This window comes from Anabrus simplex, chromosome 12, assembly GCF_040414725.1.
Source record: "Anabrus simplex isolate iqAnaSimp1 chromosome 12, ASM4041472v1, whole genome shotgun sequence".
Taxonomy (NCBI): Eukaryota; Metazoa; Arthropoda; class Insecta; order Orthoptera; family Tettigoniidae; genus Anabrus; species Anabrus simplex.
The window spans coordinates 42547927-42686480 of NC_090276.1; the positions used below are offsets into that span (position 1 = coordinate 42547927).

The following is a 138554-nucleotide window of genomic DNA, read 5'->3' on the forward strand; positions in this document are numbered from 1 at the left end:
AATTTAAATATCTTGGAGAAGTAATAACACACAACCTAAATGAAAAAAATCTCAATCCAAACAAGAACAAGTAGATTAACTAAAGCACAAAAATTAACATTGGTTATCTATGAAAAGAAATGTCTATCAATAAATGAAAAAATAAAACACTACAACACAGTTATAAAACCGGAAGCTACATATGCAGCAGAAACACTTTTTCCACCTGAATAAACAATCAAAGACTGACAGACTTCAGAAAATTGAAAGGAGGATTCGAAGAACCTGCATCAACAAAAAATACCAGAAAGATGAACAGTGGTGGATAATACCTAACAAAGTCGTGTACAAAGAGCTAGAACCCATTACAGATACTACGCATAAGAGGAGATTGGGATTCTTTGGACATATCACGAGGATGCAGGATCCGAGGCTTCTGAAACAGCTAGTACAACACAATCTCGCCTCAAAAAATACTACAACAGGATGTAAATGGATCAGAGAAGTATGAGAGGATCTGAAGGAAATAGGCCTTACAACAGAAGATACCACAAGATAAAATTTAATATAAAACTGAAGAATACAAACCTCCGCTTTACCCTTACGCAAAACAAACCAATAACACGCATATTTTAAACCGAGGAAAGGGCACAACGACCAGAGCGTCTGAAGAAGCACTGGGAGGACCGCAAAGCCCAAACAATCCCTTCAAAGAGACCTGAACGATGGACTGACTAAAGTGATCCTATGCGCTCATAAAAGAAGAAGAGACTGAGCTCGATAGCTGCAGTCACTTAAGTGCAGCCAGTATCCAGTATTCAGGAGACAGTGGGTTCGAACCCCACTGTCAGCAGCCCTGAAGATGGTTTTCCGTGGTTTCCCATTTTCAGACCAGGCAAATGCTGGTGCTGTACCTTAATTAAGGCCATGGATGCTTCCTTCCCACTCCTAGTCCTTTCCTATCCTATCGTCACCATAAGACCTACTTGTGTCGATGCGACGTAAAGCAGTTTGCAATAGAAAAAAAGAAAAAGGAGATAATATAGTACAATAAAAACCGGGTTATCCGAAATGGCCTCAAAATCATAAATCTGATAAACACACACTGTACTGCATGGGAATAATAGCAAGGTCAAGAGCGTGCTGGACTATGGTTAGTGCAGGGGTGAATACCCGACCTACTACAATATTTAATTCCCTGCTTTTTAAATTTTTAAAATTAAATGTTTCCATTTCAACAGCTGTAACCTACTCTCTATACTGTACATTAATAGTTTTCCTTTCAAAGCAACACAGAAACTATTGTACGTACATGTGTTGTTGTTATTTTAGGTTCCTTATTGTCGCGGCCACCAAATAAGGCGGGTCAGATGCCAAGGTTATGTAGCAGATGGCAAAGAAATGTCTAACTGAACACATCATTTCGGAGTGCAAAGCAAGTTTCTGACGTTATCTCCTACAATGTAACAAAACAAATTATACTACAAGCTTCAGGAAAGACTGCTGATTTCAGTGGGATAACTAATTTCCATACAAACTATTTCCGATAATTATTAAGAATAAAAACCTGAACAATTACATTTAAATTCGCAAATATCATGTATTGACATTTTGAATAAGCGGCCACGTTTTTGTTTCTTCAGCCAATAAAATGTTGTCTGTGGGGGAAAATGTAGAAAATCGTCTAACTTAAATTTTTTATCCGAGACATGTTTCCGTGGTTCTTAGTTTTCCTGGAAAATGGCCCGAAAAGTGGCCATATAAATGTCGCTAGCTAGGTTGTTAAGTTTGTGCATGCCAGCACCGGACACGGTAAGCACTTTCGGATTACGTATTAATTTATACCAGTTTTATTAACATATTTTTATTTGTTTACTAGCTGATATACCCGTGCTTCGCTACGGGATTCTCAGAAAGACTGATTTTGTGGTTTTTCTAACTGAAATCAACATAGGTCATTACAAAAACGTAAGTATGAATGTAGCGATTAAAAGCAATGCTATCATGTAAAATACTCGATCAAATGGAAAGCCGCACGTTTTATCACTTTTAACGAACAGTGCTGCGGTTAGATTGCGGTCCAAAGTTCCAGAGCTGAGATGACCAGGCCGCAGATTGCCATGAACACTCATCTGACATTATTCCGTTAAATATGCACACTGTTCATTCCAATCAGTGCCTCAGGGTAGGGATTGAATAGCCCGAATGCTATGATGATCCAGTGTGTTACGTACCAGTAGTATCAGAAAATTTATAAATCAGGGGAATGGCATGCTAAAGAAGAAGGTTATCTAACTCCCCAACTACTTCCCATCAATATTCAGGCAGGCTGTTACACTCTGTACGACTGGGCGAGTTGACCGTGTGGTTAGCGGTGCGCAGCTGTGAGCTTGCATTCGAACCCCATTGTCGGCAGTGCTGAAGATGGTATTCTGTGGTTTCCCACTTTCACACCAGTCAAATGCTGGGCCTGTACCTTAATTAAGGCCTAAGGCACTCCTAGCCCTTTCCTATCCCATCGTCGCCATAAAACCTATCTATGTCGGTGTGACGTAAATCAAATAAAACATACTCTGTACATAGCAGTAATCCTATCTACCGGAGATGAGGGGAAACAGAAGACACAAAGCACGTCACGACAAACAATGGTCAATGTAATGGTATTGTTGATCAATGTTATGAGCTTTCTATATTGTAGGCCTTCACATTTAGTTTTCTTTCGACTCTGCGATTTGTAAAATATTTTATACCGTAAACTGTAGTTTCTTATTCTCCGACTTAACATACCGATTTTCATTAAATACTGTTTACCTATTTTCTCGTTACTCGGCGCTGATATGGACTTAGTTACAAAAATCCAAATCACGAATATCTTTGTGATCTTAGCCAGTACGGTAACAATGTATAAGACATGAATGATAGGAAATTTTATACTATATAACCTTAGTTATGTAGCATTCATCGATTACACCTCTAATAAGAAATATTTGAGAATTACATTTTAGGCCTTCCCCTAAACTACCATTTCACTCAGCGTGAATAAAATAATTTACAGCCTAGACTATAGCGACTTATTTCCTGACATTGCATACCGATTTTCATTAAGATAGGACTACTAATAACAACAATATTTGAGAATTAAATTTTAGGCGTTCCCCTAAACTACTATTTTTCTCAGCGTGAATACAATTATTGACAGCCTAGATTATAGCAACTTGTTCTTCAACTCTGCATACCCATTTTCTTTAAAATAGGACCACTAATAACATAAATAGTTGAGAATTTAATTTTAGACCTTCCCCTAAACTACCATTTCACTCAGCGTGAGTAAAATGATTTATAGCCTAGATTGTAGAGGCTCATCCCCCGACTTCACATACCGATTTTCATTAGACCACTATTAATATAAATAGTTGAGAATTCAATTTTAGGCCTTCCCCTAAACTATCATTTCACTCAGAGTGAGTAAAATGATTTATAGCCTAGATTGTAGAGGCTCATCCCCCGACTTCACATACCGATTTTCATTAGACCACTATTAACATAAATTGTTGAGAATTCAATTTTAGGCCTTCCCCTAAACTACCATTTCACTCAGAGTGAGTAAAATGATTTATAGCCTAGATTGTAGAGGCTCATCCCCCGACTTCACATACCGATTTTCATTAAATTCTCTTCAACCATTTTCTCGTGATGCGTGTACATACATACAGACAGACAGACAGACAGACAGACAGACAGACAGACAGACAGACAGACAGACAGACAGACAGAGAGACAGACAGAAATTACGGAAAAGCAAAAAGTACATTTTCTTGTTACTATGGACATGACCGATACAGAAATACCATTATTTTCAAATTCTGAGCAATGTACAGACAAAACTCTTATTTTATATATATAGATGGTTTACAACATAACTTTAAATATTTGAATACTATGTATTGGACTGTGTAATATAGAAAATATAGTGATGACATTTAATGGCATTGAGAAACCTAATGACAATGTGCCTAGACAGTTGGTATGGGACACATTAAGGAATAAACAAGTTAACTGAGTGGAAGTGCAAATGATACAAGCTATGTACAAAAATTGTGTTAGTAGTGTGAAGACTAGTAGAGAAAAAACCAAAGGGTTTAAATTTGAAACTGGTATCTGACAGGGAAGTGTACTATCCCCCATACTATTCATCATAGTCATGGATGAAATTCATAAGAACATTAAACAGAGTTTGGAAGACAGGCAACAAAAGCCATGTTGTTTGCAGATGATATAGTGATATGGGGTGAGGATGAAACGGAAGTGCAAAAACAAGTAGATGTATGAAATCAAGAGAGAGAAAAATTTAGGATGAAAGTAAGCACAGAGAAAAGTAAAACAATAGTGATGACAAGGGGAAGGAAGGAAGAGGAAAGATAAAACTGAATGGTAAAATTCTGGAAGTGGTTAAAAGTTTCAAGTACTTGGGAAGTGTGATCACAGAAGTTGGAAAGATAACTAAGGAAATTGGGAAAAGAATACAACAAGCAAACAGCTTCTACCAGAGTGTAAGGGGTATTTTGTGGAACCAAGATGTCCCGAAGAAATTTAAGGAAGTATTATATTCAACCTATTATGAACCCATACTAACCTATGCAGTTGGATCGTGGACTACAACAAAACGAGAGGAGAGTAGAATACAGGTAGCAGGGAGGAAATTCCTAAGCGGTATCGAGGGCAAGACCAGAAAGGATAGAATTCGAAATGAAGAGATAAGGAAAAGGACAGGAATCTTGAAACTTCAAGACAGGACAGAAACAACAAAGCTAAAGTGGTATGGACATATGATGAGAATGGGAGAAGAGAGTGTGTCAAAAAAAAAAAAAAAAAAAAAAAAAAAAAAAAAAAAAAAAAAAAAAAAACACGAGGAAGACCCTGAAAGAGGTGGACAGATTCAGTGTGGGAGTGCATAGAGAAGACGGGATGAAAACCAGAAGATGCACTTAAACATGGAGAAGAGTGGTGGAAAGACATACAGCGATGGAGGACCTTGATTCACAACCCGATCCGGAAAGCTGGAAAACGGGAAATGAAAATGATGATGATAATATAGAAAAGAGAAATTTAAAGGTTATTTGGATTTGGAGCGGACCGGCTTCGACTAGGCAGCAATGTATGGTCAGCATTGCCAGTCCGTGCTCACAGGTAAACGACTGTCAACCATCTGTCGCTTCGCCATTCCCATATCTGACAACAGTACAGTTTTCCTCACCCGTCTAATTCAGCGGGGCCGCAGGTTTAGGATTTGTTGAACGATGTAGTGAGTCAATACCGGCTGACATCCTTCAAATGAAGAAATGGCAGGACATTGTTGCTCGAAAATGTTGGGAGGGACGCAAGAAAATAAACAAAAATTACCAAGTGTTTTGAATGAGTATTTCATACTAAATATGTATTGCTATACTGATGAGCTTTAGTTTGAACTTCAATGAAAAACATTACTGAAACCTACAAAGAGAATTTTGAATTTGTTTGGCCATCAAAACATTTCAGAATTATTCCAAAAATGGCTTTCACAGCCATGGAGTCTTGGAGGAGCGTGCCAATCTAAGTGATGAGCCCAAATGCCATATCTGGGTGAAACTCTGCAAATGCATACGGCCTAACCATCCAAAAGCTGGTTCTACTCCCGTGATTTCAGAATTACATACTGTAATTAGGTTTTACAAAATATAGTAATAGATCTTCATGACTTAACCAAAAACAATTGTTATAAAGAATGGCTTCCTCCCATTTACTTTGATAAACAGGGGTTGTACTGTATCTGTTATCCAGTGCATAATTAATTATTTTAGTGATATTGGTCTCTTCTTGCAGACATTAGCACCCTGATTACTGCACAGTTCACACACACACAATCTTCACTTGGACAGTGAAATCCTTTGGTGGCACACAACTCATGATGGAAACTGTGTAATGCAAAACTTGTAATCACATGTCGCAGTTGACAGCTGGCTTCTCTCCGTTCATCTGTCATCCCAGCAAAATGGATGGAATTGATGAAGACGAGTAGAAGAAGAAGGAACCTGAAATAGAACAGAATTACAGAAGAAGAATGGTGGAAGGAGAGAGGAAGGCAGAGAAGTACCATAAATACCCCAACTCGGCTGAATAAGCCGAATAAAGAGAAATGGTGGTGGTGATGCTGATTATTGAACTGGTACATTATTCATCAAACTCAATATGTTCCCTGCTGTTCCCTTAGATCCTTGCATCACCAAGGAGCCGAAATTATAATGATGTAAAATTGTGAAGTTGGGGTTCTGTAATTATTAAATATGAAAAGCAAACGCTGTTGTGAGGTAGACGAGACAAGAGAATGGAAAAAAAGGAGCATGCAGCTAGCAGGGCAATGTTTTCATGTGACGTGTAGTTTGCTTCCTCTGGCTTGCTAGTCAGTCACGCCGAGCCTCTGCCTTTCTCTTAAGACTCTTTCTTGGGTAAGTTTGTTTCACACCTTCGTAGAACCTACTATTTCTTAACATGCACAGAATGGGAAATTTGGGCACCGACGAAGCCAGCCCCTACTAACGGAAATACACGACTACTTATCGCACTGAGTCCAATATATGTTTCAAATGCAAGTTGCAAATCTGTCGTCTGAGAAGCATGTTATGTGTTTAGTGTGATGTAGTCAAAATTAAATCTGTCATATACAGTGTGGGTATAGCAGTTCATCTAAAATGAGAACAAGAGAGGCAATATAAAGGGTGCGAATACCAGCATAAATCCCAGCAAGGGGGTGTATAGAGAATATGAATGCTTGTGTGACTGGGAGTTAAATAATGATCTTTTGTTGTTTTCCATGCATGTTATTCAAACTTGACTTGGACGAAAGCTGGAGTAACAGATCTTAAACACTTGAAAGAAAACATTCAGAACACGAAAGTTCTTTCCAACATGCATGGAATATAGGAGTACGGTAGCTCAACTGGATTCGGCAATGTAAAAGGAAATCTTCCTGGTGGTGTCATGAACAACCAAGTTCATGGGGAGGAGGAAAAGTTATGTTGGTGCGTAACGATTCCAATCCTAGAAGTAATGTGACAAGTATGATAGAGAAACTTCGGTGGGGGATGCTGGGGGTTTGAAGGAAACGAACACTGTTATATGCCATGTTCCCATGTATAATGCCTACACAATGTTATTTTCACCAATTAAAAATATACTTGCACAGTTGAAGAAACATTCGTCAGTACTCTATTTACGTACATAATATACAAGCAGAACACGAAAATAAAAAAGTAACCTATACAAGCAAAACACGAAGATAAAAATTGAACACTATATACAAGCGGAACAGGATATTAAAAATAAAACAAGGCCTATACAAGCAGAACACGAAAATAAAAATTAACTCATACAAGTAAAAACACGAAGATAAAAATTAAATATTATACACAAGCGGAACAGGAGATTAAAAATAAAACTATACAAGCATAACACAAAAATAATAATTGTGGGACGTTTAAGTTGGAAATGTCTCGTCATTGTGAAGGTTGAAGATCCCTTTGCAGACAAAATAGAAGAACATAAATTGCATTTTAATTGTCCGGTTTTATTCTAGTAAAAAAAGTCCTAAACAGGACTCCGGTGCGACATTATGCAAAGTTCACCGTCTTTCATACGGAATATATTACTAGGCTTCAACGCTCTTACAAAACAGAAGGTATTAAGTTATCCGCATGGACCGAAGGCCAGCTGCCGGTGCAAAGGAACCCGCAGAACAAAGAGGATACGACGGAACACGGAACACTCTAGTTTTCTTTCATTATAAGGTGTATTGACAAGGCGGATTCAAGTAAAACTATTTTAAATAGGTCTGTAATAGAGTGAGCTAGTAGGCGAAGGGCAGTGCATAGTGGCGCTTCTGATGGGGTAGCGAGTCACTGTCTCGGTCTCGCTTGACAATGTTTCGGAACAACTGACGCTCCGTGTTCCGGCACAGCGGAACATAACTGTGCACCGGCACAGTGTGCCGAAACAGGGACATAGTGCCCAACCCTATTACCTACCTACTAAAAGGTTGGCGCCCTCACTCAGGCTGAAAGGTAGATCGCAGAAAATTTGTAAATGAGAGAATTGATGACTGGAACTGCAGCTGTTTTAGAGCTTTTTCCCAAAAATGTATGATGCTTCAAGAATAGACTCCAGCACTCTGGAAATTGTATGTAATTTTCTATGTAATGGTGTCATATTTTGATGTAACACTCAATCCACTGTGAATTGTAGTATTAAGGCATCAGAATTATTTAAGGTATGTGTGAATTTGTATATGAACGTATTGTAACTGGACTGCTCAATCTATTGTAAGTAATAGGTAAAATTTTGAAATGCTTAAGGTTTGTGTGAATTTGTATATGACAGTTTTGTAATGTTAAGCTAGTAGTAAGCTCAACTTATTGTACTGTAAGCCGTGGTGTTAAGCACTGGATATACTTATATTGTATGTAATTATGCTGGATTTAGAATGTTAAACTAGTAGCATTTCTTAAAATATTTTCTTTCCATAGAATTGTGTGTTCCAAAGTATGTATGGGAGTTGGAGGAAAAGGAATTGAATACATTCGATTTGCAGATTACATGGCGGTTCTAGCAGAAACTGAGAAAATGATGAATGCTATGTTGGAAAAACTGAACAGATCCTGTAAGAAGTTAGGCAAGAAAATTAATAGGAAAATGACCAAGGCAATGATCATGGGGTCAAAGAAGATGTCAAGAGCTAAAATAATACTTTCAGGAGAGGAGATCAAACAAGTGTTTAAATTCAAATATTTGGGAAGCATAATAAGAAGTGACCTTTATGGCTTGGCCGAAGTGAAGACTAGAATTGCAATGGCCAAGGAAGCATTTATGAAACAAAAGATACTGTTGAGTGGGCCTCGAAATAGGGACCTTAAGAAGAGATTAGTGAAGTGCTTTGTGTGGAGTGTTGCGCTTTATAGGGCCGAGACTTGGACGTTGAGAAAAGAGGAAGAAAGAAGACTAGAAGAATTTGAAATGTGGATCTGGTGGAAGATGGAGAAAATCAGCTGGCAGGAAAGAGTAAGGAGTGAGGAGGTATTAAAAAGAGTGGGTGAAGGAAGGAGAATGATATTGGAATGCATTCAAAGAAGGAAGAAAAATTGGTTAGGCCACTGCTTGCAACAAAATTGTTAAATAACTGAAGCATTGGAAGGGAAGATACAAGGGAAACTGAAGAGAGGAAGGAAGAGGTATCAGTTAGTGGACAGTGTAAAGGTGAATAGAAGCTATTTGAAGACCAAAAAAAATGGCTGAAGACAGAACAGCATGGAGAATTCATGCGAAGACCTGCTGATAGGCAGACCACCAGTGATGATGATGATGATGATGACGATAAAAGTGTGTATCATGCTTAGTCTCATCTAGTGGTGATAGCCTCTATGCTAAAAATGCCCCTCACAAAATGAAGTAATAAATTCCTTTTCCTTGCAAGCCTTTTTATTATTCCTGCCCCAAGCGGAAAAAAAAAAAGCGCAGTGATTTCTTTAAGACTCACGTTTTGTAATGTAATTGTAATTTTACTAATTACTTGTTGAAAAAGTAATTTGTAATCATAATTGAGCACTCAAGTAACTGTAACCAAGCCAATTGACTTTTTTCTTGTACTTTTCCCACATCACTGCATACATATACAGTTGAAAAATGTTCATATGCACTTACCACAGAAGAAGCCATCACACTTTATCCTTCTCGCAACAAACTATCCACATCTAAGTTAAAAAGCTCTTCAAATGCTACCTGAAAACATAAAAGGGAAAAGTAACTGCTAAATATTTGAGAATATCATCCACACCTCTTTGCTATAAGATTTATATTAATTACTGCAAATGAACTGCTCTAGTCCAAAAATGGTGTCAAATGTTCCTTTGGGAAAATCACTGATCATAAATGTGTCTTTCAATAAATGAAACATGACATTGTGGTTCTGTCAGAGTCAATAGAGGAGGCACAGAACCAAATTGATCAACTCCATGAAGAAGCAAGTAAGGCAGGCCTACGGATCTCCTTTGAGAAGACACAATACATGATCAGCATCAAAACAGCATCCAGATGGATGACCGCTGAGAGAGAAAGGATTCAGAAATTGCAGAAATTCAAATATCTGGGGGAGTGGATAGACAATAACCTGTCAGAAAGAGAGACACTCTTATCAATATGAACTTGGCATATAACTACAAACACTTACAAAAAGAAGAATATCTTGATCAATGCAAAACTCAGACACTACCAGATAGTGATCCGCCTAGAGGCTTTATATGCAGCTGAAAGTTTGAACCTGGTAAAAACAGGATTGGTCAAGAAGTTGGAACTAGTGGAGAGAAAGATTCTGAGCAAGATACTGGGACCCCACAGAACAGAGGATGGCTCATACAGAAAGAAAGAAAACCAAGAATGATACCTCAAGATGGAAAAGATCTCAGATACCATCCGGAAGAGGAGAGTCATGTTCTTCGGACATATCTATAGAATGAACCTGGGAAGACTGACCAATCAGATAATAACATTTTTTGAGATCAGGAAAACTGCAGTGTGCTAGTACAAGGAGGTGATGAAGGACCTGCAGGAAATGATAATACAAGGAACGGAAATCAGCAACAGGGATGCTTACAATTATAAGCTATAAATTTCATTTTTGTTTTGTATTGAAGTGAAATTATAAGAAATAAATTGACACCTTTTCAATACAATATATCAAATAAAATAATATTACATCAGTCTTGGGACTAGTTTCAGCCATTTAGTGGCCATCTTCAGCCAAATAAAAATAAAACAGATTATGTGATAACTAAAACATGTGTATACCAGACAAAGACTATGTTGCAGGAATAATTCAACTGAATAATGCCTATTTACATTGCCTGCTTCCTACAACAAGTCAGTGCTTGTTCCCTATCCACTCCTGTGTTTACATGTTTGTCAACTAACATCTCTTATTGGCATTCTCCTGCAAAATAGAAGATTCCAAGTCTCTCTCCATGGTAAGAAGAGCAGATGGCACATACAAAAGAACGGTTTACCTCAAGGCAGTGTGCTAGCCCCTGTACTCTTTAATATTTACACTAATGATCAGCCCATAACAGAACATACCAGGCTTTTCATCTATGCCAACGATACTGCAGTGGCTGCCCAAGGAAAGACATTTGAATAGGTGGAGGGAAAGATGGCTTCTGCACTAGATACTCTTGGCTCTTACTATGAAGGCAATCATCTAAAGCCAAATACCAACAAGACTCAGGTGTGCGGATTTCGGCAGGAACTGGATATTACATGGCAAGGCAAACGACTTGAACATTGCCCAACACCTGTGTATCTAGGTGTTACTCTTGACTGTCCTTCAAGAAAAATTGCCACAACACCAGGCTGAAAGTTAGATCACGGAGAAAGCTCACAGCCACCACCTGGGGAGCGAGCCCTTGCGTCCTGAGAACCTCTGCTCTTGCTTTGTGTGCGTCCCATGCAGAGTACACTTCACCTGTGTGGAGTGCATCCACTCACACCAAGCAGGTTGACATTGCAATCAATGAGACCGTACGAATCTTGCCGGGATGTCTGAAGCCAGCTCCAGTTGACAAACTCTACCCGATTGTTGGAATAGCTCCCCCCACTACCAGAAGGGCTGTTGCTGCTGATACAGAGAGGAGGAAGCTGACTAATGATTCTTGCCATCTACTGCATGATCAGCAGGCTGTAGTCTGTCGACTGAAGTCGAGAAAGAGCTTCATCACCAGGACTCAACCACTAGTAGGAACATCAGAGTCTAACCGCATCACCAGGTGGAAGAGCATGCTGTCGTCTGCTACCCTTGCAAAGGAAGAGCTAGCTCCAGGAAATGACCTGCCCTACCCTACTTGGAGATCACTTAATTGTCTTAAGGTGGGCATCCCTCTTTGCAAGACCAACGTGCAAAAATGGGGCATACTTCCAGCTGATGGAAACACATCCTGTGAGTGTGATGTAACACAAGATCCGAACGATCTGCTCATCTGTCCTCTACTAGAACAACCCTGCGCTATACAGGACCTGATCGAGGCGAACAACAAGGCCACCAGTGTTGCTACATTTAGGAAATACTGACCGGACATGGAATAATGATGATGGCCTACCTGCTTTCTACAGCAAGTCAGTGCTTGTTCTACATCAGACATTAGAGATTTACTTCTTTGCCTGAGGTCCTAAGTCAACTTAAAGACATCATATTATGACATATTTTTTGTTATTATATATATTTTAATATATCAAGTAAATAATATTACATCAGTCTTGGGACTAGTCTCAGCCACTTATTGGCCAACTTCAGCCAAATAAAAATTAAACAGATTATGTGATAACTAAAACATATGTATACTAGACAAAGACAATGGACCTTACAACAGAAGACACCACAAATAAGATAAAATTGAATACAAAACTGAAGAATACAAACCTCCACTTTACCCTTACAGGAAACAAACCAACAACACGCATATTTTCAACCCAGGAAAGGGCACAAAGATCGGAGTGCCTGAAGAAGTACTGGGAGAACCACAAAGCCCAAACAATCCCTTCAAAGAGACCTGAACAACGACTGACTAAAGTGATCCTATGCGGTCATAAAAGAAGAAGAAGGCAAATATATTTGAATGTTATAATTATTTCTGCAACATTGTCTTTGTCTGGTATACATATGTTTTAGTTATCACATAATTTGTTTAATTTTTATTTGGCTGAAGATGGCCAATAAGTGGCTGAAATTTATTTCTTATAATAGGAATACTTACAAGTAGAGAATCAAGGCCAGGAAGAGGTTTCAAGAAAAAGTTAGATCTTGTACCCAAGTGCCCTGGACAGAAGAAAGGAGGAGATTGCAGAGTGAAAGATTGAAGGAGAACTGGATGAGGATTAAAGCCCAGAAACAGACGAAGCTGAATCGGTCCATAGTCGGCCAAAACAAAAGAAGAAGAAGAAGAAACACAAATTTATTTGCATATAATGAATCATTTTCAAGAGATATCTGTATGGAATTTGGAGTTGACAAGTATAAGATTCAGTGTATTGCAGTGGCAGTTCGTGACATTTTACTCTGGCAGGGCTGTGCCGCCATCTCTTTCCCCTCCCCAATTGGTCCAGTTTTCACTGACCAGCACCACGATACTTTAATAATAATAATAATAATAATAATAATAATAATAATAATAATAATAATAATAATAATAATAATAATAATAATAATAATAATAATAATGATGATGATGATGATGATGACGATGATGATGATGATGATGAAAACCTACAACCTGTTTTCCAGTCATTTGACCGGGTCAGGGATGGAATGAAGCAGATATAGGCTATTAGTACGATGGGGTCGCCACTCCCAAAGTGATTTATTAATGACTGATAGATGCTATGAGATGAGAATGGAGAGTGTTGCTGGAATGAAAGATGACAGGGAAAACCGGAGTACCCGGAGAAAAACCTGTCCCGCCTCCGCTTTGTCCAGCACAAATCCCACATGGAGTGACCGGGATTTGAACCACAGTATCCAGCGGTGAGAGACCGACGCGCTGCTGTCTGAGCCATGGAGACTCAATAATAATAATAATAATAATAATAATAATAATAATAATAATAATAATAATAATAATAATAATAATAATAATAATAATAATAATAATAATAATAATCTGATGACACTGGCTAAATAGAAATGTGCTTGCACTGCATTAATTAATGAATTAGCTACACTACAAAGGCATTTATGCACACACATTTAACAGGCTAACAGCTAATGCAATCCTGACTACTATGGCACTGCACTGTTTCACTGATCACAATCGCAAGTGATAATAACAACATTCATGAAAACAAATAAACAGTGCACTTCCGAATTTCTATCTCCTTACTCAAATTTCAAAGCATGACAGCATATTTAACTATTTGACCACCCTACAAATAGTGCCATCACATTATGGTTATGTTTTGAATATTTTAGCTTCTTTATAGAACTGAATTGATTAAATAGTCGGCATAATGGAATTTATTGTTTTGTAAAATGCTTTGGAATTAATCTCTAACAACAATTAATATAAGACATAGGGGAAAAGGGCTAGGTACATTTTAAAGTGGTTGGCAATGTTGCTGAGGGCTCCACCGTTCAGCTCTTACACCCGCCTGCACTCTTCCTTCCCCTGACAAGCCCATATTGTGCTGCCAGGCTCCTCCCGCACCCTGCACACTAGCAGTGTGTTGGGACCTACTCAGGGCTCTGCTGCCACAGTCCAAGCACCTCACGACTAAAGAGAAAAAATCATGCTTGCTGGATGGCAGGCACGGTCTGAAAGCCTTTGCCATTTTCTTGAAAATGGAAAAGTAAAATGTTTACAGCCGAAATAATAAAGATAACATTGTATTTGTATGCTAAGTTTGTCTTCGCTACATTTTTATTTAAAGTTAAAAACTTCATAATTAGTCCATATTGAACTGAGAATCACAATGTTAAAAAGAGAGGTCCCACTTATTCAATACAATGCTAAACAGTTGCACAAAATTTGGTTTTGGGACCAGTTTTGACACATATTTATGTCATCATCAGCCAATAGAAACATGGCAAGAAGTAAACAATTATCAACACAAAAAAAAAAAAACACATTAAAGGATAACTGTAACACATATAACACTTTCATGAAGAATTAAACATTTGTCCATCTCTTTATGTAATCATTTACAGAATGAAATAACGTTACATGTTTTTCAAAAGGCGGCGGGGCGGTGCCCAAAAGCCCTTCATACACGAATCGCCACTGGTGTATTATAGGGGGACCTGGCTCGGGGCCTACGAACTACAATGAATGAAATAATTTCTTTGTAGAGTATGATGAGAGGAGGCCTCTTTGATAAAAGAGCCTTCTTATATGTCTCTCAATCGTGGCCATCCATCAATAACACTGATTTACAAAGAGTAGATATCTGACATGATGTTTACTGTTTCTAGTGCAATTTTTCATGCTGATTTCAAATCTGAAATCAGTTTTGCTCTATCACATCAGATTTTGAAGATGGTGACAAAGTTTCATTTTTCATGCAACAGCATTGATTGAGAATTGATTTTCATTATTTTTCATTACTTTCATGCAAAGCCAAACATTTTCATTTGCTTCTTCTTCTTTTTTTGTTTTTACTGTCAGTGACAGTGGACATTATCGGGTCCAGAAGTTGCATAAATTCACCAGATCTGTTTTGGTATGTGTGCGGCTGTGTAACAAACAAATCCAACACATGCCAAGTGTTGCATTTGCACGAATCTTAGCTAAAGCCATGTTCATTAGTACTCCATGTAGTAATCAGTACTCTAGAGAAACTTCTGCCCGAATTGTTTTCCTCGATACAATGTTAGGCTCTTAAGTGGCACGCCCGAGAAATTCTCGGGTGGCGCGTGCTTACCCATAACATCACTGCCCGAGAAATTCTCGTTTAGCTGCAATGTTCATTTCACAATCGCCCAATACCTTCTCGGGTACTGTAATCTGATTTTCAGCATTCTCAACACATGGCGGGAGAGTTTCTAGCTGTATTCATGAAGTCTCTGGCCTAATATATGCCTTATCTTCTCTACTTGACATATACAATCTCTGATCAGCTGACGAGGTAAACAGAAATGGCTGCACAAAACGGAAGAGTTGTTTGTCTGAAGACAAACTATGGAAATACATCGAAGATGAATCTCTCTAAGTGACATTAGTATTTCTGATAATAGTGATAATGATTCTTTGATTCGTTGGATGATGACCTTCTTAGTATTTCTAGTGAAAGTGAAGAAGATATTACGCCAGAAGCTGAGGTGATGGTAGGAGATGTTGAACATACATTCGTGTGGAAAAAGTGTAAACCTGGGGATAGTGTGTGACCTAATACAATTCCGTTTAGGGGAAACCCTAGTGTTAGGGTTGGATTATTACTAGAGGTGAGTGCGATTGACTGTTTTGAACTGTTTCTAACGGATAAAGTTGTAAATTTGATAGTGACCGAAACAAATTTGTATGCTAAAAGTGCACTGAAAAACTTGTAAATAAATCTCCACATACAAGGGCACAGTTTTGGAAAGAAACAAACTCTTATGAAATTCGGCACTTTATTGCATTGAGCGTTGTTGGTGGGAATAACACAAAATCCTGAAGTAAAAATGTATTGGTCACAGGACAGTATTTTCAAAACACCATTATTTTATGAAACCATGTCACAGGCCTACTGTACAAAAAATTGTAAATAGAGTGTAAAGTAAGTTTTTTTAACCTTGAATAATATATGAATGTGTCCCCTTAATAATTAGTACTCATTCCTTGCTTCCTAAAAATAAATAACTTCCTCCAAAAAACCTCACCATTCTGGCACAGGAGATCTGCCAGAACCCGCCACTGAAGGAGTTAAACATATGTAAATGCTTGATGTCGTAAATCTCAAGAATGGTGAGTGACAGAGACAAATGGTTTGCACATTTTAAGTCAACACGTTTCAGTTCCTTTCTTGATTCAAAATATGCAAACCATATGGACATAGTAAGAAATGAGAACATTCGGGAAATGGTAAATGAGGTACACTGCAGGAAAAGATAGAAAAATCAAGGCTGTAGTGGTATGGACATATTATTAAGAGAATGGGAGAGACCGGGCGAGTTGACCGTGCGGTCAGGAGCACACGGCAGTGAGCTTGCATCCGGGAGAATGAGAGAAGTGAGGATACCAAAAAAGATGTTAGAAAGGGAAGGAGACCTAGAGGAAGACCGAGGGACAGATGGCGGAAGGCTGAAAGGTGTAAAGAAGAGCATCGAGGCGAGAGGAGGGAACTGGACGACAGTGAGAGAAGAAAGTGGTGGATGGACAGAAAACGACGGAGAGGCTTATGTTCCAAGCAGACCCAGCCTGTGGTTGGAAACTGCTCCAGATGATGATGATGATGATGTTTCAGTTGTCTTAGATCATGTGTTGGTTATCCAGATATCCACTGAAAGTCATTTTTTGTTGATCAGTGTAATTCACATCACAGCCTGCACGGTTGCTAGGTAACATCATGCCACACATTACCACGGAAAATCATCCTCAGAGTTGCCGAAAGTGGTGTTTGAACCCACTATCTCCCGAATGCAAGGTCACAGCTGCGCGACCATAACCACATGGCCGACTCGCTCAGGGCTTCACAAATTGGATGTCCCATGTAGTCTTTCACAATTTCTCCTCACTTTATCATACAGACTCTTCACCTACACAGCACTTACAATTATCTATTCTATGACACCATGAAATTGGCTCTTTCAGGTTGTACTTTCAAATTTAAAAAAAGTCAACTATTGAGAACAGTCCATTAATATTTTAACTCTGTTTGAAGTAGAATATAAAAACAAAATATTGCAGAAAATGTCACCACTTTGGGGATTTATGTAGACAAGACATAAGAGTTACAGGAGCATCATTACCATTGTTAGTAAATCCTTTTCTTCAAGCTGAATGTTTTGAAATGATGGAGACATCCAAATATCATCCAAGTCCAATAAAGGTAATTTATCTGATGACGGTGGGCCCTCTGTAACAATATAGAAAAATATCAGCACTTGAGAAGAAGAAAACCTGAGCAATGGGACTGTAAAAAGTGTTTGCCAAATACTCATAATATACTGTATTATAGTACTACTATTATACACATAAAATGTAGTAGCAATTTACAATCTAATCAAACGATACCATGCTGAAATAAAAGACATTTTTATTAGCTTTTTTTTTCTAGTTGCTTTACGTCGCACTGACACAGATAGGTCTTATGGCGACGATGGGACAGGAAAGGCCTAGGAATGGGAAGGAAGCGGCCGTGGCCTTAATTAAGGTACAGCCCCAGCATTTGCCTGTTGTCAAAATGGGAAACCACGGAAAACCATCTTCAAGGCTGCCGACAGTGGGGTTCAAGCTCACAACCGCACGGCAAACTCACCCAGTTTTTTTATTAGCTGTCTTGATTAAAAATGATTAAGCATACCCGAAACACTGGAACTCCAAAGATCTACTTATAAAAACAATCATATATTGTACTGTTACAGGGTCATACAACTGTCAGCCCTGTTGTACCCCACCCCCCGCTTTTGGTATTTCCTGGAAGGGATGAGTGAGCCAGGGCAGAGAGCTGCCGGCTGGCCTGAGGGAGCTTTTTGTCTGGTGTTTCTGTGGATTTTCTATAAGAAAAACACAAGAATGCTCCTATTCCACACCTCAAAGATACTAGAAATTTATGCCGGGTATATAAAAGCAGGCTCGCCACAAATAGGTGGTCGTAATCGCTGTGTTATTGTGGCAAGTGTTGAGTAGTCAGTTACAAGTCGTGAGCTGAGAGTACAGTGTGTGGACCAGTCACGTGAGTTGATTGTGCGGGTTATCTGACTTGTCTGGAGTCGAGCCAAGTGTACAGTCATCGCTAGGGCCCAGGTTTTTATGCAATGTCAAAGTGCAAAATACAAGGTTAATCCTAAAAATAAGGTCTCCTACTTTTTTTTTTTTATAAATACAGAACTCTGGCTGTTGGTCACAATATTGTGAAGAGTGTTTCCCGCGCTCACATATAAACATGCACACGCCGCACTGAGGCACTCACTCTTGGCTTGGCAGTTGTTGAGAATGGAGCTCCAGTTGGATGTTACCGCTAAGTGCGAAGTGCGCGCAGTTATTCGGTTTCTGAATGCAAAAGGTACTGAACCGACCGAAATCTATCGCCAATTGACCGAAGTGTATGCTGAGTCGTGCATGAATGTCAAAAATGTTTGTAAGCGGTGTAGAGTTTGCAGCCGGTCAGACTGAAATTCACGATGAAAAAAGGAACGGGAGACCATCAATTTCTGTCAAGACAGTCGTGAAGGTTGAGCAAATCATGCGTGAAGATAGGTGGATTACCCTGGATGATCTCTGCACTTTGGTTCCTGAGGTTTCCCGAAGCACCGCTCACAGAATTTTAATGGAAAAGTTGAAATACCGGAAGGTGTGCGCAAGATGGGTGCCATGCATGCTGACTGAAGACCACATGCGGCAACGAGTTGATTCTTCCCACGCATTTCTTCAACGCTTTGCAGCTGAACAGGACAACTTTTTGGACTCAATTATCATGGGTGACGAAACCTGGGCATTCCACTTTACACCCGAGACTAAGCAACAATCAGGCTAGTGGCGACATCCCTCTTCGCCAAAGCCGCGGAAAATCAAGCAAACACAGTCTGCTGGTAAAGTCATGACAACTGTGTTTTGGGAATGAAAAGGGGTATTGTTGGTCGACCTTATGCCCGCTGGGACCACAATTAATGCTGACAGGTACTGTGAGGCCCTGAAAAAACTCAGGCGGGCAATTCAGAACCGGAGAAGAGGAATGCTGAGCAAGGGCGTAAACATTCTCCATGACAACGCTCGCCAGCACGTCACCCGGTAAACTATTGCTCTCTTGCAACAGTTTCAGTGGAACATCATCACCCACCCACCCTACAGTCCCGACCTGGCGCCCAGTGACTATCACTTGTTCCCTAAGTTGAAAGAACAGTTGACTGGAAAGCGATTCAGCACCACCGACAAGGTGAACGATGAGGTTCACAACTTCCTGAGCAGCATGGCGGTGAGCTGGTATGACATGGGCATACACAAACTGTTACAGCATCTACAAAAATTTATCAATCAAAATGGTGATTTTGTAGAAAAATAGCTAAATGTTCAAGCTTTAAAATGATGTAAACCATTATAGAAATAAACAGGTCTATGTATTTATTTTTTAAAAAATAGGAGACCTTATTTTTGGGATCACCTTCGTATTTAGAAAAAATGTTTGTATATTCCTTTCATTATGACTTGTGGTTATGAAAATCCTACAACCTGTTTTCCAATCAGTGACCGGGTCAGGGATGGAATGAAAGAAGCCCCATCTTGTGGCAAGGATAGGAATTGTACTGGCTGCCGAAGCCTGTCGCACTCCTCTGGGGCAATGATTAATGACTGAAAGATGAAATGAAACGATAGTGGAGAGTGTTGCTGGAATGAAAGATAACAGGGAAAACTGGAGTACCCGGAGAAAAATCTGTCCCGCCTCTGCTTTGTCCAGCACAAATCACACATGAAGTGACCGGGATTTGAACCACAGAACCCAGCGGTGAGAGGCTGACATGCTGCCGCCTGAACCACGGAGGTACCTTTGTGGTTATGATAAGAGACAATAATGTTTTATTAAATAACTCCGTATAGTCATACTTGCTCTAGATAATTTATACAGTCTACTGTTTTCGAATGTTGACAGTATTAAATAATCAAATCAAAATTCTTCAAATATTTAAAAATAATGTTATGCACTGTAAATCACAGAGTATATTACAATGTGTATTGTTGCAGCTAATTTCCTGTTGCTCTCATGCCCTGAAAATGAAACAAATGTTACTAAATAAAATTAACATTGAATCTGTCTTTAAACCTCTATTAAGTAACACAAATAATACAGAAACATTTTTATTGTGATGCTCAGTGTGTCAACCAAGAATTTCTCCACCTTTTCCATTGTGATGTTTTGGCACTGATCCGAGAAAATTCTCTTGTAGGCTAAGGACCATTCAACATCGCAGGTGCATATTTTAAAAGATGAAATTATCTGGATGAAAGATCTTCTGTGGCCTCTTCTTGTTCACCACTAAGACTGCTCGTCCACTGGAAGCGACTACGCGCGATTACGAGATCAACATATGAATAGTAACACAGTAAAGGTTTCCACCTATTCAATACTAATATGTATTTACAATATTATAAATTACATGGAACTAGTTTCGACCCACCTAGGGGTCATCATCAACCATATTAAAGCATACATAAGTTTTATCGAATCCTAAAACATGTTAACTGTAACATTAACTGTAATAATTTATAAAGTGAAGCGTGGTAATGGGATGAGAAATGTTAGTATGGTACAGGTGAGTAGTAATTAATAATAATACGAGGAATATATATACAAAGAAGTTGGGAACAAAGTACAAGTGGGGTGCTTAGTGTTGTAAAAATATAAACTCATGGATATCAGTAGTCATCGTACTAAAGAATACAATGTAAAATAACACATATAAACATATATACAAGTATGTACAAAGTCTGGAGAGTAAAAAGTGATACTCTTTTAATGCCAAGTCGGCTTGACACTGATCAGCTTAAGCAGAGAAATTAGGCATTTGGTGTATTAAAGCTGTGTTGACCGGCTGCGTTGTTGATGTTGGACGTGAAGTTATTTTTGAATTTCTGGTTAAGAAGAAGGTGGATACTGCGCGTGGATGTATTAATTCTCAGTTCTTAGCGGAAATCAAATTGGACCTGTTAAAATGGAGAAAGCCGGTAAAAACAAAAAAACAGAGATAGGAAAAGGTTAACATAAAGTGAAAGGACGCTTACCTCGCGCTGCGGTGTGTGTAGTATAGCTGATGGTGTGCGACTGGTGGCGGGAAGTGAAATCTGGGCAGAGAGGAGGGCAGGCGCGTGCGGGTTAGGAGGGGGTTAGGAAGAGTGGGGGTGGCTTGGGGCGGAGTGGGGGAGCCTTAAGGCGGGGCTGAAGGGTGCGGGAGAAAGGGTAATTGTCTCGGAAAAGTACCTTTGATTAGACTTAGGATTGAGTTTTGGTTGGCTGCATTATTGTTTCTGAGGAAAGTGATGAATAGATCGAAGAGTATGTTGGGTTTCTCTGAGATTTCATTGAGATTGTGACTGGCGTTGAAGTACTGGTCTAGGTGTATGTAGTAATTTTCCATTATGTTGAGTAAAGGGCCCTTGTTTGCTAATTCGAGGATGTCCATGTCCTGTTCGATATTGGTGAAATTATGGTTATAATCATGGATGTGTTGGCCGATGGCTGAAAACCTGTTGTATTTTATTGCGTTAGTGTGTTCGTGGTATCTGGTATTGAAGTTTCTTCCGGTTTGTCCGATGTAGGATTTTTCACAGGTGTTGCATTTGATCCTATAAACTCCTGATTTTAAAAAACTGCTGGTCTTGTTGATGTGTGAAGTATTGTGTAAAACGTTTGTGTTCTTATTGTTGGTTTTGAAGGCTATTTTAACGCCTTGTTTCTTGATGATTACGAGATCAGGCGACTACGTGCGTACTAGCGCGGCTGATCCCAAAGAGAAGATTGTAACGGAACCGTGTCCACTGCAAGCGATCTCGAGCGGCCGACTCACACGATTATAGGCGATAACAGGCGACAAGCAATGGATCCCACTCGAATGGGATTTGCCGCGTATACTGGCCGCACTTAAGCGACTGCAGCTATCGAGCTCGGTGTGGACAAAACTTGAATTAATGAACATGGAATGACAGTTTCTATTTCCATGGCGAGAAAGAGGTGCTGGTGGGGGGGGGGGGGCATAGTAAGCCCACCAGTTAGCTGTTGCAAAACAATTTAAAGGCCTCTAAAATATTCCTTGGGAGCATGAGAGAGAGAGAGAGAGAGAGAGAGAGAGTTATTATTGTGCTGGCAATGACATCAGTTTGGGCAAGTATCAAGTATCAGTACCGAATTATGGGAGTGATGCATAGTGGATTATTCTTCAGCCAATAGCAAAGTTCCTTCAACCATCTATTTTCCAAAATGTTGGTAGTTGATATTTTATTATAAAAGTAAAATTATTTCTTAGGGCAGGGTGACGAGTCCTCATCAGCTGCAGTGAATGCTTCTATCTCTCCTAAAGTTATAAGAGGTATGTATTATAAGATTCTGCATGTTAAATTATATATCATGACCTGAGGGACAATAATGAACTTCTACCCATTTCTGATATTTCACAGTGTAAATATATACCACTTACCTTTGGTAGGAACAGCATATGGCTTTAATCGATTACTGCTAGGACTCATGTAGTCTGTCCTATCGAAGTGTCTTGAACATATCCATCTCCTCTTCAAGGTGTCAACAGGTAGAGATTTGAGGGCATCGTTTTTACAGAACTCCAACCACTTTTTACAAACAGATGCATCTGTTGGAAATCTATGGTACGTGACTTTTTTTTCCTTGGATGAATAATTGTAAGAACTTAGGTGACAGGCTTGACAAGTTGTCATTCTGGAACGAGAATAAGTAATATGTCATTATTAATATTTTGTTGAACAGATTGGGTGAAAAGAAAGTTGTACATGAAAACTGTATTGGGAATACTTGAATTCAAGCTATGATTACAGGAAACATCTAGTGGACTTTGAGCAGGCACTATAATAATGCAAACAGCAAGCCATACTCCATAAAAATTCAGAATGGCAGATACAAGCATCTTTAGAGTTAAGGGTAGGCTTGTTGCAGCAGTATAGCTTCTCGAGTGGCCACACACCAGAAACTGCTCGAGTGACATCAAGGAAAATTTTAGGGTTTGTTTCAGCAAGGCACTACTGGCGAAAGGTAACTTGTTGAAGTGGGGGTGGGGAAGCCTACCGTACAGGAAGTGTTAATGATGTGCAACGAAATGGGAGACTTCAACTCGACATGAAACTTGTGCTGCCATTACTCAGTCCGTGGTTAGATCACTGATGAAATCAATAAGAAAATGTGCTGCCAAGTTGGGAGTTCCATGATCAACCATACACAAAAAAACTTGAAGGTGAAATTGAAACTTACGCAGCCTGCAGCTATGTATGAATTATCAGATAGGAATTTGGACAGGAATCAGACAGCATTTGCCTTGCTGTTACAAACATTTCCAACATCAGCAAGAGAGAAGAATGTCCTTTTTACTGACAAATGTATCATTTACCACTGTTCAAGGAAAGAAAACATCATCTGAGGAGAATTTCTACTTTTATCAAGAAATTGAACATAACCCCCCCCCCCCACACACACATGTGATGATGTGAGTGGGCTTGAATTCAGGTCATCTGTTAGGCCCATATTTCTTTGATAGACCAATAAACATACTGAAAAACTAGTTAGGTCTACAGCTGCGAGTGGCAAGTGTTTGAAATCTGTCTGGCCATAACGCACTTTGAAGTTGGAAAATCAGGCATGAAAGTAGCAAGAATGGTTGAAGTGGGAATAATAGCTTCAGGGTATCTGGAACGAGGGGATAAAGGCTAAGTTAGGAATGGACTGAATGGATGAAGCTGTGTGAGTGAAACTGCATTATGGTGGAAAAGTGTGAATCAAATGAAGGAAGATACATTACTTAAGAGTATAATCAGCCCTGCAGGGAAAGAGGAGCAGACGAAGACATAGATGATGATGGTTAGACTCAGCTTTTAATGATTTAAAGATAAAAGGTACGGAACTAAATGAAGCAATTGAGTTAGTTGTAAATATAGGATTGTGGAGGGCTGTAATTAATTCCTACCATCGCAAATACCTGAAGAGCAGAGCAGGTTTGTGCCAGGAAAAGGCACAAGAAAGCAGATTCTGAATGTTCAACAGATCATGGATAATCATACTGCATCATAATATATTTTTTTCGTTTGTAAAATAATATGACCGGGCGAGTCGGCTGTGCGCGTAGAGGCGCGCGGCTGTGAGCTTGCATCCGGGAGATAGTAGGTTCGAATCCTACTATCGGCAGCCCTGAAGATGGTTTTCCGTGGTTTCCCATTTTCACACCAGGCAAATGCTGGGGCTGTACCTTAATTAAGGCCACGGCCGATTCCTTCCAACTCCTAGGCCTTTCCTATCCCATCATCGCCATAAGACCTATCTGTGTCGGTGCGACGTAAAGCCCCTAGCAAAAAAATAATAATAATAATACGAAATATCTCAACGTATATCAGAGAACATTTTCAATGTGTTATTTTTAAACTCCTCCATTTAAACTGTGCAGTGTTCACATTATATGTACTTTTTTTACATCAGGACCGCATTTTTCTTACAAGGACAAGTGACCCCAATAAATTTTAGACGCATGTGCAAGGAACATCAATTTCAATAGCTCATATGTAACCACAAACACATTATGTAAGTCAAGACATCCCAATTTTACTATATTCCGGGTCCATGGCTAAATGGTTAGCGTGCTAGCCTTTGGCCACAGGGGTCCCGGGTTCGATTCCTGGTAGGGTCGGGAATTTTAACCATCATTGGTTAATTTCGCTGGCACAATGCCTGGATGCTTGTGTCAACATCATCATCATTTCATCTTCATCACGACATGAAGGTCGCCTACGGGAGTCAACTAAAAAGACCTGAACCTGGCGAGCCGAACATGTCCTTGGACACTCCTGGCACTAAAAGCCATATGCCATTTCATTTCATATATTATGTTGTTTGTGATTATTGGTGATTATTTGTATGTAATGTCTTTTCTATTTATGAAATTAAGGCTGAAGATGACCCAATACAATAGGGTTGAAACTAGTCCTGACATGTAATAAAAACAGGGCTCGGAAGTTAAGAAAAAATAATTTTTTCTTAAGTGTCCGAAGACAAGGCCCAACATAATATATGTTCATTCTGGGTCATTATAGACTAGAAAATGGTGGGTTTTATTTGTATTCTTTTTGCCTTTTTTGTGTTTTTTGGCTTACTCGTACTTTTTTAGCCTGTTTTAGTTCTTACTGGCTTTTGTTCACAACTTCACCTTCTTTCGACTACTTTTTTACTGTAATACCAATATAATGGTCCGTTATTGGACATTATAAATTATAAATTTTCCAACTAACTCATTCTTGGTTGCCTGCGTTTCGCCCTCGTGTGCTAAGTTAGGCTCGTCAGTTGGGACTTACCACCCAAGACGCAAGGCTAGTGCATACCGTGGAGGCCACTGCATAGGCTATTTGAAGCCACCAGCAGTGCCAATGCACTATGAGAGCTATGTCTCATTTCCAAAAATAGATGCCTGCCTGGCCATCAAATGAAGTAGATGTTGATTCCCTTAGGGAACCTAAAATATTTGTCCTGAATGAGTAAATTTATAATACCAATACGGTATGCATACAGTAAGCTTTTAAAATCTGGGTCCACTGTTGAATTCTTCAGAGCAACAATTTGGTTCTCAAGGAGGTTGGAGTGAAGGACATGCTCATAAAGAAGATCATTCGAGCCTTCCGTAGATTCTTCAGCCAACGTTCAAGAAGCACGGAAGTCATGGAGGAACTAGTAGTAGAAGGAAAGATGCCAGGAAAAGGACTCCAAGAATAAACACCTACAAGAAGAATTGACCAGATGAGGATGCTTGTTAGGAAATCCATAGAAAGGTATTCACAGCTAGTGCAGGATCAGAGACCATGGCGAGAATTCGTCAATCACTGCTGACATATCACCATACCCTGTTGAGGGTATAAAGGACAGAACAGAGAGAGAGAGAGGGAGATGTTTATTCTTGCAGGATGGTACTATACCCAGTGAAACTGAATCAAGGTACAGCAAAACTAATGCAGTGAACTCGCATTTGCTATCAACTGTACTCTTAAGTCAGATTTTGGACAAGACTACCTTTATACTGATCTGTTTTCAGATCAGCTTTGTTGTAAGAGAGTAAAGGCTGGGTGGACTCAGGAAATTCTATTCTTACGTTAGAAAAACAGGCGTGAAAGCAGCAAGAATATTAGTACAAAGAGGTGGGAACAATAGCTGCAGGGTATCTGGAATGAGGAGATAAAGGTGAAGCTAGGAATGGAGTAAATGGATGAAGTTATACGAATGAAACTGCGTTTGGTAGTGGGGCCACGTGAATCGAATGAAGGAAGATACGTTACTTATGAGTATAATGGACTCAGCTCTGCAGGGTTAGAGATGCAGATGAAGACACAGATGACGATGGTTAGACTCAGCATTTAATGATTTAAAGATAAAAGTTATAGAACTAAATGAAGCGATTGAGCTAGTTATAAAAACAGGATTATGGAGGCATGTAATTAGGATTATGGAGGCATGGAATTAATTTATGATGATGATGTTTGTTGTTTAAAGGGGCTTAACATCTAGGTTATCGGCCCCTAATGGTACAAAATGAGATGAAATGTAATGACAAATTAAAAGTCCAAAATCCTCCACTGACCAGAATTCAAAACGTGAAGACGAAGAATGAATGGATGGATATGAATTTAAAACAATTGGATCCGACCCACAGTGCCTCACATTAACAGAAACTGACGTAAAACAATAGTATTACTGACCAAGGGACTGCTTCTAAAGCACAATACTGAATCAATGATGCTTGCAGTGTAAAGGAGTCCAAAATCCAAGTCATTGGCCCCTCATAATGGTACTGATCGCTAGGAAAGTAGAATCATGGTATTTGTCATGGAGCCATACTAATCAAAAGTAGCGTAGAGTTGCGGTATTCCACACATTATGGTACTACTCACATGTAATACAGACCTATGGTGTTTTGCACATTGTGGCACCATTTACAGGGAACACAAACCTATGGTGTTCATCACATAAGTGTACTAACCACAGGGACTCGTACTATCCCGTGGTGTTCCTCACATAGTGGGTACTAATCATAGGCAAGCCGCCAGAACCATGGTGTTGCTCATATAGTGATACTAATCACAGGTACTGTAAAAGCCGACAGTGCACTCTAAGTGGGGGGCTGACCGCATGGTGCTCCTGCGTGCTACTAATCACAAACCTATTTGGTACCTAACATAGTGGTACTATGCGCAAGTAAAAGCGACCCATGGTGTTCCCTGCTTGGTGGTACTAATTACAAGTAGTTTCATGGTTCTAATAGAATCATCCCTTGGGCGCCCCTTTTTGTCGCCTCTTACGACAGGCAGGGGATACCATGGGTGTATTCTTCGTCTGCGTCTCCCACCCACAGGGGGTTGTGTGTTTGGTCCGCGAGAGGTATTTTATTTCCCTCAAGTCCGCCAGCAAGCCGGTTAGGACCCCCCTATCTGCCACCTGGGATGCGCTACGTGGGAGTATCACCTCTCCCCCGCGTAGTAGGCTTGTGGTGATTAATTTACAGGCGCTTGCAGACTGAACACTGAAAGGCATAAAAGTATGTAATGAAGAAGAGGTATGCAACTACACATATTTGGTCATAGGCCTGCATAAGATGTTGGACTACATATAAAGGTCTCTTCTGTTCTGTTAAGAATCTTCAAGCAGGGCTGAGTGGCTCAGAAGTTGAAACACTGGCCTTCTGACCCCAACTTGGCAGGTTCGATCCCAATCAATCAATCAATCAATCAATCAATCAATCAATCAATCAATCAATCAATCAATCAATACTGATCTGCATGGCTCAGTCCGGTGCTCAAATACACCAGCCTCGCGTCGGTAGATTTACTAGCACATAAAAGAACTCCTGCGGGATAAAATTCCGGCACCTCAGGGTCTCCAAAAACTGTAAAAGTAGTTAGTGGGATGTAAAGCAAAATAACATTATTATTATTATTATCATTACTATTATTACTAAGAATTTTCAAACACATATGCTACTGGTAGTGCAAACAAGGTAAAATTACTAATTACCACAGAATAGGCAAGGTTGACTGCTAAGTTTAAAGAAGGCTTTTAAAAATAAAAGCTGTATGATATGCTGTTTCATTTCCTTACAGATGCAATAGAGCTGAAGCAAGCCTATAAAAATGTAACATATTTTAAGTTTTAATACATTATTTATTATATTATTAGTGTGACTGATGCAGCTGTCAAGACTGAAAATGCATCATTTTGTTTTGTTGTGTGTAATTTATTGCTAGTCAAGTTTCAATTTCCTGCGACTAGGTACTCGTATTTGTAAGCATAATGTGAAATGAGAAGTAAATGAATTATTTAGATATAAACAATTTATATTATAGAAACATTAACAAACTTGAAATTCCAAATGACAGAATGGAACGACCATACGTGGCACGTTGCTGACGATGCATGCAGTAAACTGCCTCTCAGCTGTCAACGAGGATCGAACCTAAGCCTATTCGGAACAATGTCTTCGCATGATATCATTAAATCTTTGTCTGCAGTACACAATGAACTCTACCTGACTAACGTACTAATTAAGCGCTATACGATCATATCATTCACTTGTGTTTCTTGAACCGACGCATTCATTCATTAAAAGTGCACGAGTCTTCACAAATTTCTTCCTGTTATTCGACGGAAGAGAGAAAACACATGCCGGTAATCATAAAACGACTTGATCGAGCATGCAGGAAAATACGTACCTATCTTTATGTCGGTGTCCCTACAAGCCTATAGCCAAGACAATGAGGAAATGATAGCAAAACCTCCGTTCAAAGTCATTTGGTAGGTTACGCAACGACACACGCGTGCAGGGGAGATCCTAAAATAAATACAGTATGTATATCAATGCTAAGCAACAAATGCACGTTGGTAGGTGGCGCTACTTCACTTTTATGGAATGACAGCCGGAACAGCACGTGTGTTTGTTTACCACAATCAATTTTCCCCTTCCCTTCAGGACAAAAGAAAAAAAAAAAAAAAGAGAAGTGAAATTCAATACACCGGTGCAATGTTACAGCGATCGTAACCTCTTTGCTCTGCCAACGAAGGACGACATACTGTTCGATAGTGATCACGATAAGTTTATCTTATAATTGTTTGGGTGGAATGCACAATTAACAATACCAGCTTCGTCACAGGTGAAATTATTAGCTGCTTTGCGCCATGGTTGCTGAAGTTGCACCATGAATGATCAAGGAGTAATGTGGAGCAACTAGGAGCAAATATAAAGCCTTCTGAAACGCACGCCAAATCAGCTGTGATACTCGCGCATCTACTGGTACGTGTTGACAGCAAGTCGTTCGGTTAGGCTGAGCGGTGCAAAAATGTTTGCGAAACCATTTCGGGTGAAGTCAAATTCACAGTTGAAAGGATCAGAAAGGTTTGTAATATTATATTATGGTTTAATTTAAAGAATTATTTATGGAATATATAGTTGTTCGTGGTTTGCCGATATTTATATATGATTTCGGCAGTTTTTGATGCGTAGCAGGTTAGTTATCAGTTTACAATAATGCTCTAATGAGTAGCAGGATAGTAATCGGTTGACTGTAATGCTCTAATCATAAATGTTTGTTGAATCGTTTGTCGGTCTGTTATGATATGATTAATATTTTGTTCGTTAAGGAAAGATGAATCGTTTAGAGAGGTTAGGAAGAACAATAGGCCCTTTTTTAAATAAATTTAAAAAAAGATTTGAGAGGAACCTGTGTGCAAGTGGAATTGCGGAAGTGTGTTGAAACAAGGAACGTTATGGATGACACAAACACCCAGTCCCCAGGCCAGGGATATTAATCAGTTACAATTAAAAACCCCTGTCCCGACCGGGAATCGAACCCGGGGGCGCCGGGTGACAGGCGGACGCGTTGCCCCCTACACTGCGGGACCGGACGCAACAGGCCCTAATTTATATGCATGTTGAGAAGGGCTGTACACCTGGCAGTATGCCAAATCGTTTGCAGAGCTAGTTGGACAACACCTATGTTACGGCTCCTGTAATACTCCAGCAATTGGCCTATTTGTTTAAATTTCTTTTTTTCTTTCTTTTCCATCACTAATCATGCTTCCAAGAATATGTTATATGGCTGTTGTCCTCAATGGAAAGAAAATATAAGCTACTGTGAGCAATAAGGATAGAAGTTTGTCTAAGCTAAAAACCAAAGGATAAAAAATGCAGAATCAACCCATATGTCTTCGATATAACCTTATCTTTTCTCTCCAGCTGTGAGCTCGTGAAGCTAAATGATTCGAGAGCCAAATTATTTAAATCACTTTTACTTAGAATCGATAAGGAGTCTAAATTCTGCGTGTAAGGGAGGAGTGATCATAGATTACATATTTTATTGAGATCTCCATTTGAGATTTCCCTCTTGAGTTCCTGTTGGATGCCAGGATTATGCATGAAGTACAGTTTGTTACTTACCAACATTATAAAAGAAGATGACTGCTTTCATTGTCCATACATTTTTGGTACCTCTTTACGAAACTATAGACCAGGGATGGCAAACCTTTTCTGACTAGCTTGATTACCTTTTACTGGCTACTGTGCCACCAGCTATTTTTCTTTAAAATCATCATGAAATCCCCTCGTATGGCTTCATTTAGGTATTAGATTGCATTACATATAAATCCCTTTGAGTGAATGTTTCATGATTTTATTTTGCAAACATCGCTGAACATTACATTTCGTAAAAGCAGGTAAATTTTAAGAATAAGATTTTTTTTTTTTTTTGCCTTAACCTAATTCAATTTGTAAAAGATATGGCCATAGAATTAATTGTGAACTTTCTTTATTAAAGCGTAATGTGAAAAATATGCTATGTCGGTAGATTTCTGACCTATTTATTACATTTTGAAAACATTAAAATATGTTAGTATATTGTCTGACGCACCACAGAAGTCATGTTCGCGTGTCATAGGTTCGCCATCCCTGTTCAAGGGTATGCATATTTTTCTTGTATATATGATTTTTTAAACTACTCATGAGATAAAATTCACTGGGAAGCACAAATTCTTACTAATAACTCTGTCCTGCCAGTATACACTTTCAATCTCATTGAAATATTGTCTGTAAAACTGTAGCAGAGTTTTGTTGAAAGAAAGTAATATCATATTCCCCGTTGGTGAATTCTCTAAAAGAGGGTTGGAACGATATTATATGTGTATCAGAATCAACTGTATGCTCAAAAAATATTGCTCCTGTGATCTGTTCACAGCTCATGGCAATATCATACTTTAATTTTCTCAGTCAATCAATCACCACTGATCTGCATTTAGGGCATTTGCCCAGGCGGCAGATTCCCTATCTGTTGTTATCCTAGCCTTTTCTTAAATGATTGCAAAGTAATTGGAAATTTATTGCACATCTCCCTTGTTAAGTTAATCCAATCCCTAACCCCCCTTCTTATAAATGAATATTTGCCCCAATTTGTCCTCTTGAATTTCAACTTTATCTTCATATTTTTGTGTTTCGTACTTTTAAAGACACCACTCAAACTCATTCGTCTACTACTGTCATTCCATGCCATCTTTCCACTGACCCCCTGTGAGTGGGGGACGCAGGTGAAGAATACACCCACGGTATCCCCTGCCTGTTGCAAGAGGCGACTACAAGGGGCCCCAGGGGCTCTCAACTTGGGAGCATTGGTTGGTGACCATGGGGCCCTTAGCTGAGTCCTGGCATTGCTTCTACTTACTTGTGCCAGGCTCCTCACTTTCCTCTATCCTGTCCGACCTCCCTTGATCAACACTTCTTCTTTTCCGATCCCGATGGTATTAGAGCGTTCGAGGCCTAGGAAGTCTTTCATTTTCATGCCCTTCGTGGCCCTTACATTACTTCATTTTTCAAAGTGACAGATCCCTTCTTTTTTCTTTTTTTCTCTCTGTATAGCCCCTGTGAGCGCGGAACGCAGACGAAGAATACACCCGTGGTACACCCTGCTTGCCGTAAAAGGGGCGACCAAGGGACGATTGTATTAGAACCATGAAACTACTTGTGATTAGTACCATCACGCGGGAACACCATGGGCTGCCTTTACTTGCGAGTATTACCATTATGTTAGGTACACAATAGGTTTGTGATTAGTAGCAACAGCAAATGGAACCATCTTTGGAAAATTTTGGATGACATGGGTTTGCCACTCCATTTGAGTGATTTCCTCAAGTCCTTGTATAAGGAAAATACAGCCACTGTGAAGATTCAAAACAAACAGTCTCAGCAGTTTCGTACAAGGGCTGGAGTTCGCCAGGGATGTATCCTGTCACCGTTACTTTTCAATATCTATGGTGAATATGCAATGAGAACTGCATTAGATGGCTGGGACAAAGGGTTTTCCATTGGGGGATGCAAGATCAACAACTTGAGATTTGCTGATGAGGAGTTGACAGAGCTGATCAAGAGAGTAGAGGAAGCAAGCCTAGAAATTGGATTATGCCTAAATTGACAGAAAACCAAAGTCATGATTGTTGATCGTAAGAACAACAACAGTCCATATATCAAACAGATTGGAGGGTGTGAAGTTGTACATCAGTATGTATATCTAGCTCCTTACTATCCAATTCTGGTGGTTCCAAAGATGAGATAAAGCGAAGAATTGAAATAGCAAAGGTAGCAATGATCCGTCTGCGGAAGATCTGGAAAGATAACAACATCACCATTAAGACAAAAAAGAAGCTCGTTGAATCTCTAGTCTTCTCAGTCTTCTTGTATGGCGCCAAGACGTGGACCATCCTCAAACGTGATTGTGAACGGATAGAAAGCTTTGAAATGTGGTGCTGGAGGAAAATGTTAAGGATTCCTTGGACAGCTCATCGCATGAACACATCAATCCTGAACCAACTTCAGATAAAAGTTCGTCTATCGTGTAAGGTCTCTCAGCGGATTGAACGCTACTTTGGACATATAATGCGCCGAGATGGTAGTGTTCAAAAGCTGATTGTTGAGGGCAAAGTCCAGGGAACCAGACAACGAGGACGAATACCAACACGATGGATTGACATGGTGAATGGCCCCCTACAGTGTTCTCTCAGAGTAACCACATTGAAAGCTTTAGGTAGGGAAGAATGGCGGAGTATGGTTCATCGGCTAGAGGGCTGAATATTATGATAGTCGCAACGCCTCAGTCATGAGGCAAAACGAAGAATAAGACTATGGGTTTTCCAGTACCCGTGATTAGTTCGATTGTGAGAAACACCACAGGTCTGGGCGTTGCCTATGATTAGTACCACTATATCAGCGACACATTCGGTCTGCGTTGCCTGTGATTAGTACCCACTGTATGAGGAACACCACAGGAATACTGGTGCCTGTGATTATTACACCTAGGTGAGGAACAACATGGGTTTGCATCGCCTATGAGTGGTGCCATTATGTGAGAAACACCATAGGTCTGCATTACATGTGTGTATTACATTACCTGTGAGTAGTACCACAATGTGTGGAACACCGTGAGTCTACGCTTCTTTTGATTAGTACCGCAACATGACGAATACCATGGTTCTACTTTACTAGTGGTAAGTACAATTATGAGGGGCCATTGACCTGATTTTGGACCCCTTTAGACAACAAGCATCCTCGATTCACGATTGTGCTTTAGAAGCAGTCCCTTGGTCAGTAATACTATTGTTTATGATAGTTTTTGGGTCGGATCCACTGATTGTTTTAAATTCATATCCATCCATTCATTCATCATCACACATTTTATTCTGGTCAGTGGATGATTTTGAACTTTTAAATTGTCATTACATTTCGTACAATTAGGGACCGATGCCTAGATGTTAGGCCCCTTTAAACAACAAGCATCATCATCATCATCTTTTCACTGACAGCTTGGAACATCCCGCTTAGAATTGCTTATTTTAACCGTCACCAGAGTTATTTTATATGGTTTTTAAGTTTAACAGTGCATATAGCCATGATAAATTTCTAGATGTTATAAAAGATGCCTTGAGGAATTTTCTTAGAGAATTTTCCAAACAATGGCCAGTGAGAACTGTTGTTAGTAAGGTTTCTTTAGCTGAACACTAACCCACCTGGTGGCCATGATCGTTAAGTCATCATGTCTATATTGTCTGATACAGTTGTCAGTCAGTTCGAGTCCCGTTGGTAGAAAAAAATAATTCACCATCAGAATGTTGGCCAGCAGGATACAAGAGGTGGTGGTATATAAGTTAAAATCATTAGATTGCGTGCCAAAAGTTGGATTCAGTTCTAGACCTCTCCGCAGTGTTCATATGGAGTGGGGGCATATGACACTGTTAATGGTGATTCGTTCGTCAGATGGAGATGTAAAGCTTTGAGCAGACCCCAAGGTGTTACCCAACAGGAGTAGGGTATATGCCAACACGGCTTTCACCCTCGCCCTGCATCATTATCATCCCCAGACGTGCAAGTCGCCCTTGGGAGTCAAATAGAAAGACCTGCACCAGGCGAGCCCTGAATATGTCCTTGGACACTTCCAGCACTAAAGGCCATATGCTAAATAATAAGCTGTACACTTCCTGAAGCCTGAAATTTAAAGAACATGAATGACCTGGAAAGTTTACATCCAGTAATATTTCTTCATATACAGAGCCTCCATGGCTCAGGCGGCAGCACACCAGCCTCTCACCGCTGGGTTCTGTGGTTCAGATCCCAGTCCCTCCATGTGAGATTTGTGCTGGACAAAGCGGAGGCGGGACAGGTTTTTTCCTCCAGTTTTCCCTGCCATATTTCATTCCAGCAACATTGCAATATTTCATTTCATCTGTCATTCATTAATCATTGCCCCAGATGGGTGTGACAGGCTTCGGCAGCCGGCACAATTCCTATCATCACAGCTAGGTGGGGCTTCATTCATTCCATTCCTGACCCGGTCGAATGACTGGAAACAGGCTGTGGATTTTCATATTCAATCTTTCTTCATATCCTGTTTGGATGTGACAGGCTGAATTAACATATATGAATCACAAATAACCACACAATGCAAACTTCAAAACCTGACGATGATGACTCATCCGTTCATTCTAGTCCGACCTTCAGCAGTTCCATGAATGAGAGCTGTCCAAGTTGTTTTGTTCCACACTGCGACCTTTTTCCCAGGATGAGGGTGGTGTCTGCTTTAATGGTGTCTATCTAATATGTCCTCTGTCGACCAGGTCTCCTTATTCCACTAATTATTCCAATCATGATTGCTTTTTTCTCCAAGGAAGCTAGTCACATGGCCAAAGTATGGTAGTCTGAGCTTCATAATCTTACCAACCAGCGACATTTGGCTTGATGCACTCTAAAACTGCCTTATTGGTGACTTTTGTAGTTGATGGTATTCGTAAGAACGTTTGCTACACCAGAGAGTGTTGGTCCTTCTCTTGTGTGTTTGTTTCATTGTCCAGCTCTCACATCCATACATGAATAATAGGAAAATGATCACATGGACTAATCTGTTTTTGGTAGCTAATGTGATATCTCTGCTCTTTCACATTGGGGACATAGTCATCATTGCACATCGAGCAAGCAAAATTAATCTTTTCATTTCAGGACTACAGTCTCCACATTGATGGATTTTGGCTCTTAGAAGAACAAAGTCCTCCACACACAATTTCCTCTTCATTCAGCTTTATACAAGCTGTATGACCTTCACCCATAGTCATAACTTTGACCTTTTTAATATTGGAATACTGGAATACTTCTCAATTGCCTAACTCATGTCTAAGTATCGTGGTCTCATGTTTACATTCCTGCTCAAGAAGTTCACAAACAATCACCACTGTCTTCAGTCTTTGATCTGGTCTATCCATCTCCTGGGGAGCAATTCCAGGCGGCCTTCCAGAGGCCCAATTTTTCACTTTCATCTTTAAGGTGAGAGGTTTTCAGTTTTAGGTTGTCTTCTGTTTCTGCTATCCCCCTGTGGGTGGAGGCGGTAAAATAACACCCACGGTATCCTGTCGTAGGATGCAACTAAAAGGGACCCCTGGGGCACTGAACTTTGGAGCTTGAGTTGGCGACCACAGGATCCTTAGCTGAGTCGTGGCATTGCTTCCACATACTTATGCAAGGCTCCTCACTGTCGTCTATCCTATCCGACCTCCCTTGGTCAATTCGTGTTCTTTTCCGACCCCGATGGTATTAGAGCACCTGAGGCCTACGGAGTCTTTCATTTTCGCGCCCGTCATGGCCCTTATCTGTCTTTGGCCGATACCTTCATTTTTCGAAGTGTCTGATCTCTTCCATTATTTCTCTCTGATTAGCATTATATAGAGGATGGTTGTCCTTCCTTTTAAAACAATAATCACCACCTCCACCACCACTCTGTTTCTGCCAACAGGGTGTTATTGTTAGTATATCTCAAATTATTTATAGTTCTTCCTGCAACCTTCACACTGACGTTGAGTTCCTCTAAATTTAGCTTCTGTATAATTATTTCTGCATACAGGTTGAAATGGAACAGAGAAAGAATGCAGCCTTGACGGACACCCTTTTCAATTTTGAACCGTTCAGTGTTGCTGTATGGTGTACGAACTGCTGCCTCTTGATTTATTTAAAGCGATTATATTTACTGAATCTAATGTGTGGGTACCCCAAATTCCAGCAGGGCTTCCCATAATTTGTTATGCTCAGCACCATCAAAGGCTTTTCTGTAGTCAATAAAGAATATGAAGACTGTTTTCTGGTGTTCATATGATTTCTCCGTGATCCACTGCAGATTAGCAGTAGAATCGTGGGTGCCACAATCTTGATGGAAGCTTGAACATCAGGTATCTGAGCTTCAAGAATGGATGCTAGACATTTCTGTATGATCTTTAGAAGGATTCCTTGCATAGGGAATTAAAGCTATGGCAAATAATTTGTCAGTCACTGATATCTACTTTCTTATCTGAATTAAAGTATTAAATTTCCATCTATTCTGTACAATTTATTAATTGCCATCATCAGCACTGAAAAGACATAAAAATGAGTAACTTATTGAATAAATTATCTTATAACGATATGATTTTTGGTATGCATAAAATATATGTCATTAGGTCTCTTGTGACAATGTAAAACATGTAATGTTGAGAGTGTTCTCTGTACTAGATATGGCAAACTATTACCTGGCCAAAAGGGTGGAAGAGATCAATCTTTATCCCATTGCCTTAGAGAGGAGATTGCAAGAAGTGAAATTCATATTTCAAGTTCACGTTATCTAAATTAAAGTATACAATTTCCACCTATTTACCTTATAATTTTATAGATTATTTAATTAACATCTCACTCTCTTTGCCTTGAACTTCATCTCCATCATCTGTTTTGGTCATTTTTCCTCCATCCTCTTTACCACATGTCCAAACCATCTTAGTTTACTCGTATCGATTTTCTCATTTAGATTTTCTATTCTGACCTCCTTTCTCACATCTTTGTTTCTCAGGCTGTCTTTCGTGTCATAATTCTTAGGTATTTCATTTCCCTGGCTTGAATTCAACTCTCCTCCCTTCATGTCATTGTCCAGGTCTCGGCTGCATAAGTCAATATGGGTGCTTAATACGAAGGTCGATCAAATATAAACAGGATTTTTGTTCCTGAACATCAGTAGTTGGTAGGACTGGCCCCGCGCTTCTGCTATGCTTAGGTGGGACCGTTAGGAGTGGGAAGAGCATGCTGTTAGATATTTCCTGCCGTTTCATCAGTAATGTTCCCGACGTCCAAGCAGTAGGTGCACACTTCCACTGTGCAGTGCATAATAATAAAATTTCTTGCCCATGCAGGAGTTACAGCGGCGGAAATTTGCCAGAGATTAACTGCACAGTTCGGTGATCAAACATTGTCAAGGACGCGTGTGTTTGCTTGGCATAAAAAGTTCAAGGAAGGACAAGAACGTGTGGAAAATCGGCAACACGATCGCCCTCCTCGGACCAGCATTACAGACGAAAACATTTGTGTGGTTAAAGACATTATTGACGACGATCGACGGGCATGAGCGACGCATAATCAGTGCTGCTTACTACTGCAAGCTGTTGAACAAGGCAAAGGTTGCATATTGCCGCAAAAGACAAGACCAACCAATTCGACACGTCATTCTCCTCCACGACAGTGCGCGGCACCATACTGCAGCTCTAACTGTCTCCAAGCTACAAGAAATGCAGTGGACTACACTTGATCATCCTCCTTACAACCCGGACTTATCGCCTTGCGATTTCCATTTGTTCGGACGGCTTGAAGAAGCTGTAGGAGGGCAACGATTTTAAGATGACGAGAGTGTGGAAGACTTCGTGGGCAACTGGCTGGTGACACGACCCTGTTCTTTTTATGATGAGGGCATCAAAAAGCTGTCCATATGCTGGGATAAATGCATTTCCAAAGCAGGAAACTATGTGGAAAAATAAATTGTAATTGCCTTGTGGTTTTCAATAAATTAATTTAAATAAAAAATAAAATCCTGTTTATATTTGATCCCCCCAATACATTTTGTACATTATCTTTTTACACTTCTTGGTACTTCCTTGTTCCAGACAAGGGTTCTTACACTGTGGTAGAATGCTTTGCTCCTTTGCAAGTACTAAAAGGAGTTCAAATATATTTACCTGCATGAAAAGGTTTTCAAGTGCAACCTTTCTTAGAGTCCTCTTTTCACTGTGGGCACTTGACTACAGTCTATTCTCTTATCTTTCATTGCAGCCTGTTGAATATCTGTATTGAACTGTCTAATGCGAGCTCTGTTACCAGCCTCTTTCGCTGATCTCCTGTGATCTGCAATGATGTGCCAATTGTTGTATTCCTCTTGTTTCCTGTATGTTCTTGCACTGTTGCAGTGGTAATGGACTCCAGTTCTTGCCACAGCTCATCAGGTTGTTTTTCTTTCTTCAGTCTTAAGCAATTCATATCTATTCTTTAGCTGAACAGAATATGAAGGCTGGACCTTGTAGACGTCACATTTTTGTGGGGGAGCAAACTTCCTAATCTTGCAGAATTTTACTCTGATTTTGGTTGCAAGGAGTTGATGATATGGGCCAGAGTCTACATCAGGAAAGGTTTTTACAGAATTGACAAAGCTATTCCAATATTGGCTTCATAGATGTAATCTGTCTAGTTATGATACACACCATCAGGGGATGTCTAGGTATACAACTGATGTTTAGGTTGAACAAGGTGTTTATGATTCTAGATGATTTTCCATGCAGAATTGGGACAGTCAGTCAAAACCACCAGTGATGTTGAGGTTTCACTGAGCCCCTATTTTTTACATTGACGCCATACGTGATATAAATTCTATGTTTATTTGTTTTTCTTCAAATATAGCCTTAAAAAATTCAATATCATCCTCTGATGTCACTGAAGTTGGAACATAACTTGCAAAATACAAAATGGTTTTCCACGTAAATGAATGGCTAAAATGTGGTCACTGATTGTTGTATAACTTTTCACTGTTGCTTGCAGCGAATGCTGCACCATTCCACTCAATGTTGTCATTTCCAGAATAAAAAACTATAAAGTCACCTGACTTGAAGTAGCCATTTCCTGTCAAGTGCGTCTCCAAGCAGATCAAGTTTTAATCTGAGCATTACATTCTCATACCTGCCAACCCTTCCGATTTACCCAGAAACTTTCCGTTTTTTAACTCGTCTTCTGATTTTCCGATTTATTTTTAATTCTTCCTATTTTTGACCAATGTAACCTCCTGTACAGTCAATACTCTTCCCCAAGGATGAACGATAAATTTTTATGTGCTTGTGCAATTTACCCAACCTCATTTTCACGCATTTTTATTTGATGCTTTATTTCGCGAGTGTATTGTCCATCGCCTTCATGTATTGTGTTTCCTGCTCACTAGAGCAGCATGTGTGCTTTACAGCTGGGGATTCGAATAAATTCCCGCCCACGACGTGGAAAGGGCATCTTTCAAAGCTGACCAATGAAAACGATCGTTCGTCCATTTCTAGCACCGTAGTATATAAGTTTGAATGGTTTCTAGAGGACCCGCTGCAACTGTTGTTGATGATTAAGATGCCAGATACCATACCACCTGGACTACATTTATGAAATAAGAAACATACGCCTCAATCCAGGATCGACCCCTCGACCTCCTGCATGCTAACCCAAAACTTTATCCACTGCACAAACTGTACAGCATGACTAATATGTGCTGACAGAGGTAGTTACCCTACATGTGGTTACAGTGTTATCTGATTGCCACTGTTCAACGTCCTTTTCCTGCCGGATATACTCGCAGGACGAACTTTTGTGAAAGACATTTTTTTATTGCTGGCATGTGACGAGTCGCGCTGCGATGCCCGAGTGCGCAAATTTCGGTTCACCCTGTATAATTTGTTCATATGGGTGTAGAGGGAAAGGCTGCCAAGGCGGCTGTCACACTGCTCCCGTTGCCTTACAAGGTTCCAGCCAGTGATATTTGTTCTCAGCTGAGACATTTGGTTATGTTCCATTGGGAGATGGAGTGGCAGGCCTCTCCTCTCCGCAATAAGCTGAGACCAATAAAAGGAAGGCATGGAAGACTTCCTTTTGTGCTTCTCGGAGGGAAGCAGTGTTATTATGTCGTCTTCGGTTCAGCCGCGGCATAGCAACGAGCTCCTACTTACTGAAGGGTGAAAGCGCTCCTGGTGTGTACTTGCAGCGGTCATCTTATTGTGGTACACATCCTTACGGAGTGCGTGATGGATCGGGCTCATCCGCGCTGTAGTCTAAAACTTCCAAGTACCATCTCCCTCATCCTACAAGATAATGAAAAGTCAACAGACCCCGTCATCCATTTTATAAGGGATAGTGGCCTGTTTTATCAGTATAAAAGTATATTTTCTGTTAGTTTTTATTTTATTGTTAACTATGCTTTTATTCCATTGACTCTGTTTTATTTTGTATGCGTATATTTTAATGCGTTATTTTCTTCTGACTTGAATGATATATCATCGCTGCCGGGACAAAATCTCCTATGTGAAATATTTTAGCTTAGAACTTTGGCTGGTAAGGTTCTGTCATGTAAGGTGCAACATTGTGTGAATATTGTCCAGGCATTCTCACTCTTCATAATGTATGTGCTGCGGGTCAGTATACAGTATCTCCCAAAATATTATCACATAGGATGTTTTGTCCCGGCAACGACGATATATTACTGTATTTCAAGGCAATGTCTTATTCCATTGTAATCTATATTTTCTATAATTTTATCAGAAAAATAAAGTACTGCAAATTAGATCCACTGATTATTTCAATTTCATAATCATTTTTCATTATCAGTCAGTGGATACATTTTAAAATTTTAAGTATCATTACATTCGTTCCATCTTGTACCATTAGGGGCTAATGACCTAGATGTCAGGCCCCTTTAAACAAGAAGCATCATCATCATCTTCTCCTTCTTCAACATGCTCGTATATGTGTTCTTACATCCCACAGTAAAATGGAAATTTGTCTGTCTACTACATGGGAACTTTAAAAAGAAATTGTAAATATTAAAGGCAGTAAATAGAGCTGTATTATTATTATTATTATTATTATTATTATTATTATTATTATTATTATTATTATTATTACTACTACTACTACGCATTAATATTATGTAAATTTTTTTCAGGAAGAAGTTACGAGCCGAACTTCTTCAACAGTTTCCTCTGACAGAAGAAAATCTTCAGGAATTGATGCCAAATAAAGAAGTAATATCTTGCGCCAAACTACACACCCATGCTGGAGATGCTGTGCTTGTGTATTCCGTCCAGAAACTACCCATAGTGTTCCAAATAGAATCTGTGATGTTTCCAACTGTGTATATGTTGTGGAAGATTCCAGATCTTGTGTATTACTTCACAACATGGCCCCCAGTTCTGTCCAAAATCACTGGCGGTGCTGATCTTATGTTACCAGGCGTTGTCCTAAAAGATGGTTTCCATATAAAAGCATTTGGAAAACTAGAAAAAGGAGATAGGGTAGCTGTTAATTTATCTTGTAACAAGGCAGCAATTGCCGTGGGGAAAGCGGCATTATCTAGCATCGATATGTACATGTCTGGTAAACGAGGAAAGGCTGTCAATGTTCTGCATTTTGTGGGTGATGAACTGTGGTCGTATGGAACGAAACTTGCATTACCTGAATTAGGACCTCCAGAATGGTTCAAAGAAAATGAAACTGAAAATGATAGTGTAGATATTTCCTCACCAGAATCACCATCAGTGGAACAGCAGCAGGAGCAGAAGGAAAATGAAAAGAATAGCTGTGACGTGATTAGCAGTTCTGAAGACAGTGTAGCAAATTTACCGGAAGATGTAGGAAATTTAAATATTAATGAAAATGTGGATATTCCCGTGATTGAAAATTCACCTACACACATAGAAAGCATTGCAAATAGTGACTTTGGTGACCTTTCGTCTTTTACCGAACCACAACCCGAAGTCGTTGAGGACAGCAAAGAAGCTATGGATGAGCTCGTAGAATATTGTTTTCTGAAAGCTTTAAATACCAGTGCAAAGAAAGCAGAGTACCCCATGTTAGCCAGTAAATTTTACAAAGTTCACATGCTAGCAGTGTGCCCAGTAGGAAAATCAATAGACCTTAAGAAATCAAGTCATAAAAAGTTATCAGTGTTCCTAAATAAAATGAGTAGTCTTGAAGTAATAAAAGTGAAAGAATTAACAAAAGGGGTGGAAAGTATTATGTCTGTCAATCCAGCTCATCCTTTGATAAAGAACTTTGAAACTAGGGAAGATGACGTTAGTGCAGAGAACCCTGAACAGTTAACAGAGGTGAAAGGTACTGGGAGTCCAGCAATAACCGAGATGTACATCGTTACTGCAGCTGTTCTACCTCTGCTAAGCAAGTTTGACCTAAAGTAAGTATTAGCATGCTATGTTGAATATCTGGAACACTTAAGCCTACACTTAGTTTGTGTAAAATCCTACTGTCGGCATCGCTGAAGATGGCTTTCCGTGATTCCCCATTATACACCAAGCTGTACCTTAACTAAGGCCACAGCCGCTTCCTTCCCAACCCTCTCCCACCCTTGCGTCGCCGAAGACCTTCCGTGTGTTTGAGCAACGTTAAGCCACTAGCAAAAAAAAAAAACACCAGTAGTTTCTGAAAACTATTAACTCCTTAGGCTAGGCACCTACATGCAATTTTCAGTTGTGAAACGTATTGTGTTTTTTTTTCTTACTTCAGATAATTTTTCATCACTAACGAAATGTTCAAATATTGTCAATGGTTCGGGATTATCTTCAAAGTTAGCACGAATCCCACTATTGCTGGTAAAATCGAATCTGTTGCGCGGCCCTTCAACCGTAACCCAGTCAGTCTGAACCTCTTCAATTTCTTCACGTTCATGTTTGTCATCGTGGAATTCATCACTCGATTCAGAAGAATAATTGTCACCATTGTCTTCAGTTTCATCAAAAAGCAAGAGCATTTGATCAATATCGCTGCTAAGTTACTTTGTTTGTTTTCACTTAGAGATTATAGCACGGAAACCACATTGCTTCGATTGTTGACCACACGGCTACATGAATTCTGCATGGAATAGGATATTCCATGGAAATAAAATGTAGTACTTTGTTGCAAAATAAGGCCATTAGATGTCAGAAATATCTATAAATTTCTGACACTTATAAGTGTTTGACGCAATCTGTAATAAACAGACGAACTTGGATGACGCTTATAAGTGGTTCATGTAACTTGCAAATAATTACCTTGACGTTTATAAGCGGTTGAGGCTGGGAAGTGGTTAATTAATGTCACGAGTGACTGCCACAGGATTATACTGGGTGAGCTGATCATGAGGTCTTCTGTGGGGGCTTCATAGGCAGCGCAGCTTCTACTTGTGGCCAGAGGAGAACTCAACTCAAGTAATCCTGGTGAGGGTCCCATAAACTTGAACCATACTCTAGTTGGTGTCTTATCAGAGACTTATATGCTCTCTCCTTCACATCCTTCCTACATCCCTTAAATACCCTCATAACCATGTGCAGAGATCTGTACCCTGTATTTACAGTCTCGTTTTTGTGATTACCCCAATGAAGATCTTTACTTTTGCTAACACCTAGGTAGTTGCAATGATTCCCATTAGGAACTTTCACCCCCATGGGTGTTATTACTCCTTTACTTCAGTAATACAGTACATCATTTGAGACCGTTTTAAAAATAACTGTGTATTTTATGGACCTTTTGTAATGGAAGTTCCCATAGCTCATTGCTGTGAGTAGCCTATTTTAAAATCAGATTCCACACTCAAAAGGAGGGCTTCTTAATTATGACTAAAAATGGGTTAAACCTCTTAAACAACAGTTTTTTATAATTAAACATAAAAAATTAAAATACTTACATAACTGAGGAATGTGTGAGACAGAGCCTTCAGTAATGTTATATAATACGGGTCACAGTCGTAGAGCACATCTGGAGGCGTGGAATGCTGTTGTAAAGGAAAGTAGGAAGGGAGAGGTTATCTGCCATTCTGTCAGGGCTGAGGTCGTAATGTGCATGCAAACTGATAGCATGCCTAGTCAGATAAGGAGAGAGTGCTTGCTATTTCTAAGAAGGAAGCCATTAATATTTTTATCATTATGGGTGAAGGTCTTCATGGTGTATTTACTTGAAATAGTACCAAACAGGGATGGAAAGAGATTTAGAATTCAAACACTGCCACCATGACATTGCTTGCAATTTTGCTTCATCCTCTGTGAATTGTTGACTTGGGTTCATGTTCTCAACATATTATAAAATGAAGTCCCCTGTAGGTATCTGTGTGTGTTTGTTAAGGCTACTCTTCAGAAACAATGAATGTATTCACAGTTGTGTAGTGCATTTATCAGGTGAAGGTTTAGTCTGTGGCCATTTTAGAGAAGCAATTCAAAGAGAAAAGGCCATCTGACAGCATTTTTTTACTTACTCTGTCTAAACTGCAAACAGTACACCACCCAGGTATATGTGCAAAAATGTTTGAGCACAAAGGGCTCTATAAAAAGTCTGGGATAGTGTTTATATATAGAAGGCATCTTTAAATAATCTGTTTCACATAATCAATCTGATCTGTATTTAGGGCTGTCACCTAGGTGCCAGAATTCCTATTCCTAGGCTTTTCTTAAATTATATTTTTAAAAGTTGGTCATTTATCAAAAATCTCCCTTGGTAAATTATTCCCATCCCTATTTGCCTCAATTTATCCTCTTGAATTCCAACATTTTCTTCCTACTTTGAAAAACTCTCTTCAGGCTTATTCGTGTACTAACGGCATTCTGTGCCATCTCTTCTCTAACAGCTCGGAACATACCATTAATAATTCTGATATAATTGGTCCATTATTGGAAATTATAAATTTTTCACCTAACTCTTTCTCTCATAGCGCATTGGCACTGCTTGAGGCTTCAAGTAGCCTATGCTGTGGCCTCCACCACATGCACTAGCAATGCATCTTGGTAGGAGTGCTGGTTACCAACTGTTGAGCCCAAATTGGCACACTGGGGTGAAACGCTGGCAGCCAAGAATGAGTTATTTGTAAAATGTATAATTTCCAATAATCGACTAATTATTTCGGAGTTATGAATTTACTCATTCAGGACAAATATATCAAGTTATCTGCGGGAATCGAAATCTATATCAACATACCACTTAGTCGAGCAGCTTATCATCTTACACCCAAACCAGGCCGAGTGGCTCAGACGTTTGAGGCGCTGGCCTTCTGATCCCAACCTGGCAGGTTCAATCCTGGCTTAGTCCAGTGGTATTTGAATGTGCTCAAATTCGTCAGCCTCATGTCGGTAGATTTTCTGGCACGTAAAAGAACTCCTGTGGGACGTAAAAACAATAGCATTATTATTATATCTTACACCCAAATCTTGTAACATTATTGTAACACTGCTCGTTAGTCGGCAGATGCAGAGTGGGTCTTTGCCCGCAAGTGGCCACGGCTGGTCCGTCGTCCAACAGCTCTGCACTTCGATTGGCCAACCGAGCAGAGCCGTGGCTCTACACCTCTGTATTCGGGAGACGGACAGGGGCTGGTCCCCACCATCAGCTGTCCTGAGAATGGTTTTTAATAGTTTCCCATTCTCCTGGCCTGAGAGATGGCGTCAACCGTCTAGGAGGCCCGTCTCCTCCTTCAGGGGGGGAATGAAAATACTTATAAATCAAAATCATCTCCAGAAAAAATTGTGCTGCTTTCCTTTGGATCCTTTCCAGTTCATGGATCAAGTAATCCTGGTGAGGGTCCCATACACACACTGGAACCATGCTCTGTGGTGAAAGGTGACTGAAATGCCCTCTCCTTTACATCTTTAGTGCAACCTCTTAAAATTAGAAAACATATTATATGATTATTATTTATTTTTTAAATTTTACTTGTAACTGAGGAAATGCTCAGAAGTTTCTGGACAACTCTATGAGTTTGATAGGTAAAACTTCAGTCATAATCTTGTGCTTTCATAGCATTCATCCTGTAAATTTCCTGTCATGAAATTAAAAAAAAAAAAATGTTTATTTTCTTTCAGAAAAGGAATGAGTCTTCCAGCTCCCACAGTGAGGAAACATTTGACAGAGTATGTGAAGAAGGAACAGCTTCAGGACCAAGCAGAAAGGAGGTGAGTTATTTTTTAAGATGCACATATATGCTGTAACTTCTAAGTGAAATTATACAACTCAGAGAAACATGGATCACAGGGACCAGTTTTGGTGAGGTTGAGTTGACATAGTTTTCCCTTTCTTGTGCTGGGCTGCTTTCCTTTTTGCTCATTCCATGTCTTGACTTCATTTGATCTGCTCTTGTTTCCTTCCAATTTCAGTGGTATCAGCTGTATTTGAGGCTTAATGTCTGTTATTTTCTTGATTGTTGTAGCTGCTTGATGAAGATAGGAACAAGTTTGCCATTGATTAATGATTTTATACTCTGTCCTTGACCAGATTTGAATGTATGGGACCCCCACCAGGATTTTGTGATTTGAAAACTGGAAAAGGTCCAAGGGAAAGCAGCACGGTTTGTTCTGGGTGATTTCCAACAAATGAGTAGTGTAATAGATAAGTAAAATTAAAAATCCACCTTTTCAATTCTAATATTAAACTAAACAAATTATAACATTTACTTGGAACTAGTTTCAATGCTGGTGAGCATCATCTTCAGCCAAATATGAGAACAGGCAATCGTAAATAAACATATCATCATTATATCAATGCACATATAAACACACTTAAAATGGGACTTAGGATGCCCCTAAAAGTATCTGGAGAAAACTTCAAACAATCACAATTTCAAAATCTTGAAGTCACGATTAGAATGACACTTAACACAACATAATTGTTTTCACTCAAGTTAGAACTTTGAAAGTATTGAGTTTGACTTAGAACTGTAAGATTCTCAGATAAATAATAAAATCTTATGATAAATGAAATGTTATACAAAGGTCGAACCACATGTAGAGTTTCTCTGTAAATATGACAGTCCCAATTAGAACGACACTTTAACATTTCTACTTCTTCTCAATTTTAACCTTAATGTTAAGAACAGCATGGGTGATGATGGCTGTTTGTAGGCAAAACTTGTCCCAAATTTAACATGTAATTTTGTTTTTGATTTCTAATAAATCATAAAACATTGTATTGAAAAGGTGGACATCCAAGAGGCATTTCTTTCATAAGCTCTAACACAATATATATATATATATAAATAAATAAATTTCACAAAAACTTGAATAGTGAAAATAAAATACTTTAAAATATTTTATTGAACAAATTGGTTAGCACATTAAAGAACACAGAATAACATTAACTCTCAAGACATTGCAATGATGTTTGTATGTGGTTGGTAATAGATTATTAAGACTACTCCATTTTAATGTTATAATAAAGATTCTTTAACTAGGCATAACAACATTGACAATGAGACAAGAGAAACTATGTGTGCAGTTTATGCAGAAGTGCAGAGATCGTAGTTACCTGCACAACAGCTTGTTTCAGACTGAACTGACAACACCACCCCGTTCGCCAAATAACTGTGATGGATGTGTTACGTCTGTAAACTATGACTAGGTATCTGTAAACAAGTATAATTTACTATTGTTTTCGTATCATTATCTTGTGTCTTTCTTTCCAGGAAGGTTACCTTAGACCCTCTTCTGGCTGGAATTCTGAAAGGCAAGACCGATGCAACATCACTTACCTGGGACGAACTGATGTCAAAATTCCTCAGCTGCATGACGCACTCCTATTCTATGTCCTTCGCTGGCCAGAGCGCTGTTGTCAACAAGGGAAAGCTGGAGCCTATCGATATACAAGTGGGCAAAAGGACGGGCAACAAGAAGGTGAGGCATTCTTTATACCCTCAAAAAAAATTTCCCAGTACTGATACTGTTACATTTAAAAATTAAATTAACCTGGTAGTGAATTAATGTCTCAGATGACAGGAGAAGTACATTCTACCTTACATAGCCTTTCAATGATTCCATTGTAACAGGTGTTACATTGAAATGGGAGGTGGGGGGGGGGGTGGAGTAAGGTACATTTTCTCCATGTATACTCAAAGGAAATGGAAGTACAAGAAGAAGTTACTGTATGGACAGTAAGATATAGTAGTGATGACGAGAGGTAATAGAGAAGGAAGAGGGAATATTGAAGTAAATGGAAGACCATTAGAAGTTGCGAAAAGCTTGAAATATTTGTGGAGTATAGTTGCAGAAGATGGGAAAATAAACTAAGTAATTGGAAAGAGAATCCAAGAAAGCCAGTGGGTTTTACCAATGTGTGAGAGGTACAGTGTGGAATAGGGACGTCCCAGAGAAATGCAAGAAAATGCTGTACTAAATGTATTACACCCCAGTTTCGACCTATGTAGCGGAAACATGAACAACAACAAAACATGATGAAAGCAGCAGCCAAGATGAAATTCCTTAGGGGAATAATTGGGAAGACACGAAGGGATAAAATCAGAAACATAGAAATTAGAGAGAGAATTGGATTCCCTAAACTGCAAGCCGAATTAGGGACCAGTGAGCTGAAATGGAATAAAAGGAATGGAAATGGTATGGACACATGATGAGAATGGAGGAAGGAAAGGAGTAGTAGAGAGATAGAAAACTGATTCCTTGATTCACAATGCGACCCAGAAGGCTGGAAATGGGAAATGAAAATGATGTAGAAGAAGATACTGGAATGTTAACGAATTTGATTCGGTATCTCTTCATTCGTAACTCAATCTACCCATCTCACTTTCAGCATTCTTCTGTTTCACTTCCATACAATGCAACACTCCAGATGAAAATCTTCAAAAATGTCTTTCTAATTCCTGTGTCATTGTTCAATAAATTGTTGTGTTTTTATCAAAATACATATAAAGAATGTGAGAAAACTGTTTTTTATCATTGAATGAAAATAAAATGTTCTTTTAGTGGGTTCGAATCGCACTGTTAGCAGCTCTGAAGATGGTTTTCCGTGGTTTCCCATTTTCACACCAGGCAAATGGTGGGGCTGTACCTTAATTAAGGCCACGGCCGCTTCCTTCCCACTCTAGCCCTAACTGTCCCATCGTCGCCATAAGACCTATCTTTGTCGGTGCGACGTAAAGCAACTTGCAAAAAACTTTAATAATACCTGTCCCAACCGGATATCAAACCCGAGAGTCCCTAAACCAAAAGCTGACACTGTTCATTCAACCAAGGAGCTGAACCTTTTTCATAATTTGTAAAAATGACAAAATTATTCAATTATTTCGTAAAACTGTACAGTTTACCCTATGTTATACAGCCCAGAAAACCATGCTACATGTCGCTTAGAGAAACTTGTCAGTACGGAGGAAAAAGCAAGGTCAAGCCAGTTGAGGATTTCTGGCTTGTAGTGCCATCTGTTAGATAAAAAAACAAAAGCCTCTTAATCACCTTACTTTAAATTGAAATCAAATTATATACTTGCACAGATTGTTTTCGTGAACTCTGCCATTTTCCAGAAATGAGTAAAACTCTGCGTTAAAGTTCGATATGTGTTGGGTATTCAGCCCGAAGGCCGGTTTGATCCTCAACAGCTCCGCCAATGGCTGATACGTACTGTAAAATCTGTAATTTTACAGCTACAGAGGTGAACGTTAACAAAAATAATTTAGAATCTGGTTCCCTAAAGGAAGGAACAAAAGACAGTAAAATGTTTTGGCAACATGTGGCATAGTTTCCTGAGCTGCATCTTATATACTTCAATCTAAATGGAATGGAATTGAAAATGTCTTTAGACATTTTGGGAGTGTAAGTTAACATTTCTAGCTTGAGAATTGTAAACCCAGTAATTATTTAAACTAATAATTTTGTTTCAGGTGACCCTTATTAACAACCTGGAACTGTATGGTGTGGACCTGACGGAATTTGCTCGGGAGTGTCAACACGGTGTGGCAGCTAGCACCAGTATTAGTTCAGTACCAGGCAGGAAGAGTGCCCAGCTTATGGTGCAGGGGAATCAAGTGTTGTTCGTTGGGAATCTTCTGCAAGGTATGTGTCAGCCAGTGACTGATTGTTAACTTGAACACTAGAGCAGCGTATTTGTCAAAGCAACACCCTTTTTCACATCAAAGATTGTAGGAGACTGTTCTACCAACCTTTTTTTTTTTTTTTTTCAGTCAGTTGCAAGAACTTGTCTTGTTTCTACAGGGCACTTCTCAGATGAATAACTATTGGAGCACATGTAAATAAAACAACTGCTTCACCATGGCCTTGCTCACTTACAATGCTGCCCTCGATATACACTATTTGTTCAGTAGTATCTAGACATCTTCTCGAAACTGTCCTGTTAACACATTGGTGATCATACCCGGAGATCTCTAGTACTGCGGCCAGCGGTTGTTGACGGACCCCGGAGATCTCAGATTTTACGCACGGGCATCGTTTTTACCTTGTTGTGCTATCTGTTGGCTATAATTTTAACTACTTTCAATCATGTCATGGAGTAGAGGGATCGTAGATTTTAGTGTTGTACAGTCTTTGTAGCCATGGAAACTTTGTATATACACGAATGTTCTTATGCGCTGAAAATAATTGTACAAGATGGCGTGCCCATGGCAACGTGCCCTATGTGATGACAAAGTATTTCAACATTTATGTGCAGATTCATTATCTGATGTTCCACATAGGTGGTGGGCACTGAGAATTCTCATAGATTCTCGGGCATACTTGAAAACAATGAGTATATGAATGGCACAGATACGGCATTCGTACTACACTGTGCTTAGAAAGACGATTAAATGGAGCCACAAACAGTATTCCTTTGGAAAGTATCACAACGTACAGACTATGAAGCAACCTAGTGAGTACATGTTCCAAGTTTGAGGTCGATATCTTGAATACATTTTGAGTTACAGTAGTTGAAGTGCAGCAGTATCATTTCTTTCTTGGAAGCTTGAACTGTCCGGTCTACATGGGGTAGCAGCCTCTGTTTGGGGCCCATCATCAGTTTGTTAAGTGTTCCGCAAATATACTGCCTAGTAGCGGACTTCGGTAGGAGTGGAGCCAACTATTGACCTTCATTGTGAATCTGTCTACCAGGTGTCGGAACATCTTTGGGGGAAAAGCTGACCGTTCTTCCTACAGGGCTATAGCAGGCGTTAGTGATGAGGGCCTTTGGGGTCTGGAGTGAAGTCACTGTTCTGATTCATTCCAGAGGTGTTCGATAGGATTGAAATCAGCGGCTCTTAGCCGGCCAATCAATTTCTGGAATCTTATTGCCCACAAACCAGTCACAAACAGATGGAGATGAAGTTTGAGGGAAAGAGAGTGAGAGGTGGATTGATTCGATAAAGAGGAGTGCAAGAAGAAGAAGAAACCTGGACTGGGACAAAATGATGGAAGAGGAATGGTGGAATGAGAGAGGAAGGTGGAAAAATGCCATGAATGACCCAACCCAGCAGGAGCTGGATAAGGGGAAAGGAGGAAGATGATGGAATTGTGTGTTATTACTCTATTTTCTCATGTAATTAACGCACTTTTTTATGAAAAATACAGGCGAAAACTTTGGATGCGTAAATTATTCAAGGAATTCAGATATTTAAAAATTATTTACAATTCATTTACATTTAAAAGGTATATCAAATATAATACAAACACAATCAGTTGAACTCATTTGCGGATATCATCATTTGGCGTAAAATACGGCGTGAGATTTTTTCTGAAAAGTCAGATAGGGTAGGCCTACATCAGAAAAGTTGGACATGCAGCTTTGAAGTACCAACACTGGAAATTATTCTTCCCGTTACGAGCTGACAATATGACCTAAAGTGAATTACACATGAACTAATAAAAGTACAATTCATGTAATGTCATAATAAAGACATACCGGCAAAACAAAATAAAACTGTCCAACAGCAGAACGGCCGGGCATCGAAGGAGGGACCCTACTAGATTTCCCCAAACTGTTCGTATCCAATCTTGTACAAGTGACGTGTCCATCCACCCTTTTTTTAAAAAATATGAATGTGGATCCCTCGCGGAAATTTTACTTTAGGCGTTGTTTTAGAACAACGTAAGATGTAAGCTTTCCTGCTGTCAGCTTTTACAGCAAGCACTGCAGTACATTGTTGTTTTTCGCTTCTGGTAGCGCATACAATGTATGTATGTATGTTCAGTCTTCAGCCCTAAGGCTGGTTGGATCCTCAACAGCTCCGTCATCAGCTGTCATAGAAGGCCTAGGCATCACTGAAGAGGCGTACTAGGGAAATGAGGAGTGAGGTAGTTTCCCGTTGCTTTCCTCACCGAGCCAGACGTTGCTGTTACATATCAGTCTGCCAAGCCGACTGAAATGCATGCACCAACTGACACTATGAGCAACGTTTTCACACCATTCATAGCAGGGGCTGGCTGCATAAGTAATGGCATTACTAGCATCGCTCATACCTCAGTCACTATCATATTGTCAAAGCCAAAGGCAAGACAGAGACAGATCAATGAAAGTAACAAAATTGCTCTAGCCCATACCAGAAGACATAGTACACTGTAAACACTAGGTCCTGCCAGCAAAGGCACGCGCATACAATATCACTCTATTTCCCTTTCTTATCGATTGTTAGACTTTGTGGCATATGGAAAATGGTTGACGTCTGATGTGTGGTTCATATTTGGGAGATCAAACATTCCTTCACTTTACATTTCTCAATCACAAAGTGATGAAAATCTGTTGGTTTTTGGTTGAAATCATTCCACATTTTTGGCACAATGTTATACTTTGTCAAAGAGAAAGTCCATTTCTCTTCATAAAATTATTCATCCAGCCGTGGCTAACCTTCAAATCGGAGAGACTGATTCCATGTGCACCAGCTATTTCTCGTCCTTTAAAATACATCATTTCATGAGAAACGGCATATCAAATGTTGCGTAATGAAATCATATATTTAAGCAGATCCTCCTCAACTTGTGGAAACTTGCTGCTTTTTGGTCCGCAAAATACTTTGCGAGACTTGTTGGTCACTTCAAGTGCACTTCTGTTACCGTGGTAGCACACGTTGCATTTGAACGCTGAATGCTTGGCGGCCCGCTTCCCTATTCCCGTATGTTCCTGTGTAACTGATCACCACGAGTTTATGTGATGCATACTCGAATACTTGCTCACTGTGGACTAGCAAACAATTTTGAGATCACAGAAAATGCATGTCCCGTACCCGAAACACTCGTAAAATATGTTTGTACCAGACTGGACTAGAGCATCACTAGTTACTTCTGGGCTTATTCTCTCACCGAACTAGCGCAGTGGTATTTCCTACCAGCTGATAACAGCGCATTGCCCGGTTTTGCAATAGGAAGGCTGCTACTTGAGTAGCCGATATCTTTATTTTTAAATGCATCCAACGCTGGGTGATGGATGTTCGAAGAAGTCGGTGCGTCAAATATGTGAACATTTCTTTTTTTCCACTTTGGACCCAAAAATATTGGGATGTGTAAATTATGCAAAAAAAAAAACAAAAACGGTGTATTGATTGTTATCTTACACATTCTAGATTTTCTGTGCTCTTCATTATATTACTAATATTGTTTTTGTTTTTTTAATTTTCAGGTAAATACCAAATCCCTAAGAGATACATCAGAGGACTTGAACTCGCTCCAAAGCCGAAGAAATAACTATAACGTGTCTGTACATAACATGCAGTAATGCTGAAGAAAAAAATATAAGTAATTTTTTTTTAAAATTCATTGTGTAATTTTCTTAACTTCCCTTTGCCATTTTAGACTTGATTATTTAGAAAACAAGGGCTGATATTTTTAGAGGTGCTTTGTTCTAACACACATCCTCCCACTGGATTACCTGAATGACCTTGGAACCAATGTTTAGTAGTGTAACACTTTCTTTGAGGTGTAATTATTTTTTTTAAATTGTAGACTTGTATATTACAGCAGATGCTGCTGCTGCTACTCCCCCATCAGCCTTGTATGATGGTAAGTTCTCCTGTCAGATAGGCCTACATCATTGTATCTGTATATAAATTATAGCAAGTTAAGACTCATCTAACAAACTGGAAAAGCTCTATGACAAGAAAAATCATTTACCCTTACCCTTGCTTTTCTTTCTCCAAAAGCATTCCAATATTCATTTGTGAGAAACACTTTTGGAAACTTAATCTCATTGTATTAGAAATTATCCCATAAGATTAGTTTATTTAATCATTATTTCGTGTAGCTAGCCTGGTGCAGCCCTCGTAAGGTTGGGCGGCGTCTGCTGTGCATAGGAAATTCGTGTTAGTGTGGTGTATGAGTTACAGGATTGTTGGGTACAGCACTAAAACCCAGTCCTCGAACCAAGCACATTAGTGTGGTGGTTGTTAATTTTGTATGGTGTATATAAAATTTTGAAAATTTTTATTATTGGCCTTGTAGTTACCTTATTTACATATAGGCCGAGTATTTTTTGTTATGCATGGTACTATGTATATCCAGTAAAACTTCGATTATCCGTTCTAATGCCCAGGAAAGGGCGAACGGTTAATTAAAAAATACCGGATAATCCATACTACTAATTTTAATGGACTTTAAAGTACATAAAATATATACCATATAACCTTAAAATACAGTGCATTAAACCCTCTTTAAAACCAAAATGTAGTCAAAGCTACAACAATACATACTAAATATTCACCTAAATTACCAGCAAACCATAAATAATTAATTTACCTGGTGTCATTTAAGCTGCTTTAAAAGAATCCGTTACTTTTCTTTGCACTCTCCTACAACTTATTTTCTTCTTTATGTCCATTACAAGAATGTCTGAAAAATCCATATCGTTCTCTTGCTCCAAGAATTCCATTAGCGTTTCTGCCGGTTTCAGTGCGGTCTGAAGCAGTACGCAATTGTTTGTGACGCAATCTTCTTCCCCATCCCCCTCACTTTCACTCGTCACTTCGCAGCTGACTGCCCAGTTCCCGTTCTATTTACTATTTCATCATCAGTTAAAATGTGATGCCCAGGCAATACATCGTCAGTATGAAGCCACTCCTCATGTTACTTTCATCCACTTCTCCAAAACGAACGTTATTTTCAATAGTCTTCAGGATATCTTTGATCATCAATCCCTCATTTTCTTCTTCATCGGTGAACTCATGAAAATCGTCGGCGAGCTCTTCGACATCAACATACAATTTTCTCCACGATCGAGTGATGTTCTAAGCGGTTACTAGATCCCATGATTTCTGGGCAAAATAAGCGCTTCTTTAAGATTGAGTTTTTTCCAGAACTCAACTATCGACATTTCTTCAGAGAGTAAGAGGCCCAGCAATTCCCGCTTATAATGTGCCAAAATGCAACAAAATCAAAGCTAGTGATGTTCAATCAGTACTTCATACCAATCTTAACCTATGGTATTGAAACCTTCACCCTCACTAAGAAAAACACATCAAGGTTGCAGGCATCCGAGATGAAGTTCCTTAGGTCCACAATTCAAAAAAACCAAACTGGACAAGTTGAGGAATTATGTGGTTAGGAAGGAAGCTGGGATTGTTACGTCATTGTTATATCAGATCAGTATGTCCAGACTGAGGTGATTTGGGCATGTAATGAGGATGGAGCCAACAAGGACAGCATATGTTAACTTGGAGCAACACGTGGCAGGGAAACGGATGGTGGGAAGACCAAGAACCCACTGGATGGACATCGTGAAGATGTATATTGCAGATCGGGGAAGGACACTGGAGGACGTCATTAACAACAGAACGTATCTCAATAAGACAGAATGGAAGAGGCTCGCCAACAGTACCCGGGAAACTGGAACTGTAAAATGATGATGATGAATGCGCCTTAAAGGTTGCGATGACGCCTTGGTCCATTGGCCGAGTTAATGAAGTTACATTAGGTGGCAAATAGGAAACAAAAATAATTCCATCCTCGGATTTCAACACTGTATCAACAGGGTGAGAGGGTGCATTATCAAGAAAAATGAAGGCCTTTAATGGCAAGCCTTTGGATGCCAAGAAATCTCGAATCCGTGGAACAAACTTATTATGGAATCAATTCCTGAAAATATCGTGTGTTATCCATGCAGATTTGTTATGACAATAATCTACTGGAAAATATTTCATCACTGTTCCTTTGAAAAAACGTGGGGTTTTTTTTCCTTTACCAACAACAGCTAATTTTAATTTATGGTCGCCACTAGCGTTTGCACAGCACTAGATTTGTGACCAGGAGCTGATTTCTCTTCAGCAGCTGCTAGTGTTTTACTGGGTAAGCACTTCCAATAAAGTCCAGTTTCATTGGCATTGTACACTTGACTTGGAATTGTATCTCTCAATTATGGGCTTAAACTCATATCTAAAGTTTTCTGCTGCACTGCAGTCACCACTTAGTTTTTCTTCTTCGATGTTTAATTCTCGAATGCCATGTCTGTCCTTAAATCTCTGTAGCCAACAATTGGACGCTGGCGAGGACCCTGAGAGCCCCATCTTTTCGTGAAAAATTTGTGCCTGCCTTGTTATCATAGGACCACTAATAGATACACTTCCGCCTTTCTTTTGCTGAAACCACGTGAATAACGCAGCATCCAGTTCTTTCAAAGATGATGCTTTCATTGCTTTTTCTTTTAGCGAGTCCATACGAACTGTCAGAACTCACCCCAAACTGCAACACTTTGTCTTTATTCTTCATTAGGTCCCGCACTGTTGTTACACCCACACCAAACTCTGATGCTAAGTTTGAGACTAGTTCACCTTTCTTTAACCATTCGATTATATTAACTTTATTTTTTATGGTTAAAACTACACGTTTTCTTTTTACTGCAGATTTTGATCTCAACGTTAGAACGGAAAATAAATGTTCAACTTTATCGGTCACTCTCACATTTCCTTACTTTGGACTACAGTACAGAATGTAGCCTACCTGTCTACTAATAGAGGAGGTTGACTATGACGGACCGCTAGGCTGGTTTGCAATTCCTGTGCATTGTGAAATATTTACGATCCAGTAGCCTTTTGTGAAAATACTTAACCTTGACCGAGAACGATATGAAAGATCTATGTACAGTACTCGGAGATATTACACGCTACCAAATAAGTTGTAGGTATCATTCTGAAGTAGAAATGACCAGCATACTGTATTCTACGCTCCGTGGGCTGGGAGAGGGCACGTTATAGTACATTATTCGTCAACAATGGAATGGATAATAAAGTTTGCGACTGTTGAATTTGAATAGCATCCCTCTTCTTTTGTAACAGTTAAAAGTTAAATAATTTTACAATAGAGTAAAATAATATATTATTATTGGTCCACCTTTTCAATACAAAATGAAAATTACATAGGGACTAGTTTCGACCTAGTAATAGGTCATCATCAGCCTGAAGTAAATTAAAGCGTAAATATCGAAGAAAACATAAACAATGTAAACACAAGTACAGTCTTTTTAAAGGTACATACCATGTGGGAAGTTGAGTAGAGATATATTAAAAATAATAACTCTTCCAATTGACGAAGCACTGAGCGGAAGTTATGTAAAGTTCGGTGCGCCGTATATTATTAAAGACCACTGTGCGCTAAATGATGTAATAAAGAAGAATAGTAGGTTGAATGCTGGCTTCTTCTTAGCTGTTGTATATTCGAAGAAGATTACGTCGTATTTTATAAGTGCACAGTGATCTTTTATAATATACGGCGCACCGAACTTTACATAACTTCCGCTCAGTGCTTCGTCAGTTGGAAGAGTTATTATTTTTCATATATCTCTACTCAACTTCCCACATGGTATGTACCTTTAAAAAGACTGTACTTGTGTTTACATTGTTTATGTTTTCTTCGATATTTACGCTTTAATTTACTTCAGGCTGATGATGACCTATTACTAGGTCGAAACTAGTCCCTATGTAATTTTCATTTTGTATTGAAAAGGTGGACCAATAATAATATATTATTTTACTCTATTGTAATCACAGTTCAATACGCATCTATCATTATGAAACTTATTTCTTTTAATTAAATAATTTTACACATAAAATTATATAGTAAAAAAACGTATGAAGTAATGTCTCCAGTTCCGCCATTGTCTGGTCCCAAGTCCGGAATGAGAAAGGAGGAGGGTTTGCTGGTCTGGCACCCAGCTGTAGAACTGCCAACACTGGGTGTTGGGCAGCAGGAAATAACCTGACTCTCTCAGGGGGCCAACGGCTTCGGGCGAATGAGCCCCTTTAGGTGGGGTGATGGTCCCCACAGTGGAGGAAATGCCACTAGAATCCATTAGGCAGCGTCTGTTCTCCAGGTTACGGGCGGCTGCACAAGGCGTATGTACTCCAGAGGAGCGGCCTCATTATCACCTCACTGGATCACATCCAGAGTTGTAATTCGGGACCTTGTCCCACACAGGTGACATCTTGACAGTCAACCATGGAAGGTCTTTTAAGAATTACTCCACCGGCTGAACCAAGAGTTCAGAGAAGGCAGCATTCAGATACGGTGGGCTGCCACCTAAAAGATACCATGAAGTCGGAGGCACGGAAATACCCCAGTACCTCATACACGAACGAGACAAAATCAAGAATCAAACCAAAGCAGATAACATACTTCTCTACACACAATATAAACTCACTCATGCAAACCGGTAAACTAAAAGTGATCACCAACATAAATGGACCAACACAAAATTCTTATCATGGGTTTACAGGAAATTAGAAACACTGACCAGGATGCCTTGGAATCTCAAGGGTACAGACTTTATAAAGGTATACCCGAGAAGAGAGCGATGAAGAATGTCCCACAATTTGGAACAGGATTTTTGGTCAGCCTTAAAATAATAAACTCAGTTCAAGAATTCAAATCACAGTCTCCACGACTCTCAATGCTCACCTTAAAGGCATCTAATAAAATCTATACTATAATAAATGCCCATGCTCCCACTAATGATAAAAACAACTCCTCAAAAGACCATGAGGAAATAGAAGAATTTTGGGACCTATTGGACTAGACCGTAGATAACATCCCCAAACACCATATAAAATTATTAATAGGCGACTTCAACGCTCAACTAGGCAGAGAAAGAAAATACCGTGACATCATTGGAAAATGGCCAGCACACAAGAAAACAAATAAAAATGGAGACTAGTTGACCTGTGTAGAAACCATAATTTAATCCCAAAATCTACATGTTTTAAGAGGAAACCTCAAAAACTCAAAACATGGAAACACGCTGACTACACTAAAAGAGAATGGCAACTGGATCACATCTGCATGGACAAATACCACCACAAAGAGATCTATAACATCAAAGTCCTCCGAGGAATAGACACAGGTTCAGGTCACTACGTAGCTAAAATTAAACTCACTCCTGAGAGGAGACAGCAAAAGCAAGCCCTTAAAACTAAAAGAAAAATAGATCCTACCCAGCTAATCAACAACAAAAATTACCAGAAAGCAACTGAAAAAACAAAAATCACAGATAACTTGAAGACTTAGTACACAACCTTAAACAAATTGCAAAAGACCTGGCTCCAATTAAACCACATAAAAAACACCAATGGTGGAACGGTGAATGTGATGAAACAGTGGAGAAAAGACATCAGGCATGGCTATTACATCAGTCCCAAAAAACATAAATATCCTATCAAAATCTAGTAAAACAGAGAAAAGAAACTACCCAAGTCTTAAGAAGAATAAAAAGACAACATCATAAGGACACACTGCATTTAATTGAAGAACAATTCAATAAAACTCAATCAAGGGACTACTATAGTATGCAAACCTTTTCTTGAGCTCTAGTTCCCATTCTGCACTATGGAGCTCAGGGCTCAAGAAAAGTTTTGCGTACTATACAGAAAGCAGCTCCAAAAATATGAACCCCCGACCCTACTGATGAAGGATGAAAATGGTAAGCTGGCTCATAACAATAAAGACAATGCAGAAATTCTGGCTAAATATTTCAACAAGCTTTCAAATTGTGAGGAACCTACAGAACTCCTTCATTTGGACACCAACACCCCGATAAAAACACCACCAGAAAACATCAATAGCCCCACAATATAGGAAGTCTACCAAGCTCTGAATAAATCAAAAACTACAAAGCATCAGGAGAAGATCAGACCTTTGTGGAAATCTGGAAATATGCAGGAACATCAGCAAAAGTTGCCCTCCATCAACAACTTGTCTCTATCTGGATTAAAGAACAGCTACCAGAACACTGGACAACAGCCCTCATTCACCCACTGCACAAAAAAGGAGACAAAACCGACCTTAATAACTACAGGGGAATCTCGCTCCTAGACATAACATACAAAATATTTTCAATAATCATCCCTAATAGGATAAGTTTACAACTTGAGAAAGAACTTGGAGAATATCAAGGAGGTTTCAGACCCTGGAGGAGCTGTCCTGATCAGATCATGGGTCTTAAGTTGATAATGGACTATAACAGGAGAAGAAATAGAGATATGGTGATAACTTTTGTAGATTTCACGAAAGCTTATGATTGCATCCATAGAGAATTTTAAGACACCTTGGACTACACCCCAAATTAATAAACATGATAAAATTGACTCTCACTAACTCCAAATCAAAAGTGAAGTTTAGGGGTGAAACGTCAGAGACATTTGAAATTAAAACTGACTATGGTAGGGAGATGGGCTCTCACCACTATTATTTAATTGTGCTCTAGAAATGGTAATGAGGGAATGGTTTAGGAAATGTCCCCCCAAAATAAAGATTGGGCAAAAAATCAAAACAAATTGCCTGGGTTTCACTGACGATTTAGCATTACTAGCAATGGACATAAAAGAAGCAAAAACCCAGATATCAGAACTTCGAAACATTGCAAATAAAATTGGCCTCAAAATATCATTTGAAAAACAGAAATTATGCCCCAAAAACCAACACAACTAAAAGAAGTCACCATAAATGGTAATAAAAATCAAAATAGTAACTCAATTTAAATATCTTGGAGAAGTAATAACACATAACCTAAATGAAAAAATTTCAATCCAAACAAGAACAAATAGATTAATTAGCTAAAGCACAAAAATTAACATGGGATATCTACAAAAATAAATGTCTATCAATAAATGCAAAAATAAAACACTACAACACGGTTATAAAACCGGAAGCTACATATGCAGCAGAAACACTTGTTCACCTGAATAAACAATCAAAGACTGACAGACTTCAGAAAATTGAAAGGAGGATTGGAAGAACCTGCATCAACAAAAAATACCAGAAAGATGGACAGTGGCGGTTAATACCTAACAAAGTCATGTACAAAGAGCTAGAACCCATTACAGATACTATGCATAAGAGGAGACTGGAATTCTTTGGACATATCATGAGGATGCAGAATTTGAGACTTCTAAAACAACTAGTACAACACAATCTCGTCTCAAAAAATACCCCAACAGGATGTAAATGGATCAGAGAAGTAAGAGAGGATCTGAAGGAAATGGGCCTTACAACAGAAGACACCACAAATAAGATAAAATTGAATACAAAACTCAAGAATAAAAACCTCCGCTCTACCCGTACACAAAACAAACCAATAACACGCATATTTTCAACTGAGGAAAGGGCACAAAGATCAGAGCGTCTGAAGAACTGGGAGGACTGCAAAGCCCGAACAATCCCTTCAAAGAGACCTGAACGACGGACTGACTTCAGTGATCCTATGTGCTCATAAAAGAAGAAGAAGAATGTCTCCAATGCCGATTGTCGGTTATACGCGTGTACAGTAGTTACTGTATGTTATGATCGTGGAGTCAGGAGTCGGAGAGTCAATGTACAGTCGCTCCAAAACAGAATACTGTATCAAGATACCTTGACGTCAAGAGCCGGGCTGAGTGGCTCAGACGGTTGAGGCGATGGCCTTGTGACACCAACTTGGCAGGTTTGATCCTAGCTCAGTCCGGCGGTATTTAAAGGTGCTCAAATACATCAGCCTCGTGTCGGTAGATTTACAGGCATGTAACAGAACTCCTGTGAGACAAAATTTTGGCACCTCGGCGTCTCCGAAACCCATCAAAGTGGTTAGCGTGACGTAAAACCGAGCGATTGTATATTGCTTTTACTAAAATCAAGATTTTTTTTTGGTGACGGATAATCTGCAGAACAGTTAATCGAGGGACGGATAATCAAGGTTTTACTGTATACCAGGGGTAGTACGGGAGGCCTTTACTTGTATTTCAGAAGGATTCACATTTCCCTGTGAAACAACGTAGGACCTAATTTATTTCCTATCAGAATGGATGGCAAAATGCCATACCCTTTTGTCTGGATTCATCCCGCGTTGCTAACAATAAAGTAATATTTTCGTATGTACAAAGCGAGATGCACAGCAGTGATTTGTACAGGAATGATTATTTGATGTAATTTAATGTAAATTGATGTCAGTAGGTAAGAAATTCAACAGAATTGAATGCCAGATTGGTGATACAAAGCTAGAACAGGTCGATAATTTCAAGTATTTAGGTTGTGTGTTCTCCCAGGATGGTAATATAGTAAGTGAGATTGAATCAAGGTGTCGTAAAGCTAATGCAGTGAGCTCGCAGTTGCGATCAACAGTATTATGTAAGAAGGAAGTCAGCTCCCAGGCGAAACTATCTTTACATCGGTCTGTTTTCAGACCAACTTTGCTTTACGGGAGCGAAAGCTGGGTGGACTCAGGATATCTTATTCATAAGTTAGAAGTAACAGACATGAAAGTAGCAAGAATGATTGTTGGTACAAACCGGTGGGAACAATGGCAGGAGGGTACTCGGAATGAGGAGGTAAGGGCTAATTTAGGAATGAACTCGATGGATGAAGCTGTACGCATAAACCGGCTTCGGCGGTGGGGTCATGTGAGGCGAATGGAGGAGGATAGGTTACCTAGGAGAATAATGGACTCTGCTATGGAGGGTAAGAGAAGTAGAGGTAGACCAATACGACGATGGTTAGACTCGGTTTCTAACGTTTTAAAGATAAGAGGTATAGAACTAAATGAGGCCACAACACTGGTTGCAAATCGAGGATTGTGGCGACGTTTAGTAAATTTACAGAGGCTTGCAGACTGAACGCTGAAAGGCTTAATAGTCTATAATGATAATGTATGCATGTATTTAAGGTATTATTATAAAGTTTTTATTCCCCATCCTGGTGGGGTGGGGCACCTAAAGGGCAACACCCTCTATCTGGTCAAGAGGTGTGGGTGGATTGAGGAGATGTGATGGAAGAGGGAGATGGGAAGAAGGATGTGAAAAATGAACGAGATTGATGCCTTTTTTTTTTTTTAAGGACATAATACAGGATTTGCATTGGGATTTTGAGTATACTAGAAATACAGAACTGAATAGAAAGGTGACAAATACAACAAAATAGTTGAGCTGAACTTAACATAAATGCAGATATGGAAAACCTGTTGTCTACCGTTGAAACGTTTGAAGTACATATACATGCAATGGTAGATGGTGAAATCATGAATTATTTAAAACATTGAATACTTGAGAAGAATATTACATGGCAAGTCTGCAGGGCTAATGGTGAGGTGAGCCGGCAGGTTGTCTGGGCACGTAACTGATTTCATCGACAATTACCGTAGTGGAGGGGGGAGTGTACTTGGTGCGGTAGGATTAAGGATGAGGATTTACCACCGTACAGCCTGTTCTTATAGAGGCGGCTGGTCTGTGGGTTGGGGGAGAATGCGGTGGTAGTGAAGTGGGGATAGGATGTATAAAGGAGATTTTGGCGTGGTCTGAGGGAATTGGGATGTGACAGGGTTGTTGGGATTGAGGGCCTTGTTCAGGAATTTCTGGAAGAGAAAGGAGACGTGGATGACAAGTTTGTGGAAAGGAAAGATGTCATACAGGTCCTTGGTATGAAATCGGGAAGAGAATCGGAGGACTATTCGGTGTTCCACAGACATGCGCGTGACATCATCATTGCCATGGTAACCAGTAAACCTTGCATGATAGCAGTAAAGTTCAACAGAGGCCAGCATCATTCTGGCCACACAGGCCATGTGGCACGCTGGATAGTGCGACAGAACAAAAATGTCAACACATGTGAAGTAAGGTGAAATTCAAATGCTAAAATAATTTCTGCTGTGCATACTAACAGAGCAAAATTAATACAAGTTTTCACTGAATTAATGAACTGCCCAAATTCAAATGCCTCAACAGTCTGAAAAGCACAAGGCTACAAAAATATTCTTGATTTCAGTTTTTGCATTTTTTCCTCTCACTTTTTCAGGAAATATTAAAAAAACTGAATTACTCTATATGATTCAGAAGAGAATGAATGATATTCAGTTTTTGTATTGCTGCAGTTTACGAATGTATTACATTTTTGAGGAACTTACGAAGTGAGGATAAAATAATACATAGAGTTTTTTTCAGTTTGCCAAAAGGGACACAGGATCTGTATCATCTCTCAAACACCTCTTCTGTTATGGCGATTTATTTTAACACATGTTGTAATGGATGGTTAAATGTGTATTCCACAATAGTTTTGATTATTATGTCATTGCTTATATATTTGCGATTTATTTTATGGCTGATGATGACATTTTAAATGTCAAAACCAGTCCCATAAATAAAAGTTATTAGTAACATCAACACATAATTGGTATTAAATAGGTTGAACCTAATAGATATCTCATCTCTGTGATCTCAGTTCAATACAGAAACATTAATGAAGCTCATATCTTTAAATGTACCTTTCTCTGTCTAGAAACAGCTGTTTGGCCCATGTCCTTCTTTTCCGTTTCTGCTTCTTTTTGGCACTTACGCCCAAAACGATCAAAACGCAGCAAAGATCAGCTTTACTCAACATGTTCACCAAACCAAATACCGGCATATACCGACTATATATTACAAACGTATATTGTACGTCTATGACCGCTTTGCACAATATATTGCACAACCCTTCAATATTAAGTACACACTATCAGTTATATTGCACAAACCCTGATATTGCACAATAACATTGCACATCTATGGGCAGCTAACAATATATTGTACAATCTATTTCGCGCAATAATAATGGATGTCTATGGGCCCCTTTACAAAGATGCAATGAACAATTCACAGTCGATCACCATGTTCATTCCTTTACCACAATGTGCTCCAAGCACATGAACTTCCCACACAAATTGCACTTGTATTTTGTTTTACGGTTTCTTTTTGAGTCACAGTATGCACACCAACCATGCGCTTTTTCTTCCTGTGCAGTCACTGGCATATTCTCAGCTGGAACGTTACAGATCTCTTGAATTCTCATTCGAGTCAGTCTTGGAACTTGCTGGACTCTGGATCTTCTTTTTAGATGATCTCCAATTAAATCAAATGCAAGTGTTTCTAAGAAAATTATTTGCATCATATTAGCTTTAGGATTGTTGCTGTTCATTATCACAAAAGCATTTATAGCAGCAATGTTTATCAAACTGTAAAAGATTACCATAGGCTACTGGCAAGTTTGCCTGCCACAGTTATACCCTGCACTAAGCTTATCAACACCCCCTTTCGTGTCATTATACAACATAATCATTTCAGGTTTATCAGTGTTGGGGTCAACGATGTATTGTGGATAAAAGCAGCACATTTTTGGCTTTTCTGGGAATGTGTGATACTAGGGTGGAATTTTCCTGGAACCCAAACACGCTGGAGCCGACAGGTCTATTTGTGTCATCCATAAATTCACATGGTAACTGCCTTTTGTTTTTTCTTATAGTACCAACTAAAGTCAATTTATGGTTTTTCAACAAACTTTCAGATAACTCTATGCTGGTGAACCAATTATCCATGGTCACATTCCTACCTGTAGTGGCAATAGGTTTCACTAATCTTTCAACGACTGCTTTTGCGCTGTTATCAACAGAGTATGGGCCATCGGGCTGTTTACCAACATATACTTGAAGGATTGACGTATAAAACATTTTAGCACATACTAAGTTAACGCATAGATTTTAATCCCATATTTATTGGGTTTGCTTCGGATGTACTTGCAGAAGCCATATCGTCCCCTGAAAGCCTCAAGTTTTTCGTCAACAGTCGTATGTTCAGATGGGGTGTAGTTAGCTTGACAATGTGCCACAAAAACATCAAATACATCCCGAATTGAAGCTAATTTATCCGTTTCTTGTCAGTTAGTTTTCCATAAGTCTGTTGTGGTCAAATGGTTTGTCTTACATACACCAGAAAGGTACAAGACACTTAACAAAGTCTTCATTTCCACTAAGTCAGTAGGTCTTGCAGTTCAATATTATTGGTCATAAAGTTCACGGGTTACCGGTATAGGAAGATTTGTACAATCAACCGGAATGTTTATAATTCTAACATCAAAAAATCACTTCCATATATCTACAATAGAAGTCAAATTTCTTGCCGGTCCTTTCACCCCAGGCAAATGAGTTACGAGATTCACTGAGCGAGTTCTCACATTTTGAGAATGAATATGCATTTTCCATTACCATGACACCATTTTTTCCACTGAAGTGCTGAACATTACGTTGTCGTTTTTGTTGTGTAAAAGTCCAATTATCAATATCTTGCTCATCACGTGTCTCCTCCACATACTGTTCCGACTCAGAATCTTCTTCACGACATTCAAGATGATCTTCTTCCACAAAATCTTCTGCAGCCATGTCATTCTCTTCAGATTGTAGTAGTAATTTCAGCACATACTCTTGTTCACTTCGTTTCATTTCCAGCAGAAAGTAGCACGAGTACTAACTTCGGTCTGAGAGGGCAAAATAAAGGAATTCTTGCTAAGAACTTGAGCCAGACACTTAGTGGTGGTGCTGGTGATTATTTTTTTAAGAGGAAGTACAACTGAGCAACCATCCTCTATATAACACTAATCAGAGAGAAAAAATGGAAGGGGTCCGACACTTCAAAAAATGGAAGTATCGGCCAAAGGAAGACAAGGGCCACGAAGGGTATGAAAATGAAGGACTCCCTAGGCCTCCATACATAACACTGTCGGGGTCTGAAAAGAAAAAGAGTTGACCAAGTGAGGTCGAATAGGATAGATGAAAGTGAGGAGCCTGGTACAAGTAGGTGGAAGCAATGCCAGGACTCAGCTGAGGGCCCCAGTGGTCGCCAACCCACGCTCCAAAGTTCAGAGCCCCTGAGGCCCCTTTTAGTCGCCTCTTACAACAGGCAGGGGATACCATGGGTGTTATTCTACCACCCCCACCCACAGGGGGACCAGACACTTAGCATTCACGCAACAATAAGTAAACTGACCAATGTGAAGGTACCAATGAGCAAAGTGTAAGCGAAGCATGCACACTAAAGTTAGGAGAATGATTGGGAGATCGGATGTTAGTACTAGAGGGTTAATTAAGGTACAGCCCCAGCATTTGCCTGGTGTGAAAATGGGAAACCATGGAAAACCACCTTCAGGGCTGTCGACAGGGGTTTAAATCCACTATCTCCCGAATACTGGCCGCACTTAAGCGACTGCAGCTATCAAGCTCGGTGGGTTGTTCATTTTTATCTATATAGGGTACTACAGGCCTATGCCTTTGTAAAAAGTTACATTATTTTTAGCTACATCTTGCAAATCTGCAATACATTTTAGCTAAATCAATTTGATATAATGCTAGGCTATTTGATCGCATAATTCTGAACCAATATAATTATTAAATTACTGTAGTAATGGTCCACCTTTCAATACTGTAATATGTAATATACTAAATTACATTAATTAGGGACTAGTTTCGGCCGGGGCTGGCCATCTTCAGCCTTAATGTAAAACACCTAATAACTAAACAAATGCACATGCACACAATTGACATAAAACAAATGAAAACAAATATATACAAAGTGACAATAACTGGGGTGGAATTATGAATAAATTTGAAAATGAAGTAGGTTCTAACATCTTGAGTATGTTCATCATTGAGAATAATTTCAAGTATTAATTTATATACACAGAACTGTTAGTTCTAATACTGCTGATCATTACTATTTCAATAGTAAATGGGAACTGGTAAATGTTGATCCTGTAGTTTGTCATAAAATCTATTTGTGTGGTGTTAGCTATATGTAATCCATTGGACACCGCTGTAAATAACCACTAGCTGACGGGGAACTGTTAGATGTTGTTTCATCCTCAATCAAAGTAATAAATGAGATGCTCTCATGGTGCTTGTTAAATCTTGCTGAAATGTTGTTGGACAATGTCAGGACAGCACATGAAGATGTGGTTAACACAGATACATTGTGTCTGGTATAAAATTTTTGCAATTCATTGCGGTGCCCATGAAGTTAACCTGATTTTAGATAAAATTATATTAATGAATTGAATGAGAGAATGTGTTAGATGGCATAGGTTATATGAGACTTACCTCTCAATACAGCATGAGGTGTGTGGTCTATTGTTGAGTGTGCTTCAGACTAACCGTTGTGAGTTTCAAATGAAAAGGAAGGAGAGGGGAGGGGAAGGTCCTGAAGGAGAGTGGGGAGGGGGAGGGGAGGGGGGATTAAGGTGGGGCTGAAGGATATGGGAAAAAGGATGGCTGTTGAGGAAAGGTGCTGTGAATATTATGAAAAACTGAATTATGACTTGTTGGTTTGACATTGCTGAAAATGGGGATTAGAAGGTTAAAAAGGATATTTGGTTTTTCATTAAGATTATGATTTGGGTTGAAATATTGATCTGAATGTATGAAGCAGCTTTCAGTAATGTTAAGGAGGGGTCCTTTATTGATGATTTTGAGAATTTCCATATCTTGTTTTATGTCTGTGAATTTGTGCTTATAGTCATGCATATGCTGTCCTACAGCTGAAAATTTATTATATTTCAGAGCATTGACGTGTTCTGAGTATCTTATCTTAAAATTTCTCCCGGTCTGTCCGATGTAAGAAGAATTACAACTTTTGCAATTGATCCTGTATACTCCTGATTTTGAATAACTATTGAACTTGTTTATGGATGTGGCATTATGTAAGATTTGTGCATTCCTATTGTTTGTTTTGAAAGCTACTTTTACATCGTACTTTTTAAAGATGTTGGTGACTTGGTAGATTTGTTCGTTGAAGGTAAAGATAGAAAGAGAGGAGTTGTTTTTTCTTATCATTTTTCAATGTGGTAGAACGGCGGTATTTATATTTATTGATTATTTTTTCTATAAAGAAATTGCTGTATCCATTGGATTTAGCTATATGACGAATAGTGTTCAACTCATTTTTGAGGTCTCTTTTAGACATTGGAACATTGAAGGCTTGGTATACCATGCTGTTGTATGCTGCTCGTTTGTGAATTTGGGGGTGTGAAGAATCTTGACGGATTGTGGTGACTGTTTGGGTGGGTTTTCTGAAAATCTTATATCTTAAGTAACTTGTGTCTGGTAATAGTTAGGTCTAGAAAATCTATTTTCTGTTCAATTTTGGATTTGAGTGTGAATTTTATATGTGGGTCAATGTTATTTAAATTAATGAGAGTGGTAGCTGCGTTTGTAATGCTCTCATCCATAATTACTATGGTGTCATCTACAAATCTTGCCCAGAAAAGGATGTTGTTAAAGTTATTATTATCATCAATTTTGGTATGTTCTAAAAAATCCAGGTAGATCTCAGCTCAGATACCCGATCGAAAGTGAAATAGTTGTTGCTAATAACTAACTTAAGCACAGACATGAAATCCTGTATTTCTAGTATACTTAAGCTGCTGTATTTGCTTAAATTGTTTTGAATGATGGGGTATATTTTGGAGGTTTGTATGCTAGGATACATGTTTACAATATCAAATGAGTGGAGAGAATGATTGGATTGAATGTTAAATTGTTTCAATTTATCGATCAGTTCTTTAGTGTTTTTGACGGATTTGTTCGATAAGAAATGATAGTTTCTTCTTAAAAATCTTTGAATGAATTGCGATGCCTTGTATAAGGGACTTGGTCTAATTCCGAACCAGGAAACATTCCAAAAGTATGAAGAAAATCAGTCGTTAAGATGCTCTACAAAGGGAAAGGAGAAGTAAACAAACTGGAATCATATTGCAGAGTGGCTCTTGAATCAGCAGCTTTTAAGATCTCACCAAACTGATAACTCAGAGAATCAATAGAATAGCAGACCCGCTTCTCCCTGATGAACAGTTCGGATTTATAGCCGGGAGATCAACTCTGATGGCAGTGGAATGCCTCTTGCAAGATATTCATGAAACAACCAGAAAAAGGCAAGACAAAATGTATGTAATATTTATTGACTACTCTAAGGCTTTTGATACAGTAGATAGGTGGAAACTTGTTGGAAAACTAGAGGAAATTGTTGGTCGTACCTGGCTCACAAGAATAGTTACCAACATACTATCAGAGAACTATATTCAAATAATTGACAATCTGCACATCAAGGTGGATTCAGCAGACAAATAGGGTATTACAGGAGGACCCACTAAGTCCTCTGCTGTTTAATATCTTCACAGAGGATGCAATCAAACAAATCAAGAAGCAAACACGGAAAGTCAACGCGTACGTATATGCGGACGACATGGCTATTGCGTCTGAGAGTAAAGAGGAACTACAAGTTGCTATGGACTTAATTGTGGAGTGGGCAGAAGAAGATAAAACGGACCTTAATGCGAACAAAACCAAATTGGTTGTTTTCAGGACGGGAGGAAAATTATCGAAGGATGATTAAATCCTATGTAAAGGACAAAAGTTATGAATGAATAACCAATAGAAATATCTAGGGATTACAATACAGGAAACAGGAACAACATTCACAATACACCTAAAGGAGAGAGTCATCGCAGCTATACGAAGCATTAGTGATATTAATCACCTTCCACAGCTATCTTTGGGGACAGCCATGACTCTGTTTAATACGAAAGTTGTTTCAGCAGCCATATATGGTCTAGAGCTAATATGGGAGCATCTCTCGAAAAGACAACTACAAGAGCTGGAAAGTCTGAAAGATTCTTGAAAAGAATTCTATATGTTTCTAAATATACTTCTTCAAGACTAATATACGTTCTTGCAAAGGAGACGTACTTCATTGAAGACACAAGATTTAGACTGTTACTTTCAGCAACAAGGAGTTACAGGGAGTTGCTACAAGAACTGCAATCAAAGAGGGCTATGATATGGGATGAGTTTTACTCAACTGATGCGATGATAAACAGGGATTGGACGCGCAGTGAATATGATCTGAGGCATACAGTGACCAGGTTTGCCATACACGAGTTCCACCATAAGGTATGCAGAACCTTGGGATTTCACAAACCGGTACCAGGCTGCATATGTGTCTTCTGCAACCAACGATGTGATATATACCATGCCATCGAATGTGTCTGTAGATTAGGAAGCTTGACACAACTGTGTCAGTAACTGATGATGTTTTGCACGCATTGATTGTATATTATTATTATTGATGTATAGCTGAGTGTATTTAAGTGTGAGTGTATATATTATGACCATCTGGTTGCAATTTATTATATTATTATAATTCCGAATCTTTGTTACTGCGATTTAGTGTTCTAGACTGTCGAGTATCGTTATATTATACGTCTAAGATGCTTTACTGTTGAGTCAAATTGGCAAAAAGGAGAAGTAAACAACAATGGAATACCTCTGAAATGACCAATTCTCAGAGGAATTAACTGCCGTATATAGGCTAAGAAATTACGTTTTGAACAATGTGATGTGGTGTGTGAATTGCATTATGACGAAGCACGCAAAATTCATGTTTCAGCGATCGCGTTGCATTACGTTTAACGAAGTTGGTTAACCTGTACGAATAGTTCGCCTCCCTCCCCACCTCTTTTTTTTTTCTAACGGCTACGCTACCGCAATAAACTCTTCATTTGTTAGTTAGCCATGTTTACATCATGATATCCAACCTTGATCAGAGAATTTCTTATCTATTCCTTTTCCGGTAAATATTTTAATAATTCATATAGAAAACTTTCTGTATATAAAGTCATGATAATACATCTGTAATTATTGAAGTTAAGACTTACATTTTGAATAGAATTATTGCTGGTAGATTTTTCCTCTTATTTGAAGAAAACTGCACAGGAAATATGATTGCGTAGTGGATTGAGAAATCCTAGCACGTGATCTTGGTAGCAGTGGGGATGAAAATTGAAAGTCAGACGTAAACAAGAGTAACGTTGCCGAAACAGTTGACTCACGAGTTTTGTTTAAATGGTGTTTCACTTGTACATTCATATTTTGAAAGGTTTTCATACAGTGAGCATGCAGGATAACGAGTGCATATATCAGAAAAGCATTGGGTTGTCATTTAATCTACGCATGTGTGTTTTGTTTCTCGAAACAAAATAAATTTTTTAGTGTACTGTTCCAAGTGTGACAAGATATTTTGTCATGTCTTGCGCAGACAGGTTATTGTCATTCTACGGTATTTATTTCTGTTGAATTAAATGGCTACGAGGAAAATGTTTGATCAAGAATACGAGAAGAGACTCTTAGTATCGCAGAACAGCACACGGAAGAAATCGCGTGTGCATGAATTGCATCCTGGTGATGCTGTAGCTTTTGACCCCCGAATGCCATCTTCTCCAGAGTGTGGGGGAATGTCATCCAAAGGTTCGCCGTTTGATCGATTTATTCCCAGGAGAACTGATGAAAACTGGAAATTTCGATTTCCTATGATAGAAGATCGAAAACATGCATCCGACAAATCAGCCGAAGAGAATGAGGAAAATGTTTGTGAAGGTGTAACTTATTCTAGCTTGCTGAAAAACGAACTACTAGGGACCGCAATAGATGCTGTGAAATACCAGCGTGACAGTAGGAGAGTTTTTAATTCCGTTGAACGAAAGCCGCTATTTCAGTACACTCCTGAAAAGAAGAAACAATCTCCTGCTCAACTGGCAACATGTTCTTTGTCTCCTCTTAGTGCTGAAAGTCAATTGCTTCTGAGGACCCCTCAGAAGGTTAGAAGAAAAATTCCAAAAATGCCTTATAAAGTGTTGGATGCACCTGAACTTCAAGATGACTTTTATTTGAATCTTGTGGACTGGTCGTCTCAAAATATGTTGGGTGTGGGACTTGGAAGTATTGTGTATTTGTGGTCTTCATCTACAGGTAATGTTACAAAATTATGTGATTTCTCATCGGATGGAAATTCAGTCACTTCAGTTTCTTGGAATGATCGTGGGAATTATCTAGCTATTGGAACTCATCATGGTTTCACACAAGTGTGGGATGTGTACGAAAAAAAACTAGTGAAAAATCTTGAAGGTCATACTGGGCGTGTTGGATGTTTGGCTTGGAATGGCAGTATTCTGTGTTCAGGTAGCCGTGATCGTTTCATATTGCAACATGATATCCGAACACCTGAGATTGTTCCAAAGAGAAAACTTATGGCACATCGACAAGAAGTTTGTGGTTTGAGGTGGTCTCCTGATTTTCAGTATCTTGCTTCAGGAGGTAATGATAATAGACTGTATATTTGGAGTCCGCATTCTTTGATACCCATTCAGACCTACACTAAACATAAGGCTGCTGTCAAGGCATTGGCATGGTCACCTCATCATCATGGACTTTTGGCGAGCGGTGGAGGCACAGCAGACCGGTGTATCATGTTCTGGAACACTTTAACAGGACAACTGACGAAAAGTGTAGATACTGGTTCACAGGTTTGCAATCTTGGTTGGGCAAAATATACTAAAGAAATAGTTAGTACTCATGGGTATTCTCAGAATCAAATATTGGTTTGGAAGTATCCTGAACTGATTCAAGTAGCCAAATTACTTGGGCATTCCTATAGAGTGTTGTATTTAGCTATGTCGCCTGATGGGGAATCTATTGTTACTGGTGCTGGTGATGAAACATTGCGTTTCTGGAATATTTTCAGTAAACCACCAGTTCAGAAGGAGAATAAGTCAGTTCTTAACCTGTTTGGCAACATACGATGATTGAATTTGTTGTTCCTAATGTACAGTGTCAAAATCTAGTCAAGAGAATAGTTTTCTGTTATATTAACTTATGAAAAAAATAATTCCTTTTTTTTTTTCTTGGCTCTCCTTTCTTAAATAACATCATATTCTTCTGTACTGATATTTATGTGATGATAATTTATTTATGTCCTAAATATAAAGGTGTCAGATGTTCACTAACTGTAAGAGAACCACAGTTTTCAGTTTTTCTTGTTTATGAAGAATGTAATGTTTATGGATAGTGGAATATTTGATAATGTCTGTCATTACCTGTCCACTCTAAAGAAATAATATTAACAATCTTATCTATAATTATTAGGTTTAGTATTGGGCATACTTTCTTTGCAGGTTAAAGTAGCAACCCAAGTGATGGAATATGAACTTCCATGTAACTTCATAAGTTGAGTGTGCACATTTTCCTTTTAGAGATATGATTTATCTCTTTATCATCCTGTGTCTGCTGATTGATTAGCATCATTCAAAACATTTTTAAGTACAATCTTTCTTTTAATAACATTTTATAAGAATTTCATCCAGTGATACTAAGAATATGTTATAATTTTCTGTATGAATTTCACAGAGTTTTTAGTGACTTGGGAATTTTCTCATTTTTATGATAGATTTCCTCAAAAAGAAATATATTTTATGCTGTTTTATAATCATTACCTTTTAATTATTTTGACTTTCTATCTTTTTTTTTTTTTTGCCTTAGCGTGTCCTGAGGTACTTACATGTATGTATTTGTTCCTTTTATAGATTATAATAATCAGACTGTTGGGTTGGTTTAATTGTAAAGAATGATCTTGTGTTGTGTATAGCTTTTTAGTTTAAGGGAAATAAATTTTTTCTTTTTAAAATCTGTGTTGAATGTGATTGATTTTTTTATAAGGTATAAGTTGGAGTTGGTATAAGTCTGCGGTCGGAATCAATATATCCTATATCATATTCACAGGTTTGCAATCTTGGTTGGGCAAAATATATGAGAGAAATAGTTACTGGTAGTACTCATATGTTTTCTCAGAATTAAATATTGGTTTTTGAAGTATCCTGAATTATTAATAATAATGTTATTGTTTTTACATCCGACTAACTACTTTTTGATGGTGTTTGAAAACCTGGACTGATTCAAGTAGCAAAATTACTTGGGCATTCCTAAGTTATAGAGTGTTGTATTTAGCTATGTTGTTTGATGGGGAAATTATCTTTACTGGTGCTGCTGATGAAACATTGTGTTTCTGGAATATTTTCAGTAAAATAGGAATGTATACCAGTCAGATATAACATTCTGATGGTGCTAGTTATCTTATTTCTTCTGAATAAAATATTAACTCCACAATCTGAGTGTTACAGTGATATTTCATCTTTTTATACATTGCTAGAAGAGTGACCGATCGGGGAATTGCCAATTTAAGATCATTTTTGATTTTACTGATCTATTTCATAAGCTGATGTCTGTTCCGGCTTTACTCATGTTTTCATTGAACTCTATTATTGGTCTGTGAGTATGTCAATTTTAATTCGTTTGATGTGGCTGTAGCATTTCAATCTGTGTTTTCGAAGGTTGCTGTGAATGTCTATGTATCGGTATCGTCTGATTTTCTGTTTGTTTCTGAATATATTGTTCGTCTGTGAGTTTTGGGACTAACATTTTTGGTTACAGTATGTTTTTCATTCTTTTTTCTCAGTGTTCAGAATGAGTGTTCCTGATCCATAGAGATATTCTTGGTTTAATGACAGTTTTGTAAAGCCTTAATTTTGTGTGTTAAGTGAGTTGATATGCTGTTTCCATTTTTTGGCATTTAATTTTGTTGGCTTTTGTTTCAATGCTGCTCTTTTTTGTTATTATAAGACAGAATCCATTAAATTCAAGCAATGTACAGTAGAGCCGCGATTATCCAAGTTTATGTGGACCAAGACTATCTTGGATAAGCAACAACTCTGATAAAATGGATGATTACTGAAAAAACTGTTTTGATTAAAAATTGTACAAACTCTTTACTCATTTAACTGTATAGAACGAACAAATTAGGTTAATATGACCTTTGGACATTTAAAAATATGGTACGCAGGGCCTAGACATTTATAAAACATACAATAATGTACAGAATACCAAAAGCTTATAATTTCGTAAAATCTTAAACAATCTTTCGTTTGATTACATTACCTCCATTTTATGCCTCATATTGTACAGAATCATAATGTCTGTTGGTGATATGTTGTCTTGCTGTTCTGCGTAGAGCAGTGTCTTTTCGATCACATTTAAACCATCAGTATGACTAATTTTGCTTCCTACATTGATTGTGTGATTGTGTCGTTATCTTCTTCATGATCATCTCGCAACAATCTAATAATTTAATAGCATTAATCTAATCTTCTTGTGATACCACCACATGTTTTATTTCCCTACTCATTTGACCGACAACTGGTATAGCGATTACAATACCGACAAGTAAATCTTTGGAACATAAGAGAGCGTTAGACTCAAGACATGAAACCAATGGAATTGTTTGACGCTTTTTTTATCGGAGACGGATTACACGGTACCTCGGTTAGTCGAGACTCGGATAATCAAGACTGTACAGTAATTATTCTATCATACTTTACTCACTACAGATCTCTTGTGAATTCTGTATTGACTTACAAATCATTAAAAATTGACTCCTAAGAGAAAATATTTCCACCTTTCAGTACACTGTTAAGAAAGACTATTTATTCCCTACTCATTTGACCGATAACTGGTGTAGCATTACAGTTTTTCACAACACACAATCTTTTTTATGTATAATATTTTTCTAGTAATGTTTTAGAATGTTTGTTGTTAATTTATTTGTTTGCCGGCTGATGATCATCCGACGGGAACCGAGACATGTTCTGGTGTTATAAAAAAATGTCTTTTCATTATTTATTAATAGTGTAAAGTCTTCCGTAACAGTGTACTGAAAGCTGGAAAAATATAATTTTTTCTTAAGAGTCAATTTTTATCAACTACTCGTACTTTTGTAGACTCATTAATAGTTATTGAAACTTCAAGATTATCTTATTTCAAATAGCAATCATTTTGCATTGTTTTAACTCTGTGTAGTCATCATCATCATCATTTCCCGTTTCCAGCTTCCCGGGTCAGGTTATGAATCAAGGACCTTTATCGCTGCCTGTCTCTCCACTACTCTTCTCCTTTTTTAAGTACATCTTCTGGTTTTCCTCCCCTCTTTTCTATGTACTCCCACACTGAATCTGTCCACTTCTTTCGGGGTCTTCCTCGTGGTCTCTTTCCTGTTAACTTCTCTGAAAAAGCTTTTTTCGGCACAATAATCAGAAGGACCCTCAGAGGTCTGACACATCGAAGAATGATGGTATCAGCACAAGAAAGGGAAAGGCCACATGGCCTCGCAAACCTCTTACTGTCAAGGCCGGGGATAGAAAAGATGAAAGGGAGGAACCTGTCAAAAGTATTTGGAAGCAATGTCAGACTCTGCTAGGGGAACCACGTTCGCCAACCCACGCTGGTGTCTATTTTGGTTGCCTCTCATGACAGGCAGGGGTAGGCTACTGTAGATGTATGGCTTTCTGTAATTTCCCATTTTCACATTGGGACTGTACTGTAAGTCCATGGTTCCTACCTTCCCAGTCCTAGCCCTTTCTCATCCCGGTGTCGCCAAAAACCTTTAATGTGTTAGTGCAATGTTAAACCATTAACAAGAAAAACAAAAATTCGGCAACAGAAAACTGGCTGTATTCTACTATCAGACACAAATTTTCTTTATTATTTCCACTCTGGTTGTATCTCCATCTGGCTCGAGAAATATATAGATGGAAGTTGAATATGTTTGTTATTATGTTGTATGGACAGATATTAGTAAAAGATGAATTTCTCCATAAATTAATGTACGTTGAAGAAAGAATGGTTGAAGAGTGACAGGGCAAAGTGCCAAAGGAATATTTTGAGGGAAAATTTTAAATATCTACCTGTAAGTTAACTGTTCAAATATATATTTAAACTACACAAGAACCTCGTTCATCCAGATTAAGTGGGACCAGAACTGATCCGGATTATCGAAAATCTGGAAAAACTAAAAAGCAAATACAGTACATGTTATACGATCTATTAACATCAGTTGTACACTAATACCATTTTCGATTGTACAAAAAAATATAAGGACACTTTTCTTACTCTGTTTTATGCAGTAAAATAATGTGTGAATTTTTTCTGTTTTACATTTGTATAGTGTTTGCGCGCAGCACGATCACAAAGACGTTTTACTAACATCAGTTCTGCTGGTGTGGTTTCAGTCTGAGATTCCAAATAGGCCATCAGTTTGTCCAGCTGCATTGTTGCCTCTGCATGAGTCTTCGTTTCTTCTGATAAAGCGCTGGTTTCATTTTCAAATTCACCATCAGTGAATTAGTACCGGTAGTGTGTTACATTTAGAAGAGCGTGGGTTCAAATCCCATCTCCGCCGTCCTGGGAATGGTTTTCTATGGTTTCCCATACTTAATTCCAGGCAAATACAGAGACAGTACCTTTGATAGACCATGGCTGAATTACTTTCTTAACTATCCTTGGTGGAAAAGACATTCAAGAAGAGCCGACCCCATAAAAGAAATACTGTACAAGTAAAAATATTTTTTTATTATCTTTGATCCGGATTAATGAGGGTTGGATAAACGAGGTTCTTGTGTACTCTAGTTATTATCTTGAAAACCATCAGTATCAACAGACAAAAGAAAGATGTGAATAAAATAAATCAAATAAACGCATTATTTCAGAACTGATCAAAGTTCTTACGGTCTTTCATGGAAAGATGTAAGTCCAAGTTGGTACTGTATTAGCTAAGGACTTAAATAAATCTTATTACTGTTGTTCACTTCATAATTCTTCAAAAACTTATTTTCATCACTCAAAAATTTAACAGTGTCGGCATTTTTTAGATGCAGACTCGGGTACAGCACTTGGTAAAGCTACAATTTTTGCTTTCTTCACAAGATTGATGGTAATGTCTAGTTTAAATGCACTGTTTTCCCAAGGTAAATTGTAAAAAAGCACACCAGGGTGTTCTTGAGTGACTTGTAGACATGAAACTGTACCACATTTAAGTATGGGGCTGTCAGTGTATTTTGACAAGGCACAGTAAAATCAAAACAATTCTTCTCTCACATAACCTTATATGGACATACGTGATATGTATCAAACATCTGCCAGCAAATATGGTGATTATAAGCTTGAATATTACTTTTGATTTTGCTTTGCTGTTTTCTTATCAAGATTTAGAAAATACTAAAACATGTTTTACAACATGTATTAACTTACAATTTTCCTCATCTTATGCAATTCTTGAAATTTTCAAGTTTTTAAAGTTGATTTTTATCAGCCGGTTCTGTGATGTAGGGGTAGCATGCCTGCCTCTTACGCGGAGGCCCCTGGCCAGGTCAGGAAGTTTTACCTGGAACTGACAGCTGGTTTGAGATCCATTCAGCCTAGATGACTACAGTTGAGGAGGAGCTATCTGGCTGTGAGATAATGGGCCCCAGTCTAGAAAGCCAAGAATAACGGCTGAGAGGATATTTCTTTTGATTTATTGGCATCTCCCGTGTGGGTGGATTGAAAGGGTGCATGTCGTAAGTGGTTACAAAGAGGGGAACAACTTAAGAATCTGTACTTGCTCTCTCGTCTTCTGACCCCAAAAACATATCCATTATTCTATGCTTTCTGTGTAGCAGAGAAATTTACATATTCATCATTGACATATTTGTTGTCTTGTCATTTATAGTACAATAACCCCTACTGCGGAAGTGAGATTTAATCCGTGGATCACAAGCTTATGAAGTGGAGAGCTTGTTTGTTGTGGGTGTGTGTTGTGGTTGGTCTTGTGAAGCACTCTCGAAATATTCAGATTCCCTTTTCTCAGAATTGTTTACGAGTTGTGCCTTACGATGTGAACTGGTGAATGTTTTTGTCATGACGTGCATGTAGGTATGTTGAAGATGAATTAGGTCACTGGGGACACGTTGACAAGGTCTTGTTGTAAGGCCATAGCCACTTCTTTCCCAACTCCCTTTCCAATCCCAGGATAAATGAAAACCTGTATGTGTCAGTGTGGCATTAAACCACTAACGGCAGTTCAAGTATCTTCAGCGAAACAGCTGGTGTAAAAATTGATAATTACCACTGCAATTTGATAATGTGTTGAAAAATTATGAAAGGAAGTCAGATGAATCAGCTAATCAAGTGTGATGCAAGTATTTCAGGGAGTCACCAGTTGCTTAATGTCTGTAAGAGTTGCAGATATTAACTGTTCAGTTTATTTTCTCCATTCCTAGCTACAGTGTAAATACAGAGCTTGTCCTTTTTTGATAAATATGCAGTGGACAAAGGACAGAAACAATTGAAAATGTCTCAATAGAATAGTGTGTCTATTTTTTATGAGGTTCTTTTTTTGCATTAGTAGTTGGATGGTAGCCCTAATTTTTGTCGACTTCAAATTAATGTTATAAAATCTTTCTTTTAATAAGTGCCTGCCATAATGTTTTGGAATTATTTTATTTTCAAACTAAATTAGAACTTGCAAGCTTTTCTTACCCAGGAACCAAGTTTCAGTGCCATGGGGAAAGAATGCTATGACAATTCTGGGCATCAGAGGTAAACTATCGTAAGAACCAATATGATAAGGAGACTGCATAAGATTGAACGGTTGTATGGTCACTTACATTATTTATCGCTGGGTTCTCCTTGCACATATGATCTTCATTCCTGCAAAACATACACGTACAATAGTACACCCATAAGAAGACACGGCACAGGATTATCAATTAGTGAATTTATCATTTTATAAATGAACATCACTGCATCTTTTTGTCTTTGCTCTTCTAAACTTTCCATTTCTAAATTTTGTAGAGCTTGTATGAAATCATACATGGCTATAGAGCTGTTCTTTTAAAATGTAAATATTTCAATTTCAGGATTATATATTTATGCACCCTCTTTAAGCTGATACATATATTTTGTAGTCTCCAAACCATGCTCGCTTATTCTGGCTTTGGCCTGATGAGTGTTGTACAGTTTTTATGTTTTTAATCACCTTCACATTTCTGATCATAAATTCTGAAGTTCTTCATGTTTTAGTGACCACTTTCTGCACCTCAGGAGTGAAAGTGATCTTTCGATCTAATAATAGTTGCAGGTCTTTTCCTTCACTTATGGAGCTCAGGTCATCACAGGTGGTGGTGATTATTGTTTTACGAGGAAGTACAACTAGGCAACCATCCTCTATATAACACTAATCAGAGAGGAAAAATGGAAGGGGTCCGACACTTCGAAAAATGAAGGTATCGGCCAAAGGAAGACAAGGGCCACGAAGGGCGTGAAAATGAAAGACTCCCTAGCCCTCGCAAACCTAATAGCGTCGGGGTCGGAAAAGAACAAGAGTTGACCAAGGGAGGTCGGATAGGATAGATGAAAGTGAGGAGCCTGGTACAAGTAAGTGGAAGCAATGCCAGGGCTCAGCTAAGGGCCCCGTGGTCGCCAACCCACGCTCCAAAGTTCAGAGCCCATGGGGCCCTTTTAGTCGCCTCTTACGACAGGCAGGGGATACCGTGGGTGTTATTCTACCGCCCCCACCCACAGGGGGGGCTCAGGTCATCACACCCTAACTTGTAAATGAAGAGGATGGATGCTTTACTTCAGGTGAATGACATGGACACACATTTTGAGATGTTTATATATAATTTATTTTCTTTTGTGCCTTCAGTTATTCAAGTGTAACTGAAGATGTTCCTAGTTGTCAATAGTTCTGCAAGCCTCTGTGATATTTGCAACTAGCTCGATGGCCTCATTTAGTTCCATATTTCTTATCTTTAAATCATTGGAAACTGAGTCTAACCATAGTTGTCTTGGTCTCCCTCTACTTCTCCTATCCTCCATGACCAAGTCCATTATCGTCCCATAGTCTGTATTATGAAGGAAGAATGGTGACAGCTGTCAAAGCGTTTGTGTATGGCAATAGACTGTTGCCACTGTGACAGGTACCTGTAATCTTTGCATAAAAGAGTTACTATCTAGCAAACTCTATAACAAAATGAGAATATAAATAATTAATAATAAATCATATAATATGTGAAAGTTACTGCTACTAATTAAGGGTTCTTGATTACTTAGTTGTCCTTCCTACACCACCTTCAATAAAATCAAACATTTCGATACTTTCATCAGTTTTGTCCCATGTGAACATCTTCAGTTTGAGGATGATTACCTCATTGTACTTTCTCACCACCACCATCTTCAGTTTCACTGGATGAACTTTCAAATTTACAGGCCGAGTTTTTGAATCCCTCTTCACTTTCTTCCTCAGTCAGTCTCAGCTGTTTATACATTTTTGAACATGCGATGGAAACAGACAGCCTTCTTTCACCGCTATTTACTGACTGACCATCCATCCCAGCTACACATTTAAACCCAACAACCATGCAACAAACAACTTTCACCAGATGCTTTCATTTTTTTCAATAGAATATTCTTATCCCAGCTAGACATCCAAATCTAACAATAGAAATAACACGACAATGAACTGTCTCCTCAGACTCTCAATGTCACAACCACTTTTAAAAAAAAAGCCAATCATATGAGAGAACCAAGAAATGTCACTGAGGCCAAGCCCCCCGTTTGGTATGCGACTCGTTATCTATTTAAATATTTTACATTAAGTAAATTCCAATCTACTCCTAACTGCCTGAGACAACCATATTTTCAGTGTACTGGTATTCATTTTTAATCACTATCGCTAGCATGTGGACCTTCCAAAGCCATGTTCTCTTCAAGAATCCTAGAAAGCTCGCGCATTATTTCTATTGACCATCATGGATATGTGACGTTTTGGTTGAAAGGGGACTTATTTCACCTCTTTTTATTATATGAGGGGTGTTACATACTGATTAACAATTTTGAATTTGCCTCATTCCTCCGTTAGGCTTGGCTTCAGAGTTGCTAAGAGGTACTACGTAGACCTATATACACTAGTGTCCAAAAGTTAAGCAAATCACTAAACGAGGCCATACTGCCTGATAGGAATGTCAGATGGATTGCTGAACAAATGGAAGCTGAATCACACAACTTGATAGGGTGTATGGTTACCTCTAATGGCCACACATGCTTCGCAGCGACGTGGCATGCTCTCTCTATCAGATGGTCCAAGAGCTCTTGTGGCGGTCGATCCCATTCCTCGGAAAGGGCAATGCGAAGGTCTTGGGAGGGTCCTTGGTGGAGGCTGACAGGATGCAATTCGCCTCCCCAATCCATCCCAGGCATGTTCTATAGGATTCAGATCCGCAGACCTAGCTGGCCAGTCCAGCCAGAAATTCATCCACCAGAGCAGCGCGGTGTGGTCGGACATTATCGTCCATTAAGAGGAAGTCTGGACCAACCGCAGCACCTCTGAAGATTCGAACATGTGGTCTCAGTACCTCATCCCTATATCTCCGAGCGTTAACAGTGTTCCTCGGACTACCCATGAAGATGTGCAGGTCCGTACGGCCATTCAACATGATGCCGCTCCACACTATGACGCCACCACTATACTGGTCCCGTTCCACGATGTTCCTGTGGTTGTATCGGCTACCCGGTTCTCTCCAGATTAATGTGCGATGGGAATCGTTCTGCAAACTGAAGCGGGATTCATCTGTGAAGAGCACATGCCTCCATTCATTCATGGTCCAGTTTCGATAACGGCTCCACGGTACACAGTTTACCGCGAAACGGCAACCCCTAAGACGACTCCAAACTCCGCCGACAATTGTCTTGCAGGTGCACTCCGATTTCATCGGGCGGTTAAGGCTAGATATCGGTCCTGCTGTGGGGTAGTTACGCTTGGTCGACCTGGTGCTGGCCTACGACTAAGATCTCCTGTGTCTCGAAATTGTCTCCAAAGCCTGGAAATGACACTTTGTGGCACATTCAAGGATACGGCGACTTCGGTCTGTGTCTGGCCTGCTTCCAAGCGGCCGAGTATTCTACCCTGCAAAACGGGGTACAAATGGCGTCGTTGTGCCATTACGTTGTCACATTCACCACGAGGCCACACACTGCACACTATAACAGAGCAAACACGACTGAGGGAATATGGGGCGCAGGCACTGGCTGTACCTTGCGGTTACGCCGCTAGTCAAAGCAGGGAACACTTTTTTTCTATACAGAGCGAACACGTAAGGTTGGTAGGTGCATATGTTGTGCGATTTGGGGTCTATTTCCTGTTAGCCTGCTTACTCGTAACTTATGCTTTTTTTGCTATTTGCTTTACGTCGCACTGACACACATAGGTCTTATGGCGACGATAGGATAGGAAAGGGCTAGGAAGTGGAAGGAAGCGGCCGTGGCCTTAATTAAGGTACAGCCCCGGCATTTGCCTGGTGTGAAAATGGGAAACCACGGAAAACCATCTTCAGGGCTGCCGACAGTGGGGCTCGAACCCACTATCTCCCGATTACTGGATACTGGCCGCACTTAAGCGACTGCAGCTATCGATCTCGGTTAACTTATGCTTAACGTTTGGACACTAGTGCAGTAGGGACCAAGATAGATGGTTATATGAAGGAGGTACATGGTCATAGTAATATAGGTTACAGACGTATCTCACACATGCATTTTGACCACGTTGTAATCTGCTCAATAACTCGCATCCAGCGTCTCTATAAATCGCGTCACAATAATAATCGAAATGAGGGAAAACCAGAGCTTCTACCAGCATGTTTTTAGAAAAGTATTTAAGTGGTGGGTGCTTGGAATAAACCTACCGAAAATTAGGAAACTCCTTCGCCTTTTAAGATGTCAAGTTGGTGCTTTCTTTATTCGATTCCCTGGCCCAAGCAACTAGAGTTGATTTGTGTCAAGCCGTGAAGTCTGTAGAATTCATCAAATTCTTTTCTAAAATCTAAAAAGTATCTTGAATCGATAATCGATGTTTTAAAGAAAGCTACTAAAGCCAAATACTGTAATGTATTAAAGTATTTGCTAAAGCTCTCTCGTCACTTGGCAACTATAAGCAGAGGTGTGCAGTGACATAACGTCAGATACAGTCAGTAACAATTTTATTCGTACACCTGAAATGTGAATACAAGTCATCTGTTTAGTGAAATAAATATATAATCGTTTGCACTTTTCTGGTTAGAACATGATACAGTATGATATCTTAACTCAAATATTACGTATCAAATTCAGAAAATATATTGAACAATCTAAGAAAACACAAAAATTGAACTTCATTTACAAATTTTCTATTCGTACACTTCATTCTAGGACAGTGTTGCCAATGCAAAACTCTTTTGTCCGCTAAATTTTAGATGAAAATCCGCTAAATTTCAAACTGAACCAAAATAGCATATACCAGCTGTTTTAATAGAGGACATTATCTCAGCACTCACCAGTTTTAAAACAGGAGGTCATCATCTCCTCCCAGCACTGTATCGTCTTCAGCAGACGTGCTGGATTCAGATCCTGTGGTTTCATATGAAGCCACATGGTAGGCCTACTATTCTTTTTCAAAATACATGCTGGCAGTTCACAGTAGCAAAGCACGTACGGAAATTTTCAAGTCTATTTCGAAAGTTATTTTTACTTTCATTACTGTTTTCAAACAATTTCGCATTTATATTGCACTGCCAATAGATGCACCGTCCGCGTCCGTGTTTGGGAGCACTGGGAAACTGAACCAACTATATAGTCTTTTAAAGTTTAATTATTTAATCACTCTACGAAATATCTGACTGTACTCTTCAACTAACAGTTATAAATTTCAATGTGTTCCGTATTGAAGTGGGATTACAGTAAATTAAGGTGGACATTTGAAAACCTTAATTTACTGTACTCTTCAACCTTTTCTTTCGACATATTGACGTACCGTACCAAAAAGAACCTACTGTAATGTCAAAAGAAACACAACACGACCCGGCTCATCAAGAGTACAGTGACGGTTGCAACAAATTCTGACTGAGGCTGTGGGCCAGAACTGGTCTAGAAAACGAGTGATAGTATGCAGCATAAGTTGGATATAACGGTATTAACTAAGACTATGATATCGTAGTAAGTTCTATATTATTTTTTCTCATGGTGATGAAAGGCGATATTGTTACCGCTGAAAATCGTTAATAGAAGATTGAAAATCCATAAAAACAAATCCGCTGTCCACTAAATGGAGAATTTTTCCTCTGTTCCATTTAAAAAATCCGCCAAATTTAGCGGAAAATCCGCTGAGTTGGCAACACTGTTCTAGGAATTATTCCAAACACAAAAGATCAGCACTTTCATAAAATTAGTATCGTGTGGCATGTCGTTTTAACTTAATTTACTCCCATCGCCTTTGCATAGAAGACTAGTTTCTTGCATTTCTGTGGACTGATGTTTTGTAATGACTCTTCGGGGTTCCGGTATTGGGTGTAGGTACAGACGTGCACATTAATGGTGTCCCGACATAAACAATCAACTCTGCCCCACTCCAATACTGAAAAGAAGGGGAGACAGTGAAGGGGTAGTGTTGAAGGCCAATCCAGTACAAAATATGGGGGAAGGGAGTATCGAGGGCACAATGACTCACCTTTTCGCTTAACGCATTGCTGCATGGACTGCATGCGACAGCCCGCTACAAGACTTCGTTGTGAACGAATGGCGGATGTATTGAAGTACAGCATTAGGTTACCTACTCGTCCGGCCCCGCGGTGTACGGGGCAACGCTTCCGGCCGCTCCGGGTTCGATTCCCGGCCGGGTCAGGGGGCTTTAATTGTAAATGATTATATCCCTGCCCTGGGGACTGCGTGTTTGTGTCGTCCTTAACGTTTCTCACATTCAACACTTCCGCAATTCCAATTACATGCAGGTTCATATATTGTGCAAGTAGGGGCAAAAGAACTCTATAGGTCGACGCCCCGAACAAATAGCATTTTAACATAAAAAATAAAAAGTAACCTGCTGTGATAATTGGAGTATTAAGAGGCAAAGGAGGTTTTTAACCGAAAAATATTTTATACTAGTTAGGAATATTTTGTAGCTGCGTTATATCGGGTCTACCAATCCTTCTTCACCTCGTTCTTGCCATATATCTATCCATCTCCAAACTGTCTTAAGACTGCATGGTATTGCTTGGGGGACCATGTGAGCATCCCACATGCCAATAATACGTCTTCGATTCACCTGTGATAGGATATGAGCCATCTTATTACAATGTTACAGTATAACGCCGGAATACACACACTGTGTATTCAGCACTACCTGTTCACTCCCTTCCCCTCCTTCTCGCTACTGGAGTGGCCTTCAACACTATCCCTTTACTCTCTCCCCTCATTTTCAGTACTGGGGTGGGGCAGTGTTGATTGTTTATGTCGGGACACCATTAATGTGCGTGCGTGTACTCTTGCAAATTGGACGTTGAAATTAACGAAGTTCTGACACCAACTTGCATGGAGATGGAATGTGTTGACATTTACAGTGAACGCCAAACATAACTGGAAATTCCTAAGCATGGGTATGTCAAACAGTGACACTTGCACGGAGGCCCAAGGAGAGTTGGAAAGCAGAAGCACGGGAGGGGAATACGCAAGAGATAGATAGAAGCATTTATATTTTACTGCTACAGTCGGTACCTAGTGACAACTAGCGTTCCGTGTTGAACTGGTGATAATGATTGTTCTAGAGCAGAGGTGCTCACGCTGGGCATTCCTTACCGCGTGGTTCCGCGGGCGCCCAGCACTGTAAGTGGGCGGACTGGAGGGCGATGAGCGTATGCTATCCAACCACAGTAACGTTGTGGCTACGTCACAGGTCGCGAAGTTCTTCCAGTCATTCTAGATCAGGACCGTCAATCGAGAGCGAAATGCCTTCGGAGCCAGTTTGTTCCCCGCTCTTGAGGAACGAGAGCAGCTTAGTGAGCAAGTAGGGGAAGTGCATGACGTAGTACGCACTGAAGGTCAGTGGCGCAAAGGTATAGCACATCTTTCTGGTCAGATTAAATTGCGACACAATACGCGTGAACTCACGTTAGGTGACAGTAGTGTGCCCCCGCCTTTGTCTTCACACCACACAATGTTCAAGCCTAGTCGGTAAATGCTGCATTTAGTATGGAAGAGAATTCTGCACAGCGTAGGCCATCAACGCCAACCAGTGCCAAATCTTCTTGGGAAGAAAGAGTACTTGATACTTCAAGAAAGTAACACACAAAATGTTTAATATGTAATAAAATATTAAATCACATTAAAAAGTTTAATCTGCAGCGCCGTTGTTCCTTATGTCATGCCAACATGTATGGTAAATACGAAGGCCGAGAAAGGATAGCGTTACTAGAAAAACTTAAAAAATACCACCTTTGATGATGTACGTACATTTCATATTACCCTTCTCAATTCTATTTATATTACAATGTTTCATAATTCCTCAGAGATGATTTATTTATGTACCGGTACGTATTTCATTGCTGTTGTTCAGATGGCAACATTTCCGAGTGGCAAATACAGTACCGCCACGGTATGCAACCCGCCTGTCCGCTGCTCTCTTGCCACGTGACTGACAGCCGTCCCGAGCGGAACAAGTAAAACCGGCTCCCTAGAGCAACTACGTGAAGACGTCTGCTCTAGATCACTGCGGCGATACCCGAGTTTGAAATGGAGGTAGAAAATAATGAAAGAAAAAGGGCAGAAATCCACGTCCTTTCAGTGAACAGAGAAAGTCACACAATACTGTACAAAATCATGCAGTAAACTTGTTTAATTATGTAATTATGTTACTTTTTGCTTAATGAATGAGATAAATTTTACTTTTTTAAAATTGAAATACTGTCATTTCCATCCAAGGAGTTGTAAATCGTAGCTTGTACGCTTCAACCTTCGTAGATTGTAACAAAAAAATTGTAACGTGTCATTTTCTTTGAATGAATGAATACAAGAAAATAAAACTGACCGTTTATATCGAGCGCAGTTATAAATCAGACCGGAATATCTTGAAAAGGTACGGGTTTTTTTAGCGATTATAGGGTTTTATTTTAAACACTGCACCCCAATCAGCATTTCGCTGAGTAGTGGAGGAGAGTTCGTAATGACAATTGAACGTCAATGCTCCCTCACTTCCCAGCAAAGCGTGTCCGCTCTCTCGCTTCACTGTGACGTAAGCTGCCCGCATTTACGTCACGCCAGCCCGGCAGCACAGGGCTAGCCTCAACGGGCGCCCAGCTGAGCACCTCTGTTCTAAAGCTATGGACTACACCAAGACCTTCAAGGAGAAGCCTTTGTTGATTTACAACGGACATCAGTACGTTGTGGACTATACCAATAAAGATCAACTGACTTATTACCGCATAGATTTCAAGAAAAGTAAACATAAAGGAATAATAATAATAGTTTACGTTCCACCAACTACTTTTACGGTTTTCGGGAATACCTAGGTGCCGAAATTTTCTCCCACAGGGATTCTTTTAATTGCCGATGCATCTGCCGACCGACTGAGCCAGAAACGCACCTGCCAACTTCGGCTCAGAATGCCACCGTCTTAACCGTCTGAGCCACTCAGCCCGGCTTCACAGGAAGAATAAGGAGAAAAAGTTAATATAGGTTTAGGCGAGGCAAGTCATGTTTAAAATCCGGATGAAGCGACGAATAAAGTGAGAAAGTGTGTGGGGGCGGGGGGGGGGGGGGGAGCGAGGAAAAACAGAGAGTATGATTTAAATAACTTACACCGAGGTAGCAGACCAGCTCTTCAGTCGAAATGTACTGTACTTACTTAATCTGTTTACCCTCCAGGTTTGGTTTTTCCATCGGACTCACCTCTGCCGCCTCAAGGGCAGTGTCCTGGAGCGTGAGACTTTGTGTCGGGGGATACAGCTGGGGAGGATGACCAATACCTCGCCCAGGCGGCCTCACCTGCAATGCTGAGCAGGGGCCTTGTCGGGGAATGGGACGATAGGAAGGGATAGACGAGGAAGAGGGAAGGAAGCGGCTGTGGCCTTAAGTTAGGTACCATCCCGGTATTTGCCTGGAGGAGAAGTGGGAAACCACGGAAAACCATTTCGAGGATGGCTGAGGAGGGAATCGAATCTCCCTCTACTCAGTTGACCTCCCGAGGCTGAATGGACCCCGTTCCAGCCCTCGTACCACTTTTTCAAATTTCGTGGCAGAGCCGCGAATCGAACCCGGGCCTCCGGGAGGGTGGCAGCTAATCACACTAACCACTTCACCACAGAGGAGGACGAAAAGTACTGTACGTGTCTTAAAACCGGAGTATATGAAAATCGAGGCTCCGTGCAAGTGTCACTCCGTGCATGAGTCACTCTGTGCAAACATCACCATCCTGCTTCTGACTCATCAAGTACTGTTCGACAGAGTGAAGTGCTCTGAGCAAGTGTTCCAACCCCGAAATTAACTGCCGAATCAGCCCAGCAGCAGAAGCTTCTTTCGAGAAGCTTAGCCGGCGAGTTTTCTCGTCCCATGACCAGCAATTATATACAAAGCTGACTGTATGATTCTGATACTTGGTGTCCCTGTCGATGCCATATCAAGATGTTAGATAGTATCCACCTGAAATGTTTAAGATCGATCCTGCGCATCAAATGGAATGATTACGTCAGAAATACTGATGGACTTCGAAGAGAAAACTTATTAGATATTGAGACAGTGGTCGCAAATATACATATATCAATTACGGTGGACGGTATATGTTATCCGGATGCAAGACCACCAGCTACCTAAAAATATCTTGTGCGGTGGATTACAGGACGGGAGAAGAAACGTTGGTGAGCAGAAACTTCGGTTCGAAGATGTCCTGAGGCGTAATGTTGATCTCGAGTGTTTGGCTGCCGATCGTTCCAAATGGTGTCGCATAATAAATACATAAGCAAACTGACGCTTTCGGAAAGGAGCGCCTGAATATACTGGATGAAAATATGAAGATTAGGTGGAAGCGGCAGATAATTTATACATACAATGCCAACAATATTCTTCAGTGCACCACCTGTCAAAGTCACTTCAAAACAAAACTGGGTTCAGGAAGCACAAATAAGCACCCATTCCCACGAATATTTCATATTCCAACACTCTTTCTCATATGAACCATCAGATTCAAACTGTTTCACTCTCAGGCTTTTAGGCTTCATGTTAACACTGCTATGAATTCAAAACAGAATCTTAACTAATTAATCATTGAAAATGTTTGAAATGGAGTATATTTTCAAACAGTATTGCGATCGAGATTTCAACCGTATCTTAGGAACAATTCAACAATATTGTGATCATTATTAGAGGAAATCATTTCCTTCAATAAAAACTGGACAGGCTTGGACTGCTTAACCACAATCTAATTATGCAAGAGGTCTTCCTTTCCACTAAATAATCGAGATAGGTTTAAATAATTAGACATCGCACTCTGGTTTTTTGTCCCACGAGTCAACACTAAAACAAACCACGGACTATGTCATGTTGACGCGTATAGTGTAGCGAGTTCAGCATTTATCTACAATTGAAACTTCTCATCTACGACCTAAACTAAAATTTTGGGAACTTGAGTATTATCCCCACCCTTGAACTACCGACACTGTTATGCTACTCGATAAGATGTACCAGAAATACACATATTATGAATGATGCTGTCAGGTGGAGCCTCGTTCCCTGTGCGGTCCGCCCCCACTAGATATAAGATGCATATCCAATAATGTCCCCAGCGGAGGCGATAATGAGATTCATCAACAAGCCAAGAACTCAGGTGCAGAGCTTTCCTTAGCAACTGTTAAGGTGAGCTCTGACCTGAAGACCGATCCGAGTTCTGGCACGAGCCAGCAATGTTCTCTTGACTGAGGGGAGGTATCATGGCGTACAATATTGTACTACATGAATTCTCTCTTCCTTCGAGAGGTAATTCATTGCCTCGTCCAAGAGCTGCGCGTCGTATGTCTCGACTAGTTGGTGAATCTCTTCTTGTGGTTGATCGCCACGCTGAGTTGGGGGCGTGGTTGGGGCCCCCTGCCGGGGGGGTGGGTGGTTGGGACTCCCTGAATTACACCACCTCATCGCAGATGGAGCTCTGGGTGTTATGTGCATCATTAAATATGAAGGTAATGTACAATGTGTAGCATACAAAAACATGAAGATATGTGAATGTAATGTAGAATGTGCAGCAAATAAAAAATACATTAACATTATGTTCTTGTCTCATTGTGTAGGTATACAACAGCCGTGATCATTATTAGAAGTATTAATATATTTCAATCAAAACTGGACAGGGTTGGACAGCCTAACCACAATATATCCGAGAGGTCTTCCTTTCGACTAAATAAATAATTGACATTTTCAACTAAATGAAATGAAATACCTTCAAAATCCAAAGAATGACATGCTCCGACAAGATGGTTGAGGTATTTTATCTCTCTCAGCACATTTACCCTTGTGTTAAACCATCTCATTCGGTTTATTCGAGCATGTGTTGTTTCAGGAACATGCAAACCAAGCGAGGTAGTTTGTGCCAGGGAGAAACTTACCTGTAGATGCCATGCACTCAACGACTTTTTCAGAGACTGTACATTTTCCTGTGCGATGAAGTGGTTGAAAAGAGGGAGAATGAAACAATGTTCCTAAAAATACCTGAACCATTTTGTCTAAACAGCGGTGTATGCTAGCATACCAGCAGTAATTTATTTCCAACTGGAGCGCTGTCTGTTGCTAAAGTACGCCGATCTTACATGTTGGCTTTAACGAGGACAAAGAAGTCCAACAGCAACCTCCTCCGTTAATTTTTGCATCCATTTTTTCCAATGACTATGACATTCATTGGATTTTATGTTGACTTCATTCAGTAGCGTAGCCAAGGTAGACCAATTGTTGTATGTGTGTGTTTGGGGGGGGGGGGGGGGAGAGGGTATAGTTACGAAATGGGAAACAGAACAAATTCCAGAAGATTGGAAAAGTGCACTAATTCATCCTTTACATAAGAAAGGAGACAGAACGGATGTAAATAACTACAGAGGAATCTCATTGGTATCTGTTGCCTACAAAATTTTATCTCAGTGCCTTCTCGATAGAGCCCAACAGCAACTAGAACCAAAAATTGGAGAATATCAAGCAGGTTTCAGACCAGGCCGTTCATGTCCAGAGCAAATTTTGAACCTAAAGTTAATCCTAAGGCATCAGAGAATTTGTAGCAAAAATGTAGTTTGTACTTTTGTTGATTTCAAAAAGGCCTATGATTCAGTTGATCGTCAATCACTGTTTCAGATATTAAAAGAACAGGGTCTAGACCGGAAAGCACTCGCAATTGTAAAAGAGACATTGACAGACACAAAATCTAAGGTTAAATTCATGGGGGAAATCTCAGACCCTTTTCCGATCAAAACAGGAGTAAGACAGGGAGATGGGCTCTCTCCACTACTCTTCAACTGCGTCCTTGAAAAGGTAATACAGGAATGGCGCAAACAGAAGTCTGCCCTCAAGATTGACCAACCAATCACTCTTGGTAGGGGCAAATTAGCAGTAGACTGCCTGGCATTTGCGGACGATCTGGCAATCTTAACTCGTGACGTTTCAACAGCCATAAACCAGATCGAACTCCTGAAAGAAACAGCGGAAAAAGTCGGCCTCCAAATATCGTTTGAAAAAACTGAATACATGACCTGCAGCAAAGAAGCCCCTAAATTCATGGAGACAAAATATGGCAAAATAAAACGGGTCCAGCAATTCAAATATCTCGGTGAAATAATTCAGGAGAATGGAATGGAAACAAAAGCCAATGAAGTTAGATGCCAAAAAATGGAAACTGCGTATAGACTCACCCAAAATATCTATAACAAAAAGTGTCTCTCCAAGCATGCTAAACTAAGACACTATAATACAGTTATTAAACCAGAATGCCTCTATGGATCAGAGACACTAATTTTGAACAGGAAAACTGATCTAGAAAATATTCAGAAAAAGGAACGCAAGATCATTAGAAAAATTTTAGGCCCAAAACTCGTAGATGAACAGTACCGCCTTAGAGGGAAACAGGAAATCAAACAATTTTCTAACATTCACAGCGACATCAGAAAACGCAGATTAAGATTCTTTGGACATATAAAAAGGATGAACCCAGATAGACTTACCAAGCAAATAGTTGAATTTTATGAAAACCGAAGTAAAGCTAAAACGGACACAATAAAATGGATTGGCGAAATTAAAACAGATCTCAAACTGGCAGGAATTACACCTGAAGACATCCAAAGCCGGGTTATCTTCAGAACCAAAGTTCATAAGTGGCAAGTTGACCAAGAGGAAAAACCAAAGAAGAAGACCGGAACAACATGGTCTCAAGAGAGAAAAGAAGCACACAGCAAACGAATGAAGGAAGTGTGGGCACAAAGAAAGGCAAATGCCTGTCTCTAAGTACTTTGCGTAGTCCTAATGGGCTCATTCGCAATATATATATAATAATAATAATAATAATAATAATAATAATAACAACAACAATTTCGTGTGGCTATTTCTAGCCCTTGTAAAGCAGACCCTCCAATGAGGGTGGGCGGCATCTGCCATGTGTAGGTAACTGCGTGTTAATGTGGTTGAGGACAGTGTTATGTGTGGTGTGTGCGTTGCAGGGATGTTGGGGACAGCACAAACACCCAGTCCCCGGGCCATTGGAATTAACCAATGAAGGTTAAAATCTCCGACCCGGCCGGGAATCGAACCCGGGACCCTCTGAACCGAAGGCCAGTACGCTGACCATTCAGCCAACGAATCGGACACGAAATGATGATAGAACACAACGAAGGTGCTTGTGCATGTGTAGTGTGCGCAGGCAAGACTTGTGATTACACGGACAGTGATACAAGTGAATTATGTTGATATTCAGCCCGGGCTCAATCTGGTGGTATTTGAAGGTGCTCAAATACGTCAGTCTCGTGCCGGTAGATTTACTGGCACGTAAAAGCACTCCTGTGGGACAAAATTTCAGCACCTCGGCGTCTCCGTAAACCGTAAAAGTAGTTAGTGGGACGTAAAGCAAATAACCTTATTATTAGTTGATGTTCAGATTGCAATACACTACAAAAACTTACGTTAAAATTCAGAACAAGTGGTGATGATTATTGTTTTAAGAGGAAGTACAACTAGGCAACGATCATCTATATAACACTAATCAGAGGGGAAAAATGAAAGGGATCCGACACTTCGAAAAATAAAGATATCGGCCAAAGAAAGACAAGGGCCAGGAAGGGCGTGAAAATGAGAGACTTCCTAGGCCTCGAGTACTCTAATACCGTCGGGGTCGGAAAAGAACAAGAGTTGACCAGGGTAGGCCGGATAGGATAGATGAAAGTGAGGAGCCTGTTGAAGCAATGCTAGAACTCATCTAAGGGCCCCGTGGTCGCCAACCCACGTTCCAAAGTGCAGAGCTGCTGGGTCCTGTTTTAGTCGCCTCTTACGACAGGCAGGGGATACCGTGGGTGTTATTCTACCGCCCCCACCCACAGGGTGAGACACACACAAGAAGAATACGATCAAGATCAACAATTTTACAGCGAGTGGTACTGTATGTTTTGCTTACAATCTAAAATTCAACTTTCGACGCTTCTTAGAAAATAGATTTAACAAATCTGTTCGTTCTACTATGTCTTTGGCCGTGCGGTTAGGGGCACGCATCTTGAGCTTGCATTCGGGAGATAGTGGGTTCGAATCTCACTGTCCCATCGCCGCCATAAGACCTATCTGTGTCGGTGCGACGTAAAGGAAAATAGCAAACTCAATTTCTCTCTCTCTCTCTCTCTCTCTCTCTTGATTTTCATCTCAAATTCTTCCACGTCCTCTCGTATAGCAGGTGTATGCATAGGTTTTTGTCGGTTTTTGTGGTTAAAAAACCACGTAATTTTCAAGGGAAATTCATTTTCGTTTATTCAAAATACTGGCCTCGGCTACTGCATACTTCGCCCATTTTTCAGTTAAGTTATGGATATCATGCCAGAAAAACCGCTTGTCTTTTGCGGCGAACCATTCGTCGAGCCATTTTCCAACTTCCTCGAAATTGCTGAAGTGCTGCTCTGCGAGCGCGTGCCCCACTGATGCGAAGAGAGGTGATAGTCAGATGGCGCCAGGTCGGGGCAGTACGGCGGGTGCGGAAGGACGTTCCATCCAAGCGATTTCAAGGTGTCTTTCACTGGTTTTACTATGTGAGGCGTGTAACAAAATCACTTTGCCATGTCTTCTGGTCCATTCCGGTCGTCTTTCGATCAATGCGTGATTTAAATTAATCATTTGTTGGCGATAGCGTTGTGTATTAACGGTTTCGCCGGGATTCAAGAGTTCATAATACATAATATCACTCTGGTCCCACCAGACACAAAGCATGGTCTAATCACATGTTCTAATCGATGGAGCGTGTTCACCATGTAAACGATGACTTTCCAGAGCATTTTTCTTTTGATTAAATAAGAAAAGCAATGCGTGCTGCTAATGTTCTTTTTTAGACACAAATGTCAACATGATCACGGAACGATACAACACAGACGCTAGTGTTTGGCGGACTAAACTTGTGTGGGTTGGTAGGTTAATGTCAGACGAACAAACTGACATACCGGTATGTGTCAAATTCATACGCTGCGTACTGTTCGCTGGCGCCATCTCTTAGTGAAAGGTGGTGGTGGTGGTGATTATTGTTTTAAGAGGAAGTACAACTGGGTAACCATCCTCTATATAACACTAATCAGAGAAAAAAATCGAAAGGGTCCAACACTTCGAAAAATGAAGATATCGGCCAAAGGTGGTGGTGGTGGTGGTGGTGGTGATTATTGTTTTAAGAGGAAGTACAACTGGGCAACCATCCTCTATATAACACCAATCAGAAGGAAAAATGGAAGGGATCCGACACTTCGAAAAATGAAGATATCGGCCAAAGGAAGACAAGGGCCACGAAGGGCGTGAAAATGAAAGACTCCCTAGCCCTCGCAAACCTAATAGCCTCGGGGTCGGAAAAGAACAAGAGTTGACCAAGGGAGGTCGGATAGGATAGATGAAAGTGAGGAGCCTGGCACAAGTGGAAGCAATGCCAGGACTCAGCTGAGGGCCCCGTGGTCGCCAACCCACGCTCCAAAGTTCAGAGCCCCTGAAGCCCCTTTTAGTCGCCTCTTACGACAGGCAGGGGATACCGTGGGTGTTATTCTACCGCCCCCACCCACAGGGGTATATCGGCCAAAGGAAGACAAGGGCCACGAAGGATGTGAACATGAAAGACTCCCTGGGCCTCCATACGTAATACCGCCGGGGTCGTAAAAGAACAAGAGTTGACCAAGAGAGGTCGGGCAAGATAGATGAAAGTGAGGAGCCTGGCACAAGTAAGTGGAAGCAATGCCAGGACACAGCTAAGGGGCTCGTGGTCGCCAACCCACGCTCCAAAGTTCAGAGCCCCAGGGGACTCTTAGTGAAACCGGAAGAGAATGATTTATATACAGTATGTACCTATTCTATTCGTACGGGCTGTTTCCTTTAGTACCTGAACGGACTGCCAGGAAATAATAAACAGAAAAGGATTTTATTCACTGAATATATATTCGACAAAGCCTTCAGAAAACATATGTCTACTATATCTGCTTGCAATCTTGGTAACAAAACATACACCTTCTAATAAAGAAAATCACGCCCATAATCTTGTATCTTTCCTATTCGTACAAGCAAATTGAACACTCTAAATAAACAAACAATTAATGGTTCCTGGAATATGTTAGTATCTAGCGGAATGTCCCCTAGCCTTTCTAACTGCCTGACATTGTCGCCGGATAGAATACACTAATTTCTTGCACATGTCGGGGCTGATTTTCTGCCATTCCTGATGAATCACACTTTTAAGTTCCTACTTCTTACGCACATATTGCCTACGGATAATCCTCTTCAACGTAGCCCAACGATGTTCGATGGGATTTAATTCCGGCGACTGGGGAGGCGTTCTAAACTGCTTAGAAATGTTCCAGATCAACCCTGTCTTATTAATGTCATCAGTGTGTTTTGGGTCATTATCACTCTGGACCATATAAGCAGGTGGCATCCCCATTTTTTCGGCACTCTACTTCACGTTTGCTCTCAGGATTGCATTATAGCCCTCCTTGTTCATTATTCCGTCAATGAAATATATCTTACCCACATCCCTGGCTGACATACAGCCCCACCACCATATTTTACAGTTGGGAGTGTATTTACCTCATCATTGTCCGTACCAATTTTTCTCCTTATTCTGCAGATGCCATATGACCCGAAAAGGTTTATTTTTGTCTCATCAGACCAGATAACATAATTCCAGAATTCGTTTTCCTTAATTATGTGCTCTTAGCGAATGTCAGTCTAAGCTGTCTGTTTTTTCTACTTACATATGACCTTTTCCGAGGGATTCTTCCATTGTACCCGTGCCGATACAGGTTCCGACGGATGGCGGAGTTGCTGATCATATTTTCTGTTCGTTCCTCCGTGGGTTACCCCAATACAGGTACACTTAATTTGAAATCTGACTTTATTAGCTGAACAACAAACGGTTCTTCCCTTTCACTTAAACACTTTCTCCTGGGTTTCCTTGGCGCGTTCTTAATAGTGCATTTGTATTTAAATTTATCACCCACATATTGCACCGTAGAATGTGTTTTATTGACCAGCTGTCCAATCTTTCGTAAGAAAAATCCTTTAAGTGCCAGTTTAAGTATAGTGTTCTTAAGCTCCGAACTTAACTCTGCACTCCTACCCATGTCCACCACAGATACACTAGGAAGGAGACTAAGGCCCTTGAACAGTCGTATGCCGTCACTGAGACTTCTCCGTGCATCGCAAACAAACGGTGCGCATCATCCTGTCCATCTGTACGAATACAACTGGTGCATCCGTTTGTCGATGCTGGCTCGTTAATATCAAACATTCTTGCCTGAATGTAAATAAGTATGGTTTTGACTAACGAATTATCATTGACAAACCATGTCTTTACCCATAATGTACGTTTTATTTCAGTTTTTCAATCGTTAATGTGAATATACGAGATTTGATAAGAAATTGAAGCCTGCACGAATAACAGAGCCACATACTATATATATATTAAAAATAAGAGTTTTGTCTGTACATTGCTTAGAATTTAAAAAGAATGGTATTTCTGTATCGGTCATGTCCACAGCAACAAGGAAATGAGTTTCTTATTTGTCCGTCATGTCTGTCTGTCTGTCTGTCTGTCTGTCTGTCTGTATACGCGCATCACGAGAAAATGGCTGAAGAGATTTTAATGAAAATCGGTATGTAGAATCGAGAAATGGGGCAGTATGATCTAGGCTATAAATAATTTTATTCACACTGAGTGATACGGTAGTTCAGGGGGAAAGCCTAAAATTTAATTCTCAAACATCTATGTTATTTGTATTCTTATCGATAAAGTTATATAGAATAAAATTTCTGATCGTTTATGTCTTATACTGTTTACCGTACCGACTTCGATAACAGAGTTCATGATTTTTAGACTTCGGTTACTTAGTCCATATCAACGCCGATTACTGCTAACATGGAACTATTGTTCAATTGTGTTAACTGGCAGTGGTTTTTGTCATGATCGTCTTAAGGCTGCTCGTCCACTGGAAGCGACTTCGCGCGACTGTCAGTTGGCGTCTGTACTCCATACCAGTCTGTATAAGTTTCTGTAGTAGGCGTTGTCAAGTTATTAAAGAAGATGAACAACAAGCTGTGGCATTATTACATCGACAGCCACAATCAGAAACCAGTGGTGCACCCACCAGATTTGCTTCACTTAGCAAAAACAAAAATGTTACTACTGCTTATGGCACCAGAGACAAATATGTCACGTACTTCGGTGAACACGAACCGAATAATTGAAAATTTTTAGGTACTGTTTCCACTTAAATGTGTTTTTTTCATTTCCTTTTCATTTTATACTATAACAGTAACTGCACATGTTACCGTATTGAAATAATAATAATAATAATAATAATAATAATAATAAAGTTACTTATATCATGTCCCGCTAACTACCTTTTTATGGTTTTTCGTAGACACCGAGGTACGGGAATTTTGTCCTGCATGAGTTCTTTTACGTGCCAGTAAATCTACCGTCACGAGGCTGACGTATCTGAGCACCTTCAAATACCCTAGGACTGAGCTAGGACCGAACCTGTTAAGTTGGGCTCAGAATGCTAGTGCTCAACCATCTAAGCTACTCAGCCCGGCATATAAACAAATAAGTTAATTAATTAATTAATAAGAGCACTTATCACTATCAACATCCACTTCCTCTGCAACTTTCGAGCATAGTTTGCGTCGTATATCTCGAGAATGATAGCGTTTATGTTTCATATTTCCCAGGGATGTTCTTTCACAAACCGCACTTATCAACTTGTACAAATTGCTTATTTGTTTATAATTCCTGTAATTCCTAGTTTCAGCTGGCTGAAATGGAATATAAATGTAAGGTTTTCTCCACAAAGCGGGGGGATGGGGCTGCTCCCCCCTTCTTAATCGCCGCTACTGATGATATTTATGTCATGGTGGACGCGATCGAATGATAAAATGATTGAAGTGAAAGTACCATAATGCAACGTACAGAAATATTACTGTTGTCAAATTGCTGCTCATAAAATGCAACTTTCGAACGATGGCCATGGTTCACATACCATCACTAGCGATGGTGCACTATCCCTTGTGAATGTGTATTGTTTGGCAAAACTGGTATCAATAATCCACCACCACAATGAAAAAGAGGAGATTGATGTTCTACGGTCATATTAAAAGGATGGGATCGGAGAGACTCGCCAACAGGATCCTCACCTTCCAGGAGAGCAGGAAGACACAAGTCCCATGGGTAAAAGAAGTCCACCGAGATTTAGAAAAATGTGGAATCACGGCAGAAGATATAACAAACAGAAAAATCTTCAGCCAGAGAGTTGCGGAGGTGAAGGACCTAGCTGATGAGAAAACGAGGAAGAATAGAGTATTCTCGGCAGAAGAACGAGCACGAGCAAGCCAACGGATGAAGGAATACTGGCGAAAAAGGAAGGAGAAAGAACTTGAGAAAGCAATGAAGTTGCGTAATCGTAGCCCATAGATGGCTGAAACGAAAATAATAATAATAATAATAATAATAATAATAATAATAATAATAATAATAATAATAATAATAATAATCCACTTCCACTAAAGGGGTCAGTGCAGGTGCTCCAGCACCACTGGTGGTATACCTTCACAGAAACTTCCACTTCCACTATAACATATCAAACAACTTATACCATGATTTCCCCCAACCTTGCCTAGAAAAAAAAACTCAGAAAATGCTCAGCCATTTCCGAAATAATTTTTCAAGGCATATTTCATCCTTACCAATTTAAAATATAGTGTGTTAGAAACAATCCAGCAATAAATCAAACTTGCATCAAAATTCGTTATTCAGTAATTTTTCATTCGATTGTAAAAAAAAAAAAAGTCAACATTTCTTGCTTGTTTAAAAATCTATAAAAGTTTCTAGAAGGAGTACCCATCATCGTGGAAACACCTTTTTTTGGACAAAACAACACTCGCGTCCCATTGTTAGTTAACAGCTAAAAACATTATTATTAATCAAAACAGTGGGTCAATCCATACTGATCTGCATTTAAAGGCTTCGATCACATTGGAGGCACGCTTGTGCAAGTAATTTGGTAGCGCGCACGTGCGCAAGCTGGCGTGAACAGCAATGTGCTCACACTAAATGCAAGCAGATGCAAGTTCATTATTATGAACAGGTCAGTCGAAATGAAGATGTCAGACGATGAGGACATGGTTTTGGAAAATGGTGTTTTAAAGTTTTTATTTTTGGTTGAGCGGGAAATCAGGGAAGTGTGGGTGAACGAGTATTTCTTGGACAGAGAGAAAAATGGAGAGTATGCACAAATATTCAACGATTTGCTTAGACAGCCTGATAAGTTTTTTGAATACTTCAGAATGATACCAGGCACTTTCTACTATATACTGGACAAAATCACACCTAGAATAAGGAGGCAATCTAATTTCCGAAAGTGTGTATCACCTGAAGAGCTCCAAAACACTACACTGTCACTGCTTCGATGGTCAGAAATCAACTGAGATCATGCATGCTTGCAACTACAAAACAAATATTTTTGTTTCGAAGTTGGGTCGGATCAAACTTGCGCAAGCGTGCACTTGCTTGTGGCGGGCAGTGTGAGCGGCGATGGATAAGTCACCACTTGTTTCTGTCGCCCTCAACGAGCTAGAATAACATAGAGAGGCGGAAGCGCTGCCTGGGTGAACCTAATAGAACGAACGTCCGCCATGTTTCCTGTTGTCACACAAGCAAGGGGGCATGGCCTTTAAATGACGAAATGTGCATTTTAGAATCGCTGGGGGAGAATTAAAGTCCGTTGCCGAAAGCTTGAAGCATGAAAGCGAATACCGCCACTTCATCATATTTCGGCACGAGGCCAACATCACGATCAGTTGATTGTAGGGTAGTTCGAAATCATCGCACAGTGACATACGAATAGGCCTCGAAATCGGAACAAGAGCGTTACCCTGCTTGGCTGTTGTGGTTAAGCGTAAATTAGAATAAAAACGATGGACATAAATATTTATGACAGGAAACCTTAAAATCATAGGGACCTATAATATGTTACAACCTCATTCTGTTAATATTTTTAAAATGGTTGCATCCTCCTGAGTACTGTGTTCCTTTTCTTAATCTGTTTACCCTCCCGGGTTGGTTTTTCCCACGGACTCAGCGACGGATCCCACCTCTACCACCTCAAGGACAGTGTTCTGGAGCGTGAGACATTGGGTCGGGGGATAAAACTGTGAGGGAGGGCTGCACCTGCTATGCTGAACAGGGGCCTTGTGGGGGGGGGGGGGGGGAGAGAAGGAAGCGGCCGTGGCCTTAAGTTAGGTTATTCTAGCTCGTTGGTCGCCCTCCTGCAGATTTTGTTTATATGTGCACGCTTGCGCACGCGCGCGCTATCAAATTACTTGCACAAGCGTGCCTCCAATGTGATCGAAGCCATGGCAGTCGCCCAGGTGGCAGATTACCTATCTGTTGTTTTCCCAGCCTTTTCTTAAATGATTTCAAAGAAACTGGAAATTTATTGAACATCTCCCTAACTCCTCTTCCTGTAAACGAATATTTGCCCCAATTTATCCTCTTGAACTCCAACTTTATCTTCATATTGTGATCTTTCCTACTTTTAAACACATCACTCAAACTTATCGTCTACTAATGCCATTCCACGCCATCTCTCCGCTGACAGCTCGGAACATACCACATAGTCGAGCATCTCGTCTTCTTTCTCCCAAGCCTTCCCAGCCCAAACTTTGCAACATTTTTTTTAACGCTACTCTTTTGTCGGATATCACCCCACACCCCCGCCAAAAAAAAAAAAATCGAGCTGCTTTTCTTTGGATTTTTTTTTCAGTTCTCAAATCAACTAATCCTGGTGAGGGTTCCATACACTGGAACCATACTCTTGTTGGGGTCTTACCAGAGACTTATATGCCCTCTCCTTTGCATCCTTACCACATCACCTGAATACCCTCGTAACCCTGTGCAGAGATCTTTACGCTTTGTTTACAATCCCATTTATGTGATCACCCCAGTGAAGACCTTTCCTTATATTACCACCTAGGTACTTACAATGATCCCCATAAGGAACTTTCACCCCATCAACGTCCGGCTCTATGGCTAAATGGTTAGCGTGTTGGCGTTTGGTCACAGGAGTCCCGGGTTCGATTCCCGGTAGGGTCGGGAATTTTAACCATGATTGGTTAATCTCGCTAGCACGGGGGCTGGGTGTATGTGTCGTCTTCATCATCATTTCGTCCTCATCACGACGCGCAGGTCGCCTACGAGGGTAAAATCAAAAGAGCTGCATCTGACGATCCGAACTTGTCCTCGGACACGCCCGGCACTAAAAGCCATAAGCCATTTCATTCTTACCCCCATCAACGCACTAATTAAAACTGAAATGACTTTTCCTATTTGTGAAACTCACAACCTCACTTTTAACCCTGTTTATCATCATACCATTGCCTGCTGTAACCTAACAATATAGCGACAGGGTGCCCTATGTTCAAATTATAGTGTGTCCCTAAACTTTCTGGCAAAACTGTACATACATACATAGATACAGAATGACGGAAAATAAAAAAAATTACATTTCCTTGTTACTGTGGACACGGCCGATACAGAAATATCATTCTTTTTAAATTCTGAGCAATGTACAGACAAAACGTTTATAGATTTCGCAAAACAGCCAACTTATATTGGAATTCCAGCTGTACGAACAAAACCGTTACCCACTGTACATTAACGTTATCTCGCGGTTGTATCGAAGCTCCGTGTCACTCCGTGCCTGCGGGGGAGGGAAGTGAATGGACGTGTTTCAAACGACGAACCATCGAGTCAAGGTCAGTAGCCACGTAACGACATAAACACAATTGTTTTGCGGTTTATAGTCACAGAGCAGTAGAATATTATAATGAGGCCTGTTTCCGTTGGCACTAGGGATACCGACTCAAACAGGGAGAAGACAGATATAAAAAAGAGATAATAAGATAATAAAGAAAGCTTTTTTTTGGCTATTTGCTTTACGTCGCACCGACACAGATAGGTCTTATGGCGACGATAGGACACGAAAAGCCTAGAAATGGGAAGGAAGGCGCCGTGGCCTTAATTAAGGTGGTGATGGTGGTGATTATTGCTTTAAGAGGAAGTACAACTAGGCAACCATCCTCTATATAACACTAATCAGAAGGAAAAAGGGGAAGGGGTCCGACACTTCGAAAAATGAATATATCGGCCAAAAGAAGACAAGGGCCACGAAGGGCGTGAAAATGAAAGACTCCCTAGCCCTCGCAAACCTAATAGCGTCGGGGTCGGAAAAGAACAAGAGTTGACCAAGGGAGGTCGGATAGGATAGATGAAAGTGAGGAGCTTGGCACAAGTAAGTGGAAGCAATGCCAGGACTCAGCTAAGGCCCCGTGGTCGCCAACCCACGCTCCAAAGTTCAGAGCCCCTGGGACCCCTTTTAGTCGCCTCTTACGACAGGCAGGGGATACTGTGGGTGTTATTCTACCGCCCCCACCCACAGGGGGACCTTAATTAAGGTACAGCCCCAGCATTTGCTTGGTGTGAAAATGGGGAAACCACGGAAAACCACCTTCAGGGCTGCCGGCAGTGGGGTTCGAACTCACTATCTCCCGGATGTAAGCTCACAGCTGCACGCTCCTAGCCGCATGGCCAACTCGCACGGTGAAGAAAGAAAGAAAGAAAGAAAGAAAGAAAGAAAGAAAGAAAGAAAGAAAGGGGAATCTTAATTTTTCGTCGTAGTTCTTAACCCTAGCAATACCAAGGTGTTTTTGTTCCGTGCATTACCAACAGGCCGCCTCTGTGGTTTAGTGCTTAGTGTGATTAGCTGCCACCCCCTAACGCCCGGTTTCGATTCCCGGCTCTGTCACGAAATTTGAAAAGTGGTGCGAGGGCTGGAACGTGGTCCAATCAGTCTCGGGAGGTCAACTGATTAGAGAGGGGTTCGATTCCCACCTCAACCATCCTCGAAGTGGTTTTCCGTGGTTTCCCACTTTTCCTTCAGGCAAATGCCGGAATGGTACCTAACCTAAGGCCACGGCCGCTTCCTTCCCTCTTCGTTGCCTATCCCTTCCGGTCTTCTCATTCTCTCACAATAGCAGATGAGGCCGCCTGGGCGAGGCACTGATCCTTCTCCCAGTTGTATCCCCGACCCAGAGTCTGAAGCTCCAGGACACTGCCCTTGAGGCGGTAGAGGTGGTATCCCTCGCTGAGTCCGAGGGAAAATCCAACCCTGGCGGGTAAACAGATAAAGAAAGGAAAAACATTACCCACTAAGAAATGTGTGTGTGTGTCGAATTACTTGAATGTTGAACAGGCCTTGTGAGTATTATGTAAATATGCCTTGTAAACAGTGGTTTAGTTGGACCAGAACGGGCCGGAACGCCGTTCCGGAAAATATTCTCCCGCTTTAGAATGACGTAACATTTTTACATTCAGTAAGAATATCTTATAATCTATACATAGCGCTGAAACGTCATGGGTGTACTCTAGCGGACTAATATCGAACCTCCACTTCTACTTTGGATATCTGCTATGGTGACGAGTGTTGGCAAACTTTGTGACTTTTTTTCCACATGTCAGACGAGAGGAGATACATTAATGCTTTTAGAAAGTATGTCGAGACCAAGGAAGGTCCAATGGAGCTGATGCCTTTAACCAAGATTGTACAGATCATTCCCATCTCTTCAGCCGAAGCTGAAAGAGCTTTCAGTACCATGAATAAGATCCACGCCGAAAAGAGAAATAGGCTGCTGGTTCAAAGATCAAGCGGACTTATTTTCATAAGCAGCGTTGGACCTTCTGTGCACAACCATATCAAGGGGAAACGTTCAGCTGATGAAACAACTTATCGGAAATATATGGCCGCTGATTTTGACAACTAATATGAGTCCATTTGGAAATTTCTGAATTAATAAGGTGCGTTCCTGTAAATATTTTGTTCCAACTAAATCACTGCTTGTAAATACGGTAAATGTATATAAGCACACTATGTAGAATGTAATTGTATATTTGAATATTGTAATTTTAAGTGGTGATGAAGGCACTTTCGTGTATGTGGGGTTATGCCCTTTCTCCATTCACCATCCATAAATTGTACCCACAATTAGTGGAAAATAATAATAATAATAATAATAATAATAATAATAATAATAGATGCATCGCATGTGCATAAGCTTGATGGTAACCTAATGAGGATAAAATGAATGGCGAAGACGTCATAAATACCCAGTCCCCAAGCCAGAGGAATCAACAGTACGAGGGACTGATTCTGATGGTGGTGGTGGTGGTGATTATTGTTTTAAGAGGAAGTACAACGAGGCAACCATCCTCTATAGGCCTATTAACACGAATCAGAGGAAAAAATGGAAGGGATCCGACACTTCGAAAAATGAAGATATCGGTCTAAGAAAGACAAGGGCCACGAAGGGCGTGAAAATGAAAGACTCCCTAGCCCTCGCAAACCTAATAGCGTCGGGGTCGGAAAAGAACAAGAGTTGACCAAGAGAGGTCGGACAGGATAGATGAAAGTGAGGAGCCTGGCACCAGTAAGTGGAAGCAATGCCAGGATTCAGCTAAGGGCCCCGTGGTCGCCAACACACGCTCCAAAGTTCAGAGCCCTGGGGCCCCTTTTAGTCGCCTCTTACGACAGGCAGGGGATACCGTGGGTGATATTCTACTGCCCCCAGCCACAGGGGGAGATTGATTCTGAGAACTAAACCGGGGCCATCGGACCAAAGTTAAGCATTCTATCCATTTAGTCACAAAGCCGGACTTAAATTTGCTAAATCTTAGGCTACCATCTCCACCGATCAGGGGTTGCGCATTGGCAGTAGCTTGTGAAGCAGCCTTGACAACACAGCGGGCTTCCCCGTTGGTTATTGACTGCAGCTCAAAACGCTTAAGACTTGACGGTCACTAAACCAACAATCGAAAAGAACCTAAGTCTAGTGGTAGCCCACTTCTTGATCCGAGCATACGCCGCTGGTGCGTTTCCTAGGTACAACAGTAAATTAAAAACCTTTAAGGTCATTTGTCCACATTAAAGAATTATAATGCAAATAAATTGTAAGTGATGAAGTTCAGTCTTATCCAGCTACTCCCAAACTTAAATAATGGACATCTGAGATCCACTTTGTGACGTGCATTTCATTTTAGAAATAACTTGACTTGACTTATAATTTAAAAGTGGAGTAAAGTTGCTCATACTAGGTTAATTTGTTCCATTCTTAAATCTAATTAAATTCAACCACAATTAATAAAAGGTGGAGCGAAATATTACGTCTCGCATGGTTGTGGAAGTAAGTTGAGATTGAAGGAACTTACTCGAAAATTGAATTCAGCAAAAAGTGAGGTAAACATAAAATAATTTTAGGGGAAAATATGAGGATATGTATAGGTACTTTAAGGCAGAAACAGGTTACAGGGAGGACTTCATTAATGGACAAGAGAGAGAATTATTCAATCAGAAGAGTGTGAAGATAGTTGGATAGAATAATAACGTCCAGTTTAAGAACATGTATAACACTGGTGTATGACTGAAATGTGCCTATGATAATCGTGGCAGTATTAAGACAGCGGTGGGAATTGATTGAAATTTCTTAATTTATTGTTTTAAAATTATTTTTTTGTTGTATACGATTTTATTTTGTCTGGACTTGGAAGAATTCTGTTTTAGAAACTCTTATTTTTAGTTTTGTATCAACATTATCATTTATCTGTGAATTTTTTATTTATTTATTTATTTATTTTGTTGTCAACATTTGTGAAATGGCATGTATCTACACTTACAGTTTTGGAAGCGCTCTTCCTGTTGCGTAAACGAAGACTTTTCTCGAACATTTATCACTGTGTCAGCAAGAACGAATAGACTTTTGATTGGAGAAAATAAATTTAATTGGTGAATGTGAAAGTCGAAGGTATGATTCGTTCTCTTTGGTGGTTACACCATTTCCTGTTCCTGGATGTTACCCCGCTCCTTCGGTGGGAGCGAGGTAGGATAGGTGTCTTTGAACATCTGACCATCGTAGCGAGCACTTCGGTCCGCTCGTGGGAAAACCTGGCCTCAGGGTAAGCACTGTGTCTACGTTTATTTCGGTTTCCACCTTCATTTAAATGCAGTAATACATTTTTCTTACGCAGGAGTTTATCCTATAGTTTCACGTTCACCGCTAAATTCGTCAAAATAACTTAGCTTTTCAGCTCAGATCTCGGATCTTTTGTTTCTTAACTTTGTAAATTATAATGTCATTATCCTTCGGGTTTGTTTCCCCGTATTTCTGTATCGCCTTACATAAGTATTGAAAAATATGCAAATTACCTGAAGTGTTTTAGGTAGTGATGCACGGTTTCTGTAGCCTACCTCTGCGTTTGGTCGTATTCCTACATTTGTGTAGAGTGGGATTAGCTCTCATTTTAATCATTATGTATCGTTGGATAATTTTCCTTCAATTCAGATTAAGTGATTGAATTTCTTTTAACGTTATGCGCATATCTACAGGCAGGCTTAACGACCTTTCCATTTGCGTTTGTAAAGATCTTTCCGTTTTGAGTTTTGATTTACTTCCTTTTTCTTAAAATAAATGTGTGTAATCCAAGGACAATTAACCTCTATATTTTCTTTTTTCGCAAAAGGCTGCGTTCCAATACCTCTCAGGGTTGCATGCCGCTTTCCACATCCATTCTGTAGTTGTCATGTTTCCTAACATGTTTGTTTACGTTTTTTGCTCCGATGCTTTGATTTGAACATTCAGTTTTTATTTTACTGTGTTTAAAATATCATTCTTTATTATTATTATTTTATTTGTGTAATCAAGCCAGTTAGAGTTACATTGGTAGTAGAGCGTGGTTTTGTGAACGAAGGATTAGTAGAGGGTAATTGACCCATACTTACCTTAATATTATGTAAGATTTTAAATGTACTGTAAGACATTCTAATATTTTATTTTTGTTCTTTTCTTTCATGATATCTCGAGCCGTTTCTACTCCTCATTTGAGAAATGAGGAATTACACTACGAACTCCGGATTCGTAACGTAAAGCCTGCAAGGACTGTTAGGGACGGTATGAGTTTATTAGCTTCTTCTTTTAACTTACCGGTGACTGTTCCTAAGCTAACACCAGATGAATTGGGCGAGCCTTTGGCCGTGATTAAGGATAAATTGCCTGAGTTTAATACTATCATTTTGTATTTTCATTTTTCTGATCCCACAGAAAATCAATTACTACGGGTTAAAGGTCAATTACAGCATTACACGGATCGTATCCGGGATGTGTTGTCTCTTAATTTGCCGGAAAATGAACGGCAGGAGTGCAAATTATTGTTGACATCATTTTCTGAATTATTTGATATAATTGTAAACTTGCTTGAAGGGCATGATTTGTCCAGTTCGATATCTGGTGTGCGAGTCCCTGTTTGTTGTTCATCAAATAAGTGAAAGTGTTACTCCAGTACCTATTTCTACATCTCTCAAGTTGTTACATCAAGTGTTTCACTACCGTGCGAATCCTCTTTGCCTACCTTTTCTCAAGCATTTACCATGTTCACAAGTGCTAATGATGTTATTTAGGAATATCGTCCTAACTTTTCACACGTACTTCTAGTAATGTCACTCAGATGTTCAATCCTTCTAGCAGGCTTATTACTCGAGTGTATGATTCTAATGTGGGTAACGTTTTCCAGGTTTCTTCTTCTGCTCTCTTTCGAGTGCTTCTGTGCCTATAACTTATGCATGTAATGTGTCTTCTGCACATATTGACATGCAAGCCAATATTTCGATGGCACCTTCTATTAACTCTACCGTTTCTCAGTGTCAACCCACATTTGCTGCACACCTTGTTTCGCATACGATAGTGCAAAACTATTCTCCTATCCAAGTGCCACCTGTACCAAGTGTCCCTTTAGGTTGTATACCCCCTAACCAAGTAGTCAATATCCCGATGGTTTCTCAAATTTGTGAAAATTTTTCGCATATGAGGGTTCCTCCGCCTATTATTTTACAGTCTAATGCTAGTCAGCTCTGCTACCAAGGTAATCGCGACGGCTTGATTACACAAATAAAAATAAATAATACATTTATGAAATTTTAAACACAGTAAAAGAAAAACGTAATGTTCAACAAAAACGTTGCAGCACAAAATGTAAACAACAGGTTAGGAAACATGACAACTACAGAATGGGTGTGGAATGTGGCAGGTGGTGGTGGTGGTGATTATTGTTTTAAGAGGAAGTACAACTAGGCAACCATCCTCTACATAACACTAATCAGAGAGAAAAAATGGAAGGGATCCGACAATCCTAAAAATGAAGATATCGGCCAAAGAAAGACAAGGGCTACGAAGGGCGTGAAAATGAAAGACTCCCTAGGACTCGCAAACCTAATACCGTCGGGGTTGGAAAAAACAAGAGTTGACCAAGGGAGGTCGGATAGGTAGATGAAAGCGAGGAGCCTGGCACAAGTAAGTGGAAGCAATTCCAGGACTCGCGTAAGGGCCCCGTGGTCGCCAACCCACTCTCCAAAGTTCAGAGCCCCTAGGGCCCCTTATAGTCGCCTCTTACGACAGGCACAGAATACTGTGGGTGTTATTCTACCGCCCCCACCCACAGGGGGAGTGGAATGTGGCAAGGAACCCTGATAGGTAATGGAACGTAGCCTTTTGCGAAGAAAGAAAGAAAGAAAGAGTAGAGGGCAATTGCCCTTGGATTACACATATTTATTTTAAGAAAAAGGAAGCAAATCAACAATTCAAAGCAAAAAGAACAAATCAAAATCTCAAAATAGAAAGATCTTTACAAACGCAAATTAAAAGGTTGTTAAGCATGCCTGTAGACATGTGCATTGTGTTAAAATAAATTTAATCGCTTAATTTGAATTGAAAGTAAATTATCCCACGATACATAACGATAAAATGAGGGCAAATCCCAATCTACACAAAGGTAGAAATAAGACCAAACACAGAGGTACCGAAAACTTGCATCACTACCTAAAACACGTCAGGTAATGTGCATAGATATTCAGTACTTATGTAAGGTGACAGAAATACGGGAAGCTGAACCCGAGGGATATTACATTATAAGTTACACAATTAAGAAAAAGGGTATTGCCTCCGAAACAAAAGGTACAACTTCTTAGCTGAAAAGCTAAATCATTTCGACAAATTTAGCGGTGAACGTGAAACTCGAGGATAAACTCCTGCGTAAGGAAAATTAATTATTACATTTAAATGAAGTTGAAAACCGAAATCAACGTAGACACAGGTTTTCCCACGAGGGGACTAAATGAGGGGCACGACCGCTCGCTACGATGGTCAGTTGATCAAAGACACAGATCCCACCTCGCTCCCACCGAAGCAGCGGGGTAAGATTCAGACACAGGAAATGGTGCAACCACCAAAGAGAACCAATCAGAATACCGACTTTCGACCTTCACTTTTACCAATTACATTTATTTTCTGCAAGGTCAGGTAGAAGCCGGAGGTGGGTCTGTGATGTATTGAGGGTGTTTTTCGTATCATGGATTGGGCCCGCTTACTGAGTTGGCCACTAATACGAACCACCATGCTCATTTCATCATTAGTCCAGCCCGTGGACCGCTGGGAGACCTAAGATTCACCGCCATCTAGCACCACGCGTGACGTCACGCAAAGCCGAACATAGCCGACTCCGCTCCGACAAGAAATAATATCTTACTCCAGCACCAGCACCCGATAGAGGCCAGAAGTTGCACGCGCAATGGGACTCGTATTAATGTCATGATTTACGAAAATACTTACATGTACACTTTCACTATAGTACGCATTTTACAAACGATGAAATGAGATCATCCCCAGTAGTAATAATTATTCAAAATGGTTGAAAATGACTGGAAGTATATTTTAAAATTCGAAGTTTCTTCTTCAGAAATACCTATAAATATAAAGTACGCCTACACAATATTTTGATATTACTGTAAATATCACTTTGTCAGAAACATAATGCTCAACTTCAGCGGGATAGGAATATGCCCACCGGGCGAGTTGGCCGTGCGCGTAGAGGCGTGCGGCTGTGAGCTTGCATCCGGGAGATAGTAGGTTCGAATCCCACTATCGGCAGCCCTGAAAATGGTTTTCCGTGGTTTCCCATTTTCACTCCAGGCAAATGCTGGGGCTGTACCTTAATTAAGGCCACGGACGCTTCCATCCAACTCCTAGGCCCTTCCTATCCCATCGTCGCCATAAGACCTATCTGTGTCGGTGCGACGTAAAGCCCCTAGCAAAAGGAATATGCCATACAATAATTGTATTGAGAACTGTTCTGTTAGTTTTGTGTCTTCAGTCAGAATCCTTGGAAAAATATCTGTAAATAAAGAATATGCAAACGATATGTTTAAAATTCTGTGTAACTTTATTGTTAAAATAAAACGAATACCGGTATTCGGTTAGATATCAGTTCTCAGTAAATAATAAAATTGTACAAATAAAATATACACAGTTTTTATTCGTGAATAGCTAGTTATATCCCTAGAAATTATGTCTTTAATTAATCTCGGTTTCAACCCAAACTTCGTAATTATCTCTATTTCTGTTTATATCTCAATGACAGTGAGAAGGTGTTGGTGATCATTGCTTTAAGAGAAAATACAACTGGGCAACCATCAACGCCTAACAAACTGATCACAGGAAGAGATCCGACACTTCAAAAAATGAAGGAATCGGTCAAAGAAAGACAAGGGTCACAAAGGGCGTGAAAATGAAATACTCCGTAGCATTCGCAGATGTAATACCGCCGGGGTCGGAAATGAACAAGAGTTGATCAAGAGAGGTTGGACAGGACTGATGAAAGTGTGGAGTCTGGCACAACTAAGTGGAAGCAATGATAGGACTCAGCTAAGGGCCTCGTGGTCGCCAACCCACTCTTCAGAGATGAAAGCCCCAGGGACCCCTTTCAGCCGCCTCTTACGACAGGCAGCGGATACCGTGGATATTATATTCTACAGTCCCAAAAATCTCAGAGGACTCCATGAAAGCTGTTACATATTACCAACAATAAGCCTATACAGTACTTCAGTGAAACTTTAATATTAATGATTTCTAGATTGAATACTAATTCTGAATTTGACCGATGACCTAGCTGTTAGGCCCCTTTAAACAAAAAAGAAACAAACAAACATTTCTGAATTTTTTAAAATAATGTGCATAGCTATAACAGATGCAATAGGAAACCAATAGTGCCATGGAATTTTCCTATTCTTCTTCCGTTTTACCCACATCTTGTGAAGTCGGGTGCCAACTGTGCAACACATGTGGACTGGAGCTGCTTTACGACCGGGTGCCCTTCCTAACGCCAAATGTATGTGGAGGGATGTATTCAATATTACGAGTACCGAGTTAGTTGGCCATGCGGTTAGGTTCGCGCAGCTGTTAGCTTGCATGCGGCGGATGGTGGGTTTGAAGCCCATCGTCGACAACCCTGAAATTGCGTTGATACGACGTTAAACCACTACCAAAATAATCCACCCAGTCCCCGAATTAAATTAACTAGACGCAGTTAAAAAGCGACCCGGCCGGGAATCGAACCTATGACGTTCTGATATGGAGGTCTTGACGCTGACCATTAAACTACGGAGCTAATAACAGCGTTGAATAATACGTGTTAAATAAACATTTTTATGTGTTATAGCTATGCATATTATTTTTAAAAATTCAAAATTATATATCCAATGTAGAAATCTTTAATATTAAATTTTCACTGAAGTACTGTATAGGCTTATTGTTGGTAATATATAACGTTTTTACGAAGCCTTCTGAGGTTTTCTACAACTTGCTTTACGTCGCACCGACACAGATAGGTCTTATGGCGACGATGGGATAGGAAAGACCTAGGAATGGGAAGGGAGCGGCCGTGGCCTTAATTAAGGTACAGCCTGATATGAAAATGGGAAACCACGGAAAACCATCTACAGATGTGCCGACAGTGGGGCTCGAACCCATTATCTCCCGGATGCAAGTTCACAGCTGCGCGCCCGTAACCGCACGGCTAACTCGCCCGGTACCCTCTGAGGTTGCAGGGTCTGTAGAACATAATATCCACGGCATCCCTTGCTTCTAAGAGGCGGCTAAAAGGGGTATCTGGGGCTTTCAGCTTGGGGGCGTGGTTGGGGACCACGAGGCCCATAGGTGAGTCCTGGCATTGCTTCCACTTAGTTGTGCCAGGCTCCACACTTTCATCAGTTCTGTCGAACTTCCCTTAGTCAACTCTTGCTCATTTCCGACCCCGGCGGTATTACATCTGCGAATGCTACGGAGTCTTTCATTTTCACACTAATCACCACCACCTTCTCACTGTCGTGGAGTTATAAACAGAAATAGAGATAATTACGAGGTTTGGTCTGAAACGGAGATTAACTAAAGACATCATTTCTAGGGAGATAACTAGCTATTCACGAATAAAAACTGTGTATTTTATTGTACAAATATTATTTATTGAGAACTGGTATCTAAACGCATCTTCGTTTTACATCAATAATAAAGTTACACTGAATTTTAAACGTATCGTTTGCTGCCATGAAAATATTCTTTTTGAAACAGTGAACAACTATTCTTTATTTACAGAGATTTTTCCAAGGATTCTAACTGAAGACACAAAAGAACAGTTTTGAATAAAATTATTTTATGATATATTCTTGTCCCGCTGAAGTTCAGCATTATGTTTTTGACAAAGTGATATTTAATAACAAATTTATTGTGTACTTTGTATTTATATTTCTGAAAAGAAAAAGAACTTCGAATTTTAAAGTATACTTCAAGTTACTTTTAATAATTATTACTGGGGATGATCTCATGTCATCATGCGTACTACAGTGAACCCTGTCGGGTGCTGGGTAAGAGCGGAGCGGAGTCGGCTATGTTCGACTTTGCGTGACGTCACACGTGGTGCTAGATGGCGGTGAATCTTAGGCCTCCCGTGGACCGCTATTCACACAGACGCGTAACGACTGTCGTTTGTTTTCTCGCTCGCGGCCGCCTTGGAAAGGATGTTCTGCCAAATACAGTAGAGGGTTCTGCACCAGTGCTCAGTGCTGCCAACCTCTGTACTAAGGAACTATGCTTCAAATTGTATACGTTTAGGACAGGATCTAGGTAAGACGATTGGTCTGGACGGTTAGGATTCTTGCCGTGGACAAGACCATTGGTCTGCACGGTTAGGATTCTTGCCATGGACAAGACCATTGGTCTGAACGGTTAGAAGCCGCGAAGCGGCGTTAGGCCCCTAGTTTCGTATGCGGTTAGGATAGGATCAAGGCAAGATCATTGGTCTGGACGGTTAGGATTCTTGCCGTGGATAAGACCATTGGTCTGGGCGGTTAGAAGCCGCGAAGCGGCGTTAGGCCCCTAGTTTCGTATACGGTTAGGATAGGATCTAGGCAAGACCATTGGTCTGGATGGTTAGGATTCTTGCCGTGGACAAGACCATTGGTCTGGATGGTTAGGATTCTTGCCGTGGACAAGACCATTGGTCTGGACGGTTAGGATTCTTGCCGTGGACAAGACCATTGGTCTGGGCGGTTAGAAGCCGCGAAGCGGCGTTAGACCCCTAGTTTCGTATACGGTTAGGATAGGATCAAGGCAAGACCATTGGTCTGGACGGTTAGGATTCTTGCCGTGGATAAGACCATTGGTCTGGACGGTTAGGATTCTTGCCGTGGACAAGACCATTGGTCTGGGCGGTCTGGGCCCCTAGTTTCGTATACGACTTGCGCTTTTATTGTGCTGCGGTTGGTAACGGATTATCATCAACATACGTGACGGGAAGGAGATCACGTGCCACTTTACATTGGCCAATAAGAATACAAGTACCTACTTCAGAAATGAGCATGGCGTGTAATAATCTTTATTAGGTTATAAAAGTAAATATACTTCTTGGAGCGGGATGGTGGGTTCCTGGACATCGCAAAGAACACACCTCTCCTCTGAGACGCTCTCCAAGTAAGATTTCACTAATTCCACTCACTTGTAACATTAAAAATTACGCCGGTCTACGGGCTGTACTAATGCCCTTATTTCAACATTGTGGATGATCAAGAGTTATCTTTCCGTCTACATTTGCATGATGAGTATGCTACTGATATCTCGATTTTTCAAGATGACAACAGCAAAGCTCATCGGGCTGGACGCGTATGTGACTGGCTTTATAAACACTCCCTCACACTATTACATCTCGATTGGCCTGCAAAATCTCCTGACTTGAGCCCCATTGGACGTTTATGAGACATGTTGGAACAGAGGGTAAAACACCGACATCACCATCCCCGCAATTTGGTGGAATTGCGCTATCAAATCCTCAGCGATTGGCTTAACCTGGGTGCGATGTACCTGCACAACCTTGTGGACTCACCTTCTAACCGAATCCAGGTGATTATCATGTCCAGAGGCGGAGTTACATGGTATTAAATCATGCTTGCAATGATTTCTCCAAGGTTAACTAATATTTTTTCGGTGAGCTTATAATAATATTGAAGAGCTCACTGAAGTTCTGTACATGTCTCACTCTGTCATCCTGGAGTAAAGCGTCTTTATCACTGGGCTCGCAGCAAGAATCTCCCGTACACACTGGAAGACATACGCCGTGTGATTGCCTCATGCAATATCTGTGCCGCAGTCAAACCCAGATTTCACCGCCACCAAGACGTGCTGACTAAGGCAACTTCTCCATTCGAAAGACTCAACGTAGACTTTAACTGTATTCTGCCGTGCCAGGGTATGTCCTCGTCTACTGTTATATCAAAGCTGAAACAACTCTTTGCACTATTTGGAACTCTGGCATACGTACAGTCCGATAGAGGAGCCTGCTTAATGTCGCAGGAATTGAAGGTATTTCTTAATTATCTGGGTGTGGCCTGCAGTAGAACCAATGTCTACAATCCTGCCGGAATAATAATAATCGTATGGCCTCAGCTACCGTGTAGGCCAAGGCCCTCCAAGGGCTGTAGTGCCATGGGGGGGGGGGGGGGTGTAAGCTACCGTGTGCAGACATTTCAATTTGACGCCATCTGGCTGTCTGCTCGTCAATGTCGACGTTCCGTTTTACTCTAGGCTCACTAGATGGCAGACCGAGTAAACCGAAACTCTCTTTAATTTTGTCGGGTAAACACCAAAAGTGTCACCAGGGATCTTTTATATGCCGACATTGTACGACATGGAGTGTCGAATGGACTTTTTTCCGCCCTTCAAATATCAGCCTACCTCTGCCGGGTTTGAACCCGCTATCTTGGGATCCAGAGGCCGACACTCTACCACTGATCCACAGAGGCAGGTATCCTGCCGGAAATGGGTAGATGGAGCGGTGTAATAGCATATTATAGAAGACAATATTGAGTTAGTCTTGAAATCCCTCAATCTGGAAATCACTCACTGGGAATCTGTCTTAGCAGAATCTTTACACTGGGTGCGGTTCCTGCTACGTCCGGTCTAGAAAGCCAAGAATTACGGCCGAGAGGATTCGTCGTGCTGACCACACGACACCTCGTAATCTGCACGCCTTCGGGCTGAACAGCGGTTGCTTGGTAGGCCATGGCCCTTCAAGGGTTCTAGTGCCATGGGGTTTGGTTTGGTTTGGTTTAGTTTTTCTTGCTACGTACAGCAACAAACACGACTCCTAATGAACGTATGTTTTCTCATCCTTCCTAGCTTCTCACTCCTGGACCTGTTTTCTTGAAAAGGCATGGCAGGGCTTCTAAATATAAACCGTTAGTAGCGCAGGTGATTCTTCTTCACGAGAATGCTGAATACGCGCACCTTCGTCTGCTTGATGGAAGGGAGAAACTGTTTCCACGCGTCACTTGGCTCCTTTGAAAGACTTTGGCCAAAGTGCCCCTCTTGAGAGTAGCGATGTACTTGGACCTGATGCCAACCTTCAAAGAGCCCTGTAAGACATATCTAATATCTCATACTGAGGGAGATGACAAAACACCTCCTGGTCCTTCTGAAGTTGACCAAAAGAAGGAAGGACTAGAACTTCCGACGCCTTTAAGACCTACAGGAAACAGACGATCTCCTAACCATCTTGAGGATTACGTCCTCAAATAAATGATGGAGGGAATAACGTGGTGGTATTTAACAAAGGGACTATCAATTCATACCTACCCCGTCATTTTGCATTTTCGTTTTTTAATTGTTTTTCTTTACAATCTCATATTGTTTTCTCTGTGAACAGTAGGCTACTTCTTTCGAAGAATAAAACCTTATCAGTTGGTATAGGTACTCAGTTTTGTTTATCATTGCAACTTTAACGATCATGACTACCAAGCAAGGTAACTGATGGAAAATATAGTCGCCGTATAAGGGCAACCAATGTGATTCCAGATACCTTAAAAAAAAAGAGGCCAAAATATAATTTCTTGTCTGAAGAGCAGACGCACGATGTTATGTTTTTGTATATAACATTAACATGTCGAACGGAATTCCGAGATATCGATTTATATGTCAACAGTTCTCTTCATCAGGGGAGAGAGAGTTCAGAATGAGAACCTATTCTACTGTTCCTTCTCGCAGATATTGTGTACCTTGTTCGCTTTTAATGCTTGGATTTTTCATATGTGTAGCAGGTAAGTTGTTCTTTCTCGCTTAATATTCATGTTGTTTCTAGCGTAAAAGGATCCTTGAATGGAATTTTCAGAAAAATGATTAACCTTACTCTGTTCACATCAAGAGTTTCTTAATGTAAATTACAAGTAATGGATTGTCATCCTTTCCAACTACTGCCAAACGTACAAAACAGGTACTAGAGGATTTAAAAAACACATTGAGATGTGCATTTCATTTTAAAATTAATATATTGTAACTTGACTGATATTTAAAAGTGGGGCAAAGTTACTCATACCGGTGGGTAACTTGGCTCCGTTCTTAAATCTCATGAAATTCAGCCACTAATAAAAGGTAGAGTGAAGTAAGAAAGATTGAAGGAACTTACAAGAAAATTTAATTTAGAAAAAAGTCAGCTCATAATAATAATAATAATAATAATAATAATAATAATAATAATAATAATAATAATAATAATAATAATGAGATAACATAATGCAGTAGTCAGACCATTAGTCCTCTACGCAGCAGAATGCCTATCCCTAACTAAAAAGACCCCAATGACATACAGTTAAAAATAAAATAATAATTAAACTATTTACAAAAATTAACAGACAAAGGAAATTGACCAAATTTACTGTACATCTAGATGGTGTTTTTCCAAAACTTAGCCACACCTAGAGCGTTGTCATCAGCAAGCATCAAATCTTGATCTGAGCATGAAAATGGGCAGAGAGGACATTTATACATATGGTTCACTGTTTGTTCTTCACCGCAGTCGCACTTGCTGTCCTCTGATGTGAAACCCCATAACTTAAGTGAGGACTTAGCCCTACCGACACCAGTTCTTATTCGGTTAAGGGACCTCCAAACACTCCAGTCTTTATTGTAGTCAGCCGGAAGTTGTTCACGCGGCTCCATCCATTCTTGCTGCTTAGATTTCCACAAGGAAACTCTTGCCTTATCTGGTGGTCCTTTCAAGGGCTTTGATGTGTGGCGGAAGCTTTTCCTGGATTTCAGCCTAGATTGAGATTGTTGTTGACCAAACAGCGGATGAGCTTCAACGTTCTCAACCTTCAGTTGTTCTTGATCGGCAGCGACTTCTCGACGAATACTTGGAGGTGCAACGCCAGCAAGACAGTATAGCTTCTCAACAGGGGTAGGTTTCAGGCATCCTGTGATTAATCTACAAGCTTCATTCAGGGCAGGGTCCACAGTCTTGGCGTGGGATGATCTATACACAGGGGATGCGTATTCTGCAGCAGAGTAACACAGAGCCAATGCAGTGGTTCTAAGAACTTATGGCTTTACACACCAGTTTTTATCTCTCAGCTTCCTCAGGATGTTGTTTCTGGTACTGACTTTGTGTTTGATGTTGGAACAGTGTTTTCTGAAACTTAGGGAGCGGTCCAGGTTTACTCCTAGGTACTTTGGGGTGAAAGAATGTTCCAAGGGGGTTCCATTCCAGGAGACATGTAATTTCCTTGATGCCTCTCTGTTCTTGAGGTGGAAACCACAAAGCAGAGATTTCGATGGATTCGGCTTTAGGTGGTTAGCCTTATAATATGTGCCTAAGTCCTTCAGAGCGCTGTCAAGAGTGAGTTCTACCTCTTCAAAAGTTGCACTCTGGCAGGCTAGTCTCTGGCCTGAGAGACTGCGTCGCCGTCTAGGAGGCCCACCTCTCACTTCAGGTGAGGAATGAAAATATTTAGTATTGGTCGTCGTTAATCGACCTCGGTGGCACAGTCGGCAAGTTGTTCCCTTAATTCTAAAACATCAGGTTGTATCTCGGCTGAAGGTTGGCAACCACAGGTCCCCAGGAAGAGCCTGCCGTTGTTTCAACTTTCCTCGGTCAAATCTTCTAACCCCAGCGGTGTTACGTTAGCGAGACCTAGGGAATTTTTCTTTTTTATGCACTTTACGACTCTTCTCTGATGCTTACCTTGATGACCGAGGTTGAACTTCTTCCTTTTGTGCTCGTGATTAGTGTGAAGAAAGGACGGTTGCCTAGTCGTACTTCTCCTTAAGAGAATAAACCAAGCTGTCTCCCACCGTAGCACACCCAGGGCCGTATTTAACAATCTTCACGCTCCGGGCCACTAAAAAAAAAAAAAAAAAACAAACAAACAAACAAACAAAAAAACATGCTGCCCTACGAAACTGCCGGTGGATATATGTGAAAATAATCGGAAGACAATGAAATAACAAATCGGTACACAAATTAGAGAGGAAAACAATCGCAGAAATATATAACACTTCAAAAATTAATAAAAGATGGTTTCATTTACAATCATCAGCCATTCACTGATCTGCGTTTTAGGGCAGTTGCTCAGATAGCAGATTCCCTATCTGTTGTATATCTAGTCTTTCCATAAATTATTTCAAAAACTTGGAAATGCATGGAACATCTCCCTTTGTAAATATTATTCCAATATATAATTCCTCTTTCTATAAGTAAATATTTTCCCCAGTATGTCCTTTTGAATTCCAACTTTATCTTCATATATAATGATCTTTCCTACTTTTAAAACCACAATTCAAACTTATTCGTCGACTAATGTCATTCCACGCCATCTCTCCACTGACTGCTCGGAACATAGTCGAGCAGCTTGTCTCCTTTCTCCCAAGTCTTCCCAGCCCAAAGTTAGCAACATTTTCGTACCACTACTCTTTTGTCGAAAATCACCCAGAACAAATCGTGCTGTTATCCTTTGGATTTCTTCCAGTTCTCGTATCAAGGAATCCTAGTGTGGGTCCCATACACTCGAACCATACTCTAGTTGTGGTCTTACCAGAGACTTATACGCCCTCTCCTTTACATCTTTACTACAACCCCTAGATAACAGCATAACCATATGAAGCGATCTGTAACTTTTATTTACAATCCCGTTTTATGAGATTACCTCAATGAGGATCATTCCCTCCATTAACACCTAGGTACTTACAGAGATCCCCATGAGGAACCTCCCCTCCATCAAGACAATAATTAAAATTGAAACGACTATTTTCCCTTGGTGAAACTCACAACTTGACTTTTGACCCCGCTTTACCCGTCCTACCATTGTCTGCCGTCCATCTCACAACACTGTCGATTTCTCTTTGCAGTTGCTCACAATCCTGCAATTTATTTATTACTCTGTACAGTACAACATCATCTGCAAAAAGCCTTATCTCTGATTCCAGCTCTTTATTGATATCGGTTACGTGAATGATGTTGATCCACGAAATATCACTGTAATATTTGTCAAAAATGGAAGATAGTAATTGCTTTTACTCAAATAAAGTCTCAAATCGCAGGTTGATAAGAAATAATACGAAATATTTTATTTTAGAGAATACAATCATACTTTACTGCCTTACAACAACTATTTCTACTACGTCGCAGCGCTTCCGTAAGTGTTTTGTTTGTCCAACACTGTCGTCTGTGATGTCTTTGCTCACTGAAGTTCTTTGGTGTCTTTTTATTGATTTTTCTCATTCGATATAATTTGATGGGCTGCCACTTCATGTGCATTAACTGATTCATTAAACGATTTACTGGTCCAGGGATCATGCTATTTTTCAACAAAATACCCGCCCTCCCATTCGCTAGAAAGAGAGCTCGTTGGTGCCAGCCCTGGACCTCAAGGAAAATAAAACGACGGCGCGAGCAGCGGAATGCAAGACCTCTGGCCAAAGATAACCAAAATCGCTGACATAGCACTCCCATTCATAGGTGCCAGCGCTGGACCTCAAGGAAGAAACAAAAGACGGCCCAAGCAGCGAAATGCAACACTATGGACTCCTATTTACAGCCAGTAAATACGTATACATATTTCTTGCTAGTAACGACGGTATTTCTTAATCAACCTGGGATTTGAGACTTTATTTGAGTAAATCAATGATTACCTTTCGTTTGTGACAAATATTACAGTGATATTTCGTGGATCAACATCGTTCACGTAACCATTGATATCATTTTAGTATGTAAGAAAACAAAGATCCAACAATACTGCCTTGAGGAACTCCCCTCTTAATCGTTACAAGATCACATAATGCTTCACCAACTCTTCTTCTTCTTCTTGTTGTTTCTATCCGTTCCAGATGCTGGCAGCCATCTTGGCTGTGCTCGTCCTGACACTTGCGGCTCGAAAAAGCTCTGTAGATGTTTTAGAGGTCCACGTTCTGATGTTCTTAAGCCAGAATATTCTTCTTCGGCCAACGCTTCTTCTTCCTGGAATTTTTCCTTTCCTGAAGGAGATTGTATCTGCTGTTGTTCCGCATGATGTGTCCCAGGTACTGGATCTTTCTTGCTTTCACGGTGGTCAATACTTCTTTCTATTTCTTCATTCTTCTTAGAATCTCGACATTTTTGACATGCGATGTCCACGGTATTCTTAACATTCTTCTATATAGCAACATCTCAAAAGCCTCCAAGCGTTTATCCAATGATTCTCTCAGAGTCCATGTTTCAACACCATAGAAGAGAGTGGAGACATAGCAGCGTAGAAGTCTGATCTTCGTCGACATTTCTAACCCGTGATTCTTAAACAGATTGCTCATCTTATTGAAAACAGCCCTGGCTTTTCCAATTCGGGTCTTCACCTCATCAGAAAGATCCCATTGGTCATTTATGGTGGTACCAAGATACGTGTATTTATGAACTTGTTCAATGTTGTTCTGGCCTATCTTAAGATGGCATGCAAGAAATGTCAATATGAAGTCACTAATGAGATGGTTTTCGTCGTACTTTCTGTTGGGCAAAGGCATCGATCACATCATCATAGTGCATGGATTTTAAGAGTTCACTTTCAATGCATTGAAGAGGAAGGGCCTATAAAATGTACTTAAGAAAAGACGAAAATGAACGTTCGGCTGAACTATTGGATACAGGTACAAATGCAAACTTACGTCTACATATGGCTAGGTATACATTTTTCCAAACTTTTTGTTAAATCAAAATGCATAAAACAGGAGTTACTTACCTTTGGAGTGATACGATCTGCGCCGTATGAAAAAGGAAGTTACAAGCGTAAATTCAGCGATGTACGTGTGTGTCTAATCCTTGTTCCCTTTCTCTACGAGGTCGGGTATTAAGTGAGATAATATGCGTTGCGAGTTTTTACGACCATATAGCTTTAAGTTGTAAAATATGGTTACAGATCCCTTCATATGGTTATGAAGGTATTTAGGACGTGTAGTAAGGATGCAAAGAAGACGGCGTATACGTCTCTGGTAAGACCCCAATTAGAGTATGATTCTAGTGTATGGGGCCCTCACCAGGATCCCGCTGTGGGTGGGGGTGGTAGAATAACACCCACGGTATCCCATGCCTGTCGTAAGAGGCGACTAAAAGGGGCCTCAGGGGCTCTGAACTTTGGAGCGTGGGTTGGCGACCACAGGGCCCTCAGTTGGGTCTTGGCATTGCTTCCACTTGCTTGTGCCAGGGTCCTCACTTTCAACTATCCTATCCGACCTCCCTTGGTCAACTCTTGTTCTTTTCAGACCCCGACGGTATTACGTATGGAGGCCTAGGGAGTCTTTCATTTTCATGCCCTTCGTGACCCTTGTCTTCCTTTGGCCGATACCTTCATTTTCCGAAGTGTCGGACCCCTTCCATTTTTTCTCTCTTATTAGTGTTAGATAGAGGATGGTTGCCTAGTTGTACTTCCTCTTAAAGCAATAATCACCACCACCACCACCGCCACCTCACCAGGATTACTTGATTCGAGAACTGAAAAAGAACCGAAGGAAAGCAGCACGATTTGTTCTGGGTGTTGCCGGGCTGAGTGGCTCAGACGGTTGGGGTGCTTGCCTTCTGACCCCAATTTGGCATGTTCAATCCTGGTTAAGTCTAGTGGTATTTGAATGTGCTCAAATACGTCAACCTCCTGGCGGTAGGCTAGATTTACTGGCATGTAAAAGAACTCCTGCGAGACTAAATTCCGGCACCTCGGCGTCCCCGAAAACCGCAAAAGTAGTTAGTGGGACATAAAGCCAATAATATGAACGAAATATCATTTAATAATACTGTAATCAAACCTTAGGCTTTATATGCAGGGGAAAGTCTAACGCTTCTAAAAAGGGCGAGCTCGAAAATATCCTCTAAGAAGAGCGAAAAATCATGAGGAACATTTTAGGAGCAAGGCACACGGAAGAAGGGAACCGCCTCCATTCCCGAAAATTCACAGAAAGATTACCTAATATTGCGGCAGACCGCAGGAAAAAGAAGACTAAAACTTTATGGACATGTTAAGAGGCTTCCAGAAACCAGACTAACCCACCAAGAGTTGATAAACTGAAGAATTTCCCTTGGACACGACAAACAACAGCAGACACGAAGAACGCACAAATTTAACTTGAAGACATTTTGACTCGAAATATATATATATAGAAAGAAAATTGACAAGTGGGAAGTTACTCCAGAGAATGAAGTACCAAAAAGAGCAGGTACCAAGTGGACGGAAGTCAACAGATGAAAGCAGCCTGGATCCTCCGCAAACGAAATCATAAATAAAGCTTCGTGTGTTCCGAAACGGACCATTCGCGCATAATAATAATAATAATAATAATAATAATAATAATAATAATAATAATAATAATAATAATAATAATAATTATAATAATAATAATAATAATAATAATAATAATAATAATAATAATAATAATAATAATAATAATAATAATAATAATAATAACAGGTTTTTCAGCTTAAAACAAAGCAGTGAAGTGAGGCCTCCAGACCTCTTTTGAGAAAACAACACTTTTTACTAATATCAAGCTGGCACCCAGAGAGCTCACAGTGGGAGAAGACAAAATTATACGAGTAGATAAGTTCAAGTATCTGGGAGAACTGGGAGACCTCCCTTGGTTACCTCTTGTTCTTTTCCGGCCCCAACGATATTAGGTTTCCGAGGCCTAGGGAGTTTTTCATTTTCACACCCTTCGTGGCCCTTGTCTTTCTTTGGCCGATATCTTTATTTTTCGAAGTGTCGGATATAGAGGATGGTTGCCTAGTTGTACTTCCTCTTAAAACAATAATCACCACCACCACCACCTGCAGATTACGAAGTGTCGCGTCGTGTGGTCAGTACGACGAATCCTCTAGGCCGCTATTCTTGGCTTTCTAGACTGGGGCTGCTATCTCACCGTCAGATAGCTCCTCAATTGTAATCACGTAGGCTGAGTGGACCTCGAACCAGCCCTCAGATCCAGGTAAAAGTCCCTTACCTGGCCGGGAATCGAACCCGAAGCCTCCGGGTAAGAGACAGACACGCTATCCTTACACCGCGGAGACCTCTTGAAACCATAAGAAAACTACAATTTAGCTCTGTATTGGTAGATTCTAAAAAAATAAGAAATGTGTTTAAAATTTAAATACCCAGCAGTTTCTCATTTTAAGAACTCAAACATACAGACCGATATTCATTGTTCTCCTAAAAATTTTCGTCAGCCGGGTGGCAGGAATACTACGTGAAAATGAAAATGATAAAAATTTCAATTTATTCCCTTCAAACCGAGCTCGATAGCTGCAGTCGCTTAAGTGCGGTCAGTATCTAGTATTCGGAAGATAGTGGGTTCGAACCCCACTGTCGGCAGCCCTGAGGATGGTTTTCCGTGGTTTCCCATTTTCACACTAGGCAAATGCTGGGGCTGTACCTTAATTAAGGCCACGGCCGCTTCCTTCCTACTCCTAGTCCTTTCTTGTCCCGTCGTCGTCATACGACCTATGTGTGTCGGTGCGACGTAAAGCCAAAAAAAAAAAAAAAAAAAAGAAAAGAAAAAAAAAAACCTTCACGGCATTAACAATAATAATGGAGAGGTAAATATTAAGTTTAAACTTAATCTATTTTGGTGTTATTATAACGAACAAGATATAACAGAGTATTTTGAACTCCTAAGTGTTCTACGCTTCGTTCATAATCACGTAGCTCTGGGGCTTACCACTCGGTTGCTGTGGAGTATAGTGGTGGTTATTGTTTTAAAAGGAAGTACAAATAGGCAATCATTCCCTATTAACATTAATCAGAGTGAAAAAATGGAAGGTCCGACAATTCGAAAAATGCAGGTATCGGCCAAAGGAAGACAAGGGCCACGCAGGGCATGAAAGTAAAAGACTCGCTAGGCCTCGTGACCTAATACCGTTGGGATATGAAAAGAACAAGAGTTGACCAAGGGAGGTCGGATAGCATAGATGAAAGTGCGGAGCCTGGCACAAGTAAGTGGAAGCAATGCCAGGACTCAGTTCCCCCCAGTGGGTGGGGGCGGTAGAATAACATTCACGGTATTCCATGCCTGTCGTAAGAGGAGACTAAAAGGGGCCCCAGGGGCTCTCAACTTGGGAGCGTGGTTTGGTGACCACGGGGCCCTTAGCTTAGTCCTGGTATTGCTTCCGCTTACTTGTGCCAGGCTCCTCGCTTTCATCTATCCTATCCGACCTCCCTTGGTCAACTCTTGTTCTTTTCCGACCCCGACGGTATTACGTATGGAGGCCTAGGGAGTCTTTCATTTTCACGCCCTTCGCGGCCCTTGTCTTCCTTTGGCCGATACTTTCATTTTTCGAAGTGTCGGACTCCTTCCATTTTTTCTCTCCGATTAGTGTTATATAGAGGATGGTTGCCTAGTTGTACTTCCTCTTAAAACAATAATCACCACCACAACCACCTTGTTATCGACCAACCCACACTCCCAAATTAAGAGCCATTGGGGCCCCTTTCAGTCGTCTCTTACAACAGGCAGGGGATACCGTGGGTGTTATTCTTCCGCCCTCTCCCACAGGGGGAAATGCCCGTGAGTTTAGGACGTACCGCGAAATTGAGTGCTTTCATGTGATTCCACGCTAATACAGACACCGCTTCCACACGACACTGCATGGCAGTCAAGTCAAACGTAAACTCTGATGTAACTGAAGCAATTATGCTGACAATAATGAAAACTTATTATGTAAATAAACTGTTTTACAGTATTTAAGTCTTGATATGGAACACCCTATGACTCAGATATGTGTTAATATTATGTAACTAGCACATTCTGTATCCAGGTTAGGTTACTCGGGCGGTCTGTAAAATCGACTGGGTGGTTCTAGGGAGAACACTGGATATTAACTTGAATTTTGTTCCTACACCTCATGGAAATGGCTTGTAGTGTGAAATAGGAATATCACCATTCTAAATTAAGCAATACAGAGGAAGTAATCAGTGTCGACACGATTACGATCTTTGTTCAAACAGGCGTAACCAGAACCGTGCACTTGGCACGTTTTCCTCCAGCAATCTACATGCTATCGCATGCGGTATAGTTCCTCCTAAAAGTAAATGCTTAGACAATCTCATATATCGTCATAATCTCGCACAGCTCCCAGCCACTGGCCTGATCTGTTTAGAACAGAAGTCTCGGATATATTGTAATAATAATAATAATAATAATAATAATAATAATAATAATAATAATAATAATAATGTTACTTTTTTACGTCCTACTAACTACTTTTATGGTATTCGGGGACGCCGAGGTGCCGCAATTTAGTCCCGTAGGAGTTCTTTTTACGTGCCAGTAAATCTACCGACACGAGGCTTACGTATTTGAGCACCTTCAAATACTACCGGACTGAGCCAGGATCGAACTTGCCAAGGTGGGTGGAGTCGGCCAGCGCCTCAAAAGTCTGAACCACTCAGCCCCGTTCTAAAATAGTGTATCCTTAAGGCCACATATACTCTGGGTCTCAGTGGGGACAGGATCAAAATATTTTACCATAATTATCGTCCTTGTACGACAAATTCGATATTTCGCCTATATTAGCCTAGTATTTTTATATCTCCCCCGTGCCCCCCCCCCCTATCGAATTGTTTTGAAAATAAAATACAGCCCATGTCCCTCAGGGATGAAAAATGAAATGGCGCATGGCTTTTAGTGCCGGGAATGTCCGAGGACAGATTCGGCTCGCCAGGTGCAGGTCTTTTGATTTGACATCCGTAGGCTACCTGCACGTCGTGATGAGGATGAAATGATGATGAAGTTGACACATACACTCAGCCCCAGTGCCAGCGAAATTAACCAATGGTGGTTAAAAATCCCGACCCTGTCGGGAATCGAACCCAACACCCCCGTGACCAAAGGCCAGCATGCTAACCATTTAGCCATGGAGCCGGACTCCCTCGGGTATAATGAATATTTATATTAGTAAAATAATTTTTAGAGTCGGTCCAGTAATTCCTGAGATTAGCCATCACATACAAACAATCTTTACCTCTTTATGTATTGGTATAGATAAATTGTGTATTCTGCTTCCCCCTTAAATGGAGATTGCTTAAAGCAACGGCGTTACAAATTACTTAAATTAATTTATGAACTGATATTTAAAAGCGACAAACCATGGAGCACTCTTACAGTTAAATGTTTAACATTATCGATTTGGATTAATCAATGCAAAAGTCCTCCATATCGTAGGATGTTGGCGTGTAAATGATCTCTGGTGACACGTTTGATGTTTACCCGGCAATATTAATTAAAAATCTGTCATAAATGCCAAAAAAAGAGATCCAGTTGATATCCTGTCAGATGGAAAAAAACCAGAACGTCGAATTTGAGTCACGCAGAACAGCTTTGATGGCGTCGAGTCGAAATACTTGTACTCGGAACCTGAGGTCAAATAATAATAATAATAATAATAATAATAATAATAATAATAATAATAATAATAATAATAATAATAATAATAATAATAATAATAATAATCATGTCCGCCTCTGTGGTGTAGTGGTTAGCGTGATTAGCTGCCACCCCCGGAGGTCCGGGTTCGATTCCCGGCTCTGCCACGAAAATTTGAAAAGTGGTACGAGGGCTGGAACGGGGTCCACTCAGCCTCGGGAGGTCAACTGAGTAGAGGTGGGTTCCATTCCCACCTCAGCCATCCTGGAAGTGGTTTTCCGTGGTTTCCCACTTCTCCTCCAGGCAAATGCCGGGATGGTACCTTAAGGCCACGGCCGCTTCCTTCCCTCTTCCTTGCCTATCCCTTCCAATCTTCCCATCCCTCCACAAGGCCCCTGTTCAGCATAGCAGGTGAGGCCGCCTGGGCGAGGTACTGGTCATACTCCCCAGTTGTATCCCCCGACCAAGAGTCTGATAATAATAATAATAATAATAATAATAATAATAATAATAATAATAATAATAATAATAATAATAGAGTTCTTAATTTTAAAATACACAAAATAAAGTACACTTAAATGACGTAACTACAGTAAGCCATTCTTTCATCTCATTCATTCCTTCATTCACTCAACAATTATCCAGCAACTCAGCGGGGTCTACTCAGCAAATGCTCGCGGCAAACCACTTTAAACTTGCGAGGAGAGGGATTGTCTCCAATGTTCGCAGTTAGCGAATTCCATGACCTGGACACAGAGATTATGGAGGAGAGGTGGTAAACAGCGGTGCGATTTACAGGTATGGCGAGAGAGGACATGACAGGACGAGAGGTTAGAAAAAGATGAAGACAGATAGTTGGGAGAATTAATGGAAAGTATTTTATGCAGAAGCGATAACTTGTGAAGTTCACAGCGCTGGTGGACTCGAAGCCACGACAGCTCTATATAATAAGGTGATATATGAGCACCATATCGCAGATTAAAGATATATCTTACACAGCTGTTCAGGCTCCGGTCCAGTTTCTTGTTACTGTCGCAGATTATTTCAGTCAACACAGTATCACAATAGTCAAATATAGGTAGTATCAGTGAGCGAATTAGTTGTACTGTAAGTTGAAGAGAGAAAACATTACAGAACCGTTTCAATGGATATACGCATTTATGTACTTTATTAAATGTGGATGCGGATTTGGCTAAGTTTTACGGTCGGGTGGCCTCTCTGCTGCCGACATTTTGTGGAGGGATGTATTCTCTCTTGTGTGTCTGTAGTTTAAAGTCCCCGGCCCGACCAGCAATTGAACCAGAGACACAGCGATTCCAAGGCCACTGCTGGTGGTAATGATGGTGATTATCATCTTAAGGGGAAGAGCAATTAGGGAAGCATCCTCTCTCAACACCGGAGAGGACTGGTGCAGGTGTTTCTAGTTGACGTCCATGGGCGACCCGCGATTCTGGGTGTGTGATAAATAGAGCCCGGATTACATATTTTGTTCCCATAAATTTAGCTACAAGAAAAGCTAAAATGTCGGTGAATCACACTAAAAGGACCATTATTCCAGGACTTTAAAGTTAACATATTTTTACATATTTCGAAGCATAATAAATATTTTGATAGAATTACATATTTTAAGTATTTAAAGGGTATTACGCATCTGAAAGAAAACACAATTCTTTTTTCACTAATTATACATGGTTTTAAGTCTTTTGATCAAACACTTGAAAATAGTTTAAAAAGCCTGCACGTCTCTAACATCTGAAAATAATTCATTAATAACTTGAAGTGAAGTATTCTGTCAAAGAATCGCATCCTTTAGCTATGTTGATGGTTTTTACATCCCTTAAGAAGTAACAGTACAGTGTGAAGGGTGGATCAATGACAAGTTCGCTGCTGCTACGGAGAAAGACACAAAGTAAAAGTATGTATATAATTTCGTGTGGCTATTTCTAGCCGAATGCAGCCCTTGTAAGGCAGACCCTCCGACGAGGGTGGGCGGCATCTGCCATGTGTAGGTAACTGCGTGTTATTGTGGTGGAGGATAGTGTTATGTGTGGTGTGTGAGTTGCAGAGATCTTGGGGACAACACAAACACCCAGCCTCCGAGCCATTGGAATTAACCAATGAAGGTTAAAATCCCCGACCCGGCCGGGAATCGAACCCGGGACCCTCTGAACCGAAGGCCAGTACGCTGACCATTCAGCCAACGAGTCGGACTAAAGTAAAAGTATGAGACACATATTGAGTGCAGCTCCCTGAAGAGAACTTATCTTCCAGTATCATTCCTTACTTGAAATACGCGCCAGTGACTTCATGTGAAGTGAAAGGTCTTTTTCTATATATATATATAAGAACATCCTAACAGACAGAAGGTATTTGATGACCGCAGAAAATTTGAAAATATATCAGTTATTAATTGCGCCCCCAAATGAAAATTAAAGGTTGAATAACATCCTGCACTTTCAACTTTTATCGGGTTTGTTTCCTTTTCTGTGTAATAATAATAATAATAATAATAATAATATTAATAATAATAATAATAATAATAATAATAATAATAATAATAATAATAATAATAATAATAATAATAATGTTATTTGCTTTACGTCCCACTAACTACTTTTTTGGTCTTCGGAGACGCCGAGGTGCTGGAATTTAGTCCCGCAGGAGTTCTTTTTACGTGCCAGTAAATCTACCGACACGAGGCTGTCGTATTTGAGCACCTTCAAATACCACCGTACTGAGCCAGGATCGAACCTGCCAAGTTGGGGTTAGAAGGCCAGCGCCTTAACCGTCTGAGCCACACAGCCCGGCCCTTTTCTGTGTACACGAATACATCATTGGATATTAAGTTACATTATTTTATGGATTACATATTTAACTACATACTTTGTCAATTTTAGCTACATTTTTACGTACATGTTTCTTATTTTTATACTACATACAATCCGTGCTCTAGTGATGAGTCTACAGATTATAAATTATATACCACCACCTCTCCTAACCTGCCGGCCAACATTCTGATGGTGCATTTTTCTCTTTTTCCACCAACGGGAGTCGAACCAGCTGACCACGCCTTAATGATAATGCTTAGCAAATCGGCCTTTCAACACTTATCAGAAGGAAATATGGAACTGTTCTGACACTTCGAAAATAAGGGTACCGGCGGAAGAAGTGGAGGGGCCACGAAGAGAGGAAAAAGAAAGACTCTTTAGGTTTCGCAAACCTAATAACCTCGTGTTCGGAAGAGAACAAGAATTGACAAAGAGAGGTCGGATAGGAAAAGCTGAAAGGCACAAGTACGTGGAAGTAATGCGAGGCACAGCCAATGGCCCCGAGATCCAAATCGAGAGAGACCCTGAGGGTAACCCCCTCCCCCTTTTTTTTTTTTTTTTTTTACAATTTGCTTTACATCGCACGGACACCAGATAGGAATTACGACGACGATGAGATAGGAAAGGATTAGGAGTGGGAAGGAAGCGACCGTGCCTGTAACTACGGTAGAGCCCCAGCATTTGCCTGGTGTGAAAATGTGAAACCGCGGGAAACCATTCTTCAGGGCTGGCGATAGTGGGGTTCGAGCAGGGGTAACCCGTTTTAGACCTCCTGTGGATGGGTGCGGTAGAATAACAACCACAGTATCCCGTGTCTGTCGTAAGAGGCGACTAAAAAGGGCTCTTACCTTGGGAACGTGGGTTGGCGACCACGTACCCCTTAGCTTAGTCCTGGCATTGCTTCCACTTACTTGTGCCAGGCTCCTCACTTTCATCTATCCTATCCGACCTCCCCTTCCTTTGTCAATTCTTGTTCTTTTCCGACCCGGACGCTATTACGTTTGCGAGGGCTAGAGAGTCTTTCATTTTCACGTCCGTGTGGCCCTTGTCTTTCTTTGGTCGATACCTTCATTTTTGGAAGTGTCGGATCCCTTCCATTTTTTTCTGTCTCGTTAGTGTTAACAGAGGATGGCTATCCAGTTGTACTTCCTCTTAGATCAATAACCACCACCACCAACCACTTTCAGTCACCTTTTAAAACAGGCAAGGGTGTATTCTATAGCAGCTATCCAACAGAAGGGCACCACACTGTTTAGCCAAGAGGTTTTTTTTTTTTTTTTTTTTTTTCCCTACAAGTTGCTACGTCGTACCGACACAGATGGGACAGGAAAGGGCTATGAGTCGGAAGTAAGCGGCCGTAGCCTTAATTAAGATGTGAAAATGGGAAACCACAGAAAACCATCCTCAGGGCTGCCGAAAGTGGGGCTCGAACCCACTATCTCCCGAATGCAAGCTTAGAGCTGCGCACCCCTAACCGCACGGCTAATTCGCTCGGTAGCCAACTCGTACAAGATGAAATCTTTTTCTTGGCCTTCTCCTGGGTCGTTATTAGATATGATGGATTTGGTCCAGTTTTATGAAAGGTTACCCTTTCTGACGCCAACCTTTTAAGAGGTATGTATTTACTATTGCGTATCTCTCTGGTGGTCCCTTTATGGGTGGGGGAGGTAGAATTACAGCCACGGTATCCCCTGCCTGTCGTAAGAGGCGATTAAAAGTGCCCCAAGGGCTCTTAACTTGGGGAGCGTGGGTTGGCGACCATGGTGCTCACAGCTGAGTCCTGGCATAGCTTCCACTTACTTGTGCTAGGCTCATCACTTTCATCTATTCTATCTGACCTCCCTTGGTCAACTCTTGTTCTTTTCCGACCCCGACGTTATTAGAGCACTGGAGGCCTTGGGATTCTTTCATTTTCACGCCCTTCGTGGCTCTTGTCTTTCTTTGGCCGATACCTTCATTTTTCGAAGTGTCGGATCCCTTCCATATTTCCATATGTCCTCGGTTGGTAGGGTTGTAATAATGTGTGTATATGAAAAGCAGTGTATAAAGACGAACACTCAGTCCCTAAGCCAAAAGAACTAACGACGCCCGGCTAAAAGTTTCGACCGAGCTCGATAGCTGCAGTCGCTTAAGTGCGGCCAGTATCCAGTAATCGGGAGATAGTGGGTTCGAACCCCACTATCGGCAGCCCAGAAGATGGTTTTCCGTGGTTTCCCATTTTCACACCAGGCAAATGCAGGGGCTGTACCTTAATTAAGGACACGACCGCTTCTTTCCCATTCCTAGGCCTTTCCTATCCCATCGTCGCCATAAGGCCTATCTGTGTCGGTGCGACGTAAAGCAAATAGCGAGAAAAGTTTCGATTTTTTGGCAGGGGATAGAACCGCGAAACCGAGCACGTCTTTACGACATCGGATAGACAGCACCTGCCAGCCCCGCGGTGAAGGGGTAGCGTGCCTGCCTCTTTCCCGAAGGGCCCGGGTCGATTCCCGGCCAGGTCAGGGATTTTTACCTGGATCTGAGGGCTGGTACGAGGTCCACGCTGCCTACGTGATTAAATTGATGAGTTATCTGATGGTGGGATAGCGGCCCCGGTCAAGTAAGCTAAGAATAACGGCCGAGAGGATTCGTCGTCCTGACCACACGACACCTCGTAATGTGTTCGGGGCTGTTACGCCATGGGTATGGTTTGATGTGGTTTATCGGCGACGCCTATTTTGTAAAAGAGCGATTGCAAGTTTGAAAGAATGAAGAAATCAATTGTCTTATCATTCGTGTGGTTCTGTGACGTAGGTCTTGATGGGTGAGTCATTTACCGTTTATACTGACTGTACCTGTAACTAATATTGTTTAAATGTTTGTAGATGTAAGGAGATAAATGTAGGACGGTTTGAGAAGGTACGTTGACCTGAACTTTCCAGCCCCTCCCGTTTATTCCCTTATTTCCACACCGGTAATGGTTAACAGGATGACCACAGAGATACAGCGTGGTGATTGTACTCCAAGTTGCTTCACCGTAACTGACAACTGTCCAGACCTTCAATTTCCTTGAATCTTCCACATGATTTACTTATTTCCGTTTATACGGAAGTAGCATCTTCGCAATTAAGAATTTTTCTACTGTATTTTTGTTTCTTCCGATCTGTTTCGAATTTATTAATACCGAATAATAATAATAATAATAATAATAATAATAATAATAATAATAATAATAATAATAATAATAATAATAATAATAATAATAATAATAATAATGTCCAGCTCCATGGCTAAATGGTTAGCGTGTTGGACTTTGGTCACAGGGGCTCCGGGTTCGATTCCCGGCAGGGTCGGGAATTTTAACCATCATTGGTTAATTTCGCTGGCAGGGGGCTGGATGTATGTGTTGTCTTCATCATCATTTCATCCTTATCACGACGCGCAGGTCAAAAGACCTGCACCTGGCGAGCCGAACGTGTCCTCGGACACTCCCGCACTAAAAGCCATACGCTATTTCATTTCTTTTTTCTATAATAATAATAATAATAATAATAATAATAATAATAATAATAATAATAATAATAATAATAATAATAATAATGGAGAAAAATTAGGTACACATAACTGTGACTTGGAGAAGGTGGGTTGGAACATAACCGTCTGCAGTCCTAAAAATAGCTTTCCGAGTGAATTCCCGTTTTCACGCCAGGAAAATGCTGAGTCTGTACCTTACTTAAAGCAGTGGCCGGTTCCTTCCCAACCCTAGCCCTTTATATTTTTGCGTTGCCGAAAACCTTCCTTCCATTTCTTTTCCCGATGGTGGGTAGGAGTGGTAGAATAACGCCTACGGTATCCCCTGCCTGTCGTAAGAGGCGACTAAAAGGGGCTCCAAGGGCTCTGAACTGGGAGAGCGTGGATTGGCGATCATGGGGCTCTTAGCTGAGTTCCCGCATTGTTTCCACGTACTTGTGCCAGGCTCCTCACTTTTATCTATCCTATCCGACATTCCTTGGTCAACTCTTTTTCTTTTCGACCTCAACGGTATTAGCTTGTCTTTCTTTTTCGAAGTGTCGGGCCCCTTCCACGTTTTCCCTCTGATTAGTGATACTAGGGGATGGTTGCCCAGTTGTACTTCCTCTTAAAACAAGAATTACCACCATTATTATTATTATTATTATTATTATTATTATTATTATTATTATTATTATTATTATTATTATTATTATTATTATTATTATTATTATCTTTTGCGATCATTTGAGACCACGTTACAGCAACAAACACATGTTCTTTGCAGCCCAAAATCTTTGTGTTCTTTCTCTGGCAGTCTGTGTTCTCTCCTCTGTCCATTCCCTATTCAGTTTCTGTTCGTCATGGAAGGCTCTAAAGCTGGCCATCACTGACCTTCACTTCGTTTGGTTTAGGATGTCTTCGCGATTTAATCCAGACTGCTCCAGATTCTTTCTTACCTCCATGAACCATTTGTCGGCAACTTTAGTTCTACTGTCAAGTATTTTAAACATCTGTTTTGTTAGCCTCTTCTCATCGATTCTAAACAGATGTCCATACAATTTGAATCTTCTTTTCCTCATTGACTTAATCAATCTTTCGCTTTCTTGTTATATTTCTCCCCTTCCTCGCAACCTATACTGGCGATCCACGCTATTTGGACCCATTCTCTTGCGAAGGATCTTTCTCTCAAATTTCGCGGCTTCTCTTAATCCCCGCATTCCTATCATTCGGAGGCATTCACTAGCATACAGACAATCTGTTTTAATCACTGTGTTGTGATGTGTTCGTTTAGCTCGCCTGGATGGCTTTTCTCTTGTATAAATTATGTGTCCTGCGAAAAGCAACAGCGATCTTCTCTCGCCTGGTGTAGCTGGCTTCTCTTTCGCTGGTTTTCAGCTGTACGATTTTCTCCGAGGTTACTTGAAGTTTTGAGCCCTTTCTTTAAGTGACGAAGGGTTGTTGTGATGTTGGTGAAAGGAAATTGTGAGTCCTGTCTATCTGCTTTCTGTTTTATTATTATTATTATTATTATTATTATTATTATTATTATTATTATTATTATTATTATTATTATTATTATTAAGCCTCTGTGGCTCAGGCGCCAGCGCGCCGGTCTCTCACCGCTGGGTTCCATGGTTCAAATACCGGTCACTCCATATGAGATTTGTGCTGGACAAAGCGGAGGCGGGACAGGTTTTTCTCCGGGTACTCTGGTTTTCCCTGTCATCTTTCATTCCAGCAACACTCTCAAATATCGTCCGGCGCCATGGCTAAATGGTTAGCGTGCTGGCTGGGAATTTTAACCATAATTGGTTAAT

The 138554-nt window shown here is 40.3% G+C and overlaps 2 protein-coding genes and 1 pseudogene across 7 annotated transcripts; 2 read left to right on the plus strand and 1 right to left on the minus strand.

The window, feature by feature from the left end:
* Nucleotides 1–3883: 3883 nt before the first annotated feature.
* Nucleotides 3884–76931, minus strand: LOC136884316 (THAP domain-containing protein 6). Of its 6 annotated transcripts, XR_010861351.2 has the most exons (6): nucleotides 76832–76931; nucleotides 45998–46177; nucleotides 22865–23118; nucleotides 17489–17595; nucleotides 9706–9783; nucleotides 3884–6047 (listed from the first exon to the last, which is right to left on the minus strand). XR_010861351.2 is itself a non-coding variant. In XM_067156404.2 (5 exons), the coding sequence occupies exons 2-4, from the start codon at nucleotides 23115–23117 to the stop codon at nucleotides 9727–9729; spliced, it is 417 nt and encodes a 138-aa protein (XP_067012505.1). In that variant the 5' UTR covers nucleotide 23118; nucleotides 29148–29294; the 3' UTR covers nucleotides 3884–6047; nucleotides 9706–9726. The 6 variants fall into 6 exon arrangements, 4 of the variants coding, with proteins under 4 accessions (XP_067012505.1, XP_067012501.1, XP_067012500.1 ...); XR_010861350.2 differs by lacking the exon at nucleotides 76832–76931 and having other exon boundaries at nucleotides 45998–46765; XM_067156404.2 differs by lacking the exons at nucleotides 45998–46177; nucleotides 76832–76931 and adding an exon at nucleotides 29148–29294.
* On the plus strand, nucleotides 29530–54523 carry eIF2D (eukaryotic translation initiation factor 2D). The gene is made up of 6 exons (XM_067156398.2): nucleotides 29530–29827; nucleotides 41985–43232; nucleotides 46879–46968; nucleotides 48474–48681; nucleotides 50676–50847; nucleotides 54395–54523. The coding sequence occupies exons 1-6, from the start codon at nucleotides 29772–29774 to the stop codon at nucleotides 54457–54459; spliced, it is 1839 nt and encodes a 612-aa protein (XP_067012499.2). The 5' UTR covers nucleotides 29530–29771; the 3' UTR covers nucleotides 54460–54523.
* LOC136884413 (fizzy-related protein homolog pseudogene) lies at nucleotides 72826–75524 on the plus strand (annotated as a pseudogene).
* Nucleotides 76932–138554: the final 61623 nt, after the last annotated feature.

What these genes read in the sequence shown, in the direction of transcription:
- eIF2D (XM_067156398.2), top strand. Translation starts at nt 29,772, where the DNA reads ATGTTTGCGAAACCATTTCGGGTGAAGTCAAATTCACAGTTGAAAGGA. An exon ending in CTAAGCAAGTTTGACCTAAA is followed by an intron (nt 43,233 to 46,878) that starts GTAAGTATTAGC and finishes ATTTTCTTTCAG; the next exon opens with AAAAGGAATGAGTCTTCCAG. An exon ending in CAGGACCAAGCAGAAAGGAG is followed by an intron (nt 46,969 to 48,473) that starts GTGAGTTATTTT and finishes CTTTCTTTCCAG; the next exon opens with GAAGGTTACCTTAGACCCTC.
- LOC136884316 (XM_067156400.2), bottom strand. Translation starts at nt 23,117, where the DNA reads ATGACAACTTGTCAAGCCTGTCACCTAAGTTCTTACAATTATTCATCC. An exon ending in ATATGCTGTTCCTACCAAAG is followed by an intron (nt 17,596 to 22,864) that starts GTAAGTGGTATA and finishes ATATTGTTACAG; the next exon opens with AGGGCCCACCGTCATCAGAT. An exon ending in AAAAGGATTTACTAACAATG is followed by an intron (nt 6,048 to 17,488) that starts GTAATGATGCTC and finishes GTTCTATTTCAG; the next exon opens with GTTCCTTCTTCTTCTACTCG.